At 39.8% G+C, this 144,179-nt stretch overlaps 2 protein-coding genes across 9 annotated transcripts; one reads left to right on the top strand and one right to left on the bottom strand.

Moving 5' to 3' along the window:
- Positions 1-46,124: 46,124 nt before the first annotated feature.
- Positions 46,125-79,048, bottom strand: ACOX3 (acyl-CoA oxidase 3, pristanoyl). Of its 5 annotated transcripts, none has more exons than XM_061468070.1 (18): positions 78,977-79,048; positions 76,006-76,178; positions 75,105-75,338; positions 74,068-74,139; positions 72,550-72,639; positions 71,978-72,121; positions 71,050-71,138; positions 62,533-62,629; positions 61,936-62,118; positions 60,440-60,562; positions 58,740-58,860; positions 58,135-58,254; positions 57,340-57,453; positions 55,533-55,648; positions 52,769-52,943; positions 52,262-52,329; positions 51,474-51,560; positions 46,125-47,304 (listed from the first exon to the last, which is right to left on the bottom strand). In XM_061468070.1, the coding sequence occupies exons 2-18, from the start codon at positions 76,165-76,167 to the stop codon at positions 47,185-47,187; spliced, it is 2,115 nt and encodes a 704-aa protein (XP_061324054.1). In that variant the 5' UTR covers positions 76,168-76,178; positions 78,977-79,048; the 3' UTR covers positions 46,125-47,184. The 5 variants fall into 5 exon arrangements, with proteins under 5 accessions (XP_061324054.1, XP_061324065.1, XP_061324044.1 ...); XM_061468081.1 differs by lacking the exon at positions 78,977-79,048 and adding an exon at positions 76,531-76,681 and having other exon boundaries at positions 60,440-60,559; XM_061468060.1 differs by lacking the exon at positions 78,977-79,048 and adding an exon at positions 76,531-76,676.
- A 285-nt stretch (positions 79,049-79,333) lies between these two features.
- TRMT44 (tRNA methyltransferase 44 homolog) lies at positions 79,334-96,775 on the top strand. Of its 4 annotated transcripts, XM_061468197.1 has the most exons (11): positions 79,334-79,827; positions 82,223-82,340; positions 83,144-83,363; positions 84,322-84,390; positions 86,115-86,222; positions 87,518-87,589; positions 90,927-91,033; positions 91,656-91,839; positions 92,459-92,846; positions 94,297-94,413; positions 96,376-96,775. In XM_061468197.1, exons 1-11 carry the CDS (start codon positions 79,398-79,400, stop codon positions 96,606-96,608), a joined length of 2,046 nt encoding a protein of 681 aa, XP_061324181.1. In that variant the 5' UTR covers positions 79,334-79,397; the 3' UTR covers positions 96,609-96,775. The 4 variants fall into 4 exon arrangements, with proteins under 4 accessions (XP_061324181.1, XP_061324202.1, XP_061324192.1 ...); XM_061468218.1 differs by lacking the exon at positions 86,115-86,222; XM_061468208.1 differs by lacking the exon at positions 87,518-87,589.
- Positions 96,776-144,179: the final 47,404 nt, after the last annotated feature.

The following is a 144,179-nucleotide window of genomic DNA, read 5'->3' as shown; positions in this document are numbered from 1 at the left end:
TCAGGGGCTCAGCAGGGTAAAGGCAATGTGCCCAATCACCCAGGGTGATGTCTCTAAGCATGCTAATGTTTAATTTGGACTGGCTTTCTGCTGAAAGTTTAAATTTCAATTTTATTTTATTTTATTTTTTAATCCTGACGAGTCATCACCCATTTTCCAACATGTTTTGCTTTTTTGGCTTAATGTTTCCCATTAATCAGGACGAATCAATTTTGTTGTGATTTTATTTGCTGGGGTTTTTTCTTTTATATATGTTTTCTTTGTCTCAAATACAGTCATGTCTGAATAGAAAATGCTCATAGGATATTAAAATTCTTACATTTTAAAGACAGAATAGTAAAAATAAAATTAAAGCATCCCTTAGAACATTTCTTTTTTAACCTTTGTAATCTAATGTAATACTTTTATCATGGGAAAAACTCAAAGCTAATATGTCAAACAAGATAAATTCAGTCTTTCCACAATTTATCCACTTTCTTGTACTTTTTGAGGTTAAACGTCCAGTGCTTGAGTCAAAAATGGGAGAAGTTAAAGGGCTCCCTATTTTTATAGATTTGGGGGGAGGAAGAGTGGAAATCCCAAATAAAGTTTGTTTCCAGTAAGAAATACTTTGTGAAATGTAACCTGCTGCTCTGTTAATTATATGGTACAAAAAACTTGAAGCAACTCAAAAGATATTTACATTCATGCTTAGACATATAGGCTTATTAATTTGATTAGTTGTCATCCAAGACAATAAAAGAATAAAAAGGTAGCAAGAAGTAAAGGCAAGTTCTGACGTCCATGGTGTTGCTCGCATCTATGAGCTGTATCCAGCGCTTGAAATGTGATGCATGTCCCAAATTGTCTTGAACCAGGGAGAAGTCAGCCCGTGGTCAGTAGCTAGCTGGCTTGACTGACTCTGCTGTGGAGTAATATGTTACTGAGCAAAAAATGTGCCTGTGTTGACAGATCTTATCTGCACAACGACAGCAGACATTTGTCTGAAGAGGTCAGTTTTTTTTGGACAACAGCCATCTTTATCAGCCAGCTGCAGAGTAATCAACATTTGAGCAACCAGGAACAAGAAAAATCCCCATAAACATCTTTGCACCTTAACAACGTGTTTGATTCTGGAAGGTCTGAAACATCTGGGAGCTGTTGTGGTGTTAGAGCTATGAAAACCAGCTGAGGGTTTTAAGGTGCGCTGGAAGTGGCTACGAGTCACCTGTCAGCCTCCTTGTAAATCTGTTAGAAAGCTGAATATGCATACACTGATTGGCATTCTCTATTTTAATGCATAGAATAACATAACAGCAGGTGACTTTAATATAAGGCAAGTAATTTATGCACCTTATACAGTATAAACTCATCAGGCAGCTATTTTAATACAGGCAAGACTTCAAAGCAAGCCAGTTTTGAGGAGGAAAATAGAAGGCAAGATTTATTCCATTTTCTTTGATTCATCAAGATGCAAGTAAGCATCCAACCTTTCTGCTACTAAAGCATTCAGAAGACCCATTAGGGATCATACTAGAGCTGTACGTTATGGTTTCCACCAGTTAGTATAAGTCGCCAAATTAAATAGCCTCTAGCTTCGTGATCCCTGTCTTTCCACTCCCATCCATTGTTTTTTGCCAAGCTCTTTTTCCAGATAGTAGCAGCTGATAAGCTTGGGGAAATGTCAGGCAAAGAAAGGGAGGATTTATGAACAGAAAAATCTGAGACATTCTAACCTTTTAACAAGAGTTCCTACATTGCTATTACCAGTATGCAATACTGTAAATCAGAGGGGGGGATGCAGTGAGGCAAGATTTATTCATGAGCTTATCATGAAGTGAAGCTAAATAAGAAATCGTCATTATTGCGTGGAAAATTACCTTAAAATAAACCTTTTGTGGACACCACCCCCCCCCTTCTCCCTGAACTCACATTATCTGATCAACATTGATGAATTCTGTTTTCAGTGGTGACACTGAGAAGCAATATGAAAAAGGCACAGAGTAACTCCAGACACTGGTCAGTCACTTCCCTCTTTGTTGCAAATACAGACAAGGTACTAGTCTTTGTGATTACAATTACAAGCTTCTAGGAACTGGACTAAGAACAACAAAGTCCTTTTGCATTTGCCATGAATCAGCTATAATTTTATGTAAAGGAGGGACCTGGGTTTAAGCCAAGTGACCAGCTGGAAAACCTATAGCTAGCTTTAGGATCTGTATAAATTACTATGCTGACTCCTGAAGAAGAAACAAAGCTAAAAGTGTTTGGATCCCTTTGAAACATTGCAAGAATCAAATTGCAAATACATCAAACCAAATGGAGGGCAGTCTAGTCCTGTCATGTCCTATATTATCCTATTCTAGTCTTTTTTATGTCTTGCCCTGTCCTGTTCAGCCCTTAATGTGGTAATAAATAAAAATGTGAGTAGGCAGTAATAACGTGTTATTCTCTGATACTCTTCTCAGAGAGTGTATAGAGTTGTTAAAAGTAATATAGTTATGTAATGGTCTGTAGTTTTTAGTTAAATAAAACAGAGTAAGTTTAACCTTTACAAAAATGTTGCCCTCAAATCAGAGGACTTTTGCCCCCATCAGGATGAATTCCAGAACAGCTAATGTGTATCCTGAATTTTAAATACACATAGCTCTGATACTGACTGTTTGGAGTAAAGAGATTGGGACTTTGAGATTCATTAAGGTATGGGATGAGTCAAAGTTGTTCCCAAGTTGTCACTGAAGAGGATTTTGCACTAAAATTTCCCAAATTATGAAGAATTTTAGACTGGATAGCCATTGCTGCTGTTAAAGTGAGAAATAATAAAGGCAAAAGTAGCTGTGATGACTTGAAAAATTACTTGAACAGAACACATGCTTCCACAGAAATAGCCTAGGTGTCATCTTCTTACTTTTTTCCTAAGCTAATGAAGGGGTATCTCAACTATTAAAATCATTACTTTTCTATTCAAAATACCAGATCCAGTGTATAATTAGAAGAAGATACCATAGCAATATCTTGCCCTAGTATCTCATACTGCGAGAGTTTGTCTGTCTGCCCCAGATGTGTAACTACAGAACTAGCAAAACTGTATTTTCCGTACTGATGCTGAAGCAGGATAATTTTTTGTTGTTTGAATCAATACCAAAGTCAGTTTCATGATGTTTGCTGTGAAGCTGGGTATACTGATAGAAAAATTCCACTTCTGGGATTGCCTTTGGTCTCTGGCAGCCTGAAGACACATTTTTTTGTCACACAGTGAAATTATTCTTGTGACATCTCTTGCAACAGTATCTTATTATTCAAATAGGATTTGAATAAGAAATAGATATATCTTTTTAACTCTACAAATTGTGGAAAATGTTTCTTTACAACAGATGTTTTGTTCCCCTGGGATAATCTTCCAATTAATGGTGTCCTTTTATAAGAATGCTTTTTAGAATGAGGCTTCTTACATCTTTGGCTGAAAACTGAAAATATAACCCATAGCATCTTATTGTTGTCTTGAATCTTGAGGCTGTGCTTCTGCAATTAGATCAGCTCTTTTTCCAGTTAGTTTTCTAAATCCATTTATGGTGGTGCAGAAGGCAATATGACCAATAATGGAAGATTAAAACACATAGAATAGCCTTAATGCAATCCTCAATAGCATGTAACAAAGTTCTATCCTTTAGTAAAGAGTAATCAGATCTCAGAAAATAGCCTTTGCAACCTTATTTTCCACTTCTAAATAAAGCAGACATAGTTCTGATAAGACTATTATTAGGATTTTCCTTTCTGGGGCATAAATGATTTCAAATCCCTCTTTTGAAAACTAGACATCTAACTGCAGCATGTACTGCAGTGAGTTGGGTTCTCTTCCCTGCTGTGGCCTGGAACTTCTTCAGAGCAACAATTGATTTCACCCTGCTCGTGCACAGCACAGCCTGGAGTCAGAGCCCAGCTACTACTGAACTCTAAATAAGTGCATTGACTCACACACTCACTCTGACTTAGCCTGGGTTTGTGGTTTGATAGATTTCCCAAAAGCTTCGAGAATTTAGACTGAGATGTTTTGCGTGCCTGGCATATGGCTTAACACACAAGCAGGAGTGTGGGAATACACTTTTTTCTTACTTCTCCCTTATCAATAGTAAAAGACTTCATCTGTGAGGTTTTCTAACATAGACCAGAGTGCAACAGTGGAGCCACAGAGATTGAAGTCAGTGAATGTAAGTAGTCATGGACTGAGCAGTTCTGGGATCAGTCCTAGGGTTTGCATGTAAACCTTTATCTCCCTCTCAGCTTCCTTGATCTTCTGTTGAAGACCTTATCCCAGTGTGGGCTATGGGCAGTATCCATCTTACAGCACCCCATACAGCAGATGTGCTGCAGCCAGCAATGTGCTTACTCATTAAGAGCAAGGAGGGACAGCAATTGCTTCACTTTTGTTCTTACTGGAACATGAACATTATGGAAAAGGTTGGGTTCTTCTTTTGGTTGATGTTTTTTTCCATGTCTTTTATTTCTTCCTTTTCACACAGTAGATGGATTTATTTCCATTCAGACCAGTTGACCTTTAAGCTCTCAACAGATCCCTTTCATGAATTACAATAAATATATTAGCTAATTGCACTGGATGCAAGAAATGGGGAAAATGGAATTTCTTACTCAGTGTCCTGCAAGTGCTGTGTGATTCCTGTCCCAAGGGGAAAAGCATAGACCTGACTGGGTTAGATTAAGAGCACTAAGAACTGACAGGCTATCTATCTCAAGTCTTATCTGTGCTTAGGTACTGAGTCCAGTATTGCAGTATTGAAATGTATCTATCTATCTATCTATCTATCTATCTCCTCAAGTGCCATTGAGGCTGTGAAACACCCAAACTCCAAAGATGTGCATGCCTACAGCTGCATCTCTGCATCTATCATATCAATGCAGTTGTGGGAAGCATTGTAGTTAAACCAAAACCTATGCAGAATGTCACAATTGCTCCACAGCTTGCTTGCTCTTGAAGGGGTGCTATGATATGATATTTTCTGGCTCCTTGAGCTGGTTTCCTCTTTCTTCTAAAAAAACCAAAACCAACCAGACAACAAAGACGTGTTTGGGAAGGAATATACTGCTTCAATACAGCCCACCTGTATCTACCACTTGCCAAGGATTTGGGGAATCAAGCTTTGATCCATTAATTGGTTAAGGAAGTTCAAAATAACATCTCTCATCTCCTAGTAAATTGGCTTAACTAAGTCACTGGCAGGGAATATGATGAAAACTGTGCTTTTGTGAGAAAGAGGACTTAACTGTCATTTCTGAACAAGGGCATAGCAGCAAGCATGACTTTATCTTAGAGAATGACCTAGTCTTGGTCCATAGGTCTTAATGAATGTATGCAAAGACAGTTTCAATTGGATGCTCCTCAGCTGCTTGGGAGCTATCACAGTTCTCAATTATTGGCCATTTTTAGAGAGCTTTCTCTGAAAGCCATGGAAGTGATCCCTGAATGGAACAAAGTCTTCAATCAGTGTGAAACCTCTCAAGAAGACATTGTCCATACACATCCTTTCTTCTTTGTGGGTGGCTCCAGGAAATAATGATCCTATGTCTTATACAGAGGCAAAAGGACAAGACAGGGAAAAAAGTTGACCCAACTGTATCACTGTAAGCAGCTTAGGGGATGAAGGTAATGCAAACACAGTTCTGTAAGATGGAAGTCACTTTATTAAAAGCATCTGGCACACAGAGAAATAGGATATTTTGGCACCATCAGAAACTTTATCAAGACTTATCCATGTAAGGCTGCACTGATTGTTATTTATAGCATCAGCTTAGAGGGGGTATGGAAATTTTACCAGGAATCACATTAGTATCAGCATGAGAGCCGTGGCCAATCTCTCTGCTCTAGTGATTGTATTCATTCTATAGCATAGTGTCATCCAGCAGCCAGGGAGAAATCTTTGCAGTGCCTTTCAGCCTTATTATGGAGGAAAGCATGTAAAAATGGAGAACAACAACAATACTGACCAGGCAAGACCTTTCATGGGCTGTTACGGAGTCACAGACTCTCTGTATACTGACATTCCCCCTGCCTTCCTCTCCAGTGCAAAGATTTCCATTTTCTTCAGAAATTAAGCCATTGGAAAGGGGAAAGTTTCTAGGGATAAAGCTTTAAAATCTGTCATCGTTTTCTTCAGAGGAGAGTGTACTATGAACTGAAGCAGTCAAGGAATGACATACACCATTAGCAGATGTGCAAGTTATCTATTGCAGGCATTGAATGTGATGAAATCTGGCATGAAATGGTTTTAATTGTAAACCTCTTATCACTTTGAGAACTTTCCAGTCTCGCAGGCACTTATTTTCTTTAGGTCACCGGATAGTGAGCCAAGTCAAGGAGATGGCTGGACTGTTGTTTAAACCAAGATGTTGCTCATTACTAATGTTGCCGAAAAATACAAACACCACTGTAGGTGCACCTATAGCTCTGACTTATCACTAATTTTCTGGTAGTATGTTTCTGCTACAGTTTTATTTTGAATCTTTGGTGTGGTCATGGGTTTTGTTTCAAAAAGCCCTTATTCAGGTCGGAGCAGCTGTGTGTCTGTCACACCAGCTCCTGACAAGGGAAAAGATGAAAGAGGCTTGGTTTTCAAAGCGTTTGAAGTACTGGTACGTATATTTGAAGGCTTTGGTACTTAGCATGTTTGCAGACTGTATCACCAGAGAATTGCAGAGAGGACAGACTGAACTTGAGGAGTCTCAGTCTATGTAAAGAATAGAGCTGCAAAAATGTTCCTGAAACGAAAAATCACAGCTTGAAGTGTAGAATTTTCCCTATATGCTTGCTACTGCTAATTGTCTGCATTTAATAACATATCCAGATTTTTACATTTCAAACTCCTATGCAACCTGACTTTAATCTGTTGGTTTTATATCAGGTTGATGAGTGGAAAAAGACATGCAACTGCATTGTATCTTGAAATTCTGCATTCCTGTGGGAGTCTGTTAACTTTCAGAGGTTGCTGTTCAGGATCTAACTGAACAACTGGAATAGAAGTTAATAGTCTGATAGTTTTAAGTGTTATGCCTTAGCTGAATTGGATTTAAGGAGGTTTTTAATCAAGGTTTATCTTCCATTCTGTATTGCCCTTAGTCGTTTCATTTAATCGACTCTTTACTGATGGTAAACTGAATGATAAAGCACACACGAAATACAGCCATGACAGTAGTTGAAACATCTGATTTAACTTGTCTGTCCAGTTTGATGCAGTCATTCCTGATTGCTTTACCTCTGAACTTTTCTTCTCTGTGGATTAATTACCCAGGAAAACTGTTCCTGACTGTCTCACTCATAGCTGGAGTTACATTACGTTCAACCACCTCATCCATCCAAATTTTTTCCCTTGGGTAAATGTCAGTTTAGTACATTCTCTTTTCTTATACTTCAGATATTACAGGAAAAGCTGAAATGTCTAGGCCTTAATATGCTATTTTCAGGGGGGATTTTAGCATACAAGTTTACTTGCTCCTTTTTAATAGCATTCTGATCTGTTCTACCATTTGCAACAGTTCCCTTTGAGTCTTTATGAGGGCTAATTAGATCTACTACAACATTTGTACATCTGAATTGGCACTTCAAAATTTGTTCTTCTTGATTCTTCCCTCTCATTGTTAAAAATCAGATGGAGTAGCATCACATATTTTCAAATGACTAAATGGTATCTTTTTTTCTCATTGCCGCTGCTGAAATCCTTCTCTGTCTTTTATGTATGACATTGCTTCCTCTCGTGGACAGTATTACATTTGCAGACAAACTTGTAGATTCCTAGTAGGCATTTTTCACTGAGAAATTACCTGCAATATGCATTTGTCTCTTATTTCCTGTAATGTATAATCTGTTTTATTTAAGATTAAGCTTCTGCAATCAGAAAATTTCAAATCCCCAAAGACCTTTCTAACTTATTCTCTTGTAAGATGTCAATAGGTGAATGAGGTTCTGTAATCTTGTGTTTTCTGGACCACAACTGTTGAAAAGGGAATCACCCTGTTATTCTCAAATGAGCTGTTAAATAAAGATAGAGGATTATGTGGTTCTAGTTAATTGCACTCGAAGTGTAGTAGACAGACGTTAAACATCCTGTGCCTCCCATTTGTATAAACATTGGTTTGAGGATCAGTAGGTTTCGTAGTCTTCAAAATCCTCAGTAACCACCTGGCTACCATTAGAAATTAGACTTAGAAACCTGACTTCAGGGCATAAGTGGAGATGTGGGTTCAGGATCATTCAGATGTGGGACATGACTTGAGAGATGTGGGTTCAGGATCATGCCCAGACAATGACTAGAACCTGAGCTGGAGGGACAGATGGCAGCCAAAGGGATGCTTTTCACACAAGATAAGGACAGAGGGAGGGATCAGAAAATCAGAAGGACCAATAATAAGAGTCAACAGCAGTGTATTTATACCTTGCAAGTCATCACTCCTTTTAGTTCCTTAAAAATTCAGCTGGAATACAAAACCACAAAAGAGAGGCTTCTGCTTTCACTGAAGGAAATTATGGTTCCTACATGAATGCTTCTAAGGCCTTTGTGTCATATATTTAGGAATGCCTAGTGAATAACCTAAGTTAGGAAAAACATTATTCTCCACTGACTCTAGGGAATGAGAGCTTCCTAAGATAGGTGCTGATGGCTGAGTTATGAATATCAACCTTTGTAACTTGTTGCTGGGTACCCATTTGAGTGTGTTCAGGGAGAGAGCGGCATTATGCTTTAACACTGGAGTTCAGAAGTAGGAGTTAGGGATAGGGCATAATTCTAAATATTATGTAGAGATCCCACAGAGATAATGACAGCCATGGAGAGAATTTGATAAAGTAGGTAGGGGAGGAAATGCCATTAGGCAAAGGGGGAATGTGGGGTAAGGTGGCGAAAAGGAACAGTCTGAAGGATAGAGGAGTGTCTGGCAAATGTTATATAACTGATATTAGTCTGGCCAGCTTTAGGTAGAGAAGAGCCAAACCCCAGAGCAGGCTCTGGTAAGGACCGCCCAGAAAAAGAGAACTGGAATGGAAAAAACTTGTGAAGCACTTTCCAACTGTCCCAAATTCCTTTGTCAGTAATGTGAAGTGCTCTTTACCGGTTGCCTTGGAAGGGGCTGGAGGTGGTGAGGTAGTGTCTAAGCTTTAGCATATACCTAGCAGTGCTCATGCATGCGCAACTGGAGGAGGGGAAAGAGGAATCCTCAGCAATTCTGCAGAGAAAACAAAAAGTTCTATTTAATTGCTGAATCTTTGCCTACCAGCACTAAGCCCTTGTAAGAACGCTCAGCTCGTTCTCTCCAGAAAAGACGTTACCAGCGGAGCAGCTGTGGTGTTTCAGTGAAGCATCTAAAATTAAACCACATGAAGCTGTCTTAATTTCTTATTTTCCCATTCCAGTAAAGCCTGTTTTCTGGTTCAAAAACATCTTGAGTGCTCTCAGCTTTTCATGACCTACATTCCATGTATTAGATAGTCTTGCCCTGCCCCCCACCAGTGATAGACACCCAAGGACAAAATGTCTATAATATTTTCCCAGAAATAGAGATGATGCATGTCTGAGTCAGGGGCAGAGAAACCAAAGGGTGTATAAACAATAACAGCACAGAAAGATGGAAATGATGCGAAAGAATCTGCTGGAATTTGTCGCCTTCATCATTTCACTTCAACACTCGGTATATTCAGTATTACACTGGTGTTATCTGCCTGTCAAAATCTTGGAGTTGAAATAATTATTGTTTTGGCATTCTAAAGATATTGTTAAATTAGGCATCTTTTTTTGGTCTATAATTTTCTACTGTGGAAATTGATCTGGCGATCGTTTTTAATGTCTGTAGAATCACAGAATCAATTATGTTGGAGTATACAACAAGTGTGTGATGATGCAATTCTAATTTTTTACCTGAATACTTATTAAATGACATCTGTTAGCCTGACATATGAGGGTTTTAACTATACATTAGGTATAAATTCTTGAAGCATGGCTAAACAGGGTTATTATTGAAGTTGCAAAGCAGAGACACAGAGATTTAAAGACAACCCAAAACAACCAACGTCGTAGCTTGAAGATGATAACAGCCAGAAAATATGTAGCCCCCTTAAATGTCTAAGCCTTCTTTTCTGTCTTGATCCATAGAATTAAGATCTCATAGTTTGGAACGTTTAGCCCCTCCCAAAATGGGTGTGTATTAATCTGTTGGGTTTTAGAACAAGAACCCAAATGATGAACTTCAGAGGGTAAAAAAAGAACAAAGGTCTCTTTAGCCAAATATCCTTCACTTTTGAGTATCCAGTAACATCTTATAAAGAAAGAGAGTAAGAACAGGGCAAGTAATCAGTAATATGTAGTCTTTGTATTATTTTTCCAGCAAAATGTTCCCCTGTAACTTAGGGAATTTGAGCTTTAGGTTGTATCTGCATTTTTGTGTGCAGTAGTATGCCTAAAATGACTTCCTTTTCATTAATAATAGTTGCTGTAAAAGTATCAATCAACAAGTTCCCCCTTTTAATAGATCGCCCCAAAGCCTCTGCAGAATATTCTCGAAGTCAAAGTACTAGATTGAACAATGAAATCTGGTTCTCCCTTTGGTGTGGTGCCTTCTGTTCAACCTTATTTTGTTTGGCCTGTTTGGTTACATCAGCTCATGGTTGCATAATTACAGAGTCTTCATTCTTGAAGGTTTTTTGAGACCAGGTACAACGAAAGTACAGGTGGTTTGGTACAACGAAAGTACAGGTGGTTTGATCCAACCTCCTGCAGGTACGGTGAGCATCCTGCTTTCAGTGGGAGGCTGGACAAGATGATCTCCAGAGATCCTTTCCTGTTGACAATTCTATGATCCTGTGATGGCTGATGTGGTTCAGGGAACTTAAAACAGAAATTTCACCTTTTGTAGTGAGCCATTTGTAACACTTAGGACAGTAACTGGAAACTGTGGATTAATCCAGTGCAATAGTATTTGTCTCTGTAGTCCCATTCGCATTAAGGAGAAGTGATTATTGATTGAGCTATTTCATCCACTTGTATTAGAAAATCAGTTGCACAGACTTCAGCAGAATAAGCTGGGTGGCTTCAGTGGTTGGATGGGAAAGTGTTTAATCAGAATAGCAAAGTGGCAGTGCTCCAACCAGTGGTTTGCTGTGACTCTGCTACAGAAGGCCTTTATGCCTCCAGTTCTGTGTCCAAAAAAAATTGGTGTTTAGATTCTGTAATACGCTTTGTAAGTATTCTGCTTGTCACACTAATAAATGGGGTTTCTGTTCTGAGGGAAGTCTGTGGGCTGTGGATGCTTCAGATAGACAAAGTAAACTGAGATACCAAGTTCTGCTACATGCACAGACAAGAAATTTGATGATATGACTCTATTTCACAGGTCTCTGCCTTGGTTTCCTAAGAGGACTTTGATGCCTTTAGACACCATCATTTTTAGTTCACTGACCCTCTGAGTGCAAAGAATAAGTGTGTATGAAGTACATAGGCTTCCTTTGAACAGCAGAGGGAAAATTAGACATCTTGGAAAATACATAACACATGTATTAAGCAAGGAGAAGATTAATGCTAACCAATAGGAAAAACTAAGAATGGGGGTTTTATATGTTATGAATACTATCCCTCTCCAGAGCATAGATTCTGGATTCAAGCCTACAGAATAGTGTATCCATCCATTTCAGAGTCTGGGGTCTTCTGTAGCTAGATATTCACATCTGGTTTCTGAAAGAAAAATTCTCATGCTTTTCTTTAAAACTAAGACTCCTGAAGATGAAAGTGGTGCCCTTTTTTTATAGTTTATCGTATGCTTTAAGCAACTGCCAGGGAAAGAGCTGGTGCAGACAGGCACTGCATGTAGGGTTTTCTACTGTGTTGCTCATACTAGGTACCAGTTCCCTGGCCACCTGGGCTGGGCTGTGGACTCCCTCTCCACTGTGCAAGAAGGAATCCAAGGTCCAGGAGGGAACAAAGACAGAAGAGGTGTAAAACTTGTGGCTGGTGTGGAGAGGGGGAGGATTGGGGTTTGGTCTCTTCTGGCACAGCAAAAATTTACACTGAAAATTCTTTGAACAGAACATGGGAAGAAAACTTGTGCTACATACACAAACAGTATTCTGTCTTCTTTAGGATTAGGATCTCTTGAGATTAGGGATCTTTCGAAATTAGCTGTTTGGACCTCTTTGTGCACAACTGGAGGAATGTTTTGTTCCTCTGTCCCAGATGGGCACAGGACAAGCAGCATCTAACCTGAGACATTTGGGCATCAGTGCCTTTATTCCAAGATCCAATTGTCCAGCTGGCTGCAGCTCTCAGTGAGTTGCTTAAACCTATGCTGTTTAAACCAAGGACTGAATCCAGCATCACTTCATTCCAGCCTACAGTCTTGCTGTTCCTCAGGTGTGTAGTGCTTCTTTAAGAAGGAGCCTGTGGGCTCTTTAGTTTGTGGATGATTTCCTCCTCTGATAATTGTTCTCATATTTCCCCTATTTCAGGAAGATGAAAAAGCTTTTCTAAGAAAACCCCAAACCAGCAGAGCTTGATCAGAATCCTAGCAAGTCGCTGAAACCTTTCTGTTGAACCTTGCAGTATAAGCCTTTGAGAGAAAGGCAAAATAGAAGCTGCTTTATCTCAAGTAAGCTTGAACCTTTCTGCTGTAGACAAGAGGAAGGATTTAATTCCATGGAGCTGAGTTTTCTGTTTGATGCCGAATGAAAAGGAAAGCTTTGCTGGCACTGGTGGACACAAAGTAAAACTGTACAAAGTTAGAGGCCAAGGTAAACAGTGGAAAAAACAGTGACTGACTCTTCTTTAGCTCAGCTGAAGGTGAAGTAGGACCTCAGGTTTTTTCCAACCAAAAGGAAATCTGGGGTGTTGGTTTTTTTTTGTTGTTTGGGTTTTTTTTTGGTTTAGTGCACAAAACTCAGAAAAAGTATCTAGAATGGTCTGTAATTTTCTCCTTTGGTTTCACAGATAACTGAACACTGAAGTGAACTCTGGGCAGCACAAATTCTGGAACCCAGAATAAAATTTCTTATACCAGGAAGAGAGAGAAGGAAACGTGGGAAGAAGACAAAATAATGCACAAGGAATGGTTCATATTTTAGGGAGCTGTGTGTGTCAGCTCATGCAGAATCTTTTAAAATGTCATAGGTAAATTTGGAGACCAAACTCAGACACTGGCATCTTAGAAAATAATTCTTTGAGCACAAGCATTTTTCTTCCATTGATGTCATGCAGGACTTTCCACAGGCCAACTACATCATAATGGCATCAAATGGATAAACAAAGGCCTATTTATTATTTTTCTGCTGACTTCTGAGCTTTGGACTATGTACTATTTAAATTCTTTCATTTGTTCATTGTGTTTTAGGTCGTGTCCCAGCTGGAGTTGAGTAAGGTGACTGGACTGTGTGAATGCCCTTTGTTTGGTTCACTGCAACATCAGTCAGATCTCAGCATCCGTCAGTGAAAAGTCACCATAATTCAAGCAGATATGGAGGAGATATTTTTAAGTGCTTCATCTGGTGACGATGGAGCCATGAGAACAGTGAAGTCCACCAGAGGAATGATCATCAACCTTTTGGCAGTGCCATCTTAAACTACAGTACCCGTTTCTGACTAGGCTTGATTTCCTATTTCTTTTCTTGTAAGAAAAATAGAGGTATTTCATTATATGACATTGCTGAACTCAGCAGAGGCTGTCAAGCACCTAAATAATTTAGAACAAAAGTAAATTGACATAATTTATAGGGACCAGCTGTGAAGGAGAAAAATGAGCATAGATCACCAATGGGTTTCACAGCTACTATCTGGCAACAGCAAATGATGAGATTTAGGAAGCTGGGTATCCATTACAGGCTAAAAAAAGTATGTTATGACTCCCAACTTGTCACTTTGTGTCTCACCTTCTCCAATATGTTCCTATGACTGCACTGATTCCCCTGGGCTTCTTATTCCATGTAATTCTGCCAGCCCCAGTTTCCACCCTCCAGCAAAGGTTTAAATCTTTGTTCACTCCTTTTTAGAGCAGCATTCCTTACACTGGTCTGCTCCCAGTCTTAGTACACTATTTCTTCTCTGCTTCCTCACATCCAAGTTCACATTTCATCTGCATTTGCATTGTCTAATTTTCTGTACCAAAATGTCTGTGCCCCAAAAAAGGGAGAATCTGGAAGAGACAGCTACCCTATTTCTCATTCTGAAAGCTCAATGCTACAGGATATGTAAGAAGCTTGAGACTGTTCAGTGAGGACAGAATTGGTGCTATTTAGCTTTTAAAATGGAAGCTGTTTCTGCTGAGCCCATTTAATCTGTGATTTCATAGAAGTTTATCTTGTAAAACTTTGTCTAGGTTGGGTGGAAAACATGTTTCCTGTAAGAAACAGTGAAAACGTGCTTCCTGTAAGTTATTTTCGCTGTGTTTCCAGCACATGTGGCGGCACAGACTTCTAGCTTCTCCAAAAAAAATGTCTGTATACTTTTATCACTGCAAAAAATGTTCAATTTTCACAATTTTGTTCTTGGAGAAAGCTGAGCAGTTGCACAATTTTGGTTGATAGTTCCCAGTAAAATCCAGCCTAAGGCTAAATTTTCTGAGCAATGTGTAAAATTGCAGCCCAAATTATACAGGCCTGGCAAAGCTGTAAGATGTTGAATATAGTGTTAGGGAAGTTTAATAGTAGGCAGTGCTACCAACTCCACCTATAGGATATCTTAAATCTACTATTAGGTCTAGAAATTAGATCATGCTAAAATTAGCACTAAAACAATAACAAACATGTTTTTATCAAACCTGAAATGTCATAAAAATCTTTTCAGCCTTAAGCTGATAGATAAATGTAGGTTCTGATCTTGCAGTATATCCTAAACAGAGGTAGAAGTCAATGCTTTTCAGTTGTGGGGTCAGTATTCCCACAAGAGCATATTGGTGAAGTTTCACTGCCTTGATCTGCTAAATAAAGTTTCTGCGAGAGTTCCTGTGCTTTGCAGTTCGTGCCCTGAAATCTCTGCTCAGTCATTATAAAGGACCAACTCCCACTCAAGTCAAGTTCCCCCAAGACAGTATTGAGTAATAACTGAATAAGCGCCTCTATGTGTAGAAATATTTTTACTGCAACTCTATCCATGTAGTGTAGTTTCTGTGATGTTTTGATGATAAAGGAGAGCAGGATCAGGGTGTCCATATGGAGGTAGGAGTAAGACAGCAATGTAATAACATCCAGCAGATGTACATTCTTTCTCAGTTGCTGGAAAGCAGCTGTTAAAGGGATGAAAACAAGGAAGAAAGAGCACAGTTGTTTAAGACAAATAGGTCCCCTAATGTTTTCCAAAGTTTATGTTGAAACTGTGGTGTGCAAGCAAATGGATAATGGAATGAAAAGGTACGGATCAGAATGGGGTTTTATTGGCAAAGCCGGTGGACAAACTGGTGAAAGAATGGGCTTCTCTTTCTCCCTCACTCCCTTCCTTCTCTCTTCCCTCTCTTTCTTTCTGCCTTCTTCTTTCTTGAAATCAAGATTTTTCAATGTCTTGAGTGCCCATATTGTAACCCAGCTCTCATAGCTACCGCCAGAACTTCTTCTTGATACTTCAAGACCAACAAAGATACCCTCCCACCTCTCACTGACCTGGGTTTAAAGGAGCCTTATGAAGTTGTTTATTTGACCACCTTAGCTAATCCCCAGCCCTCCCTTGAATTCCTAATGTCTTTTCTTCTCTCATGTACCTTCTCCCTTTCCACCTTATGTCTTTGCATAAAATTTTTGGTTACTTTATAAGAATTTATTTTGCCTGCCTAAGGCTTCTATACTACTTCTGTTATCTTATGGCACAGAGACAGCTGTAAGGTCACAGCAGAGGCATCAGTTTGTTGGATCAGATTGTGTCTGATGAGATTTTGAGGTACCTTGGAATGAGTTGACAACTAAGGGTTGCCAGCTGAGGCAGTAGCTAGCTCTTGACACTGGTGTGGGCTTATTCTGCAGACTCAGTTAGAAAACACAAGAACTCTCCAGCCCCAATTTTGTTGACAACTATTTTCCTCCCTGAAGAAGTTGATTATTGTATTTAACACACTATCTAAAAGAATGTAAAACAGTGTGCTTATCCTGTGCAACAATCCTCACAGGAACTGATGGAAGAGGGAATGAAGAATACCATTAAGTAGAAAGATTTGCTTGATTTATTCTTGTCTTTATTTATATTCTTATTATCTTTAAGAAATTACAAGACATTTCCAGTTGAAGTTGTTTCTAGGGGACTAACAGGCTGCTATCTCAGCTTTTACTGTAATGCTGCACATCACCAAGGTCATGCTAATGTATTTGGGAGTCTGGTTCAAGTTCTTCATATCAGTGGAACGCAAAAGCAGATGCTGGTTCCCTTTCACTCTGAAGTGCTGGTGAAAATTTCTTGCTCTGACTGGCTTAGGGAAGAAGCACTTCTCTATAGTTCCCTTGTCCCACTGATACAATGGAAATCGCGGCACTTCAGATGCTTTTCTGTGGGGTGTTGGGTTGTTTGCCCCACTGCAGGGAGGGGGCTTTTCTTTATCTAGATACAGAGTTCCTGCATGTATGAATCAGATTTTCAATTGCCTCCACTCCTCTTACCAGTAAAGATGAAGGTAAAAAGAATCAAGCAGAGATTAATTTCCAGAGTGAAGAAGCTTAACTCTGTCTCTCACTGATTATTACACAGTAAGTCTTTTGAGAGCAAACACTATTTTAAAAGAAACTTTTGAACAAGAGGAGGATTTAGTCCTCAGAGTACAAAGGGACTGCATTGGATAAATCAAGGATAATCATACTAAACTAATTCCCCCTCAGAATGCCAATTTTCCTGAAGGCATTTAGAAGACAAATACTTATAGAAATCAACTATGTTTCTAATAATGCAAATGAATGGAGCCCAGGACTATGAATTCTTGAGCAAAATGAATAAAGGCAATTTCATGCTGGCTCCTTGGCATGATGATAAAATAGAAGTTCTGTACTGCTGTACATAAAAGGCATATGAGTATTCCTGAAATCTACAGTCATCTCTTTAACCTGTCAGACTTATTTCCATTATTCTTGCTGTGCTGGGAATGCTGGTTCTTAACACTCCTTAGGCTTTATGGTCTCCTCAGAATGACATCTCTGCTAAAATGAAGTGGCAGGATTAATATACAATAGGAATTCAGAATATTTGCTGAATCTGGACTTTATAATAGAATGGCATGGAGTCTCATTTCAGAAATGAATTAAAAAGGACTTGAATATCTACACTTGCAAGTAGGCTGGCAAGCAGACAAGGGAACATAAATCAAGGTTAATGATAATGGCAATGTACCAATTTGGAAGGGAAGATGAACATAAGGAGTATTGCAAGAATTGGTGCTAGGCCCAGCTTTACTAAAAGCCATTATTTATTATGTTAATGGAAACTAAAGAACACTGAAGTCAAAGCAGTTGCCAAAATCTACAGAAGATGGAGAAGACATCTTGCCTAGCATCAGCTATCTGAGTATTACTTGCTTAGAAAATTTTAGGGTTTTAAAATCTCCTGAAAAAAAAGAAAGAGAAAAAGGTACCTTAAAAAGAAGTGTCAAGGCTAAGAGGAAGGATGTACTGTCTAGAAGCACTTTTCTATGGATTTGGAAAAAGGCCAGATGAGAGTAGTAGTTAAGTGACTGAATTACTTTCAGGATGAATAAATACGATTAAATCTGGAAAAAGGTTAAATTATTTTCCCCACTGGATTTGCTTTGGACTGAGATGTACAGCTGGAAAAATATGTTTTGAAATCATAGTGACAATAAAGAAGTTTTAACAGAGATCAAGAAGTAAAAATCAGCTTTTAACATTAAATAGTTCCAGAGTCAAGTGTTTTAGTGCTTCATATGTAAAACTCAGGTAGGTTTTAAATTATCTAATTGCAACAATAATAAAGAAATGTATGTTGAATTTGAAGAGTAACTGTTTTGAATGAGAAGGCAAAGAATTCATCAAATCATATATTGAAAGGTCAAAAAAACCTCCAATCAAGTTTGGCCATATGATGACTAAGAGGGAAAAGAAAACCTGCTAAAAGAATTTATTTAAAGATGAAAACAGCAAGGGTAGTGATAGCCCAAGGGGCATGAGTAAGGAGGATGAACTCAGTGTAACTGTAAGCTGAGTATTAAAACTATTGCTTAATACTAAATTGCTTTAGATGCCAAAATATTTTGCAAGAAACAAGATGGAAGCCCAATAACATCAAGTTGTGGGTTGTTTTTTTTTTGTCATTTTGGTTATTTTAAAGTAGTTTTATAAAATGATTACACCATGTTGTGGAGTGTGTTCTTATGCTAATTATGGCATAGGCAAATTAGAAGTGAAATGGAATATAAACATGGCCCTATAAAAGTAGAAGAGTGGCTATCAATGGTACTGTAGTAAGTTTTGATCACACTCTTAATGCTTTCCCAAGGGAAAATGAATGAGACAGAAGAACTAACGAAATCAACACTCCAATCTAGTGGTTGGGTCCTTTCCCTGAAAGATCTGAACACATTCTTCCAATTTCACAGCATTTAGGAACTGTGCATCTTATTTCTACAGTATCCATAGCAATTGGACAAGACATTTAAACAGGTCTTACAGCAAGGACCAAAACCCAAGTCCACTCTTGCAAAGGAATTCTTTAAACCAAATAAAGAAGGATTTTCTCTTGGCCGAGGGAATCTTTTATAAGTCCAGGGAAGTTGGCTGTTTAGAAGGGTGCATGAAGTCATCCTCCAACAGTTCAATGTTTAGATCCCATTCCTGAGACACGTGTATTTTATTTTCCTTAGGGTAAGAAAACAATTGGAAATAGGTGTTTCACACGCTGCATGAGTGCTCTGCCCACTGCATTATTGGGTAACAAACCAACACAATTGCCAAAATCTTTGCTGGCATTTCCATGATGAACCCTGCTCAGTAGACATGCTGTAAACATCTTTAATATATAAGAGAGATAAAAAGGTATTAATTGTCTTCTGATGTAACTGATGTGCTGGACTTTTCTTCATTGTCAGTTCTAGAGCATATGTGGCTTATGTTGACCAAGTGCATAAGTTACTGGTGAAAATGGAGATGTCAAAAGAATACCATTTTGCAGTGAAGCAGCCTGTGTCACACATTACACACACATTTCCTGCTCCGGCAGGGGGATTGGACTAGATGATCTTTCGAGGTCCCTTCCAATCTCTAGCATACTGTGATACTGTGATACACAGAATCATAGAATGGTTTGGGTTGGAAAGGACCTGAAGATCATCTAGTTCCAACCCACCTGCTGTGGGCATTCGACTTTATATTGTTGATTCTGAAACACAACGTGCTGACAGCAGCATCCCCCTGGAAATTCACTGGAAAGAATAGTCACACAGTTAATAAAAGCTCCTGAGCTGACTTTCAGGAAGCAGAAGTGGAGAACTGGTATCACTAATGGCTACCTACTGGCCCTGCATCACCTGTGTTATTAATCCTGAAATTCTTATTGTCTGGAAACTGTTTGCTTTGAATATATTCAGGAGTTATGGACCCTGTTTCCACCTGCCCCAAAGCAATTCCCTGCACTGCAGGTCATCCATGAAACATCACAGAATTCCTGCTTAGGGTTTAAGACAAAAAAATGCTTTTGCCTTTTGTAGCTCTGTTTGGAATTTTATTGACTGGATGTAGCAGACTATTATGTCACTTGCCCTATAAAAGTACACAAGCTGTGAATAACATCAGAGATTAAAAGTAAAGGCTAAGGTCTGCAAAGGAGCTTAAAATACATAAATCCAAAACATAGATCCATGGAACTTTTTCATACCTTTCAAAGCAACTGAATTCTCATCAGTGCAGATTTCTAGATGTCTACATTTCTGGTGTTGGACATATGGATTTCATTCAAACTCCTGATAGCAGATCAGTATCTAAGTCTTCTCAGGGTTCCTAGGCTCCACGTGTTTTGTCAGTCTTACTTGTGATATCCCTTGTCCTCCGGGGCATGCTCTCAGGACAAGTTCCCGTTCTGCCTGGAGCAAACTTGGAGGAGGAGGTGAAATCTCTCCTAAATCATTGACAGAGCAGTGATTAAGACAGACCATGGGTGAAAATCCTTCCAGTGTCTCTTCTGGCCTAGAAATTTTTGCTGAGATCTGCATATGCTCATGCAGGTCAACGTAGTCTCTCCTGTCTATAACTTCCCTCAGTCTTTAGTGATCACATTCCATAAAAGTGCAAGTACATCTCTGTTGGTGGACCAATCAAACCATTGGGCTGTTGGTGGACAGACTGGCTTGGGTGCCCTAGAGGTTTCTTGATGGATTATTTTACTTTGCATAAACTGTTGGATAATCACTGTGTAGGGGAGGAAAGTAAAGTCTCTCTGTTATCATTGGTAAGGCACTGTGCCCAGTGTGTTGCCAACACAAACCTAGCTTCCCTGCCTAGATGAGTGCTCTGATCACATGGATATTTGTCAGTGAGAGGGATCTTCTTCTTTAGTATAGTTTGTTTTGTGAGAAAACTGCTGTGCTAAGCTGGTGCTTATTTCTAGGCAAAAGTTATCCTGGTTCCTAAGAAAGAGGATCAACCCCCTACATTCTCTGGAACATGGCAAGTAATCCACAGGACAATGATGCAATAGAAAGCAGATATGACCTAAGTCTGGGAAGTTTCAGACCCATGGGGCTGAGTGGGAGTTCCTAACCACCATTCTAGGGGCTGTGCTAGACTGAATTAAAGCAACCATGCAATAGGTTGTAATGCAGAAAACAACTGAATCTCTGAGCAGGCACAAGCCAAGCTGGCCATGGCTATTAATGATCAGGGAATCACAGAATCATAGAATAGTTAGGCTTGGAAAGGACCTTAAGATCATCAAGTTCCACCCTCCCTGCCATGGGCAGGGACACCTCACACTAAACCATCTCACCCAAGGCTCTGTTCAGCCTGGCCTTGAACACCACCAGGGATGGAGCATTCACAACTTCCTTGGGCAGCCCATTCCAGTACCTCACCACCCTTACAGTAAAGAATTTCCTCCTTACGTCCAATCTAAACTTCCCCTGTTCAAGTTGTAACCCATTACCCCTTGTCCTGTCACTACAGTCCCTAATGAAGAGTCCCTCCCCAGCATCTTTGTAGGCCCCCTTCAGATACTGGAAGGCTGCTATGAGGTCTCTACACAGCTTCTCTTCTCCAGGCTGAACAGCCCCAACTTTCTCAGTCTGCCTTCATACAGGCGGTGCTCCAGCCCCTGATCATCCTCATGGCCTCCTCAGGAGTTGCTCCAACAGCTAGGTGCCAATCACATGAAAACCCTCAATATCATCATAGTGACAGTTTTCTTGTTGCTTAACTAAGTGTACCATTATCTGCATCATAGGTCATCCCAGGGTGGATGTTTAGAAAGCTCTTACACAGGCTTAGACAGCACCTGATAGATTCAAAATGCTGCAAACAGCCCTTCCACTGTCTGCAGGGTGTGCTTAAAGGGAAGCTGAAGAATTGGGAATTGAAACAGCATTCCTTGGGTGGCTGAATCTACCTGTCACCAGCTATTGGCAAGGTAGGTGCTGTGTCAGGGCTATGCTTGCCGTCAAGTTTGCAGTTTCAGACAGTGTTCTCATCTCAGATCTTCATTGCCCCTGATCTTTGATGTCATTACTAATGATAAAAATGTCTCTTTCTTTTTCTATTAAAGACCTGCTGTCTAGCTTAAAGCAGGTCTTTGCTTTTCTGAACACTCGCTAATATCTACCTGGGTTATTGTTAACATAAAAATCCATTTGCTTCTCCTTAGGTGATGCAGTTTGAATATGGTCTCTGCAAGATGTAATTCCCATTTAATGCTTGAACTAGACCTCATGAAATAAGATGCTAAGAAAGATTTACGAGTCACCAAGGCTCAAGCTAATGTGCTGATAGCTGTGGAATTTCAGATGTGCCAATAGAAGTACTCACAGCTGTGGCAGGAATTTCCTAATTTGCCAAAAGCCCTTAGAAAATAACCCTCCAAATAATGATAACTGAAGGTTTAAACTATATATGAACACTTGATTTGATTTTTTTTTCAGTTTTAAATAGCTCTTACAACCAGTAAAAAAAACAGCTACTGAATCATCTCCATATGCAAAGATACTTCTGCGGATGGAGCAACCAAGGAACACTGAGGAGGACCTTTCTGACTGCTCTGCCCCAGGAATTCTCCTGTGTGCAATCACCTGATAGCTTCTGCCCTGTAGAATAGCTGCTGACACATCCAAGGTCCTCTGGGAACTCTCCTACTGGTTTATATTCAATTGAGACTTTCCTCAGCTTCTAAGCACAACATAAAGAGCATAACAGCCCAGCTCCTGCCTTGCATACTCATTTGAAATATTCAGTGATATTAAGTGAATGTTTTACTTAGGTAAAGGCTGCAATGTCAACTTCATTATTAAAAATAATGGAGGGTTTGATGCAATGGAAAGCTGATTTACGAATATGTCACATGGCAAATCCAACTTTCAGGTTTTTTCGTTCACTTGATGTTATTTCAAGACATTAAATGGATCATATTCTATGTTGCTTTCTGCAGAAAAGATAGATTGCAGCCCACTGTCATATGTTTCATCCTTAAAGTAAGTATTCAGAAGAGTCATAAAAAGCTATTTGTGGAGACAAGCTTATAATCATATTGCCAGCATTGCTTAAGAGTGTTATTATTTTTCCAGTGTATATGTATGCTGGTATAATGCTGATTTGGACACAGTTATGAATATATATTAATTAAAAGTTTTTAACAATATAATTCCTTCCCTGTCCAAAATAAGCTATACAAGTGTAAGCATATGTAAGGAAGCACAACTATGTTTATACCGTTACCAGAAGCAGTTGAAGCAGGATAGCTTTTTGTCTAGGTGAGCTTCATCTCTTCAGAATACACCAAAATGACGTCAACCTTAATGCTTAGAGATTTCACCATTTTGGGTGAAGAAACTATAAATCACCTTACTCTCCTCTGCATTTGGGAAATAGCCCTTAAGTGAGCAAGTTTAAAGAGATTTCATGCTTCCAATAGAGGCTTTGGAAACACTGGATTTTTTGCAGCAGCTTCAAAAGCAAGTTGTGTCAAGCATGCCAAGGGTTTGATGTCGGCAGTCTGACATGAGCACTTGGAAATGTGTTGTTTGTGATCTGATTTTTGGATACACAAGCATTGCCGTGCTTTGATGAATCCTTGATGGTTTTGTTCTTTAAGGGAAAGATGACAACAACATCAAACTTCAGCCAAGAAACCTCTATTCTATTTCAGCTGCAGCCAGAGATCGAGCTGCAGCATAATGAACCCTAGGGCATTCAGATAAAAAAGCCCCAAACCCTACCTGGGTGTGGACTGGCTGGTTCACATCTGGACTTGGTGAGTGCTATCCAATGAAAGAACATTATAAACCTGCCATTTCTGTGCTAATACATGGAGTTAATTTAGGATAAGAAGTAACAGTTTCATGTCCAAACTAGTAAAGGTATACAGTACAGATGCAACACAGAGACATCTCAAAAGGATCTGTGTTGTTTGAGCTGGTTGCCTATCCATCCATAATTATTACTAACTAAAGCAGTGGGAATTTTATTATAGCAAATTATTGTATTTCTTTGATCAGAAGTGAATATGTAAATCCAACTAATTACTTTTTAATTTATGGGTTGTTGGAGAAGAGGCAACAATCATTTCAAGGTCTGACCCAAAGTTCATTGGAGTCTGTGGATGCTTTGCTGTTGTTTTTCCTGGTCTTCTTTTCCACCCTCTTAGTAAGCCTGTATGTGAAATGCCTGGGCTTTCATGATTAATTATATTGCTCAGATTTCACGTTGAGATGGAATGAATGCATGATATCAGCTTGAGGAGAATAAAAATCACTCGAGAATTGTTCCAAAGCCATTTGGGACAACCTATCATAAAATGAGGTTATATATTTTCAGTCCTTCTTAATGTGGCCAGTCAGTATGTGTCATTATGAAGAGAAGCACTTGAGTTAGTTAGGATAATTTCCAGTTCACTGTATGTTTTCAGGAATTTGTTGCAGCAAATGAAAAACCAGTCTCTCCTAGGAGGAGAAGGAGCCTACTGGACATCACTTGGGTGTGTGCACTTGGATGAGCTCTACAAAATAAATATCTTCCAAGGGATCAGCAACATCAGATGCTATTCAAACACTGATAAAAGAAATGTGCTTTGCACACAGGCAGTTCAGAACAGGCCAGAATAAATTTTATAATTTGCAAAACAAATGTCTTTGCAAGTGAAATTCAGCATTCATTCAGGGCTTGTGGTCACAAGGAAGTTGTCAGTTCTGTTTTCCCTTTTTCCTGGTTTTTTTCCTCCTTTTAGTTGCTTTTATTAAAAAGCTCTTTGATAATGCCTAGAAGACTCTTCTCATTTTATTGCTATTTTTAGGATGAATGCTGCTGCAGAATGTTTCTATCCAAAATGATCTCCTGCAATGTCAAACTTTGCTTCATTTACAATTTGTTTTAGAACTAGTTCTATATTTAAATACTGACTAGCATAGAAACACTGAACCATTTTCATTAACATGGCCTCAATGTAACATAGTGGCATATATGCCACTATGGGCTTTATATTTTAATTGTTCATTTTGTTTGAGAGTAGCTGTTTGATGTGCAGCTATTTCAAGCCAATTCTATTTTTCTAAATCCTTCTAATCAAACTGGATAGCCTGCTGGCACAAATATTTAATTTAATCAAATCAAATCACACTTGTGATCATTTTTATTCTGTGCTGTAAGTTTCAAAGAAGTCTTACACGCATGAAGAAACTGCTGTTACTCACGTATAAACACAAAGACATTAACATTTGTCTTCTACCTCCTAGACAGCTTGTGTATACATGTTCCAGTACAGTTAAGTAGTTTAATGTTGTGAACTGAGTTTGGATATATGACAATGCTGAGTCTGCTCCTCTCTGTAGCTCTAAGAGGAGATTCAAGCCCATATTTAATAGAGTGGCTAAATTAAGGCTGCAAACACAGACTTTCTAATGGCTTTATCAAATTTTGGCCACAGCAAAGAGAGAAGCAAAGCATTGCCTGTCCCTTAGGGGCTGAGTTCCAGCCTCTGGGCATCCTGCCTGTGCAGACATTGCTGTGTGTGCTAAAAGCTTTAGTGTCCAGGATAGGGCTGGAGATGGTGCGCATTGGGCTGACACTTGCACAGTGGGGCTCATGGTGGGTGAAATGTGCCCAGTGCCACAGCCAGGAACCAGGAACCACTGACCACTGGAACCCCACATGTGGTCTTTTCTGGGAGCTGCACAGGGGCCATTGGGATGTGCCGTTATCCCATTAGGATGTATCATCTGGATTACAGGACTCGGGGGATTTGTGAAGAATGGTTGGAGGTAGACCAGGTTGAGACAACACTGACCTTTTAGGTTATACCCTAATGACTACAAATTGGTCTAGGAAATGAGAAAAGTGGGCTGATCTTACTGTTTTTTTTTATTTCTTTGAGGGTTTCAGGCTGTTCCCGCAGCTAAGAGGGCTACTAGAAGGCTTTGCATAGGGCCTTTGTGATGAGGCAAGCATGGATATTCATGTGGAAGACTTTATAATGAAAGTGAGCTACCAGTAAAACTTAGCTGTTTCCAGGGTTAACAGCAGCTGAAGGAGAGTTTTCCACATCACACTTATGAATTTAGATTATTAAGCAATTTTTGCTGACTTTGTTTGAGCTAGTCTTTAACCTCGCTCCTTGTTTTTTCTCTGTACTGGGGATATATACCTCCCTCCTTGTACCTCAAAGAGGGGTTTGATATCTATCTTATATTACCTCATCCCTTCCGTCCTTCCCAGCAACGATGATTGCTCCTGGGAGAAATACTTAGGGTTTTGGGTGGTCCAGCTTTGAATGATCTTGGACAGAAGAATCAGCCTCTTTCCTCATGGGACTTCTTCACATCCCACTTCATTTTTTGCGATAGAAATTGTATTCCAGTTTAAATTTTCCTTTTTCCTAAGTTCATCCTATGAGAACCCATCTAATTATAACAGATAACCAAGCCAAATCCAGTTCAGCCAAATTGATGCTGGCTAAATTCAAGCTTGATGGGTCTAAGTTCCTTTGAGCTTGGAAAAGCACCATGCACGTGACAGAGTGGTAAAGCAAAGACCCTAATAGTGTTGAACTGGTTTCCTGAGGCCTGAGCACCTTCACACCTTGGTATGAACCTGTGTGAAAGCTGACCTACATCTCCACAGTCCATACAGATTTTCTATCAATTTGATTTCCTTTTGCTGCTTGCAGAGATAAAATAAAACCCCCTGTTTTTCAGCCCACTGCTATTTACCACAGCTGGAACTGAATCTTGTATCCTCTCCCTGTTTCACTTCCTGGGTACAGGCTACAGGTAAATCTGAAATCCTCTGTGGCAGATCACAGGCCGCATGCAACATATGCTGAGCATTTTGAAGGGATTCTGGAAAGAAGTTTAGAGTTTATTAGAAGATGGAAACACTTTTGTTTCCAATGAGCAACTCGGGAATTGCAAATCTTTCATGAAAATCCAAATAGCTGGGATAAAAAATTCCAACAGCCAAATACCCTTGGTAAGGTTCAGGCCTGGCATTTCAATTAACAGCTCTCTTTCAAGGTGTGACTTTCTTCATTTTCCCCTTCATGGCCTCAAAGCAGCATTTTATGTCAGATGCCTATTGAGAAAACCTGCTGCTTCTGCTGTACCAGGGATTCATGCACCCTTTTCCCCTCCCCTTCCCAAAACCAGGGAAAGGGTTGTTTAAGATCTGACACCTACTGTTATAAAAGAAATCATATCATGGGAGTTTGGCCATGTTTGGATTGTTTCCAGGGCAATTCCTAGAGCTGCAACTGTGAAGGTCTTGTAAAAACACCAGCCTCAAGCATTTACTTGCTATCCTGTGCCATTCCCTTATCTGTGAGCAAACTAAAAATAGAGATGAATTATGGGGCTCCAAGTAACCATGTCAAGTGGAGAGTTTGAGATGATGGTGTGTATTTAACAAGAGATGTTCTATAATTGAAACAGAAATAGTAAGGAGCTAAATATAGGCTTTTTAATTTATTTGGAATCTGGAGCTGGCAGTTTTGTCTTTATGGTATTTGTACTGATTTCCTTATTTGAACCAATGTGAAGTGCTTGTTTTGTTTTTTTCTTCCTCCAGACTCCAGGCATTTCAGTGATCCAACATTTTGGCTGCACATCTGCATGGAATAGCTAGTATTTGCTAGTCAGTATTTAAAACCAGACTTCTTTCCCCCTAGACAAAGTTCCTGTGGAGAAGATGGCAAAAAGTAGTGAACCCCCAGAAGATTACAGAGGGAAGACTTACATTTTTGCCATATCGATTCTTTTTGTTTAACTTTGATGAGCAAGTCCCATGTGGTGTTATTTTTGTTGTGATTGCAGAGATATACACAAGTCACTTCCTCCCATGCGCATCCTATGCCAGAAGTGCTCAGAGACACCTGAATCTGATGTGATCTATTTACTGCTGCCAAGTCAAGCTAGAAAGTCCTCCTGAGTGATTTCCCTCTGGAAAAGCTCCCGTAGAAATCCCCACAGCACACTTCCCCACATGTCATAGATGTTCTCTAAGTTCTCCTGGGAAAACAGGATGAAGCCTGCTTTTCTGCAGGGCAGATGTACACCCAACAAAACCAAAAGTGTGCTGAGTGAGACACTGCTCATGGATAGCTGGCTGTTAGTGGGCAATACAGTGTGCGGCAGAAAAGAAACCAGCCGGATACAAAGCATAATACCAAGGTTTCTCAGTTCACAAATTGCTCTGTAAAGGGGCATTAATCCACCGTGAGTAGTTCTCTCAACTAACTCTAGCTGACTGAAAGTTAGGAGTCTACTTTCAGTCTCCTTCTATGACTGGGGAAGAAGAGGATTCATCCCATTTTAACATATGATCAGTGCTGCCCACTGGAAGTGTGCCACTCTACTGACTGCTGAGAAAACCTGTTCAGAGTCAAAGGATCCAATCCTAATAACACAATTACACACAAAAAACTCAAAGGTCAACGTCGGCCAAAAATTAACTTGAAGGCATCCCTTTAGGAGAGGTTTTGTACAACATTTTTCTTTCCAAAACAAACCGTTTGGTTATAAATACCAGGGCTGCTTCAGTTCAATCTCAACAGAAACACACAAACAAGCAAAAAGAAAGCTTTTCATTAAAAACTGCAATTACTGAATAACAGGATGTGACTTCCCACCACATCCTATTTCTAGCTTCAGGCTTTTAGAAACTGTAGGAGCAGCTCAGTCGCAGCAGCGACAATTCTGACCGAGCTCTCTGGCAATGGAGCTTTCCAACAACAGCAGGTTTAATCTGCACCTCTCTGTCAGGTCTGCCAGTGGGTGAGTTCAGAATGAAGTCAGGAGGGGCAAAGACATCACTGCATCATCTCTCAGCCCTTCGATAAAAACAAAGAGCACATACTTGGCAGCACTTTAATTTCTATGGTTACTGATGAATAACAGCACAGCTGGGGAACTGTTGCTACAACCTACTAGCAGAGATAATTTAAGAGGTCACACTTAAACAGATCCATTACAAAAGCACTGTTTTTTTTCAGGGATAATAAAACTGAGGACCATAGGTTGTACTCTTTGGATGAGTATCAAGTGGACTATCCTGCTAGTCATAAATTTGCCCTCATTACTGTCATTGTTTAGAAAGCAATAAAAAGAAGGATGGCTCTTTATTAAGACACCAAACCAGGGCTGGTGTTTTCCGGGTGAAATCTTGATTGGAAATACGATTTGCTTGGATTTTGTCACAGTCTCAGAGTCACAAACTCAGTTTATTTCTCCCATGCTAATACAAGCAAATGCTCCATGCAGCTTGGAGAGCCTTTCTGGCCAGGAGACCTGTATCATGGCTTCTCCTTCTACCAGGGGGACAGTGTTACAATTTTCCAGCAAAGTCGGAAAAAACAACTGAGTAACCCTGAATGCGAATGGTTTCAGAGCTCTGACATAGACTTCTTACATGACCTGAGTGAAATGGCTGGTTTGTGCTCTCAGTTTGGATCTGTACTTCCTTTCCTATTCGTTGGGGTACCAGTCACTGAAGCCATGGTAACTTCACTGCAATACAATATGTCTTATTCCATAATTCTACAATTTTGAAATAACCGATCAAATAGACTTTAAAAGGCCTTTGGGCTTTTTTTTTTTTTTTTGCACAGTGTCCTATTCAGGAGGGAGTTGAAGGCAAAATTACCCTTTACACCTGCCATGCTTGCTGTCTTGGGTTCAGCAGTAGCAGGCATTTTTCTCCTTTTTAGTAGCTGCTGCAGTGCTGTGTTTTTGACTTTCAGCCTGGGAACAGTGATGATAACACCGATGTTTTTAGTTGCTGCTCAGTAATGTTTAGTCTGACCAAGGACTTTGTGAGCCTCATGCTCTGCCAGGGAGGAGGGGAAGCTGGGAGGAAGCAGAGACAGGACACCTGACCCAAGCTGGCCAAAGAGGTATTCCAGTCCACAGTGCGTCATGCCCAGTATATAAACTGGGGGCAGTTACCCGGAAGGGCTAGATCACTGCTCAGTCGGGCTGGATACCAGTCAGTGGGTGGTGAGTGGTTGTATTCTCTTCCCTCGTTATTCCCCTTATCATTAATATGATTGGTGGTAGCAGTAGTGGTGTGTGTTAGACCTTAGTTACTGGACTGTTCTTATCTCAACCCGTGGGAGTTACATTCTTTTGATTCTTCTCCCCATCCCTCTGGGAGCAGGGGGAGGAAGTGGGGGAGTGAGTGAGCTGCTGCATGGTTCTGGGTTGCTGGCTGGGCTTACACCATGACACTTGTCAAGCAAACCCATTCCTAAACCAGCCAGGAACAACAAAGACTTTCAGAGTTTCCTTTTAGTTTTGCAGATTCGAGAAAGTAGCATGTAGTCAAGGAACAGAACAACAGTTATTTTATGTTTGTGGGTAGAACTGTAAAGGATACTATTAAAAATATGAATTAATTGTTAATGTGCTCAACCTGTGAGTCAGTCTACAGAGATGCATAGCTGCTGTCAATGCAGATGTTGCAATTTTACATTTTATTCAGCATATCAGAAAAGATAAATTAAATCCATATAGGTCTTTTTGTAAGACTCCTCTTTCTACATATTGCCTCTAGACACACTGGAACAAGCACATCATCGAGAATATAACCATTGACATCAGCAGAGTTTCACCTGGGACAATTTTGGCCTACTTCTGCCAATTGCGTCATTACCCTCAAGAAACTCTGAACAATCCATTAGTGGCAGACAACTGAATTTCTAAAAGTGTGTGTAACCTAACTCCAACCACCAGCACAGTAGAAAATACTCTCAGTAGCTCCTCTGAGCAACCAAGGACACCATGAGATTGAGTAAATAAATATAAACAAAGAATGTTTTCCAATTTCTCTCCATCTGGAGTACTGGACATTTTTCCAGCTCTGACACTGAGGCACATTTGCACACTGTTAAAGACAAACTTCTTTACCTTCTGCCATGTTTGATGATCCCAGTGAATTTAAAGAGTGTTCCTATAGACTAGAGATTTTCCTCTTTACGCAGCTCTCAAAGAAAAAGCCAATATGCCATGGGGTGCTTCAGTTTTGAAAATTCCTGCTTAAATCTTTTTGTTGCAGCTCAAGACAAAGGTGAACGTATTATTTTTGTGTTATTTCTTTCTTCCTAAATGCCTATTTTCACCTATTGGTTACATTCCTACAAATAACTTATCAATGCCAGGCACTGCTCCCAGCCACAGGCGCCGAGGTGGCTGGTTGCGGCATTGAGCTGCTGGAGCAGTGGCTGGGCTGAGGTGGCTGGGAACACACAGCTCTCCACCATATTGACTCATAACTTTTGTGTTAGGCTCCAGATAAACAGGTTGTCTCCTGCAGAACTTGCAGTTTAATTGATGTGTCCAATATCCAATATAGGAGATAGGTCTTAGATGGCAACAGAATTTTCATTTCTTGAGACACAAAAAATGAACTCATCTGAAATGTTGTTATTGCCCTTATCTTCTTTCTCTCTCTGGCTCATGGTCATATTTTTTCTCAGTGCTTCAGGAGCAGAGGGACTGTCACTCTATCAATGGGATACAATTCATTCCCTCGTGATGGCTGAAAGGGGAAGAGGCTGTAGGAGGAAATTTACAAGCTTGTTTCTGGATCTCACCAGAGCTGGTTGGCTGCAAGTGCAGCAGATCAGGGGACATGTGAAAGCAGACTCACAGGTATTGCCTTAACAAAGATTTGAATCTGGAAAGGAGTACCTTTGTTAGTGTCAGCAGAGAATGCTGCTCATTTCACTTAGCCATAGACCTCTGAAACAGCTGTTATGAACCATACCATTCAGGCGCCTGTTTTTTATTAAGTGATTATAAAGTGATTCAGGATGATCACCTCAGGTACACCATCCAGTTAGATGATACCTAAGGCCAGGAGAGGCTGGTTCATACACCAATCCATTGTGCTAAATGTAGGTCTAGATGGAAGGTTGTTCAGCTCATAGCTTGATGAAGTAGTACAGATTACAAGTGATTCCCTTACTCAGGCACTGTTTCAAAGAATAAAAATCTGAGATTAATCTTTCATTTCTCCTACAAGTCCCTCCGCAACCCAATGTATGCAACGCCCCATGGCCAGTGTCCAGCTTGCAGACTGAGCCCAAGTTCTCCTCCCACCCTGCCTGATTTACATCTGAGGAAGACCTACTCGTTCACATCACAGAATCGGTGGTTTTGGAAGTTCTTTGGGAGCTGGGGTCTTGCCCAGTGAAGTACACCAGGGACAGCATTTGGGAATATTCCTGGTAGATGCTGACTAACATGCACCTGCTTCTCCAACAGGTCCCAGTCAACATATTGGTTGCCTGGGTTTGCTGTTCTCCGATGTGCTGATTCATCAGAGCCTCTCCCATTGTGTTCTGGTGCGGTCTTCCCCTTTCTCTTGGAACTGAGTCCAGACCCTATCATCTCTAATAGCACAGGGTTCCTAGGAAAACAATTCGCCCTTTGCAAATCAAATCATAAGGCAGGCATTTGATAGTCCTCCACCTCTGGTGATCTACAGAGGTTCTGTTGAAATAAAGGAGCTGAATCATCATTTTCAAAAATGTTTATCTAGTCTGTAAAAAAGAACAACAGTAGAAAAAGGTTTTTATAAATATACTGTACCTGGCCAGTTTGTCCTGCTTTAGCAAAGTGTAGCCAAAGACTAGAGAGGTGCTGATCAGTAGGTGGGAGAAAGTTTGTTCCTTATATATATATATATATATATATATATATATATATATGTATATCAGTGTGTTCATACATTCTGTATAATATCTACATTGCTGGTCAAGCAGTTAAGCTTGGGGGCAAACAAAAGTTCAGTAAGGGCTAAATAAAGGATACAGCAGTCTAAAATTTAGTTGAGGCCATAAGCGAGTAAGTATGAAGGAAGCTGCTGCACAGGAGAGTGCTGTAAATCCCCGGCAAACTCTTGTGATGTGGGTTTTTCATCAAATGTTGTCTCTTCATTTAATAAGTAGAATAAATTACAAGTAAAGGTTAATTTGACTCTTGTTTTCTCATCTTCTTTCTCTCTATTTCCTTGCTTCTCCAAAGGTTAAAATTGCTGGTGCAAAAGAAGCAACTGCAATGGCAGTTTCTCACTTGCTCTGATTCTAGGAATAAAGATAAACAAGTGCGTGACGATGTCTTCACCTCCTGCCTGTCCATTCAAACCAGCTGCTGCACACACATCCATGTTAATGTTTCGCTGCATTTAATACCCCTTTGCTAATGATTAAGCTCTCCAGCAATGTATTCATTTACAGGTGATTGATGAAATGCACAAACCAGTATGAGACTGTTCTAATTTCTTGTCGTGGTTTAAACCCAGTCAGGTAATTCGTTCGCTCACTTCCCCCCCTTTCTTGCCCTCCCCCTGCTCTCGGAGGGACGGAGAGGAGAATCAAAAGAATGCAACTCCCACGGGTTGAGATAAGAACAGTTTAGTAACTAAGGTATAACACAAATCACTACTGCTACCACCAATGATAATAATGATAAAGGAAATAACAAGGGAACAGAATACAACACCTCACCACCCGCTGACCGATAACTCGCCCCCCAAGCCCGACCAAGCTCCGAACGATACCTCCTCCAACCCTGCAGTCTCCCAGCCCTTCCGGCTAACTCCCAGTTACATCCTGGGCATGACGTCCTGTGGTATGGAATACCTCTTTGGTCAGTTTGGGTCAGGTGTCCTGTCTCTGCTTCCTCCCAGCTTCCCCTCCTCCCTGGCAGAGCATGAGGCTCACAAAGTCCTTGGCCAAACCAAAACATCTCTATCAGCTCTGTTCCCGAGCCGAAAGTCAAAACACTGCACTGCACCAGCTACCAAGGAGGAGAAACATGACTGCTACTGCTGAACCCAGGACATTTCTCTTTTAAAAACAGAAGCTATTCAGCCTGTTGAATATGAACTGATAGAGCCTGGAATTGCCGTAATGGGTGGAGACCCTGGTCAGAAGTGTAGCCTCGCTGGAGATGTGATGCAAAAATGCAGTTGAGCACACTCCTCTGGTTCAGCATTCAGCCAAGCGCATGCTCTGTGCTGGGGGCTTTGCTGAGCACAGAAGGAGGTGGAGACCATGGACCAAGTCTAAACTCCAACTGCTGAGCTGCAGCTCTGCTTCTGACACCTCGGGAGGAATGTAGGCTACTTGCACTGGAAGAGACGACAGTGCCAGTCAGAACAAGTAATAAAGACACTTCCCTGGGAAGTGCCTTTCAGACATTTCAGGCTGAGGGAGCTGAATGTTGTCCTCCCCTTCCCTGAGTCAGTACTTCAAAGTGCCACCTTCTTGCTGGCACTTGTTTTAAGGACTCAGCTTTATTCAAAGAAGAGAGTTATGGGCTCCGCAGGATCCTGGGTGTCAACCACTGTATTAAATTAGGCTCTGTATCTTCAAGGAGGAGCAGGGCTTTGGATGGATTTCTGCAGAGTGCCTCCCTATTAGCAAGTCCTGTTCATAATATATGCAACTTCTTATATTTGTGTTCTTAGATGTGATACCCTTTTCACCCATAGTTGTGTCACACAGGTTTGAGTAATGTGATAAGAACGAGTTAGTTCAGCACTTCAAAACTAATGTCAGAATTAATAACTGTTAATAATGTCAGAATAAATAATGCTTAAAAGGTGCATTGGGCCATTTAGATTGGGACAGCAAATGGTGGTCTGACTTAATGCAGCTTTCTTGCTATAAGTGTTTCAAGGAAATATGTTTGTCTTGCTGTGTGAAATAGCTAAAAGATCTGAGGGACCATTTAATAATTATCTACATTGTAAGGAGATAAATAGGGCAAGAGAAAATGAGCTTTCCAAACTTCAAGGAAATTTAGCATGCAGCAATGGCAATTCGGCACAGAGCTTACACAATAGATGTGTTTTTTCTCTTAACAGAACAAAATAATTGAAAACTGACTTAGCCCCTTAAATAAACCAGTGACAGCTGGGAAAATCAGAAGATTGGCTCTCTGTGCCTGTTTATAGTAGATTTTGGCAGCAAGATAGTTGATGCAGTCTCTATAGGACGCAGCTATTATGTCTTCCAGATGTGCTTGACCTTTATCTTGGATATAAAAGCATCTTGCCATAGAGACTGAGACTATCAATTCATATACTCTTAGCCCAAGTCATCGGCTCCTTTAAGATGCTGAAAAAACCCTCCTGTGATAGTTATGCTTCCACTGCCATTCAGTACAGATATCTAGCTTGTGAGTGCTTAGATTTTTCAGAGGTAAAGAGTAGGTAATTTCAGCTCAGTGTGCCTGTAGAGCTCCTACTATGAGAAAGATCTGTAAAGTGATAAGAGTTGCTCAGTACTCACAGAGGAACATTCAGGATGTCCTTCCTTAGTAAGCTACTCATAGTATTTGGAAGTAGAAAGAAATATGGCAATAGCTTCTTCATGGGTTGTCTTTTATTATTATGTGTACACAGTGATGCGATGATGCTACTGTTCTGTCTCTTTGAAGAAACTGTATCAAACACAGTTCCCATCAAAAACCCTATGGTGACTGAATTTCTAGCTTTTCCTTTTCCATATGGGTCAGATGTGGAAACTCTCGGAACAGACTACCAGTTCAAGTACAGGAAATCAGGGGGACACACGACCTCGGACAACCATACGCCCTGGTAAGTGCATCTCAGATACGCTCAGTGCAGCACTGCAAACCTTCTGAAGCCCCCATGCACTCCTTTCACCATCACGTGAGCCAGGATGTCCTGGCCTCTTTGTGACCAGGCAGCCTTATATCTACGTGTCTTGTATCTGTTACCAGATCTGAGGCATAAGGTTCCCACAGAGCCACATAATCATGTGACTTTGTATACAAATATTGTATTCACAGCCTTGTGTTGTGAAATTAAAGGGTTGGAGAGGGGCGTGACTTTCTATTAGCAAAAGAAACCAGGCTAAAAGATTACGGCCAAGCTACATGAGCCAGTGGCCCACGGGTATGGCTCTCTGACAACACTGATGGATATGACTCTGCGCTTTACATTGCTGTAGGAAAGTAAGCTTATAAAAAGGTGGAGAAATAGAGATGATGAAGAGAAGAGACAAAAGAAAGGCTGAACAACGTTCTCTCCTGTTCCCATTGTACCCAGAGGAGCTTTTGAGATCTTGTGACACAACAGCAGGCCAGTTTCAAGGGAGTAGGAGGATTCTGGAACGTAGTTTCTGTAAGACCATGTAGCAGCGATTCTGCAACTGATTTTCTGAGTTGTTGTTTGTAGGAAATTAGAATAGAAACAAACCCATGGTAATTGCTCAAATTGGACCAAAATTGCACACAAATCAGAAATCTTGCTTTTCAGCCTTCCTGGCTGTCTTCTGGCTTTTCTACTGAGACAAAAATGCCAGCTGGCAACAGAGGAACAGTAGTTTCTGAGATGTTGTTTCCTGCAGATAGGAATATTTGTAGGACAGGTGATAGGCAAGGCTGAACTTTGCTTCATCATACTGTGCTGCTGGTGTAATGTCATTGGAGGGCTCTACTTAGTTTTGTAAAGTGGTAGTTCAAAACAGAGATTTCTTCCTGTGTTTAGCTGAGCCCCCTTAAAGGGATGAATTCTGTCTATAAATCTATGTTTCTTTCACCACTGAGGAAGATGTAATGGTATAGATGGCAATTCATCCATCTTTGGGACTTTAATAATTTCACAGTATCTTTAAACCATGAGGCAAACCAGGGAAGACACTGTCTGGTAAAATAACCAAAAATAAAATGGTTTATGACAAGTGGGAGGAGAAAACAGCTGCATCAGTTGTGTCTTTGCTGTGTAAACAATTTAATGCAATTATAAATCTGCTTCTGGTCATGCTGCAGCACAGATAAAAAGGTTTTTTTTCATACGCTTGTCCTCTGCTTTCATCGGAAGTCCTTCGCTTGAATCACAGGCTGCTCTGGAAATCTGGTCACATATGGTAAGCTGTGTTTATGGAGTGCGGTGCAGATGTTTCAGCCCTGGCCTCTGCAGATGTTCTTCTTGTCTGGACCACTGGGGATGGGCAGGTGCTGTCAAACCACATAGCCAGAGGTGCTGGGCTCTCGCCATGCCATATGCTTTACGCTAGGAGGAAACCACAGCTTGTCTTAGCACTCCCCTTGCGACTCTTCCAAAACACACGCTGTTGCTGCTCAGATTTAACCCATATCTGTGACCTTGGCCAGATTTAACCAGTTTTACCCCCCATCACTCACATATTTCATGAAGTTTCAGGACAAAGTAAAAAGACATTTCCCAAACTGGCAGACGAGCAGATGACAAGTGAATGTGGCCTGCCTGTATACCATGGCTCAGATAGATGACAAGGAAGTCCTGCTTTTATGGAGCTGTTGTCCTGGGTCTTCTGCAGGGTTGCCCAGTGCACACCCCTGGGGCTATGGAGGCAGCTTCCAATGCACCGGGAATCTACTGACAGTCGCTGGACCCTGCATAAGCTGAAAACCTTTGGCTCAGAGGCCACTGCTTACCATAGACTATTCAGTGGTGGGGTTTTTGTGTGGTTTAAATGTTGACTTGCTTGCTTTGCCACACACACACACTGTAACCTGCATGGGACAGCAGAGTTTCTATAGGTGCACTGTGTAGGGAAATTCAGAGCTTGCCTTTGAAGTGTGGAAATAGTACAATGTACTCATCTAAAAAACATTGCTTAAGTAAGTAGAGAGGGCGTATGCATCAAAATGCAACCTGCATTAAACGTTTCAAAGCAGCTGTAGTTTACATAGCTATATGTTAATCCACAGACAATCTATAGTTCTGAATATTCTCATGGCAACCACAGACCAACAAATGATTTCCCTGGGCTATTTAGGCATACCACTGCTATTAGATCCTCTGATTTTTAATTAAAAGGAGCTAACTCTAAACATCTTGAGGTAATTAAAATAATATCTTCTGTAGGATTCAATTGTTAAAGTTACAGTAATTCTCCTACACGAATTTATTACTCAAAGATATAGCTGCAGCTTCATTAGACAAATGAGATTATCCCTATTTTTTTTCCCCATAAACTTAAAATGTAAAATATGCTAGCAGTTCGGCTCCAATTCTTGAATGCAATGAGAGAATTCCCTCTCCCATATTTTACAGTATAAGTCAAGATAAAGATCTTACTTTCATTATAATTAATATACCACATCAGAAATAGTTCCTTATTATCTCTTTGCTGTTCATAATGCTTTCATAAGGAGCTGATGACCGTGGTAGAGTTATGACTTCATGTTTAAAACTATATACACACTCCTAGCTTTACACATTTATTTCTGGCTAAATTCTGACAAAAAGAAGTAGCACCCTGAGGGAAAACTGTTTGAGCCTGCTTAAGAGTTGTTTATTTTGCATCTGAACACATGTGCAGGGATTGAGTTTTGTAAATGTGTGTCTGTGTCCCTGTGCGTGTATGAAATCTGTATTTCTGAAACGACAATGTTGCAACATGTTGCAATAAACCCCTGGATTTTAGAGAATATTATCATTCCAGGTGTTGCCTAGAGACATATGGAAGCAAAAATAATGGAAGAAAGCTTGCAACAGATGTAATTACTTAAAGTAGTGGTTCACAGAGGGACTTCCACCGTGGATGAGCACTTAGTGTCAGTCAGCTTGGTCCTTATGTCCAGAGTATATCTAAATTTTGAAACTCTTCTAAGTTTTCTGCAAAAACTATTGACTTCCCTCTCTCTCCTACAGCAAAACTTATGCATAAAAGTATGTACCCATTATTTCCTTTTCTCTGTCCTTGGCAAAGGGACCTCTGTCTTTATAATTTCCGTGCCAAATACAAGAGGTAATTTGCACTTTCTCTTAGCACAGGACTTTAGCACTGTCCTTTGCTTTCTGTGTCTTTCACAGTATCACACAGTATCACAGTATGCTAGAGATTGGAAGGGACCTCGAAAGATCATCTAGTCCAATCCCCCTGCCGGAGCAATGTCTTCTACATTAGCTTAAGTATAAATTCTTCATCTTTATTCACAAGACACATTATAGCCTAATCCTAATTTTGAAAACTTTCATTTACTGGTAGGACACTTACTTCAGCCTCCATGATGCCATCCTTCATGGCATGTGTTGGCTAGCTGGCTACGTGTTTGCTCATAAGCTTCCTTTCTAAATTAGGAAGCTCTCAGAAAATTTCCAGGTAAATTCCCCATTAGCTTAAACTAAGCACCCTTAAACTGCTCTGTCACCATGTTTATAAAAAAATATGGCTAAGAATGACAACTGGAACAGTGAGAGGCAGCACATAGTGCTATGCAGTACTGACATACCGATTTGTTCATAGTGTGTTATTTCTCGTCTTCTATTTAAAGTGCAAGGTTTTGGAGATGTGTTTGTAAGAGCTTTGTACAGCACTCGGGGTGGTGGGGCTCTCATCGTCAATGTCATCTCTTATGCCCTCCCACTCTCTCCACCAGAATCTACAAAACCATGCGATGATACTAGATTTCTAGAGTAACAGCCATGCCTGCCTGTTCCACTATGTTAACTGGAATTTAACACTGAATCTGTACCCCAGAAAATGCCAGATTTAAGGACTAACATGGATACAGTGAATCTTGTCTTGAAGAACAGCATTTGATGAGACGATGTCAACTCTAACGGTGCAGGAGCATCTGTGAGTGAGTCTGTATGGGACCTTTTAATTGTTTTTCTTGAACTGCTGCACCCTTGAATGGGAAGTTGCAATGGGAAGTTCCCATTCCCATATGAGATAGTCATTCTTGTTATTCAGAGGTAACACTATGGCTCTGAGAAGTGGTAAGACACACCTCACTACTAAGGATGATGTTACCATGTTCCTCCCAAATCAAGAAAAACATACATATCCCCCCCCATGGCAGGGGGTTGGAACTAGATGATCTTAAGGTCCTTTCCAACCCTAACTATTCTATGAGTCTATAATTCTATGTTGCAAATTAAACATGTTGGAAATGTACCTTTCTGTAGAAGTTTTTGCTCTCTAACTTCAAATGAAACAAAATACAGCACAACTTCTTCAAGTATGACCTTTCTTGGGTCAAAATGAAAAAAAACAAGGGAAGATTTTTTTTTCTCTAAACATCTAAAATCCTGTCTTGTGAGATTAGCTGGTGAATCAAGTTTTGGATAATATTATTATGGGAGAAGTCAAGCAAACAGAAAGATGACTCAAACAGTTCATTGCCAGGACTATTTCTTAACACAGAGGAAAATCATCCTCTGATTGCATATGGAATCCTCCCACAATGGACAGGGAGCCTGGCAACAGAAGTAAAACTGCAAATGCTCCAACTTTTGTTGTGGAACTGGCCTTGCAGATGAAGTATAATGAGGAGACACTAGACAGACACTGGGGAGAAACCATGACATGGCTAAGTAATGCTGTGCCTACCAAAACAGACAAACTGGTAGATAGAATTCTTGCTCCCTGACAAGAAAAAACACAAATAAAATCCAAAAGAAAAAGTGAACCAAAACCAGAGAGAAATTCCGTGAAGACCTGCTCCTGTTATAACCTTGATGGACTCTGCAGGCTGAGAGTGGATTTCTCCTTGTTGAAACCAGTAGGACAGCACTACAACACATCCAAAGTATCTGGTGACTTTCATGGGGCCACCGCAGAACAGAGCCCACCACTGAGAGTGGCTCTGATTGCATCCATGTTGATGGGTTGTGCCTTGGGTAAACAATGTTCAGTGCAACCAACTGCTGTGCATGGTTTTCATCTGCTATAGACTATAGCTCAACCCTGTGAATATTCATGTGCTGAGCAAAGAACTGGGCTACTCCTTGTTCAGTGTCTCAGGCACTTGAGTTTTTCTCCCATTGCCCTGCATGTTGGGCTGTGGGACTTTTCCACAGCTTTAGGATTGGAATAGGATATGTTATTTCTGTGGAGCTTGAAGACATTTATTAATAAGAATCTGTAAAAAGATCAAAACAAGCACAGAAACCCAATTCCACCCTATATGTGTCAAAAGTAAATTTACAATGGATAATACTCCCCAGGACATATGTTTTTCCTGGCTCCTTCATCACGCTAGTGAAATACAGCCAGTGCTCAGTTCCGGACTTTGCAGACACTCATCATCGATAAACTAGATGGAAAAGCCAAGTGTTTCTATGGGCTTAAAAATAATCATTATTTAATGACACTCAGAGAAGGACTTCTTTGGAGGGCAGTTCAAATGGCACCAGCTGTTCTGAAAAGGAGATTTAAAGGATCTTGGTGCAGCATATAATAAAACCATACACCATTTTTCGGTCATCACAAATAATATGTGTATATGCACACGTTCTCGTCCAAAGTCAACCATTTCCTGAAATCTCTCCCTAGTGCTGGGACACAAATTGTATTTGTTTTGACATTCAATATTTTATTCCACTTCTGGACAAGCTGATAATACTGTTATTGCATCCTACTTTAAGCGCATCTGACATGTTAAACATTGAGTTTGTCCAGTTTTCCATTGTACACACTTTCCTCCAGCTTTGAAGTCAATACTGCTGCTCCTTTTTGCATCCTTTACTGGTTTGCGCCCTGAGGAAGTGGTAGTCTGGTACCTGGTTTCAGCAAGCACAGACTAAAGCAGAGTTACTTGTAGAAGCTCTTTTTCCACAACACAGTTGCCATAGGCAGGGCAGCATTTGGATGTGGCTTTTTTAAAAACAGGGCTGGACAAGAAGCAATTCTCTGATCATGGCTGTAAGGCTCTCATGTTTTCTTACTCTTCCTGTGACCTTTAAAACAATTGTAATTCTCTCCCTAATACATCAATGTAGGTCAGCTCTCGATGAGAGCAATCAGCCACTGCGGAGAGGAAAGCACTCACTTTGTCTCAGCTCTGTCTGACCTAGAACGACAGAATCTCTCTTCACCCCTGTATTTTTGAAGGAGCTGTTACATGCTTAGGTCATTAAACCCAGGCTTGTTTAAACTTAGGAAGCATTTCAGACTGTGCTGTGTGTCCAGTCTGTTTTCATCTTTTCTTACCAGTCCACCAATTCTGCACATTTTAATGAGAGATTTTACAATTACTTCCAGCTTGCCGAGGAAAATAATAAGCAGTGGCAGGTCTAGGATTATCCTTAATAACATCCCTGAGGTACACATAATGATTTCTCCGTGGATGGCTTCCTGGGATCTTGTCGGTCAGGAAGTTCCTATTCAATTGAAGTGTGTTTTACTGATAGATGGAATGCTGATTTTTTCACTCAGTGTCATGTGACATTAACTATGGTGTCTTAAACGTGTACATTGTGTGCCACGTACGTTCAAAACACAGGGTTCAAGAATACCTGGAATTCTTCCAAGAATGAAATCTGGTTTGTCTGACAAAGTACAGTATTGCTGGATGCTAACTGTCTTATTAGCTGAATCCTCCTAAACGTTTTCCATTATCTTACAATAGAATCGTGCTCACCACTTTTTTCCCCTGTTAAAATAATGGTACAATATCCAGCAAACTGATCTGGTGGAATTTCTTTGATACTCATAAATACAACAGTATTACAACAGTCAACATTTACTAGTCAAGCCTTCATAATCTTTTCTTTCCATTTATATGGGTCTGCTGATTTTAAAGTGTTCATCATAGTATGTGTTGCTTAACATCCTCCTGTGTTAGTAAGGGAAAGTATTTCATCACATCCTGGTGATAAAAGCGAGGAAATACAGTGCAGAGCTATTTGTTGAGTACTTTTTTTTCCTCATTATAAACAATTCTATCATCACAGCTTGTATTTTTGCTACAGGGAATGATGTCTGCCTATTGATTCTTACACTATATGTAAAGAATGCATTACACTGTTAAAGAGGATCTGTTCTCAGGCAATGCTCATCCATTGCTTATGTGCAAGCTGCCCCAAGAGCCCTTGTGGAGCTGGTAGGGTGCAGTATATGCTGCACAGCACTCTGGCAGTAGGGTTGCTTTTCTCTGGATGACTTAGAAGGTGTCCTGGCCAATGAATCACCTACCGAAAGCATGAGGCATGTCTCTATCAGTCATAGGTCTGACCATACTAGAGTGCCATGTTGATCCTTTCACGGGCTGTTGTCCAACTCCTGGTAATCTCTCCATAGCAAACACACTGCAAGCAGTCGCCCATCTAAACAAAATTGTCATTGTGAATTGAGGGATTTTCTCTTATCAAAGAACTTAAATTTTAAAATATTCTTTGCAGAAAAGGAGGGATAACAAAGGATATTTCATGACTTGGAAAAAATTAATTTTTAGCAAAGTTTTGAGTACAGAGAAGATGACAAACAAGTGAAATGAGCTGGGGAGGGCACTCTGCAGGAGGATGGAAGAACATGGGCAGGTAAAGGCAGCTATTGTCCACTGACACTGGATCTCTGGAGTCTTCTGCAAACCTCAGCAGATGCTGGATGCTGAAGTTGACCATAGTTCTCAAACTAAAACACATGCAAATTTTCTTCAGGAAATCCACTGGGAATTTTTTTAGCCACACACTTGCTGGTCTATTTGACAAACACAGGGAAGAAAATCCTGATGGAAATCTCCATTAATTCAAGAGGGATTCATTCTGTGGGAATGATGCAACCAGTCTGCAGAAATTTGGGAAAGAAAAAGGCAAGGTAGTCAGCAGAACTGTTGCTCTCAGCAAAAGTTGCATTATCTCCTTCTGCCTCTGAAAGGAAATGATGTGAAATGCTCTCCTTGTATTTGACAGTGTTGTGGGCAGCCCGCTGTGCTCACAGCTGACCATCGCTTGGCTGGATCCGCCTGCCTCACATTATACTATCACATGGATGTCTCATGCAGTGAGCTCCCCTTTGCTTAAGGTGCTCCTCAGGCCAGTGAACCGAGCTAAGATGTTCTGCAGGCTTACTCTGATCACAGGATAATGAGAATTGGAAATAAAACACTGCTGAGGCCCATGAAGGTGCAGTGCTATGAGAGGACACACAGGTCTCCCTGATGTCTGTATGGTTGCATCTTAGAGAGACCGGTCATGCTGGTAGCATGTGTTAGTATTAAATCACCACTCATGTCTGAAAACACATTAAGTCAGTAAAGAAAATACATGACTAAAGACAAACAGAAGAGGAACTTGCTACCCTGCAGAACACATGATAAATCATTTATTACAGTAGGAAACAGGCTTTCAGACAGAAACAGCAGTGTATGAGTCTACTTATCTCTGCAGAAAACAAGCACCACTGGGAAACCTGTATCCATAGAACTGTAGCTGTAAAGATGCAGAGCTTCCATCTGGCTCACCAGACCTTTCTCCTGACATCACCGCTCCTATAAAAGGTGATGTGAAATACTCATGTATTTATCTCACATCAGCGAGGGAAGCGTATGCATTCAGTGTCCTGAAGAACAAGACCAATGTGGTTTGTTTTTTTTCTGTTAGAAAAGAGGTTTTTTGCTTTAACTGACTCACGTCAACAGAAAGACATCATCATGGAAGAAACCAGCTCAAAATACCCTTGGCAGGTAGATGGCTTGATAAAGTCATGAAGACAAAAAATGCCGCTATCCAGGAGAGAGACCATCATGGGCACAGCAGAAGCAGCAGGTTAGGGATCTTTCAGCCTGCTTGGATTCAACCTTGTGGTGCCTTCATGTGGCAGCTTGAAAGGACAGATTCCCATGGCCAAATTGTTTTGGACTGAAGCTATTTGACAGCCTTTGACCCAGCTCCCCAACCAAGCTAAAATGACACATCCAACTTTGGCATGTGATCCGGGAGGGAAATGACTTTCCTGTTCTTTAATGTCCTATGAAGAGGAACAAACTGCATATGATCATGACATCTTGTGGCAGTGGTTGAATTACTGCCCTATGATTTAGTAGATAATTGGATGCCAAATTTCATGACATCTTTCTTCCTCCATGCTGCAGCTCTGCAAGTTCACACAGTTCCAGCTGCTCTGAGAAGCTGGATGGAGAAAACCTCTAGAACCTTTGGCTTATTGTTGACTTCAGAGGCAGAGGATATTTTGCTCCTTTAATTACACAGGTCTGGCTTAACATACAGGTCAGAAATTCATAGTCATAACTGATTAAAGAATGGTTACCCAGATATTTATACAGAAAATAGTAGAGTTTTGACAATACTGAGTACAGCATGGCTCTGGCCCATAGAACGAGCCAGGCTTCGCTGTGCTGTGGCTTTGTACTGGGTGTGAGAGTAAATGGAGACAGCCTTTGCTGGCAGCATATAAAGCCCAACAGCTGCTGAACACCTGCATTAGCTTGCAAACCGTCTTGGTGCGGAGCCACCAGCACCCACAGCTGGGGTAGAGAGATGTGTAGTGTTATACAGAGCAAATCCCCAAGGCCCCACAGGCCTGCTTTGCTTTTATTTATTTCAGCTTTGGTGTGCAGCCTTCTAACTTTTGCCATTAACTGTGTGGATATCCAAGGATGCCATAAAGCTCAAGCTTAGTGCAAGCTGTGTGACTGTTCATATTAGTGTCTATAATTGTGACGTGTTACTGAGTAGCCCATTTTGCCTACCCATAATCATGTTCTTGCTGATGCACTCCTTGCCCTACACTGCCCTGCACTGCTTGTCCTAGTTGAAGTCAGAAGCTTTTCAGGACAAACAGCACACTTCCCTGACCATTTGCACAGTCCTTATCAGCATATACAGCCTCAGCTTTTATCAGGGAATTTGGATATTGACTAGTCATAATAAATAAGATTAGCAGGAACAGCTCAGGGATATATTTCCACAGGGTGTCTGTTTATCCTGCCATGTGTTTGGTGGCTATCTTTGGGGCTTCCTGGGTCTTCAGTTCTGCTCTACTGTGACATAGTTGATTGCTCAGGGTTTATTTTTGATAAAGATGGCTTCAGCTATCAAACACCTTTTTGATAAAGATGGCTTCAGCTATCAAACACCTTTGTTTTTTCCTCTAGGCCACAAATGCCTCATAAATAAGACTTACAGTTTATATGTGAGATTTACATACAGTAATCTGTTTCCCAGCGACAAAGAAAGAGGCAGGATAAGACCATATCACTTATGAAGAGGTCAGAGGTGATGGCAAAATCATACACATGTAAGACAGTGGAATAATGCTGCTGATTGATTGGTAGTACAAAATGTGGAGTGACAGATCAATGCTAGCGGTCTCTGTGTTTTATGTAGCGGGGCATCTCCTCCCCATTTGCCCTTCTCACTGGTGCTCACACTGGATATTGGGCATAAATGTGCTCTGACTACTTAAGTCTGTACAAATGCAAGCAGGAGACACTTTCTGGATTGTCTACTGACACAGAAAATAAATAATCACGAGACCCCATGATTCCATGATACCTAATGATAGGTATTTAGCTGTATGGATCTATTTTTTCTTTTTTCTCATGGGATGATGCCACCTATTGGTCATCATTAAAAGAAGCAAAACAGTTCAAAGCAAAGGCTAAACTTTTGACTGTTTTCCACAGTTCAACAACTAGACATCCCAAATTATGGTACCTCATTAGAAAAGGCAGAAAAAACACAGGCAACACTGACTATCTCCGGCAAAGAAAAAAGTTCGTTAAAAAAAGAGAGGTAAGGTTTAACAAGATCATTTTTATTAATTTTTCCAACATAATCAACAGTTTCATCAGTTTGAGGTTTTTCTTTGCCTGTTATTTTTACTGCAGTGTTTTGAGGGTGATCATCTTTAATTGACCTTGATCTTCTGGTGGTAAAATTATCAACATTTAAGATCAAGATGTCTGGCTATGAAATTATCTTTATTAAAATCTAGCAGTCTGTGATAGTTTCCAACTTCCCACTTCTGAGCTAAAACGGGCTGTGTCACTAATCCAGGCTCCACGAAGAGCCATCTCATCATATTGTCATGTTATTTACTGTTTGATTCCCTGGAACTGTGGCAGCTAGCAAGCTACCTAAGGAGTACCCTCTAGGGATGGATATCTGGCTTTGTTAACATTGAAATGATTGCTCTTCCTCAACTTTTTCTTCCTTTTTTTTCTGAAATAGTATATAGGTTGGGTCTCTGCAATCAGTTGGCTGACAACAGGGGAGCGGAGGGGGAGATATCTTTCAGTGTTCTCCCAGTATGATCATAATAAAGCTTCTGTACAGCCTGTCCTAAATACCTTTTTGCTTTTGTTCAGCTTATTCATAATCCCTGGTGGGAAATGTTTTTAATCACTCAACTTCTGTAATATGACAGTAAAGTCAAGAGACTGGTTAGAACATTTCTTTTATAGAAACCTTGCAAAGCAGTGATCATAATAAATCTTCATATTTTTTGTATTTGATTTTGTATTTGATTAAGTGTGCAGATGCTTTGAGCAACCTGGTCTAGTGGAAGGTATCCCTGCCCACGGCAGGGGCTTGGAACCAGATGCTCTTTAAGGCCCCTTCCAACCCAAATCATTCTATGATTCAGTCTATATGTTCTGCTCTTGCTCCTGTCATTATTATGTTAACAGTGCCTGAGACCAAGTTGGAATTGATTTCAAAGTTACTTTAAAATTTGGCACTTCTCTATGAAAATCTCCTTCATTTTCAGTGTTCAACATATGGTCTCATTTCCTCCTGATGTTTGAAATAAGTATCCATCTCGGGCCCATCCAGCCTCTTGCAAGCTGTTTGGTTTACAATTTTGACCTCAGCCTGCCTATAACAGGTTTATTAATACATAATTCTGCCCACCATGAAGGTCTGTTCAGAGTTTTGCTGCCTTGAAGGATCTCTGCCCACATATTTTTATATAGCTGCAAAATAATAATAAAAAAGGATTAATTCATATGGAAAATAAACCAAAGAAAAATTCTGTAAGAGAAATATTATCTAACTTATTGGTTAAAAATGGGATTTTGATTGAATTTCTAGACAATAAATGTGAGCAATTATGTACAGGCAAGAATAAACACAAAATTTCTGAGTACAGTAATCAGGTATCTGTGAAAATCATTTAGACCATCTTTGGCATGAGAGCAGGAAAACAGTAACCTTTACGATTTCTTGTTTTCAACTTGACATGAGTTGTATTATCAAAGGTAGCAATTTGGAAACCAGGTTCTATTAAGCTAATCTTTGTTCTGTCCAAACCCGAAGACTGTGTCTGAAAGTAGTAGTACATGTCTGGTTTTACCTTTATTTCAACACATTTCTGGAAATGACTTCTCTCCCAGATGTGAACTGTTCAATCTGAGCCTAAGAAATTCTTCTCTCATAAGCAGATTGTTAATTCATCATCTTCATCAATTTGCAATTTTATGTGGAACAGTTTAAAAAAAACATATGGGAAGTAAATTCTGCAAAAGTATAATTTTAGCATTATTTGGCAGCTCCTAATTAACTGAACCTTAAAAAATTAAATAACATCTTAGAAATATGAGGAAAGAAAGGCCTTATATTCAGCAGTAAGCTGCACTACAGTATATCATATTAAGACAGTACAAAAGCAGTTAGTGAAATGAAGTGAAAAGCCTTTCTTCAACAGCAAAAGATGGCTTGGCCCTGTATCACAGAATCATAGAATAGTTAGGGTTGGAAAGGACCTTAAGGTCACCTAGCTCCAACCTCCCCTTGCCAGGGGCAGGGAAACCCTACTCTAGACCACGTCACCCAAGGCTCTGTCTAACCCAGCCCCGAACACCATCAGGGATGGAGCATTCACAGCTTCCTTGGGCAACCCATTCCAGTGCCTCACCACCCTCAGAGTAAAGAACTTCTTCCTTATAGCCAATCTAAATTTCCCCTGTTTTAACCCATTACCCCTTGTCCTATCACTACAGTCCCTGATGAAGAGTCCCTCCCCAGCATCCCTATAGGCCCCCTTCAGATACTGGAAGGCTGCTATGAGGTCTCCACGCAGCCTTCTCTTCTCCAGGCTGAACAGCGCCAACTTCCTCAGCCTGTCTTCATACGGGAGGTGCTCCAGTGCCCTGATCATCCTCGTGGCCCTCCTCTGGACTTGTTCCAACAGTTCCATGTCCTTTTTATGTTAAGGACACCAGAACTGCACACAATATTCCAAGTGAGGTCTCACAAGAGCAGAGTAAAGGGGTAGGATCACCTCCTTCGACCTGCTGGTCACACTCCCTTTGATGCAGCCCATGTAATTAATATAAAATACATTTTTACCTTGATTACATGGACTAGTGTTAACTATTTATTCCATTCCAAGTTTGATTTAATATTATCTAACAATTTAGAATTAATCTTGAAATAAATATAGCGAGAACTTCTCATACTTAAGCTGAAATTGTCAAAGCTTCTATGGGGAAACGCTGTCCACACCATCAAAGTTTCTTTTAAAGAGGCTCTAGATTCTTATTTAGTGCTTAAATCTTCTCATAACAAATCTGCAAGCTTTTCTTCTGTCCCAGTCTTGATGTGTGGCTCTCGGTGCAAGGCACTGCACTGCAGTACAACGTAGGTTACCCTGAATTAAACTAATTTCCCTGTTATGCTTGGATAATCTATTCTTTATCATACTGTAATTTTAACTAAAACATTTCAATTGGGGTTTAGAAGTTGCAAAGGTAGCAATGAATTAAATATAGACAGCCAGGAGAAAAGGAGCTTCGTTATTTTCTTTGAGTGAGGGATTGGCAACCTTTTTCAAATTTCAGTTGGCAATATTTACACAAGTTGAAAACCACAGGCTTAAAGGCAGTTCAGAAAACCTTCCTGAACTCTGCAGAACACGGTTTGGATACCACTGCTTAAATTATTTTCTCGATATGACTCAATGAATTTAAAGAATCTTTACCAAATATTTGTATACAAGGAAGTCAGTAATTTTTAGAGTCCTATCTGCATGTGTCTCATATTATATTCCTAATATTAATCTCTAAAATTAATCTCTAATATTAGTAAGCCTCTGTGCCTTCCTTGTTTGCATGAGTTAAGAGCGAGCCAAAGAGTAGATAGCCAAATCCATTACATGACAGATTTATCAGCTGCTGATAAGAAATCTCCAGCTGACTGTTAGAAAGAGGGTAGTATTCTAGGAACAGATCTCTGTGTACTTGCACCATAATTTCTATTCCTGCTTATAGCATCTGCTCACAGCTTCTGTTAGAGACAGAGTAATGGTAAAAATGGGCTTTTGGCCAATGCAGATAGCCTTAACATTCTTACGGATGATGTTCCTTCTCTTAGAGCTTTGCCTCTTGACCTCTTTCACTAATTTAATCCTCAAAAATCTACAGAAACGGAAACAAAGTTTCCAGTGATGATCACTGTCCTCTTGTTGAGATGGCTGGGTACCTAGAGCTAGCCTTTCCTCTTTTATTTGTAGAGACTGTGTTACCAAAGTAATCACTCTGTTAGGTCAGCGTCACATTAGAAACATCTGGGCTGCCTTTTGTATTGCTTGATCACCATGGGAACGATGGACAACTTTAGATGCAAAGACACAGAGAATATTGAAGAGCACTGAGTACACTTGACTCAGCAGCCCTGTCAAACAGCCTGGCAGTGTCCCCAGGCTCTAGTGATTCTCTACAGGGTCTATCCACACTAAACCAAACTACCGTACTGTGACACTAGTCTCTGCATAACAGTAATCCCATGGCTTGGCCCTGCTGAGTAGGATTGGCAGGTAAGCAAGAATTTTGGTTTGCTGAGACTTCGGAAAGAAATACAGATCTTTGAATATGTCAAGGAAAAAAAAAAGCAGAGAGGGACCATGACTGAGTATAGCCAAATCCATGGTGCAACCACATCCTGAATCCTGCTTGTAGGTCTGGTTATGACACCTCAGAAAGGATACAGCAGAACCAGGGAAGACAGAAGGAAAGTAAGGCCTGTCAGAGGAATTAAAAGGCCTCCACAGATAATAAATGTATACAGACTGGGACTAGGATATATTTTTTCACAGCATTCATAGTTAAATTACGGAAATTATGGTGTCTTGGAAGCCAAAAGACAGCCGAATTTGGAAATGGATGGGAAAAATGAATGGAAGATAGATACATCTGTGGCTATTAAACAGAGTGATTCAACCATGAGGTAAAAGCATGAGGTATCTCTTAGACCACCAACTGCCAACAGCTGAGACACCAGGGAAAGCACACCTCAATATTTCATCTGTTTCATACAGTTTTCTCCTTGGCCATCCTTCCCTGTCAGTTAGAGAGTATTCTGTGAACTGGATCCAGTATGGCCATTATTACGCTCCTAATTCAACTCTTTTTTTGTGTAATTTAGACTATTAAAAAAATATCTCTCAGGCTTAATAAGGACGGATTGTATCTTCATTAAAGGAATGACAGGTGCTAACAAAACTGCATCCTTCCCGTTTGTATCAAGATTACTGAGCTCCCTTGGATAATCTTGTCCCTGGTTAGTACAAGATACTCCTTATATCTTACAATTCCTACTGGATAAACAGAATTCTCAAAGAATTGTGCAATTTCTGACATAATTTTTAGCTGGAACAAGTTTTACATTTTTCTTTCTCTTATTAAAATACACAATTTATGAGGAATTAAAAGAGAAAAAGAATTTCTACACCATTTACATGCACATCACACAAACTAGGTGTAATGTGAATATCAATAAGGGCAGCAAAAGCCCTAGGCAGAGAAGAAATACACCTTACTACATCTCCAAGGTATTAAGCTGTATACTGAAGACATGCTACTACTTAAGGAATCTTAGGAGGTGGTGTAATTTTGTTGTTGTTGTTGTTGTTCAGCAGCACAGATGCCCACAAGAGCAAATTAAAGCAATGCTGTATGAATTTCCTATCGAAGACTACCTCCAGCAAATACAAAATGTTATTTTCTGATGACATCAATTTAACTCTATTACTTTCCACTGAAAAAGTGTCTTTCTTTTCTTTTGTAGCTGTGAAGCATTATGGCTATTTAAAGGCAATACTCTTCTTAATGACTATACTTACAAATTACAAAATGGATTTTCTTACCTCTCCATTAGCTTTAGCAATGGGAGAGTTGAGGATGAAGTCTGGAGGCGCAAAGACATCAACCAGGGCAACTGCATCATCCTTCAGCTGTTTAAAAAAAGAAAACATGCATTTGGCAACTTCTGTAGTTGTCTGTGGTTACCCGTGAACTAGAGAGTGGCACAAAGATTATTTTCATAAAGAACCAGCTATTGTTAACTTAAAAGAAATCCATGCAAGAAGTCTGGATTTATTTTGCTTTTTTATCTCCTTTTGACAGGGTAACTGCCAAGAGACCAATTTTTAAATGCTTTCCTCCCTCCTAAAATGTGGTTTTAAGCCACATTTTAACCAAGATGGTACTGTTTACATACATAAAACCCCATGTTTTTGAACTCTAAAAACAATGTCCAGATTCCTCTTTGAAATTTAGTTACCTGTGAAGAATACAAAGAAAAAGAATTCGTGAATTAAAATAAATAGAAAAAAATAACAGAACTGGACTGCAGTATTTCACTGGCTTTCCAATTAAGATAATAAGGCCACAAATGATTATGTTATATATAAAATAACACTTACAAATGAGTGTTATTTAGTAAGCTATATATTCTTTTCAGTTTTGGATAAATAAACTAGGACTAGATTCAGGGTCGATGAGTTACTAAACTTTACAGGAAGTTATTCAGAAACTACTGATGTAATATATTGCTAATTTACCTCTTGAAGTACAGAATAACTGATACATCCCTTTTTCATGATTCATATACTATATCATTATTTAATCACAAGAAACAATAATCAGGGCTTACCCTGTGGCAGAGCTCCAGAATGGCATTCTGAATAAATTTACCAGCTTGTTCACCTGAAGCATAGCCACCTGCAAATACATTCACAAAGAAGCTTATGCCAGTTACAGTTACTCTGACTCAGTCCTTTTACAAAGAAGTTTATTAGTCCCGTTTCCATGCAACTAAATAGATGCTCCTGTGTAACTGGAGTTGACTGCAAGATCATTGATCTAAGACATTTGGAGCCTTTTCCACTAACAAGCTACACCACAGCATCTTGGTGCCCACCCCTTATCCTCTCCCCCAAGCACAAAACTTGTGAGCCCTCCTCATCTCTGAGGTAAGAGTCTTTTCGGTTATTTTGTCACTCCGGATTCCTGCTCCTCAAAATTTTACCCTGAATAATTGTTTTTTATTACACAGGCAAAAAGAAAATGCTCTAATCTAAATCCCAATTAGGATTCTTTCCCCCTGCCAAAAGACTTTTATAAATTGACACGCACAGTACATTCAGGGAGCTGATCTCACCTTGGTAGAGCACAGCCAGATGTTTACTTAAAGACCAGAGTCCATAGAGAGCACTGAGTTTCTTAAGCACTGGCTGTAGAGTAGATGGTATGCTGGGATCATGAGTGTAGTCATGATATCTTTGTAAGACTGTTTGCTCAATAAAAGCAATGGCTAATGATCGACAGTAGTACACCTTAGGAAACAGAAAAGATCACTGAGTGACAAAATACAAGAAACCAATCCTCAGCTGGTACAAAACTGCATTGCTCTTTTGAAGTTAGTGGAGATTTGGTGATTTAGATCTGGTGATCTATCTTGAGACTAAAGAAAGTCTAAGAAGAAACCCTAGGAGAAAACCATCTACAACGTCTTTGCAAAGGCTAGTCATGAAATGCATCATGAAATGCCTTCCAGAAATAAGATCCAAATTTTCTACTGTGTTCCAATTTGTGTACTGTCTTATACCAAAGGGAGCACAAATTGTACACGCATTACTAGCGTAATTTGGCAGCTACACCCAGACAGGGATCTCTTCATCAGAGAGAAGACCATGCCAAATCAGTTTTGTTGAAGAAGACCAGTGTAAACCATTGGAGGTTTACATTCATTTAATATTATACACAGCTTTATGAAGAAGATAAAATCTGCAAAGTGGTTTAGTAACCTATTGAAAACATATTACGGTCCCTTCAAATAATAAACAATCTGATCACGTTAGCATGAGTGCATTCTGTTTATGGTTTGCAATAGATTGCAATATGTTTTGAAAGAACTATCCAACTAATCCTTGCCAACTCTCTGATCAGAAAGGCAAATCACTAGTTACTGTCAATATGGAGTAGAAAACCTTAAGGAACTGTACTCACATGGGAATATGTGTCTACTTTTATATATTCCACCTTTGCAGGATCATGGCATATGTCCTATCACAAAAGACTACTGACTGAAAACACTCTAGTCAGTGAACAGAAGGGTATAAGAAACTGCTACTGTTGTGATCAATTTGTTGCAGTGCTGTAACCTGGTGTTTGGTTTTAGCCCATATGTTTAGGTGTGGGTTGCTTGTTTTGGGTTTTTTGCTTGCTTTGTTTTGTTTCATTTAGAATTAGTTGATTAGTTTTTCTTTCTTTATTTTAAATATTTGTATCATCCTTGCACTTAAATTCACTGCGGCATTTAAAAAAGGCATATTCCAAAGATCACCATCTTTCTCGACAGATGTTCAGTGACGTACTTATGTTCAAGCTCAGATACAAGCATGAACTTCAAAATGCACAGCTATCCTCTGCAGGTTTACCAAGGACTTCCCCCTTGCTAGATGGACTTTTTTAGATATGAATGTCAATTGCTTAGTCAGAATGAAATAAATATTAACATCCCAAATGAAGCATTAAATGCCTATTCTTCTGCGCTATAATTCTATTTCCTTCTTTACCTTTGCTTGCACTTCTGTATTGTTTCTATCAAGCCATCCCCAAACCAAAATAACCTTGGGATAAGCTATGAATCTCTTCCAGATCTCCCATAGCAGGAACAAATATCATATATTAGTCAACCACTGGGCTGACAGAAAAGTGCTCCTTCATGCCCAGAAAGTTTTAAATCAAATATGCATACATATTTAAAGCAAAGCTTGCAAATCATTTTCAGATGTTTTTGAGGCATGCCATTTAAAATAAAAATTCCCACTGTCCTGAAGATGAATTGTAGGAAGAAAAGCTAATGACCTAAGGTAGATCAATGCCGATCTCAAAAGCAATTGTGTGCCTAAGTAAATTTTAGCACATCTGAACATAAAAGAGAACCTTCTTGCTTCTGAGCAAAGCGTTCTCTAACACACCGGCCCTGGCACCAGCCTCCCAAGATCTGGCCAACTGTCAGGCCATCAGACTTGAATTCCTGGCAATTCACATTCTGAATTTGACCCTGAGGAATTTCTCTAATAATCTGCTTCTAGGATAAAAACGAGGAGAGGTTTCTTCCACTCAAACAGTGGTTTCACACAGACCACCCCTAGCTGAAGCTAGTCTGGCTCTTTCGAGGTGCAGAGTTGAATATTCCTTCCTGTTTTTTAATGAGCTTTGCAAATAAGGTGAATGACACTGGCCATCTTCAGGGAACAGATCTCTCTCCTCGGTGACAAATGACAAGTGTTCTTTCACTGGATGTAAGACAGATTTTCTCACGGAATTAATGGAAGAATTTGGGGAGCATGGTGATATACACTGAAATTTGGAGTTACGCCATCCCTAGCTGTTAAAACTCCCTGGTGAGAGAATGGATCTGCTATATGTAGACTGTCAATGTTTCCTTTTCAGGTTCCAATACTGTCAGTTTGGTATCTTTCATAAGTACTTTGCACTATAGAAATTAGAGATGGAAAAGACCTATTAGGTCATCTAGTTTACCTACCTGCCAGAGCAAGATTCTTTCCTACAGTACGTATTTGGCCACAAGAGCATATGGGGATGTAATAATCACATGCTGCAGTAGATTTAATAGTAGATTTAGTCTTCAGAAGTTGCTATCAAAATTACAGACAGAACACAGCACATGCCTGCAACTTTTCTGAATGGAAATATGTCCTGGAAGACTTCTGCTAATGGTTACTGTCCTCCTGCTATCACGTTCTATACAATGGACAGGTATTAAATTTTATTAGTTAGTTATTTGACTTCATGCTTGAAGAAGTGATACTTGACACAAGAATGTAACATTAAGAGGATCTGACAAACTTGGATGAAAACAAGTAAATAAAATAAAAAAGCTGAACAAGTATTACCTGACAGTTGTTTTTTGCCTCAAAATCACTTCGCCCAGACTGCTTCTCCTTCCTGAGCTTTAGGTCACTTTCTTTGAGCAGGTAGCAAACCAGCCATTTATATGCTGCTAAAGGAACTGTGAAAAAGAGATAACCAAAATCCTTAACCTTCACGTTTATAATGCAAGAACTCACATGAGGATTCCACTGCAGTCTCAGTTTTTGTTATCCAAGATGAAAGTGTTCATTAACCAATCTATTAACATGACACACTGCACATTACTGTATATGCAATAAATAACACCTGGGTAAAATAATCAGATTGTAACTGTACAGTGAAGACATACCATGCCTGACCGTACACTAGCTCAAACCGACTCCAAGCTAAAAGACAAGGTAAATTCACAGCCCAATTTAGATTTCAGACTTGATCAAATATTTTCAGGTTATTATTTTCTTCCTGTATTAAGAGTTAGGTCTGCAAGGCACTAAGTTGCTTTGGAGAATACAAGAACAGAAGGCAGTCCACATTTAGTGGAAGCACATGACTTCTAGCCTTGCAAGAGCGGCTAAATGTAATCACATTTAAATGACCTGCTTTGTAACACATAAATGTGTTACATTTTTAGATTAGCCTGCAACTCTTAAACTAAGAAAAAATACTACAGCATAAAGTCCTTTTATAAATTCTGCTTGCTCGTGTCTTACCTTAAGATTTAATGTAGTATATTATTTAGGCAAATGTTCACATGTTGCCTAAATTTAGGCACTGAAATTAACAGTCCAGTTTTTAATAGAATGGAAAAATAAACAGATTTAGATATTTTTAAAACTACAGTCTTGTATAGTAAGTATTACAAGACAAGAGAGAGCATGTGCTTAGGTATCAGCTTGTGCTCTCCTGGGTTTCACAAGTTGGAGACATATAACAATGAAGAAAACAAGCATTTGTTTTGAGCTAGTCTTTGTCTTATCAGCTTTTGTATTTTGAAGTTATTCAGATTTTACCCCCTAGCTATTATGATACTATCTCACTTGGTATTATGCATCATTATCCAAAGTTCAGCTTTTTTTTGCAATTACTTGAGCACTGAAGTGGTTACTAATTCTAGAACTCAACTAGATTGCCCCTTATATATTACGACTGGAGTTTCTTCCCCCAGTATGTTCTCAGCTTCACAGACTCACTTTTGCTCAATGCCCTGTCACTATCTCATTATCTCTTCATTACTTTGTTAATTTTTGCCTCCAAGGGCCAATCTGGGCTCACAGTGATATAAAAGTGGGAACAGTATCTAATGTCATACTTGATTTGATTATAGGAGAGTAAGCCAGGAAAACTGCAGAGAATTTTCTTTCACCATTACTCATTTCACTCTATGCAACCAAAAGCAATTGTCAAAAGCAGACATGCTTAGAGTCTTTTCAACATATTTCTAAATTGTTTGTATGGTTTTCTAAAATAAGATATTTCAGTGATACAAGGTAGTGGCAATCAATGCTCCTTACAATAGTTTCACTTGACAACAACAACTGAGTGGCAAAAAAACCCTAGACCACAAATGCTATTTTAGAGGCACAAAAATGAAAGAAAAATATCTGACAGTATCCCCCATTTTAGAATTGAGGCTGGGGGCAACAGGACATACTTTGAAATGCAAATTATCTTCTTAGTAAACTGAAATGTATACAACATAAAGAAATTCAGCAAACAGTAACAGGACAAATATCTAATATATAGCAGAGGCTGAATCTCAAATCTATGGATCCTTTACTCTGGAAAGGAATTTAAGATTCTAGAATCAGTTTAAGAACAGCAGAAGGCTACCTGAGGAGTCCATGCAATCTTCAACACTATTGGCTGTGAATTTCCAGCCAAGGATATGATGGTAGTCTTGTAAAACTTTTATTGTTCCCAAAGGGGATTCAAAAGGAGCTTTATCTGCAATACCAAAGAAAAAAAAAATATTTATGAGAAAACAGAGCCTTTGGAACTAAAAGCCTATTACAGAGTCACGCATACATTTGATAGGCCAGATGCAATTTGACCCTAATATTTATTTTATTCTGGCCTAGTCCAGCCAAACGAGGACTGGTGGACAAGTGCTGAAAGACCTGACATCACTACCTATAGGTAGTGATGGGTAGCCCCATAAGATTCAACTCCTATTGTTGAGTTTTCCAGTTCTGTAAGATGCTGGTAAAATGCACTACTAGAAAGTGAAAACAAAATCTAGAGAACTACAAAATGAATATTACTACCAAGTTGGGCAATACAAACAGTTTTAAGTACAATGAGGAGAGGGTACCCAGACTTAACATAAGTGTAGGAGTAGGTTCATTGAACTAAATCACAGTTTTCAAGGAGTAAGATACTACTTAGCCTAACTAGGGATAGCAAAACTAGGGATAGCTAGCTTCTGCAAGACTTAGGAGAAAGAATATCTCTTGCAGCAAATATCTTTGTATGGTGAATGCATCATATGATGGAGTCTGTAGCACATTATTTATGCTCTAAAAAATGATTAAATGACTGTCAATTGCGTTCAGTATGAAACTGCCTCCTAATTCCATTAGCTACACACTGTTGGGTCCAGCACAGGATTCAACAATGAAAACTTACCTTTTATGCAATTCATCCAGCTCATTAAGTAGTTGCTGGTTTGCTGAAGTAGGACGTTGTTTTCTCCCTCATATGTGCAGTTTGGATCACTGTCATTTCGGATATCACCCAGACGGTTCACTTAATAAGAACAAGTGCACAATTCTATATATTGCAGTGTATTAATGGAAGCTAAAGAGCTGTTAAATAATTATTCTGTGACAAAATGCAAGACAGTTCTCTATTCCTATATGTATAGTTACTGATACCAACAGATGATCTTGAAAGCTGTCTAGCTTGCAAAAATGGATGTATTGGAAAGATTTTAGTAAAGTGTGGCATTCATCTTACAAGAAGAGTTTTCATTTCTGAAGTCTGTATCATTTCTTTTGGAAGACTGAATCACATGTACAGTCTGTCCAAATGCTGGTGCAGATGCCGCATGGGTTTAGTGGGATTTTTTGTGGTATCAGGTATGAAAGGAGCTTTAAAAACACGGACATGAGGAAAAAAACATTTCTAAACATATTCCTAACACTCAGACACCATGACACAACAACATTCAAAGAACACATGAACATAACCATTCTCCTTCTGATCAGTGTATGCAGGAGTGTGCAACGTACTGGCAAGGTAACCATGTCCTCCACAAGCTTCTCGGCATTCCTGGACTGCCTGCTGAGCAGTCCAAGAAGCCAGTGGTTTGCTGGCGGCACATAAGGCATGAATCTCACGTCCCAAATCAACCTGTGTGAAAAGTAAGTTACAAATGAGTAATAACTTTTACACAAATTAAGTTTATGCCAAATTAAGGCCATAGCTACGTGTACTGCTTTATAATGAAGAGTTACCGGCAATACATACATGAAGTTTTTTGAGATCTATGTGAGAGCAGAGTATATATATATTGCTGCCCCCAAAAAATCTGCCACAATTGAAAAACCTTCAGCAATAACTTTCTTATATAGGACAGCAATAATTTGTGCCACGCAATGGACACATTGGTGTATCTTAGCTCAGATGTGCCAGCTGACATGCACTGCATGGGATAGTTCACTGCTTGCCAACCTTTTCCTTCCAAAGATGGAAAGTGGTTGAAGGTGGCATGTCCAGAGAAAGCTCCTACCCCCTCTTTGACATAAGCAATCCCTCTCTCCCCAGTCAGCAAGGGGATATTTATAATATTTACTGCTTTACATGGTTTTCATTAACCTTTCAAGCAGCAATTTTTGCAGAGTAGGAAAACTTAAATGGACCCCCCCAAGTTCCAGAGAATCACAATAGCCTGCATTTACACTAACTCTGTTAGCCCTCCTATGAAAATGTGTTTGGAACTACAGTTTCTGGAGATATTGGGTTGATACTGCCAAAACCTGTTTGTAATTTATTTGTTTGAGATCTCCTGTAAAACAAAGGAATTCATAAGGATTACATTCTTAACACTGTGAACAATCGGATTTTCTTCTATCATGATTTCTTTTGTGATAGCCACAGTTTTGCCTAAGATTAGTGACTGCAATGGAGACCTCCAGAGGTAAAATACCCAATTAAAAGCATCAAACAGATTCTTCTGAGGTTTGTGCAAAAAGAAGAAATCAAGAAATCAGAATACCCAGGCATTAGCACACAATTCTTTAATTAGTTTTACCTTAGCTCAAAAAAAAGCCTGAGTGTTTAAGTGAGATCTGAGCAATACAGAGGCAGTACAAAGGCCCTAAGGATTAATACTGTTGTACATTTAAAAAATAAATCAAATTTATATACCATAAAAAAGCACACTGTGGTTATTTTGGTTGAGAATCAGTCCTTTCAGAGACAGATAGATCAAAATATTTCCTCTGTAAAAGGGTGGCATTTACTTGAAATGGTATGATTGTGGATGAAAAATTCAGCATCGAGACTCAACGGTCCTAACCTTCTTCTCCAAAAATATTTATCCTAATATAGGAATATGAATTGTGAACTCAAGTCAGACTCCTAGTCTGTGCAGAAATTAAGAACAGTATCATTTCAGAGAGTCGTTGATATATGCCCTCTGAGGTATCATTTATAAGTTATATAGTTGAATTTGCATTACCATCACACATTTATGATAAACACCTTAAATCCCACAGAAATCAATAAAACTTTAACCAGTATATCCAAATTAATCTGTATGCTTTTCTGAATGCAACTTTAATCACTACTTTGTATTTCCCACATCTCTGAGATACGGTGAAATCTTGATTTTAAGATGGCCTAGGATGTCTAAGTAGGCCCTTCATTTAACAATTTCAAGTTTATTTTAGGAAGAACTCAGCGAAGAAGAAGAATGCAAATATCTCACCTGTCTCTGACTCCTCTGTTTTGTCAATAAGCCTGCATAAAATTCTACAAAGTTCTCAACCAGGGACTTGCAGAAATAATCTAAGGCATATGTAGCAGCCAGATAAGGAAGAAGACGCCATTGCTAGAACAGAAATTAAACAGATTTGATTGCAAATCAATATATATTTTTTAGTTATATATATGTAAGTATCTTATAATATTGAACTGACCTATTTGTTTTTACTTCATTCAAATTGGAAATCTGTTTTATGGAGATAACATAAATATAACCATCTATAAACATAATGAAGTGTAACCATACACAAGTCACAGTTACATTATCTAATTCATGCATTTTATGAATTCGTGATAACCATCCCATTAAACCAGTGAAAAAGTTCATTGAAGGTTTGGGGACCTACAATGTATTTTTGCCCTGTGTTTATACAACGGCTGGCATGCTGGGGCCAGTCATGATTTATGTGTTTCTTCAGTACCATCACGACAGAGGTTGTAACTGCTTCACTTGCCTGTTCAGGGCTGAATATGTATTAGTGCTGGTTGCATTCTGAGGAAAAAAAAAAAAGTCTGGGAAGCAGAGAAAAAAGCATCTTTGCTGCTCCATGCAACTCAAAACCCTTCATGGGAAAAGACAAACTACTTGAGGAAGCTTTTGTGGTAGAGCAATAAGGGAATGAGGTATTCAGCAAGTAGAGCTCATGGAACGAGCCAAAACAGAAAAACAGAAACTCAGAGAATAGTAGGAAGCAGACCCTGACTTATACAGAAGAGGTGAAAAGAAGGCAGCTTTCACCAGTTTGTAGAAATCCATGAAATCTTTCAAAGTTGCAAGACTAAGTGCAAACCTGGGAAAAAACACCCACTTTGCAAAGACAAGCTGGTCAAGTTTGTTCTCAGCACTTCTTATACATTAACCTTTCTCATTCAGCAGAGCTGAGTTTTCTCTATTTCCCAATTACCCTACATACTCTTGTTCTATTTTTTCAGAGCAAAATGTGTTTTTCATCTGCAAAATCTGCAAACGTCGGTTCTATTACTCTCAAAATAAGTGCTATCTTAGATTTTACGACACTGAATGTCATTGAGTTCTATACTTTAAAGCATAAAGGCTAAGAAAAGAGAAAATTAGTACAGCAGCAAAAGAGGCACTAACATTTTTACACGATTAGTAGTTTTTACATCTGCAGTACTTTAATGTGTGTGTAGAAGAGCCTTCCTCTGAAAAGGTTACTATTATAGAATGTTTCTGGGGCTTGCTATTCCAAGAACTTATGTCAAAAGCCTGACTGTGCCAGGAGAATGTCTTGGGTTGGACACTGGTTCTAGACATTGAAGAATGTCTAGAACCCCCCTAGCTGCACTAGGAATGACACTTCAGATGACACAGACAACTTCGATTTCACCAACTTCAGTGCTGTTATTTTGATCTGCAGTAGCTCTGAATCTGAGTCTAATTATATGAAAGTCTGCAGATGTGAATACCAAAGTACTTACCTGCATTTGATATTCAAGAACAGGTATTTCTTCATCATCAGTTGGTCCAAACTGACGGCGAGCTGCTGAGAAGCGAATGGCTATTGATAGGGCAAGCTTTAAATTCGTAACGGAAATTGCCAAGACGAAAATTCTGCCAGTGGACAAGGATCCCAGAGCTGCACTAAAACGCTCTTTAGCATCCTGAATGAATAAAAGGCACAGACTGAATGGTGAGGCTAATGTTTTGTTTACATCCCCCATGAAGATACAACTCTGGTAGCAGGATCAGAAGCCCATTGGATTGGCCAATTTTGGTCTTTGACACATTCAGATATGATGTTCAGGTAAGATTCAAAGTAGTTTCTCTAAACTACTCAACGAAAAGAGCAAGAAGTCAGTAAAATCAGTGAGATGAGACATCCCTGAAAGGCAGTTAAAACCCCAGCATTCTGACTATCTTGTGAAATTGACAACAGCCCTATCTATCAAACTAAGTTCAGGTATCTAGGACTTCCCAACATGAGAGGCCTATGCTCCTCTCTTAACCTGCTTATACCTTTGTATATTTAATGAACTGTATTAATGAAACAAAACCTTGATAACCTTGATTCATACCTTGACTGAACTTGAGTACCTCCCCTCAGGTGTGACATCTCCAGCCACATTCAGTATGTTTTCTTTGGGTATCCTGACACTGTGGAACATGGCAAACCTGTTGAAACAAACACACAAGTAATGTAAAATCTACCCTGACATGGTCTGAGGTGTCTACATTACAGAAAAAAAAGGTCACAATGAAGACATGCTTGCACAATGATCTCAGGCATATATCACTGAACTGAAAACAGTGCTCATCAAGCCAGGTGGTAGTTTAAGGGGAGTATGCCTGGGAGATCAAAGTCTTTCAGAATAGGCAGAATGTCCTGAATATTTGTATTACTCAGGAAGAAAGTGTATGAACTGCTTCACCCAAATGGGCAATACAACTTGGCACAGTAGCAGTAATATCAGCTCCATGCACGAATACCTCAGTATCTAACAGCATTTGAAAAGCTGTATTTGTAATCAAAGCAAATTCCTTTTTCCTGCCAATAGAGGCTGATCTATTTAACAAGGCTCACGAGAGCCAGGTATTTCACATTAATAAATTACATAAAGCCTGTGTATGGCTGCATGCGCTTTAAAATTACAAGTTGTTTCCAAGGAAACATATCTGCATACCAAATTTATTCAGCCTTAGAGATACACTGTATTTTCGGACTTAGCCATAGAGAAAAGTGTGCTACCCTAACCAAGCACCAGCTGCCTTGATGATGCTAAAAAGAGATTTATGAAGTGCCAGTTTCAGTGAGACTCTGCTTTGTAAAACAGAAGCAAATTCAGAATTCTAAAAAAATCTGATTTTCATCTTTGTTAATATTTTTTTATATCACTGAAAATAAAAAATGTCATTCAAAAAAGACCTTTTGCTTAAATTCAATTTCTCTGTTCCCTGTATCACAAGTAAAATCCATCACAACTAAAACTGCATTGCAACCCCAATATTTATAAGTAATCGCATGCATGTTAGAACTTTAGCTTTTTAATTATTATTACTCATTACTTTACTTACGGAAGAGAGTGTATGGCAAGATTCAGGTCCCTCGTTTAGCACTCTCTTTTCCTAGTGACATCCATAGAATTACAAGAAGGTGCTTCCTCCTACAAGCTTACAATCCAAGCATAAGGCAAGAAGCTACAAGTGTCTTCAAAGTTCTGGTGAGCAGACGCTGACTACTGAAGGATATTTTCTTCATATGATACCTGCCAGTCACAGCACATTGGCAGCTAAGCACTGGCATTGTTTTATAAGCCATTAGAGCAAATGAGAATTTTAAGGAGAAATCTAAGTGGTGAAAGTAAGAGAGCTTCATGGATGTTTATATATGATCCCAAATAGGAAAAGATGCATGGAAGAAAGCAATGAAATATTACTTTTAAAGCTACTGAATAGGTGATAAAACTGGAATCATAATCCATATGAAAGGAAGAGTTGACCTAACAGAGAGATGATACAACCTTTGGACAGATTAGGAAATTTCAAAGGCCTCCAGCTCTTGGGCCTTCTCTTTGGAAATACGTATTTGGAGCATGTTTAGTCCTATGTGCAATGAACAGTAAGATTCGTGGTAGTAATAACAATTAACAAGGTGGCAAAATGTCCTTTTGTGGTTTACACTGCAGTGATTTGTTCAATTCATTCAGCAAACCTCTGCAGTTGCAGAAAATAACTTATATTGATATGTGCTTGAAACACTAGAGATCTTAAAAAGCAAATTCCAATCTACTAATATATAAATCTATATATTAATAGCCTACTTTTAGGAAATTCAAGCCTATTAATATTGAACATGTGGCAGATGTGTGCTGAACGGAACAGCTCCCAAAATGACCTAAGCTGTTTTACTCACTTTCACTTTCTGTTGTGATACAACCCCAAAGAGTTAAATGTAGAGGAAATCCTTTGTCTGAAAGAGCAAAAATTCTTGTGGAAAGTTTTATTATAATCTGTCTAACATAAATATAATGTAGCTAATTCTGTACCACATAAAAGATTACTTAGAATTATTTTCATTAAAACCCACATGTATACCCTTTTATAACATTTTTCACAGCTAGTGAACCAGAACAAATTTCCAATCATTATATAACAATCTAGTTTGTTAAAATCAAAATAGTTCAAATAAGAGCTTTTGAAAGTTGAGATTTTTCCCTTAATCTTGTGCATTAGAGACATTCCTTTTTTCCTGTAAGCTATCAAAATAAATGCATACAAGATGGCAAAAACTTTAAGAAGCAAAAGAGAAAGACAGAACTAGCCATTAAAAATCACACAGAAAATTCCTATGTGTAAAGGAATAAGATATATTGCCTATAAGCACCAGTGTTGAAAATAATAGCAGAATCTTACAGGACCTGGGAGTTAGGTGACCTCATGAGATCACTGCCAACTGCTGTTACGCTCCTTCTCCAGGAACTTTGCTATGTGAAATTGCTAGACACACTGGCCAATTTGAACTTTATATTGGAACATATTAAAAAAAAATAGCAAGATTTAATGAAGTCAACGTTCACATTTCTAACGGTTATTAGCCTAGAATGCACAGTGAATAGACATGGTCCACATCTGTCAACGCATTCAGGGGAAAAATCTCCTTAAAGCATTGAAGCAGTTATCTTACAATAATGGAACTGTATACACAGTTCTGGGGATATCATGTACCAGCAAGTCTGGGAAATGGCTACATTTCACATGGTGATGACAAGACCATAGGTTTGAAAGCTACCCTACTTAGGGCCTCTTCTGCATAGCAAGTAGTGCGACTGAGATTAAGACCTCTCAGCAAGAAAGATAGATAGCTGTCACTTTAAGTATGTATCACAGGGCTCTATAGCAATGCGTAATTTTGCATCATGCAGTCCACAGGCAAAAAAACCTGTACCACATAGATTTCTACCTAGACTAGCTGAGCAGAGTGAAGCACTATTCCAATAGGAGCATTCTTGTCTGGGTGCTTCGGCCAGTGGTTTAGGGAATATTTCAAGCAAAATTAACCTTAATGATTTTAAATCATGCAAGATTAGTTCATCTGGTGTGCAGTAACACTGATAAAAAAGAGGCAGCTGGAACAGCTATGAGCTCCTTCTGCCAGTACTAAATTAATAAGCTGTTACCTATACTACAAATAGCTCAAACATGCTTTGGTGAATTTCAGAGTCACTAAAATGCCTTTCCTGCCAGCTTTTGTTATTGACTACGTTAGAGATGGTGCAGTGACAGTTCCTTCAGTCCTTCCAGCCAGAAACAGAAAGCAGGTGAACGGTATTGGAAGGCTGAGCGTGAAATGATCTCATGGCTGTTTATGGGATACAGTAAACCTTGGGAAGAGTAACACTTGAGAGGTTTGGTGGAAAACTTGCAGAAGGAAAGAGAACAGCTGCATATTCCAGACTGAAACTCACAGAAAGGTTAGAGCTGAGAAGTTACAGAGAAGCTGGAGAAAACAGTGAAGCAAAATTTTAGCTCTAGTTTCTACAACCAAGGCTCTAATCTAAGAATGTAACTCTGTAATAGTAATGCTCAGTAGCACTGCATTTTATATGCCAGCTAATCCTATCTTAATGTGCTTCATAGACACGCAAAGACCTGCTCATGCCGAAATTCTTGTAGTCTAAGTGCAAGTTGTGCAAGGAGTTTTGGATGTGTAGACTCCTGCAGTTGTCAAGAGCTGACAGTGCTCTGATAAGGAAGAATAAAAGGTTCTTTGAAGTTCACTGCAGATGTGAGGCTGTATTTCTGTGGTTGATAAAGCAAATGTGTGACCAGATCTGAATCTACCTTTCCCCATTAGCACCACCAAGTACCTGTCAGTGTGAACTGCCTTTGGCTACACAGTTTTAAGGTACCTGTGAGTGACAAAACTGAGGAGATAAAGCAGCACTCATCTCAGCGGTGTGCATAATACTGTGCATACCCATAGAGTGTTTAGCCTTGACTGTCAAAACTAAGTGGATAGGTCAAAACAGGGAAGTATCAATGCTTCTACTGTAAAAATAATTGTTTTGACCTAAATTGCAAATCTGCAAGATTTATCTTGCAAAATATTTAACTGTGAAAGTGGCATTAGCGTTCACAAGGAGTGAAATATTGACGATACTGTATTCAAATAATGTAAGTACAGGAATAAGCATTTTTAAGATCTAGTTTTATTTTATAGCTGCTTCATTACTGTTGTAATTGTTTGTGCCTCTGATCAGTGGCTGCAAGACAATAAAACCAAGACAACAGACAAGCATAAGCTTGTTTATTTGAGAAGGAGGACTGATTTCTACATTTGCTTTCTTATTCACATGTCTGTACTGTTTCTTTCCCTATACAGGGACAGCCTCTTCTGTGGCCTTGCAGTGAGCCAGACCTGACAAATGATCCAGTCGAAGAGAGCCAAGCTATGTTGGTTTTTTTTTTGTCAGATTAGTTTCCAGGCATTTCCAGGTCCCTAGTTGAGTCCCCTATACTGCTACATAAATGTTTGTCCCAGCACAAAGAAAAAGGCAGTGTGGGAGTAGAAGCAAACAACCAAAGAAGCTGAGTATGGAGATTATCTTCACCGAACTACTGCTTCAGACTGTAAGATGAAGTTCCAAAGACTATTTAGGCTTCAACCATGCCTTACAGCTCCTATCTTCCCAGTGAAACAACTGCAACCATTGCAAAATCTATAAGTCAGGAGGATAAATACCAGGAGACAAAAAACCCTTGAAGGACAAGGCTTTCATTTGTTCTGCCCTTAAACTAACAGTAGTAGAATCTTAATGTATCATTGGCACTGATACTGAAATAGTAACAAAGAAAATAAATAGGAATGAACCATTTAAAAGTTGTAATTAACCACTTAAAAGTTGTAATTAACCATTTAAAAGTCATCTGTAAAGGCCTGGAGGTTGTGTGATGTATGCCATCTTCACCAGTACCCATGGAAGTGTCGTGAAGACTTTCAGAACCTGCTGTCTCTTTCCAGGATGGATTCTTTTACACTCTTTGCTGCTATTCTGCCCAATAAATCCCCTCTGTCCATTTTCTCTTGGGTGCTATGTTTTGCTTTCAGTACCCATAAAACCGAATCTGGCCTCGCTGATTGCTAGAGAACATGCTGAATGTCTTAGCATGTGGTATGTGTGGAGAGACTGATGACCTTTTAATTGTACACGAAAGGCTGTTAAACAGCTAATTAAAAACTTTAGTTTTCCAAAGACCATCATTATAATTAGATACAGTTAACAATTACTTTTTCTTCCAGAAAGACCCATTTCTCTCCTACAAAGAATTCAGTTAAAATAAATAGTATTCTATCTGTCACTGATTTGTTTTACCTTTGATAGTTTCATGTCACTAGTTCTTCCCTAATCATAGACAGGTTCAGCTGCTCAATAAACTGTACACGTTATTGATGGATACTGCTGAACGAGCTCAGAACAGTTTTTTTTACACAGGCAGGCATGTTAAACACCACTCCAGAAACACAACTATAACTGATTCTCAGACTCTTTGCCATGTGGATTCAGTTGGGCATCATTTCAATTTCTGGAGTGAGGAAAGCAGTGATTTGCTAAAACTGGACATGAAACCGGTTCACCACCCACTCTGTGGCAATCATTTACTGACGTGCACTGCAGCCGCTGGTAATTTTGGTGAGGTTACACCAGCCAGGGTAGGCAACAAAACAAAAGAAACACCAATGAGAAGAAACAGAAGTGCACATCAACACTTACGCAAGCTTTTCCTTTATGTCCCTCTTCTTGCACCTGCCATGCATTTTACTAAAAAGCCCCTGGATACCAGGTTTTCCAGTGATTGTTTTTGCTACTTCATTTTGGGACCTCAGACAACAGCATATTTCAAAGACTGCCAGAGCACTAGCAACAGGTGGACATTTCTGTATCATAAAAGTAAAGAGCAAAGCAGGCGCATCCCCTGGTGGCAGTTTGATTTATTTTCTGGTAACAAAAAGACCAATCTAAAATCTCCATGAGAAAAATTGGAAGTCCTGTTTTTAATCATTTATGCATTGATTACACAAACTTTTTTTTGCAAGCAACAAAGAAAAATATTTTAAAGTGATTTTGTCATTTTTGTCAGGGTAGCTGAAGTTATAAAGACTTGCAAAACCCATGGGATTTTTGGACGTTCCAATTATGAAACTATGAGAAGTATTTGGAAAGACAAACTTGGAAGCAGCAGGCTGGTCAACTGGATTTACACTGCAAAAATTCCCACATTACTTCTGAAATTCTTTTGTTACTGAAAACATTACATTCTGCATTAGCAGGAAACCAGCCTTCAGCCAAATGACCCAAGAGATTAATTGTTTTCCAAAGACACAAGGAACAACTACAATCTCCTTCTGAGTTCTCTTACATAGCATAAAACAATGGCATTTTCCAAGGAAGTCCTGGAATTTCTTCCCCATGTCCTTCATAAGTGCTCAAAAGCTTAACTCTCTGTGCTCATACTGAAAATCAGTAGCTGTAAAGTACAGGAACAAAATTTGACATCTCTGCCAGAGATGTCGGGATCTGATTTTCACTCTGACCATTTATCCTCAGTGTAATGACATGGAAGTAGATCTGATTTACTAAGTGCTGATGCTAAGTACGATCTCTACAGTCCTCATCTAGGCCTTCACGTACTTCTGAAGAACAAGGTGGACAAGTCCTGACATTTCTGACAGCTCAGTGTGAGCAGAAATGTTGCAGAACAAAAACTAGTCCTCTGGTTCTTATGAACAATGTTGGCATCTAGCCTCAGACCTCCAGAGAAAATAGCTGAGGTTGATGGGGAACGCAGGCTTCTAGAGTTTTCAGCTGAATGAAGGGTATTTGTTGATAAACTTGGGCTCCCTTGCCCCTCTATCTTAATCCTCAGGTGCTGCCTTAAACTGAGGCATTGCTGTTAGCAGAAAAATGATAATTATTTTTAAAGCAAAGGAAAGTAAACAGAATGGTTAGAATGCCCTATGACTGCTTTAAATGACATGTGATGCCATAACTAGGGTAAGGGACCCCATCTGATATTAAGATTGGAAGTCACTGGTATCTCTTATTTACATTATATATTAAGTGTATTACAGTTTCAGATTATTCAGTTGTTACTGCTATTTTCAGATATGCTCTATTTTATACCAGTAGATCAAGGGATAAGTGGATTTTAAAATAACATGCAATTTGATGTTATGTGACAAGCACGCTCTTCCTTGTGTTGCCCATAAAACTGCTGCAAATTAAGAATGAACAGCAGAATTTGGACATTTCTACAGAAATAGGAAGCTGAACTACATTTTGATTGCTCAGTCCCATCTTGCTGTGCCATCTGGTGGGTACTAGTTTGTAACGCAGATGCAGGCAAAAATATCAACAAAGTCCATCCTCCCTCCCCTTCTTTTCCAGACCTTTTCATGTTTTTCCTTTATAAAACTTAATTTTCTGTAGTTTTTTTTTTTATTTCATGTGTCTTCAGGCAAAAAAAAAATCAATGAAAATTAGCTACCTAGACATAAAAGTCAATGTTATTTTTGCCACTACAGGCTATTTGGGACATCAGGAGGACGTTGGTATAGACAGCTACAGAGCTACAACCTTCTGGAAAGCCAAAGCATTTGAAAGCAGGATAAACTTCAGGATGTCTATACTTTGTTTACTGAAACAGCATGTTATGAAGGACAATACATGTATCTGTAATGAACCAAATCAACACAAAAAGGTAAATCTGAGGCATAAAGAAGTGCCAGCCCACCCTCGCCTTACAATTTTAAGTCTCTGACTTTACACAGAGCTACATAACTCATACAGGAGTTTAAATCACAATTTTTACATAACGGCTGTTTTAATACAGAAATCTACCATCATTTCCTCACTGTCTCTCCTCCCCATTGGACATCTTTAGTAAGCAAAGCAGAGCCACGGTAAAGCCATTGAAGTCCATGACTCGGAAAGGAGCCAAGGTACTGTTTTATTTCAACTTTACACAGATAATACAGAAAAAAATAACTAACCTTCTCCTTCTCTTCTGCAGCGAGCAGGATTAGTCAAGAAATCCCATGGTTTAAACAAGACACCCAGTTTCTCTACTGGGTCTCATTAATCTTACATCTTTACTAAGAATAATCCTTGTCTGTGGACCTCTGTTAGATGCACAGTGGGCTGGAAATCGACAGACAAAATAATTAAAGCTTACACCCAGATGGGTGGAAAGGCCGACTCAGTTCTTTACTCAGAACTTAGCGGATTTCTGTTGGGGTTTTCAGTTTTTTTGTTTTCATTATTACTGTTGCAGAGTCTATGACTGAAAGAACATTTGGGGATATTTACAGAGCATCAGAGGCAGTTCAAGTTCTAACATGTCAGAGAAGCTGATGGTTATTCAGATAGAAAGTACTGAAATTCAATCTGGTATTCAAGTGTTTTTAGAAATACCAACAATTTAAAACCACTGGTGAATATTTCAGAAGTAAAGATAGAACTGACACAGGGGGATATTTGCACCACCAGAGTGTGATATAATCTAGAATGTTTCCTCCTTCAAATGGATTGACTTACCCATTATCCAACCCATTCTGCCCAAGTTTCATTCCTATGTCACCTACCATCACACCTGGCACTGGTAGGAGAGATTTTGTATCTCGAATCTGCATAGAAGTGGAACAAAACATTATTTCAGTTGTGAAATGATGGAAAGTTACTGGCTGAACTTTTCAAACAGTGACCATATTCCCAATTTGTATTCTGCTATTATGCTGAAGAAATGCTCTGTTTTTTTCTCAAGCACATAACCCTGGATATAACATACTTGTTCAGGATAAAGACCCCTTGATGTAAATTACTTTGGCAATATGACACTAATTACATCTCTATGTTAAATATGCCTTAACACTGATGACTGCTTTCATCAGACTACCATTGAAAACTTCTTCAGGTGTACACAAACATAGCAGGAATCAATGGAAATTTTATGTAATAACCAGCTTTGAGATATTCCCTAATTTTGCAATAAATTCTACTCAGTCTGCAATACTTCATTTTACTCTGTACAACTTTCCTGTTGCACTGCTGTATTTTTTGATGCCTTTAATCTTAGAAACTGATATCTGGGGCAGAAACTTGCAGATTTCATGCAGATCAGGCTGCAGCACAGGCAGACATAAATCATCTTAAGCCTCACCCAGGCTTTCAGGATTTTATCAACTTCATGAATAGTGTGATAATCTCAAGGCTTTTCTGGAGCTCATTTGTATTTTTCAGAGTTTTTTGCAGAAAACTATGAGCATAAAGCTGGCTGCACCACCACCAGAAAATCAATGAATATTGAAAACCAGAATCCTCATTACAACTGCAATAAATGCTAAAGGCATTAATTAAAGAATTGTTCGGTCAGACATAAATAAGAGCATAGCAGAAAGTTATCAAGTTGAACCCACTCCCCCCAAAAGGAAAACAAAAAAAAAGATTGGCAATATTTGTACTTTACCTGTACAATAAAGGAATGTAGTCCATGGCACTGTCCATCCGGAGTATAAAGCTGAGCATACACAACTGCATGAGTGGCATGTTTCCCCATATTACCAACCCAGAACTTTGCAGCTTCAAAGTCGGGAGTATGAATGATAAATTCCTGTATCCAAGAAAGAAAGCAGCAAATGATATGAATCCTAAAAATCAACACACAGATATTTTCCTTTTTTTTTTTTCTTTTTTTTCATGACCATGGTAATGTTTTGGAAACATCCATTAGCTGCCAGGATTTCATTCTGTGCTCCACTCCCACAGCCAAGATCTCTCTTAATGTATTCAACTTTGGAGAGAAGTCAGGAAGAATTTGGAGCTGAAAAAGTTCATTACAAAGCAAAAAACCAGAAACTGCTGGGTTTATTTTAATTATTTATAATAACATAATTATATGAGTTTTGTTGGTTTTTTTTTTACATTTGGAGTTGAACAGATTCTTTCTTGTTAAACAAATAAATCTCAGAATCATTTTGCTTTGTTAGTAAATATCAGAGCTTAAATGTCAAACATTATTCCTGTGCATAAAGGACTAACCTGAGTACTAGGATCGAATGTGGCAGTAGTCCGTATGCCTTTGGTATTAGTTCCATGGCTGAGTTCAGTCAGAGCAAAACATCCAAAAACCTAAATAAGGAGGTAAAAGGCACAGTTCAAAACCACTTTGTCATAGCAACTAAAATGGTAACAACTATTAAATGATTGCAAATTAAGCTGTTGAAAGTAACTTGCAATTGCAAGAAACCAGTCAAATGTAACCCTAAGCCCACGACATCATGCCTATGGTAGAGTTAAAGGTGTTTTTTTTTCATTTGCTGATGGCTGACTCATTCAGGTAAGTACAGATTATTACATTCACTGACCAATTCTCAGCTGTCTGTGTTGAAACAACTGCCCCATGTTGAAAATCTGCAAGTCTCCTTGCATTACAAGCAGTTCTGGGAACAAGTTAGAGGAAAACCAGAATGGGGCTGTTTATTTTTAAAACTGCAAATATCTTTAATTATTGAAGGGGATAAATTTATATCAGACCAATGTATGGCTATGCTTGGTTCTCAGCAGCATTTGGGAACACAGTCTGACAGAAGCCAAACTGAGATTTGTGTTCTGCAACTCCTTATCCTGGACTGGTTTGGCCTGTAGTATACTCTTCTGTAACAAACATTTGAAAAACAAGTGAGAATAAAACAACAAAACAAAAAACCTGAAGCTTCAGGCAAAATTATTCTAACAAATACATATCCTAAGGCTTTTGCTTTCGCTGAGAGTCATTAGAATTCATCCTGATCTTCAGTATGGGGTATCCAATGAAAACTATGTAGCAGTATGTTGTTGTCTACGAGCAGACAGACAAACACATGATTCCAGAAACTTAAAGAAGCTATAAAGGTGCATGGCTGGCAAAATTAAAAAATAAGAAGGGATAAAGAATAACAAAGGAAGCATGGAGCTAAGTTGGAGTGTACTTAGCATATAGATCGAAAAGGGTCAGGCTGGACAGTGAATGCTGCCCACATGGCCAAATGGCATAGACAGGAGAAACTGTTTAGGATTGGCTCCTTCTATATCAGATAAGCTGCACGTAGTCTGCAAGGTACTTGGTCCTGAGTCTCTACTGGACTCCATGTGGTGTTTCTGTGGCATTAAGACATTATTCAGAATGTAATTTTTATAGCATCACGGCAAGGGTATGTTTTGCACAGTGTATGACGTAGAAGTGGGAGGAGGGAGTGTCTGAGCATGCAAAACTTGCTAGCGTACTCTTAAATGAATGTGGATGGAGAACAAATTGGTGTCATCTATACTGCCTTTTGGGTGAAGTCCCTAAACTTTGTCTGCATGTTAACCTGGACAGTCTAAAACAGATCCAGGGAGTGGCATAATAGCTAGCAGTGAAGGTAGTCAGGGCTCAGTGCTTGAATCTGCTCCTTAGTCTTTTCTTTTGCTGTTTAGAAGCGCCTAGATATGTAAAGAGATCAGAAATAAAACAAAGGTGCAGGAGGTGCCACGGTTCTGGTTCTGCCCATTTCTCACAAGTTATTAAAAAAAAATTACCTTCATTTCATAAATTTGCTTCATAAAGTCTGCAAACCTCTCAGAAGCACTCAAAATTGGACCTGCAAACACCTGTAAAAACAGAGAATTATGAATGAATTCTGTGACCTTGGGACAGAAAGCACAAATTGCTCATGCATAATAATTTGTAATAGTGATGTCCATTAAAGAGACCAGGGAAAGCAGGCTGCACAGTAAACTACTATTTAGACTACAGATGGAGGAGGTAAGTCAGGATTTGGTTGTGTCAAGGCCCCTTTGCGGAGGACTGAACTTTCCACAGCTCTAACCTGATCAAGACTTCATTACAAGCTCTTAAAAATGCTTTATGAGCTCACTTTCCACTGGTCCTGATGTCTTCTTGAGTAAAGTAAAACTTGAAGACTATTCTAGTTCATTTTATTGCAACTGAAGGTAGCTACTTCAAGATCAGACACTGTTTTTAAAGCTTCCTTTGTTTTTTCTAGATAGGTTTTCACATAACAGAACTACAACTTCTCTGTCACCTGAAGAGTAATAATTAATTCAACTAATATTATTTGACCAGCTATGTCAAGTATTCTTCTTGAGAGACTAAACAGCAACTGATGAACAGAATCCCAGCCACTGATGTCAGTAAGAAACTTTACATTCCTTCGGGATTCTGCCCTGAATCAAGCCACTGGGGATTAGGCAAAGAAGTTTCAAAGGCAAAGACATACCTTTGGCTCCTACTACGCTAGAGAGAAGGCAGAGGAGTGGACAAAAAAAAGTGGAGCTGTAGGCATCAAATATATCCTTTTGTAGCCCTGTGTATACCACTCCACTTTACTTTCCCGGTGAGATTCCAGTGGAGACAGGGCTTAATGACAAAGATGTGCTAACTTCATCCCACAGCTCTCTGATTCTTCTAAACAGTTGAACTGAATTCCATTTTTGAAAACAAAGGACTGGGAAAAAGGTATAGTTTTAATAAAACTGGCAGAAAACTATGGAATTATGTTATTCAGACACTTAAATTCAAATTGACACCGCTATACCCTTTGAACTGTACTTACACCGCAATGTAGTAAGTACTGGAGAGATGGAGACCAATCATACATTCCCATACAGCTCAACAGACAAAGTATCTTTAATGGGTTCTCTCTGATCTCTTGCAGAGTAAGAAAATTATACTCAAAGAGCCTTTTACAGCGCAGGAATGTCAGCTCCTGATATTTTTCACGACATAAATCTTCTCCAGGATGATGTGCAAACAGAGGATCGCTTTCCAAAGCAGAGAAGATTCTGTTCTTGAGGTGGAAAAAATGACATGATACTGTTAACCTAAAATTATTAGCAAAACAAGTTAATGTTCTTCTAGGATAATACTAGGCCTCAAACTACAATTGTCTGATAGAAAACTTAAATTTATAAAGCCAAAATTCCAGGGAGATAAAAAATGTATTTAAATGGTTCGTCACTTGTGCTGCAATTAATCTTTTTTTATGACAGGGCTAGCATTCAGCGAGGTAGGCATGCTAATCTGTCCAACTGCAATGCCACATAAGCATTAAGGCAAGCACAGAAGATTGCAAGAAATTAAGTCAGGTCAAAGGAAGACAGAAATACTATGCTTGGCAATTAGCTCATCATGTGCATTGTAAAAGAATAAGATATATGATTTAATGCAAACAGGACAGTAAAGAAATATGGGAGAATATAGTTCTTTCTCAGTTTGAAATTAATTTCTGCAATATAGCACCTCCTGGTCTCGCCTGTACTGGTGTTTGGTAATAAGACAGTTTAAGTAGGTTGCTTAAAAGTTCTGTTCTGGAAACTGGATGTGCAAAACCAATTTCTTCATGCTCCGTACCTATAGAGTATAAATGCTCCATATCTACAGAGTATAAATACTCCCCCTTTGAAAATCACATATTCCCCGAATTAAAACATGCTTACAATTCTTGCAAAGTTTACCTTCAGCTGGATGATATCTTCGCCATCTAGGAACACTGCCATCTCCTTCCAGTTGAAGGAGGCTTTCCTACGATATCTACAAAGTGGTCCTTTAGGTAAATCTGGTAGCAAAGTATCCCATGAGCTTTGGTTGCCAGTGGCTTCTTTCAGTGCGGGTGCCATTTTTAGCTAAACTGCACCAAACAAGAAAAGATACATCACAAACTGAAGCACCACAGATGACTAATTTTTTAATAATAAAAAATCAAAAGGGTTGCTAATTAAATCCACAGACTTTTTCAAATGAATGTGTACAATAGTGCAGAGCCAACTAAAAGATTGCCCTTTTTTAGTTTTCTAATTCACTTGGCTTGGTACAACCTAGGAAAAAAAAGCCTTTGACCAAATACAAATGAACTATATAGTCTTCCTTACTAAAATAAAAGCTAAACCTTGTCAAATAAGAAAAATATGAAACAGGGACACCACTGGTTAATACTGCATAATAAGAAAGGGAGGATGAGATAAAAATCCATGCAGTAGTACCACAGTAGTGACTTCTACAGAACATATAAAGCTATAAGGCTTTTCTTCTACATGGTTAATGGAGTTCTGGAAAATTGTAAGCACACAGGTATGCACTTCTCTTATGTGTCATCCTGTCATACTCAAGACCAAATTTAAAATAAGGTATAATTTTTGCAACAACACTTAAACTTGACCTTTCTTTCTTTCTTCCCTAAAGTTCAAATTTTCATTCCTATTTGTCCTAGTTTTTTGTTGGGATAACTTTTTTGGTAGCTGGCACAGTGCTGTATTTTGGATTTAGTGTGAGAGTAATGTTGGTAACACACGGATCTTTTAGTTGTTGCTAAGCAGCGCTTATCCTGATTAAGGACTTTTCAGTCTCATGCTCTGCCAGTGAGGAGAGGCACAAGAAGGCAGGAGGGAGAAGAGACAAGACACCTGACCCAAACTAGCCAAAGGGGTATTCTATACCACAGCACATCATGCCCAGTATAGAAACTGGGGGGAGTCACCCATCCTGGGACAATCACTGCCCAGGGTCAGGCTGGGCATCGGTCAGCAGGGAGTGAGCAACTGTGTTTTGCATCACTTGTCTCTCCTGGTTTCTCTCTCTTTTTCCCACTATTATTATTGTTATTATTATATTTTACCTTATTTCAATTATCAGATTGCTCATGTTTCAACCAGTGGGTTTTACCTTTGATTCCTCTCCCCATCCCACTGGGGGATGGAATGAGCAGTCACATGGTAACCCCAGTACCTGCCAGCTGGGGTTAAACCGCAACACTGTTATGTGATGGCTTGTCACATTTTTAGTCTGTCTTCCCACTATATATTTTTTCCAAATACACTTTTTTCTGTGCTGAGCTGACCTCATTATGTACATGATCAAAAGCAGTGAGGCCCTATTAAGTCTGCTGGCATTTTGTTGTGTGTATGGGTCATGCAAGTGCATTGCAAAGCTTCACAGAACCAGCAGGATTTCATTATCAGTAGGTACAACCGCACTGGTTTTGGAGAGAACGGGAATCTCGCTTTGTTTTAGAACCTGGCCCAAAGAGTAAAAGCTTACTCCTCTGCTATACCTCTTCCCGAAACAGATGTCGGAGTGCCCTCTGCTGCTACCTGCTTGTATCACACCCAGCAATTTCTGTCACGCAGGCGGCAGAGACGTGCGTTGTATTTGTAAAATGCAAAAATGATTGAGCAGGGAAACAGAAGCTGGCCACGTTATAAAAAGGGAACGGGCTGGAAAAAGCAGTTCTCAAGGGTACTGGAAGGGTACCCAGGCCCAGGGCTGGCCAAAGGCTCAGGATGGACTTTAAAGCACAGAAACTACTAGTTTGACATACTACTTTTTTTTTTTTTTTCCCCCCTCATTATCTTGATACAACTCCTTGCTATATCTCTTTTCTTTCAACCTAATACCCTTATGAAGGTCATTGTCTGCTTCTGGACAGTACAGACATAATAGAAGACGACTGCAAGGAAGCATTTCTGCATGACTTCCACATCGTTACTAGGAAGGTGCAGTTCCAGTACTGAGCAACAGGTCTGGAAAAAGAGCAGGTGGTGGAGGAGGGAGGGACTGAGAAAGAGCATTTCAACCTGAAGCTAAATAAACAGACATTGCACTTCTAATGTGAAACCAGGTAAACCAGGCAGGAGTTCAATGCTTCTGGCTCAGAACATACAAAAATTTACATTGCAGGTTTTGCATCTAACTTTATTTACACTGTAACTCACTGAGATTGCTCAAATGAGAAAACAGAAGTGCTTGTGAAAAAGGATCCTGTACTTCCAAAAAAGAATTAAATTTGTCTGTCCCCACACAAACATAATTTGGCTCCAAGCAAACAGTTTCAAAACTAATTAGGAAACCAAAGCAGGCAGTTACAACAGGAAAGTAGCGAAAGACTGCCCTGAGGAATGACATCAGTGTTAACTGCAGCCTTGCACTGACACTCCAAACTCTGCCTGGGGATGTGGCAGTACTAACTCATGTTATTTGCAACCTGCTGAGACCTGCTGCAGCTTCACTAGAAATGCCGAGTCGAAAACCTCTATACGTGGAAGGTGCTCCTGCCAGGAACTCAGATTCACGACAGGACAACACCAACGTGCAAATCACGAGCGAGTACTTTCGTTTGCAGTGTATTACCGTTAATTATCCTCAATACCGATATTGTGCCATCTTGCTGCCAGAAACACTCGCAAATGCAGAGCCGCTAGAAAAATGAAATTTAAAAGCTACCGACAGCAGTTGCCCTGAGAAAGACAACATCGGATTAAGTTAAAGGCAGGGAAAGAAATCACTTTAAGAGTCCTTGAGGTTTCGTTGCACAACCGCTATCGTAACTGCCCCACTTCGGAACGGGGCCTCACTCCTCCTCAGAAAGAAAACTAACACCTAATGCACCGGTTTTACTACGAAAAACGCACCGAGATTTGTTTCCATTAGCACCGGGCAGATGGGTGCCTCACCAGCTTGAGTCCGCTTTCAAGAAGGTGTTTTTAGGCTGATGTACCATAGCCATTAGCACAACGATACCGCTCTCCCTCAAACACACGCTGTAAGCACAGTAAGTGCCCTAGCCCACGTTCGTTCTGGACAAGGACGGAGCCCCGTGTCTCCCACCTGCAGCACCCACAGCAGTTACCTAACGCGTCCCACACGGCAGCCGCTGCGGCTCCCGGGGAGGGTAAACGGGAGGCGGACACCCCGCGGCCGCGCCGCTTGAGCTTCAACGCCGCGACCCGGGCGACAAGGACGCCGTTCTTACCTGTGCTACTGCTGTCCCCGTCCCTGTCCCCGCCTCAGGAACTGACGGAAGCAGCCTGCGACGCGCTCCGCCTCCTACCCCGCGGCGGCGGCGGGGCGGGCGATGGGGTTGGTGCGAGCAGTGGGTGTGCGGGATGGCGGGGCTGCGCTGCCTCATGGCTTCTGGGCCGCGGTGCGTGTCTGGTTGGAGAAGCCGCAGGTGGCCAACAGGCGGCTGTGCGGCGCCGCCATTGAGGTGGAGGGGACGGTGGCGCTTGGGAAGGGCGGGGAAGAGTCGTCCTCCTTCGCTGCCGTATGGGGAAGCGAGGAACAGGGGGAGCGAGTGGCGTCTGCCGGGGCTGCGGAGCTGGGCCGGCTCTGGAGGGAGGTCTGCGCCCAGCTGTCACCGGAGCACGGGCATCTGCCGCCGCCTCTCACGCCTTGGGCCTGGCCGGACCCCCGCGCTGAGCTCCGCGCCGTGCTGAGGACGCTGCTGCCCCGGGCGCGCCCCGCCGGTCCGCCCGCACCACCGATGAAGGAGCTGGCGGTCCAAGGTGAGCGGGAGCTCGGCGGCGAGGGAGGGCGGAGGGCAGCGGGGCCACCGCCATGCTGGAGCGCGGTGTCTGCTGCGGGCCCGGCCGAGGTTGTCTCGCAAGTCAGATGAAAACCGCTCTGTTCCTACTTGTGAGAGTGCAGACTTGTTGTCGTGTGCTTAGATATTATTTTTACCTCTTTTTTTTTTTTTTTTCCTGTAGTGCTGGGAAGTGTGAACAGTTGAAATGCAAATTACAGAGACCAAACACCTGTAGGACTCCTGTTTAAACAACCCCGTCTACAGCCTTAGGGAGGCAGAGTAAAGGGGGAGCTAATGTGTTATGTGTAAGGTGCTGCTGAGATGAGGAAAGCATTTAGGGAAGCTAAGTACTCTGCTCCTGAAGAGGTGTAGATGACTGCTCATCTTTTTGTCTTCTTTGAAGAAGCAAGAAGGGCTGTCATCCTGCGTGCTTCTGCCCTGAGTAATCTGCCCATACAAAAAATGCTGCTTGCGGTGCACACCTAATGATGGTAGCCTTTAGAAATGCACTTAATGAAAAAAGCAGGCAGCTGTGGCACCTGTCTGAGCAAGCTGAGCTGTTTGTGTTATTACTTAGTATTGCTTAAAAGATGAAGCTAAATATTTTGTTTGGGTTGGGTTGGTTTTGTTTTTTTACCTTGTATGATGGTAATATGCTGCAGTAAATCCTACCATTAAGAAACGTATAAGGTAGAAGTTGACACCTTTTTAAGATAAATTTGGGGAGAAGTAGGGATGGGGAGTAAATTCTTATAGTAAAGCTTTGAAAAGAATCAGAATTCTGGAAGCAATGAAATTTACAATTCAGAAAGACCTGTAGTCATTTATGGGATGCTCTTGGGGCCTATAATTCTGACTCTGATGCCTTCAAATCAAAAGGAAGTGTATGTTTTTTTTTCTTTTGATGTTAAGATGTTCCTGAGCTACATCTAGAGAGCCTATCTGTAACAAAAAGCTTGGGAGAGTAATTTAATTAGGAAAAATCAAATTTAGAAGTAAAATTTAAAGAAAGAGAGGGAATTAACTAAGGATGGGCCAAGACACAATGTTTTTTTCTATTGCTAATTTATCATTTCCTGTCTCAGAAAATTGTCCACTGAAGTTTGATTACTCAGCCAATGCAGCATTCTTGGTTTGAAGATTTGCATTTGTCAGGATGTTTTCAAAAATGAGAGCAAGGTATTCTGGAGAAGTCACCCTGGATAAACACCTAAAAAGATTTTTGCAAGTGTTTTATAAAGCAATAATGCATACATATGTGCCATAAAATATGTAAAAGTGAATGCTTTTACAGTCACTTTATAGGAAGGATATAGGGAATAAGTTATTAAGATTAAAGATAAATCAGTAGCATGTGAGTACTAGGCTTTATCATGCAATTCATGCTCTGCTGCAGTTGCCTTTTTATTTGTAAGTTATTTCAAAAAGACACAGTCTCTCTTTTTAATTGTGTAGGGGTTAGTTACAGTACGTGTATGATTGATATTAAAGAATGAAATGTGGCAAAGTTGCAGAGTATCTTGAAATATAATATAGGCACTCAAGTGCATTGCCAGCTGTTTGTCAGCCCATTTCAACTCTTCCAGAATCTCTAGTTTTAGAATCTGTCACTGGACAAAAACGTTTTAGTCTACAGGTGGTTGATACTGTTAAGATCAGTAGTGTTGTTGCTGAACATAACATGTTAACATAATATATGCACCTTCACCTAAAACCAGATCTTATCAGATTATCTGCCTTCAGAGTTATGAGATACTAATTTAGGGATAGATAATGTCGTTTTTACAGTGCCTTAATCCATGAACTCTGTTTGGAGAAGCTGAATGACAGTGAGGAAGGTATCTCTGCTCAATTATAATCGTAGAATAGTTCACACAATAAATAGATCCCATGCTTGAACATGGCAAAAATGATAGATATTAATAATATTAATTAGTAATGCTGAACTGATATTTTTTAGTTTTTATTAATCTAATACTGGGGTTTCAGTTAATTTGTGATGTGCTTCCCAGGATTCTGGATTCACTGTGGGGCAGGGGAAGGCACCAATTTTGTGGCAGAAAAATTTTGTTGTCTAGCTTTTTCTTTATTGAAATAGGTTTAAAGAAAATAGTCTCGGCAGTCAGCCTTGGATGTTCTGAAAATGTTATTCAGCAGAATGCTAAATTTTGGGAATGCAAACAGGATAGTAGTTTTAAATGTCAGGCACACCAAGAAATGGATTTATTCTTAGCACTGTGATTTTTCATGTGTTGTCCTAGGTATCCCTTCAGTAATTTGCACTTAATATAGAAAAGAGATAAAAGTTTGTTTTGGTGCTAAAAAGAATGGTTTGAACCATGGGATAACCTATCACTATTTATGTATCTTTTCAGATGTTTACAATGGAACGGTGACCTTTCTGCCCTTGGAGGAAAACAGTGAAGGAAAATACAAGATTAAAAAGTGCAATATTTATCAAATTCAACTTGTGTACATAAAAGATGAGGAATGGTAAGTGCTGGAGGCAAGAGAGGAAGCAAACCCTGAGTTATGGCAAGGATCACACCATGTTTTAGTATTGGTATCTAGGTAATTTCCTGCTTGATTAAGTAAGTGACAGTAGTGATTGTTAAACATCTACAATACACAAAACAACACAAATCTGTTTCAACTTTGAATGTATACATTGAATGTACTCGTGGGGTGTAGAAAAAAGTATGCGTATTCTGATCGTGAGGAACTAGCTATGCCTGTGAGAGCTCAGGTTCTGAAAGTGTTGATAAGGTTGAGGGTCAGACTAGAACTGCTGTGAGTTTACTGAGCTACAGTCATTGAAACATAGACCATTGCAGTTTGGTCCTGAGCATTTGCAGGCATAGCTCTAGTGAAATATGAGTAAAGCTGGAGATGATGAAATAATCAAACATACCAACTGATATATTTTCCTTCTAAATTTTCTTGTTGTTTTCATGAAACTTTTATTAATTCACTTCTACTAGTTAGTGTTTGGACATTTTGCTACATCGGGTTTTTCATCATATGCGAGACTTTGGTCTATGTGTTAAATGCAGCAAGAAGTCTCGTGCAGTGTTTGAATAGGCAGATACTAAGCTAACAAAATTCAGGGGAGACTGTTCCGTTATTCAGTAACTTCACTGTTTGGTTTTGTGTATTATGTATTTTCTTATTCTCCAGTCTACTTTTATATTTTTGATTTGACTTTTTTTAATCCACTTAATCATTGTATTCTCTCTAAGGTAGCTGAAATTATGAAATAACCTGTATTTATACGAAGTTCTTATTTTATTTTAAAGGTCTGTTTCTATTGTAGCTCCATTTCCAGAAGACTGGTTTTCAGATGGAATTGCATACCCCAAACTAGCATGGCTTGAAAATGAACTTTTGTCCAAATTGGCTAAATGGTCTGTGGAGCAAAAGCCCAGTGAGTTTAAAAGTACACTCTCACTCATTTCTGTAGCAAAATACAGCAAGGTTTATCAAGACCTTAAAGAAAAATACAAGGAGATGGTAAAGGTAAATTTAGTAAATGCAGTATTAATATGTTTTCCTATGCTTTCTTATATTTTTTGTAGTTTTAGTGAAGCTGCTGCTTTCACTAAATCCACAAGCAGTGGATTTAAATATGAAGTCATTCACACTAGAAAGCATAAAGCCCTTCCTTCTCCAAAAGCTTAGTCTGGAAGCAGCTCTGGATAGCAAATAGGTTAAACTTACTCAAATTTGGATGCTATGTTAGTGTGTGTTTCAGTTAGAGGGGCAATGTTGTATTATTGTTTACCCTGGGGATGCTGAAAGATTGCTGTATGAATTAATGCCTATACACCAGACTGTAGCTGCAAGCAAGAAAAATTAGGAAATGATTTTGTAAAACATACTGTGAAAATGTTGAAAGGTTTTATTGTTGATATTTCTACACTAATAGAAAGATATAATTAGAGGAAAATTGGACTTCTGGGTAAAGGTAACGGTTGTCTTTAGCTTTGCAATAAAATTAGTGTAGTGTTGGAGCATTTTAATCTTTGTTTCGGTTCTCTCATTCACAAAATAGGGATGATACTTTGTGTCTTCCTACTTCAGATTTTGATTCTTCATGTTCTGTTGTGCCACGATAATTCTATGTCTATTATGTTTTGAAAATACATTTGCAAATGTTCATGTTATCAGTGTTTCAGGAATAATACAAGTATTTTTCTTCTGAGTCAAGCAAAAGGATGCATGCTCTATTACAGAGCAGCTGTAGCTGTTTACTTGATTGGATGACAGTAGACATTCTTTATGCCACAATTCTTTTGTGTGACTCACAAAGTCAGACAGTCTTTATTTATATTCTTTCTGTATATTTTAAATGAGATTAACATACAGCATTCGTGAAGTGCAGAAACCTGTTGAAGTGGATGAGTATCCAGGTTGAGCACTTTTTGAAGTAATTTCAGATGGTGCAGAAAATAATTTTTCTCTTGTTTTTTTGAAGGTGTGGCCTGAAGTGACAGATCCTGAGAAATTTGTTTATGAAGATGTTGCCATTGCCACTTACTTGCTGGTAGGGAACTGCCTTCCCTAAGATTATTCTATAAGTTTCTGTTGCTCAGTAATAGAATTATCCTACAGAAAATCAGTATTTTCATTTTATACTTGTTGCATTTCTTTTTTAAATAGAATGACCTGAAGTTATTACAGGCATACAAGGCAAAAGGAAGATGTTGGGAGAAAGGATGTGGAGTTTATGGGTTTCAGTAGAATCCTAGAATTGTAGAGTGGTTTGGTTTGGAAGGGACCTTAAAGATCATCCAGTTCCAACCCCCTTGCCACAGAGAGGGACACCTTTCACTAGACCAAGTTGCCCCAAGCCCCATCCAGCCTGGCCTTGAACACTGCCAGGGATGGTGCAGCCACAGCTTCTCTGGGTAACCTGTGCCAGTGCCTCAGCACTGTCATAGTAAAGAATTTCTTCCTAATGTCTAACCTAAATCTTCTCTCTTTTAATTTAAAGCCATTCTCCCTTGTCCTATCACATGTCCTTGTAAAATGTCCCTCTCCATCTTTCTTGTAGGTGCCCTTTAGGTACTGGAAAAATGTTACATGTGCCAATATATAGCCAGTTGATTACAAATAACATTTTTGGTTTTATTTTCAGCTCTGCCACCAGTTCTTTAATACAGTGGATATAAATGTTTCTGTGGTGTTACTTACAGAGACACTGTTGAAGTTTACTTGCCACTTCCTCTGTTTGTCTATGGCTGCCTTTGTTTTAGCAAGTTACTTTACATTTACACTCAGTCTAGCCCAGGGCTGTATAGCCTTGATTAATTTCAAATTCAGGTGACTCAGAAGAAATTGGAGGATGCGCTTAGCGCTTAGAAAATGATTGATACTTTGTTGGTTGATGAGAAGCTGAACATGAGCCATCAGTGTATGCTCGCAGCCCAGAAAGCCAACTGTGTGCTGGGCTGCAGCATGGTATCAAAATGATATCCTAACAAAAGGAGCATGGTAACAGGTCAAAGGAAGTAATCCTGCCCCTCTATGCTCTGCTCTCATGAGACCCCACTTGGAGTATTGTGTGCAGTTCTGGTGTCCTCAACATAAAAAGGACATGGAACTGTTGGAACAAGTCCAGAGGAGGGCCACAAGGATGATCAGGGGGCTGGAGCACCTCCCATATGAAGACAAGCTGAGAAAGCTGGGGCTGTTTAGCCTAGAGAAGAGGAGGCTGCATGGAGACCTCATAGCAGCCTTCCAGTGTCTGGAGGGTGCCTACAAGTATGCTAGAGAGGAGCTCTTCATGAGGGACTTTAGTGATAGGACAAGGGGTAATGAGTTTAAACTTACATATGTAAAGTGCAAGGTAGGTATAAGGAAGAAGTTCTTTACTGTGAGGATGGTGAGCCACTGGAACAAATTACCCAAAGAAGTGATAAATACTCCATCCCTCGACGTGTTCAGGGCCAGGCTGGACGGAGTCTTGGGTGGCATGGTCTAGTGTCCATGGCAGGGGGGTTGGAACTAGATGATCTTAAGCCCTAACTATTCTGTCAGTTGATGATCACATAATTACTGCCCCTCTCTGTAAAGTTTGTGGTTTTGTTGTTTGTTTGTTTTTTTTCTTCCCACGTATCAAGTTGTTTCCTCTGTGACTACAGGGAATATGTTCTGTCACATCTGCATTCTCTTCAAGCTTTCTTCTTTAATTTCCGATAACCTCTGCTGCTTTCTTACAGGAGAGATGAGAGCAGAAGTCTAAAATGTTTTCTTCTCTTGTCTTAGATTCTTTGGGAAGAAGAGAGAAAGGAAAAAGGGTTGACTAAGAAACAGTCATTTGTAGATCTTGGATGTGGAAATGGTCTGCTGGTTCATATTCTAAATAATGAAGGGGTAAATAGAGTGCTTTTTAAATAATAATTAAAACCCAGAGATAATCAGTAGTCTTGTTATGTTTTCTTTTATCTGGCATGCAGATAGCCAAAATTGTTAATTCATGTTGCTAAAATAGGACTTTTGTCACTTTAGTTACCAGGTTAAAATTCTAGCAGAGCTTCAGAAACCTTTCACTTATTTATCTGTTCTTATTAGTGTAATTCACTTCAATTCCAGGCTAGTTTTCAGAGGTGAGACACTAAGAGGGAAAATAAAAAGTGATTACATAATTTAGTTATGCTCTAGACAAAGTAAAAAGGAATGGGGAATCTTAATCTAGAGATTCTCTCTAGCAAGATGCTTTCCATGAACTTAATTTTATTGGAATTGAATTCTACTTGTCATGCCCTAAAAATGTTTTTCTGTATCTTTAGAAACAATCCTGTGATCTGTTAATTGTGAAAATGCCTATCAATGTAATGTGCTTTAGGGAGTGAAAATGTGGCAACAGCAGAATTTAGTTGCTTGAGGCATAGTTTCTGAAACAGCAAAGAAAGTGAGATTGAACAAAACCCAGTGAAGTTGAGTCTTTCAGAAAATTGTATTTTCCACTTTTGGGAGAACATGTTAAAGTGTGTTAATTTAGGAAATTACTACCTCCTATTTGATCAATAGATGTCATTGGCAGTAGGAAGAAGTCCCAAGTTCTCCTAGCACAAGTTTTCTGTCTTTGTGTAGCCAGAAAAATTTGATCTGCTGTAAACCACTGTTTTACCTGTGGAGGTTTCTTTTCGTACATCATTAGGTCATCACTGCTATAGCACTGACAGACATTGTTGACTGGCAAGAAATCATGTGTGAGAGTTTTATGAGACTTGGTACCTGATTTTGGTTAGTTCTGCACATTATTATTGAAATTCAAATACTGTAACTTATGCATTTTTAGGTCTTGCTTTAGTTTCCAGTCCTATTTCCTCTTTTCATGAGTTCACACAGGGAAAGGTGTGTTTGAACTCCAGCAGGCTAATTGACTTCAGTAGCTGAAGGGTGTCTGTCCAGCAAGAACTGCTTAGAGTAGCCCTCTTCCCTGAGCCCTGTGAGTGATACAGCAATACTCGCCTCGGGATAGGTTTTGATATTTTAAAAGCAAACAAAAAGCTTCTACCCAAAATGGTGAGGCTGTGTTTCATTATGTGTCTAAATTGTGGTATGAATGAATTAAGTCAGTATTAATTCATTTAGTGAGGCTATTTGACAGTTTCTGCTAAATGTAGTACTTAAAAATGATACTTTTTCTTCTTCAAATATTTCAGCATTCAGGTAGAGGAATTGATGTGAGGAGAAGAAAAATATGGGACATGTATGGATCAGGAACTCATTTAGAGGTATTATGCAAATGTATGTCAATTTTACTGATTTGTAACTTTATTCATTTCTTCATTGCTTCAGGTTGTGTTGATGCAAATGTAATCAAACAAATGAGGTTGCAGACAGTTCTCTAAAAGTGATCTGTGGGTTTGGGATGATGACACCCATATATCTTGTGGGACTGTGCATCGTTAAGGGAATTAGGAGAGCAATACTTGTATATTTGCAACTTCCTTATTTTTCATCTAAGACTGTCTTGATTTCCTTCTGCATATACAGACATGCACACCAGAAACAATCTTTGGTTTTACTGGAAGATCAGTATTAAGCAGCTTTGTTTCTACCACTCTACCTCCTAAAAAGTATTAATATCCAGAGTTGTGCACAGTTTATTCTTGAAAGTGATTCTGACCTTCTAGTGCTATGTGCTGTTTTGGGGACAAAATTGTTGAACCTCAGAGGAGCCAATCTCTTCTGTACTGAGCTTACGGTAAATAATAGCAATAATAGCCTTCATAAAAAAATGAACAGGAAAATGAGTCTGAAAGAGGGATTACATTTCAAGTTCCACATTAGCATTTTTGTGAGCATTGGAGTATTCACTAACTCCATCTGTTCTTGGTCAGATACTTGTCAAAGTGTGGTACTGATGAACAGTTGCCCTTTGGAGGTGAGGTTCATGGCTTCTTGTTCTCTAGACTCCTGAAATTCCTCACTTTTCTCTCAAAAATTGGCAGCGTCAAATATATTAGAATTTTCCACCTGTAGTTTTCTAGTAGTTTTGTTTAAAAGTTAATTCAAGGTATCTTTGAATGCTAACATTTTGTGTTAAATCAGTAAAAGAGCAGCAGTTTTCACAGACGGGAGGTGGAGCTTTCACAGCCTTGTGCAGCCTCCTCTTTGCCACCCTGCCATTTTGGGTGCAGATTGCCAAAACTGACAGATTCCTTTGCAGCACTCTGCAAGCAGATTGTACTGCAAGGCTTCAAGAAACAATCTGAAACATCAAGCTGTGGTAAGCCTTCATTTGTGTTACAGAATCATAGAATCCTAGAATGGTTTGGGTTGGAAGGGACCTTAAAGCTCATCCAGTTCCAACCCTCTGCCATGGGCAAGCACACCTTCCGCTAGACCACATTGCTCCAAGTCCTGTCCAGCCTGGCCTTCAGCACTTCCAGGGATGAGGCGTCTGCAACTTCTCTGGACAACCTGTGCCAGTGTCTCACTGTTACACTATATTATGTTCTGATCATACTAAACCTGTTTTATAGGTTTGTTTTTCTGCTCACGTTTCAGTATTATGGAGAGTGTTGAATTTTGGACATTCGTTTCATATTGAGGTCTGGCTGTTTACAGTTTCTCATATTTCTTGAATCATAAGGAAACTTCTGAGCATCAGCTGTCCCTCTCTGCAGCATGAGGCAGCAAAATACAAAAGGGCATGTGTTATTTGTCTTTTTTAAAAGAAAAAAAAGACTTCAGAGAACACTTGAAAAATCCAGACACAAAACAAATATATCCAAAATATATATATATATATATATATATATATAAAGAAAGTACTAATTTATGAGGGAAGGAGTTATATAACAAACAGGAAGGGTGAAATGATTTTTCAAGGCTCCAGTAGGTACAGGAACCACAGACAGAGAAAGCACATACTCACAGCTTTTTGTTAACCTCAAAGCTAATTTAGTTGTGATTTTTACTTAAAGCATGAGTTGCAGGATGAATATTGCCATCTGTGACACTCACTGCCAATACTAACAATATAAATGAATTTAACAGGTGGCGTTACACATTGCCAAACTGCTGTCAGACATGGTGAATACAAATTTGATTACAGGTCACTGTCAAAATGTGGAGTGTGGCACTGATAATTCTTCTATGCCTAAATTGAACAATCAAAACTGAACAGTAATGTAGGAGTAATTTATTTAATCAACTATAGGAAAATCTTACCAAACATTTGATTTAACATCTACTAACCTGACAAAAAGAAATGTTACATATAATATCTAAACGTATATATACGTAAATAAAAATGGTTAGACATTGTATTTAAGGGGAGCAGTAATACACCATACTAATACTTAAAACACCTAACATAGTGCTTTCTGAAGGGGGAAACTGGGGTGTAATCGAGGTAGTCTTAAGATTTCTGAAATTCTCTAGTAAGTGTTTTTTGGTCTTGTTTAGGTTTTTTGGTTGGTTGGTGGTTTTATTTAATTCCTATATAGATGCTACTTTGTGTATACATGTGAATTTTGAACTCGTAAAACATGCATTTTGTCTATAGAAGGAGTATGGGCATCATTTTCAGGGCTTTTCCTAAAGATCTCTGGAGAGTTAATTTAAAACTTTTTCTCAAATCTGCACATAATTATTTTGAGATTCATACAGGGTTTTGCAGAAGAGTATGTGTACTTCCACAGTATCAAAATCTTTTAAGTGCTTTCTTTGCTGAACTTGGTTCAAGGTATGAAAACTATTCTGCGAGTCAGTACTGTGATGGGAAGACTTCTGTGCTGATGCCTCCTCAATCCATATATATTGAAATTCCATGAAGCAAAATACTATTCCAAAGCCCACCAAAGAAACCTTCTTTCTTTAACCTATTTTTTCCTATTTTTGCTCCTGATTTCGCATGTATCGTAAGGTAGTTTTGGTGCAACTCAGCAGGGTGTGGAATGGCAAGTGTTAGGCTGGGTTAGGTTTCTTCTATGTGAATTATTAGGTGTGAAGGGTGATGTTCTGTCTATTAGGATTTGATTTGGGAAGAGTCTGTGAATAAGAAGGTAATAGTAAAGCTGTGTTCTGATTAGTTGCTATGTGAGTCCTAGGTCTGTAAGACATACCAAATAGTGGCTTTCTGCCAAATTAAGTCCATGCATACATGCAACAGAAGGAGAACGGCAAGCAATCCTAATCCAATATGTGATACTTAATAGAATCATAGAATAGTCAAGGTTGGAAAGGACCCTAAGATCATCTAGTTCCAATCCTGCTGCCATGGGCAGGGACACCTCACACTAAACCATGTCACCCAAGACTCCATCTTTAGGGTGCCAGGTACCTTAACCAAAACTGTTATTCCACTCTTTGTCCAACCAGTGTCACTAACTTACTGCTTTATAGCTATAACAAATTACAACCTGGCAAAATTGTAGATTGAGGAAAAACGTTGGTGTCTGTGGTTCTCATTCACCTTGTGTTTGTAAGCTTGTATAATTTTATATTGTTGCTTAGTTCTTTTATTAACAAATAAAATGGATTTAAAGGAACCTGTAATATAATTCATTAAATGTATTGTTTGGTTGGTTTTGGTTTGGTTTTTTTTTTTTTTTTTTTTAGGAATCTACAATCATGCCAGGTGACACTCATCTCTTTCCAGACACTGACTGGCTCATAGGAAATCATTCAGATGAATTAACACCATGGATACCTGTAATTGCAGCTAGGTATCTTCAGAGGGAGGGAAGTGCGAGGGAAGGAATTAAACAAACAAACCAAAGCATAATTACATATGTGGGCTTGGTGCACACTGTTACTTTGCAGCCACATCTGCTTTCCTTGCTGCTTTTGATGGCAGTTGATTATTTCTACATAATTTCATTTCCTGTGGAAAAGCACAGATGTAGTGTTTACTTTCTTATAGAATTCAGTACAGCATTTTGCTTTCCAAGTTCAAACCTCAGAACTGATGTGAATCTGTTGTTTGGTTTTGTGGTGGGGGGGGGGGGGGTGGGGGTGTGTGTTCTTTATTTGTTTGTTTTTTAAAATTGCTGTTGGTTCTTCCTTACTTTGAACCATTGTGCCCTTTGCAACCAGCTGCAATAGCTTAATATCTGCAGCTGTAGTCTTGCAACCCAACTTGGTGCAGTAATTTGCTATAGCAAATACTTTGTGAAACAGTGTTTTTGATTCTGATAATAGATCTACTACAAGAGGGAAATATAAATACTATTTCATGCAGCTGTCACTTAATGAAAATTCCCATTATTGTATCTAATGGGTTATTTGTTAAATATGTGCATTCCCTGAAGCAACATTCTGTTCAGGAGTTTGTTATCCTTCTTGTAGGTCTTCCTATTCTTGTCGCTACTTTGTGCTGCCCTGTTGCTTCTTTGATTTCTATGGAAAATACAGCCGAAGACAAAGCAAGAAAACCCAGTACAGAGAGTATCTTGATTTCGTTGCCCAAGTGGGATTTGTATGCGGCTTTAATGTGGAGGAAGATTGCCTTAGAATTCCATCAACAAAGAGGGTAATTTTGGACTATGTAGGGCTTTTGTCTTTTTAATTATTATTACTTTAAGCTGCTAGCTGTCTGAAACATACGGATGTTTGTTCATTATTGTCCTAAGATCAGTTGCATTACTTGAGACAGTATGCTCTGCAGAGATAGTATAAATACTCAGAAAGGGAAGGTTTTATGATTATTTCTTTTGCCAGGCTACAGGATGGAAAACTCGTGAAGCTTTTTGTTGTTGTTTTTTTTTTTTACTTAATTTTCCCAGCTGCCTGTGTTGCATTATTTGAACTTAATTTTTCTGTTTTTCATGTCCATGAAATTCAAAGTGGAATGTCCTCAGAGTAGGAAGAGGTATCCAGCTTTAATTTTATAAACAATCTGAGGGCCAGAAGTAATCTTTACTCTGTGCTTTTGTGGCATGATGGCTTATGGCCTGATTACTGGATTTCTTCTGTGGCACCAATATTTGGAGACTAAAATCAAGAAACCCTCAGATGTTAATGAGCATTGAGTTTGAATGGATATCTCCTGTAGGTGGATTTAGAAGCCTGTGTGTAAGACATGTGCACGTTGGAAGGCCGTGTGTATGGGAGACTGTTTAAATAGTTATTTATCTGTTTCTACTAAATAGGTAAGCCTTATTGGAAAAAGCAGGACCTATCCACCTGCAGAACATGCTCTGATTGACAAGCAGATAACACAGTATATTAATAATCATCAGACCTGTGCTCTGCTCATGTGTAACAGAAAAGTTGCATGTAATCATAAGGACCACTCTGATGTGTGCAAAGAAGCCAGCTCTGAACTTCCTGAAAATGAGACTAAGACTGCTGGTACAATTTGGATGCCTGGATTTCAACCCAGAGAAAAAGTAGAACAAATCAGAAACTGTGCTTCCCTCCCTCGGGATTTTGTAGATGATGTGGTTCTCAGTGTGGCAAACTTGCTGTTAAATGCAACCTCCCAAAACTCATGTTCTGATATGCGTGATCGAAATACAAATACCTGGAATCAAGGAGGTGAGATTGTCTTTGCTTTCTTTATCTTTTGCTGGTAGAGGATGTCTTTTTCCAATGCATTGACATAGTTTTTAAACTTACTAAAATAGAATTGCAGAATCATAGAATCATTAGGGTTGGAAAGGACCTTAAGATCATCCAGTTCCAATCCCCCCTGCCATGGGCAGGGACACCTCACACTAAACCATATCACCCAAGGCTCTGTCCAGCCCGGCCTTGGGCGCCGCCAGGAGTGGAGCATTCACAACTTCCCTGGGCAACCCATTCCAGTGCCTCACCACCCTCACAGTAAAGAACTTCCTCCTTATATCCAATCTAAACTTCCCCTGTTTAAGTTTTAACCCATTACCCCTTGTCCTATCACTACAGTCCCTAATGAAGAGTCCCTCTCCAGCATCCCTATAGGCCCCCTTCAGACACTGGAAGGCTGCTATGAAGTCTCCACGCAGCCTTCTCTTCTCCAGGCTGAACAGCCCCAACTTCCTCAGCCTGTCTTCATACAGAAGGTGCTCCAGTCCCCTGATCATCCTCATGGCCTCCTCTGGACTTGTTCCAACAGTTCCATGTCCTTTTTATGTTGAGGACACCAGAACGTCACACAGTACTCCCAAGCGAGGTATAGTTTTTAGGCAATACCATGAGCAGTACAGTAGCAATTAAAGGCACTTTTTTTTATTCTGCAATGTTTTATTGCACACTAGGATGTTAATAAAGCATAAGTTTATAAGTTATTGTAAGAATTATATATTCTTATAGGAATATTTTGGAATTGGTGTGGGTTTTTTTGCTTTACACTTAAATACTAGGCCTGCATCAATTTTTATTACAAAAGCCAAACCAAACCCACAGCTCCTCCCTCTGTACTAAAACAGAACATATACACCTATCTGTGGAGAACAGTAAGTTTTCTATCATAACAGCTATAATTTTGTAAGAATCGTGTAAGAAGTGCTTTGAAGTGCCATTTGATTATGACATGATTAGGAATTTTTAGTTTAGTCTTAGGAAGAAAAAGAGCAGACGTTGTTAATTTTATAAGCATTCTCGCTACCATCGTTCCATTTTTCTCCATTTTTATTATTTACTTACTTGTTGTTTGTCGTATGTTACTGTTACAGGATATCCCTTGAGTCATTCTCTTTTCTCTAAATATGTGCATGTAAACAGTGCTTATTGCAATGAAGGTTACTTGGTACTACAAAAAAAGGATGAAAATAAAAAATTCCTTACTGTGGAAATTCTGACTTGAGTCCTGTAGAATGAAACCTGCTATTTTACAGACAATACACATATAAAATTGTATCACACATAATATTAGGAGTTCAAAGTTGATGCAGTACTGGTAAATAGTTCATAGATTCTGCTCATAATCGTTAACTTATAAAGTCCTAAGAAAATTTAACTTCTACATATGTATACATTTCAATAGCTACACCATTATTTATTGCAGAAAGCCTTTCCTTGAAAGAAGTAGCAGAACACTTACATAAAGAGACTTTAAAAAGGCTAAAGAGTGAATATGGAGGCCTGCAGACACTTCTCAAGAACAATCATCAAGTATTTGAAGGTAAAGAAGTGAGGTTTAGTTTTGGTTTGGTTTTCTTTAATAATTTATTTTGTCTCCTCTGTATGCTGTTAAACACAACTGGAAAATTACTGTGGTGGTGGTTTTGTTTTTTTAACCACTTTCAATATCTGTCTGGCCTTATCAAGATCCACAGTGTAAGTGCTGACACAAAATAAAACCAGTCTTCATGCGAATCTGTTAACTGTGAGGCTTGATGTGCTTACATAGACTGTGGTGGCATGGCAGAAAGAATTCAGTAGCAAGTTTCTGTGGTTGCCTGGGTTTGTCAATAATTTTGTTGCTTGTATGTTTGGGGTATTTTTCCCCATTGTGGCGGTGTGTTTTGTGTGGGTTTTGGTGTGTGTTTTCATTTGTTTGGATTTTTTGAGGGTTTTGTTGTGGGGTCTTTGTTTTGTTTGGAGTTTATTTTTTGTTTGCTTTGAGCTAGTCACACTGCATTTATTATGTGTCTGAATTGGATTCCCTGTCGTTAGGGATAGGTAGAATAGATTTACAACCTGTTAAATGGAGTGAGCGTTTTAATTAGGTATGGATGCTGTCTGCACATTACCTCTGAAGAAAGACTAGGATTAAGGCCATATCTTTCTTAGCAATTTACATCACATGGAAGCTCCATGGAGCTTCAGTAGGGACTGTTTGATTCTTTCCTTCACCATGTCACCATAACAAGTGACTTCTATCAGCAAGTGGTCTATGAGGACATTGCTCATGCCAAAGGCAACAGAGAACAACATGGCTGCAGCTTTTTTGCCATTTTTTTCTAAAGTGTATTTCTTTTAAACTTAAGGAAAACGGATGCACACACACACAAAAAGGGGCTTAGAGTGGCTGATCTGTGGCAGTTTCTTTTGATCTGGCATCTTGTCCAGTACAGGTCTGGTTTTCTAGTTAAAAATACACTTGATCATAAATAGCACTAGATCTGCTCATTTTTCTTCATCATTTGAGAGAGTTGTTAAAGCTGAACGCACTCCTGGATTGCCTTTGTATGAGTTCAGATCAATTTGTGTATCACAGGGAAACCTTGAGGGATGACTTCATCCAGGCCTAAATGTGTGATACTAAGCTTTCATTTGACTTGTTACCTTTGGAATAGCAGTTATCAGAATGCACAATGGTGTCAGTTAACTGATGCAAGTGTGTAATACAGAAGGTATGATTGAAGCAGAATATGAAAATAGAGCATGGCAACTTAGAAATGGCAGATTCTTCCCTCCTCATTTTCACTGTTGTTTTTAATCTTTTTTTTTTCTTTCTCTCTTAAATTTTATTCTGTTTTGTTCACACATTTAAGGAACTGGCAAAGGTTCCCAAACGTGTGTGTGCAGTTTATGGTCCTGATGCAGCAGATGAATTAAAAGAGTGCACAAAGTGGCAAACTATAATTCCCTGATGGTTCATATGAAGGATTAGACTTTTCATCTCCTTGGTGCAGTGTATTTTTTGGGTCAGTAAACCATTGTCTTTGCAAAAGCATTTCTGTGTAGTGAAAAAGTAATAGAACTCTTACTAGATTTTTACTGTTAATCACATTTCAAATGTGGGATACTTTGAACACAGGAAGGATTACAGTTCTTGAAGCTGAAACTCCTTTGTCAGGATTTGCAGTCTAAATTCAGAGGATTTTAGTCTACATGATCCTAACTGCTGTATTTGAAATAAGCGTCTACAAAGTTGATACAAAGGTACCTCAAACTATTCAGCATCACAATAAAGCATCTCACAGGGAAAACAATCAATTCTGCTTTAGACCATGTCTATATCATCTTGGTTTGTTACATAGTTCTTTCCATTCCTGTGCACGTGGCACGTTTGGTTTTGCCTGAGTGATCCATTTGTAGAACATATATTTTATTCACAGGCTGTCACTGTGCATTTTTTCCAGTATAATTCCCATGGCTGTCTATTCACAGCTGCTTTTTGTTTGTTTCTGAATCTTAGTTCTAAATGGGAGAGTTCATATTCGTGACTGGAGAAAAGAGAAACCGTCAAGGAAAACTAAGCCTGAAGTGAAGCGCCGCCTTTCAGCTGAAGCATTTAAAACACGTCTCTGTTGGTTTTTCATTCATCATCCTGATGGTTGTTCTTTGCCTTCTGAATCCTGCCCGTATGCTCATGGGACTGAGGAACTAAGGCAGTCTCAGAAGATTAAAAAGAAGAAAAATATACAGTAATAAAATGCCGCCACTTATGTTTAAGCTGATGTACATAACCAAATATGTGACTGACTTTGGGACTGCCTAGTGCATGAAGATCTGTACAGTATGGAGGGGTTTCCCAATTCCTATGCATCTTATTTTCCATTTAATTTACAAGTTCTGCATTTCTCATTCTTTTATTTTGTCATTAACATGGGAAGTGTATGTAGTAAAGTATGTAATACTTCTGGATTTTGTTTCGGCTTGACTAGCGTGCATTTGTATAAGTTGAAAAGTTTAAAAGCTTTGTTTCCTAGGGCACTCTTCATGATCCTCAATGAGATCAAATGTACATGATGCATCATTTTCAGACCATGAAAATCAGCTGATTTTTTTTCTAGATTGTCCAGGAGTATTTGTGATTTCTTATGACTCAGAGGCTCTATCAGTCAAACTGGTGAGATTTCACTTTCCTGACCTGACAGCGTCTTCTCCCTGTTACTATGATATAATATTACATGTTATCCTTTGTTTCTTGGTCAGGCCCTAGTCCTCTAGTCCATGTTTTCCATACTGATTCAAAATCAGTGCTAAATTGAAGAATAACTTCCTGGGAAATCATTGTGAAAGTTTTCACAGTAAATGTAGGTTTTTACGGCTATGTAGGTCATCCTGTGCTTTCCCTCTTATTTTTAAAGTAAGGAGTAACAGTAACATTGGAGTGGAAGGGCTTGGCTTATCGGATAACAGAGGAATGTCTTAGCACCTTGTGCGGGTGATGGTTTGCTGTTAGTTTATGTAAAAGGCTTAACTTTAAATGTACATCCAAAGAAGAGCAATGAAGCTTGTGAAGTGTCTGGAGCCCAAGTCTGACAAGGACAAGAGGTAGTGGCCTCAAGCTGTGCCAGGGGAGGTTTAGATTGGATATGAGGAAAAACTTCTTCACTGGAAGAACTGTTAAACTGTTGGAATAAGCTTCCCAGGAAAGTGGTGGAGTCACCATCCCTGGAGGTATTTAAAAGACATGTAGATGTGGCACTTAGGGACATGGTTTAGTGATGGACTTGGCAGTGCTGGGTTAATGGTAGGACTTGATGACCTTAAGAGTCTCTTCCAACCTAAGTCATTCTATGAACTTAGCAGAAATCCTAATTATTTCCCAGTAACAGTCACTGAACTAGTGTCATAATTCATATCTGTCAAGTGCAAAGTACTTTTAAAATTCAGTATCTGAAATGTGGAGGTGAGAGCAATGACATAGAAATGGATTGCAAGACAAAGAGGTCTAGGGATAAGAATGAGTAAGCTGTGTGAGAACTCTGTAAGAGCTCAGGGAATCTGAAGAACAAAGGAATGAAATAATTGAGGACAAAGCAGAGGAGAAATGAAAGATGACACTATGAACACCTTTCAAAACCATTCCAAAGCCACTTTTCTAACACCCTGACTTTGATCCAACATGTTCCAGTCCAGTGTATGCAGAGGAAGCAGGGTCTGAATGTGTTTGACGTGCCAGGAGCACGTCTGAAGTGTTGCATGTTCTCCCTTCTCTTTGCACTCCTGGAAGAAGCAGTAGCTCTTGATAGATAACAGTGACCCTGATAAGTGCAGCAGTACCTTACTCCTGGATCACAGACCATGTTATGCAGTATGCCAGGTAGCACAGGAGCTATGGTGGGCTCTGAGTCTTTCCCCATGCCTCTGGTCTGCAGTGTTGGACCGTGTGTCAGCAACTGAGCCCCACACAACCACTTACTCACTGTTGTTGTTCCCACCCAACATCCAGTGGGATGGGGGAGAAAAACAGAAGAGTAAAAGTGAGAAAACTCATGGATTAAGATAAAGACAGCTTAATAGGTGAAACAAAAGCCACATGCACAAGTGAAGTAGAAAAAGGAATTCATTCACCACTTCCCACATGCAGGCAGGTGTTCAGCCATCTCCAGGCAAGCAGAGCTCCAGCATGCATAACAGTTACTTGAGAAGACAAGTGGTGTAACTCTGAATGTCCCTCCCTTCCTTCTCCCAGCTTTATATGCCAAGCATGACACCATATGGTATGGGATAGCTCCTGCGTCCATTAAGGTCAGCTGTTCTGGCTGTGTCCCCTCCTGGACTCCCAGCCTACTTGGTGGGGCAGTATGGGAAACCCAGTCAGCCTTGATGATGTGTAATCACTGCTCAGCAATAACTTAACATCCAAATTATCAACACTGTTTCCAGCAGAAATCCAAAGCATAACCCCATACCAGCTACTGTGAAGAAAATTACAAAAGCAGCACACCATGTCCTGAATTTAGCACTAGGCATTTCAAAAAGAAGATAAACCCTTGGGTAAGGGGCAAATCGGGTGTAGTTCAGTTAGGGTGATTGGAAAAAAAGGAAAGAATAGTGTAAGCCAGATGAACTGCAACTTCTGTGAAGCAGGGCAGCACAGTAAGGGAACACAGCTGATGGTCTTCTTACTGGTATAGGAAACTCAGGAAAATAGCTTATTGAGGGGACAGATTTGAGAACAGCCATGGAATTACATAAACTTGCATGCAATCAAGTGTGAAGTCGTTTGTGTTAGCCTTTATTTGGCTACATGCAGGGTAAGAATTCCCCATGATGCTTACTGTGGTAAACATACTGATAATGTTTGATAAGAAGAAGGCTCCTATAAAACTTAAGTTCATGTTATCTGCATATGGAGATTGCTTCCAGATGGTGCAAAGAGCAAAAACAGACTTTCAATTGTTTTCCTGTCATTGGTCTTCTCTAATGATTCACATTGGGGTTGGATGTGTTTGACTTGAAACATTTCCTGAGTTAGATAGAGTTCACCTGTGGAGCCTCTCAGATGGGCTTGCAGGAAGTCAGGGTTAAGAATTTGGAAGAAGGTTGGCTGTATTTTGGTTGTGCCTTTTTTTTCACGTCATTCTTTCCAATAACTGGTGAATGAAATACCTGCTTGACTCATTGAAGTCAAAAATGCACACAAGATAAGACCAGTGAATTAGCTTTACCTCTTTTATTATTTTTGCAATGCTATCAGAACTAGTGTAGCATACAATGATACTGTAGTACCCTGCCTCCTACTGTCTCTGAACTCACCAGCGCACAGATTGTTGCAGATGTACAAAGGCTGTTCCCCTTCCTGTTTGGCATCCCTGCAGGTGGCAAGCCAGGCAGCAAATCTCCTATAATTACACAAACTTCCCTGTTGTTTGGAGAAGTGGTAAGAGAACATTTTTGCATCTAAATGCCAGCCTTATATAATTCAGCATTTAAATGTGAAGGTAACTGCTGAAGGTGTGAAATAGCTCTGCTTTCTCTAAATTCTGTATCTTGTTGCTTTCTCTGTGACCCACATGCTTAAAATGGCATTAATACAATATTCAGCTTTAGCGATGAAGTACTATACAGAGTAAGAATCAGTTTCTCTCCTGATAACAAAGCTCTTGCTCCACAAGGGGTTCAAGCATAAAGTTTAACCATGACAAGTGCAAGGTCCTACACCTGGGTCAGAGCAATCCCAGGCACAGCTACAGGTTGGGCAGAGAAGAGATTCAGAGCAGCCCTGTGAAGAAGGGCTTGGGGGTGCTGGTTGATGAGAAAATGAACATGAGCCGGCTTCAGTGTGTGCTCGCAGCCCAGAAAGCCAACCGTATCCTGGGCTGCATCAAAAGGAGTGTGACCAGCAGGTCGAAGGAGGTGATCCTGCCCCTTTACTCTGCTCTCATGAGACCTCACCTGGAGTATTGTGTGCAGTTCTGGTGTCCTCAACATAAAAAGGACATGGAACTGTTGGAACAAGTCCAGAGAAGGGCCACGAGGATGATCAGGGGACTGGAGCACCTCCCATATGAAGACAGGCTGAGGAAGTTGGCGCTGTTCAGCCTGGAGAAGGGAAGGCTGCGTGGAGACCTCATAGCAGCCTTCCAGTATCTGAAGGGGGCCTATAGGGATGCTGGAGAGGGACTCTTCATTAAGGGACTGTAGTGACAGGAGAAGGGGTAACGGGTTAAAACTTAAACAGGGAAAGTTTAGATTGGATATAAGGAGGAAATTCTTTCCTGTTAGGGTGGTGAGGCACTGGAATGGGTTGCCCAGGGAGGTTGTGAATGCTCCATCCCTGGTGGTGTTCAAGGCCAGGCTGGACAGAGCCTTGGGTGCGATGGTTTAGTGTGAGGTGTCCCTGCCCACGGCAGGGGGGTTGGAACTAGATGATCTTAAGGTCCTTTCCAACCCTAACTATTCTATGATGCTGTGAAAGTCTGAATTTTTCAGGTGATGCTCTCATTTTACTCTGTGCTTTATTAGTATCACTTCCCATTAGTTAATTTGTCATTATTTGACATGTAGGTTATAATGGGAAAATACGTGGTATTGTAGATACCTCACAAGAGTGAGACTATGAAGAGAAGTTAGATGTCTAGAACCAGAACTGCTGGGGTCTAGAGATTTTGTATTTCCATCTTCAGATGAACTACAATTCCAGTAAGTCTACAGAAATATTCTGAATTAAATAAGATCCAAAAAGTATATGTTTATGTTCTCCCTTAAGCCTCAGTGAAGGACTGAATTGTAGTTTTTTATCAGGTCCTTAAACCTAAAGAAAAAAAAATACAGTAAAAGTTTTTACTCATAGAATATCCACCTATAGCTTCACAGCAGTCTCTTTCTGGCGCATTTCAAACCAGGAAACTTTTCTGTGTATGTGTCAGTTTGGGTTGTTCTGTTTACGATGTTACTGTCACCACTTCATGTTACAAATGATTAGCTCAGATTTAGAGCAATTCCTAGAGGAAGTGTTCTAGCTTGCCTGACAGCAAATACAGGCCTCTAGGTATGCTTTGTAATAACAGGCTGCTGCTTATGGGTTTGGGGGCTTGTTTGTTCCGATTCAGAGTTTTAAGTGAAAATTTCTAGCTACCCCATCCCTGGCAGTGTTCAGGGCCAGGCTGGATGAGGCTTTGAGCAACCTGGTCTAGTGGAAGGTGTCCCTGCCCATGGCAGAGAGGTAGAACTAGATGATCTTTAAGGTCCCTTCCAACCCAAACCATTGTAGGGTATTACAAACTAACTCTTTACCTTCAGTGATCTTAGCATGTTTTAATGAGCTGGAATCTACCTTTAGCTATATAAATAAGACAAGGGTGAGCAATCCTTTGTTTTGCTTAGGCATCATACTGGCAAATTATTTCAGAATCAACACATGAAATGTAAAATCTGTAACAGTCCTACCCAGTGACAGCTGAAACAAATATTGAGACAGGTGTCCACTGAAGTGTCTAAACATTTGGAATCAACTGAAGTCAGACACTGTGTTTTGTCATTGCTGGTAATTTCTGCTTATATATTTGGAAGAGTATTTTCATACAAATCTTGCAGTTAATAGGGAATTCACCCAGAGCATAATGCCCACGTTATCAAGAGGATTATCTTTCAGTCACCTTGCTCTGCTATTGTATCATGCTGGACCTGTGAGTAGCATCATAAGATTTTCCTCCAGGGCATTGGCACATTTCCTCTTGCTGAAGCCTGTGGCAGCAGCGCTGTTGGGGGCTCACCTACTAGAGAGCAGTTCAGCTGAGAAGGACCTGGGAGTATTGGTGGATGATGAGTTGTCTATGAACCGGCAGTGTGTCCTTGTGGCCAGGAGGGACAAGAATATCCTGGAGTGTGGCCTGCAGGTTGAGAGAGGTGATCTTTCCCTTCTACTTGACCCAGTGAGGCCACATCTGGAGTACTGTGTCCAGTGCTGGGCTCCTCAGTGCAAGAAAGATAAGGAACTACCAGAAAGGGTCCCGGGGAGGGCCACAAGGATGATCAGAGGTCTGGAGCATCCCTCTTCCGGGGAAAGATTGTGAGAGCTGGGTCTTCTCTAGAGAAGAGAAGACTGAGATGGGATCTCATTAATGCATATCAATATCTCAAAGGTGAGTGCCAAGATGATGGTGAGTGCCAAGACTTTTCAGTGGTACCCAGTGACAGGATGAGGAGGAATGGCCATAAACTAAAACACAGGAAGTGTCCCCTCAACATGAGGAAAAACTTCTTTACATTGGGGGTGGCAGAGCACTGGCACAGGCTGCCCAGGGAGGTTGTGGAGTCTCCCTTTCCAGAGACCTTCAAAACCTACCTGGACATGTTTCTGTGTAAGCTGCTCTGGGTGGCCCTGCCTTGGCAGAGGGATTGAACCAGATGATCTCCAGAGGTCTCTTTCAACACTCATGAGTCTGTGACTCTGTATATATGTGGCGATGGTTTTATGACTGGACTCTGCATGTGGTGAGTGAACACTATTATTTGGGCTTGCTGAGTTTATGCGAGGTCTTTTTGTATTGTAACTTAATGTCCATATTTAACAGGTAGAAATACATAACTGCTTTTGTATCCATTTACCATATTCTAATGGGCACTCCTTTAAGCTATTTCTTACTGGGCATTACTATGATTCTACCAGACGAAATCTGTTTAGCAGTTGTAACCAAGCTCCTCTCTTCCCTCTACAATTTCATTGTAACAGGTTTCACCAGCTCTAAATGGGTGACTGTAGCTTTGGATTCCTACATGGCAGCAGCATCATGGCAGATTTTTGTTCAGAGATGAGCAGATCCATCTGCATTAGTTTTCAGAGCTGTGTATCCAGCCCTTCCCCTGTACGTGGTGCTGCGGATGCTCAAGGGGCAGGCGCTGACTGCTGAAGCTGAGCTCTCCTGCCATGCCGTGAAAACACCCTCCTTCAAGCTGCCAGTCAGTCTTGTTGCTGACAGCTAGCCAGACACTGTACACAAAATCAAAACAGTCTTCTCCTAGAAAGCCTGCCCTGACTGTGGAATACTTGGGTAATTGCTTCGCTGTAGTAGCAATAAGGAAACTGTCCTCAGTCCTCAGTGTTAATTAGTATTGTGAATGGGGTGCACACAGAGATACAACAGCTGTGAAATATGTCTTTTTGCTTTGAACTGTAACCTTTGTGTTAGCAGGTTTTAATCCAGTGAATAAACGTGAAACTGGGAGAGGAAGGGAAAATTGTTTGCCCTTTTCTCAGGTACAGGATAGTGAGAGAACAGTTTTCAAGTTGCCTGTCTTTTTGCCAGTACATCATGCTTTTGTTTTCTCTGAATGTGTAGCTTTCTCAGGGGCAATGCTTTCTACTCTGCAGCACCTTAGTGACTTCACTGGCCTTTGGTGCATCATGAGCAAATCCATCCAGTACAGCCTTTGTTATCCTTACCTGTTATACTGCAGAACAGTATAGTCATAATCATTTTGGTATTTTATTTTTTTTTTAATTTTCCTTCTATTTTATTTAATGTTTGCTTTGTCAGATTGTTTCAGAGACTTTAAATCCCATAGTGAACACATTGCCTGTTAGCAATGATCTGATAATGCTGTGAACATAAATATTGAGTTTAGCCAAGCAGTCGTATTCTTGTATTTGGAATCTAAGCAGATAGGAAATGCTTTTAAGTGAGTCTGCTGTTTTTTTGAAAAGCTTTAATGATCAGGTGGTTTTTCCCTTTCTTGCATTGTTTCTTACTGGTATGTCTCATCATAGATGAGATCTCGATTTTAACGGTAAAAAAATGCAGAAAAAGTTAATTCCCGGCCTGTGGAATTTCCTCGGTGTGAGGGCAGCATCTTCTGGGTCGGATTCTTTTCCTGTTGCCGAACCCATCGATGCTGTGCTGCTTTCCATGTGGCCAGCAGGTGGGGGAAGTGAGAAAGCTGCAGTAAGGCGAATCCAGCAGCGGCTGCATCTCCCCAGCGGGTCCTGGGACTGCTCCTCCAGCGATATGGCTGGTGGCTGCGTTGTACTTCATTAGACGTTGTAAGCAACTGGTTCTTGTATCATTCTTCCAGGGTATTCCTGTATTTCGTCCTTGAAAATACAACCTGCACTTACTTCTCTCTAGGATCTTCCTTCTGTATAAATGTAACTGCCTAAGTGAAGTAACTGAAGTATATTACAAGTAAGTGGTGTTATTTTGATAATTGCCCTGATAAGATGAGAGAGAGTAAATTATCTAAAGTAATTTCTTGGCAAGCTGAAAAGCAAATTATTAATAAGAAGCTGGGCATTTAAAAAATGTTACAATTTTTTTTTTTTTTCCTCTGAAACGTTTTCTTTTCTAAAAATGCCTGTGGTGTTCTAGGTCTTGCAGTGGATGGAAAGGAAGGCTGGTTTTTGCCAGCTCTCCTGTTCTGGTAAGTTTGTCCTGAATTGTCCCGATACCTCCTGATAGATAAGAGAGAGATCTTGCAAACTTGTTTTCAAGGCTTCTTGGAAGCTCTAAACCTGTAATGGCCAAAAAACAAACCAGGAAAGGCTGCAAAATGATACAGATTAGTGTCTCCTGGGAGTTCTTATATGCAGAAGTGTCTTTATGGTACCATCTTTGTGAACTTTGTGAACTCTTTTCTTTTCCTGCTCTAACTGAGCAGGAAGGCACATAAGTTAGAAGTAAAATCGCCATTGCAACAGGAAAAAACAATAGGATACTGTCCATCCCTGTATTATCAATACTGTTTACAGCCCAAATCTAAAACATAGCTCCATGCAAGATACTGTGAAGGAAATTAACTACCCCAGACAAAACCAGGACAGATATTTGTTTACTTCATGTCCTTAAGAGAATACTATAAAACTACATGAGTAGCTAAGTACTAAACTCCAAGCGTCTCAGTAAAAATGATAGACATGCTGGTTTGCTTACAGATGCTCAGCAAGAAAGCATGTTCAGCATGATGCTGGCTGGGCACAGCCAAAGTTACCTTGTTAAACTGTGTCTCAGGCATGTAATTGCCAGTAGCTCAACTTACTGCGTAAGAGTGCTTGTCATCTTTCTTCCTCCTTTGCCGCCAGATACTTAACATCTATTTGCATGTGACACAGAGCTTGCAAAGCTGATTTGCGTGGTGTCTCAGTCACTGAAACACTCCCTGTGTTTAAATATTGATGGTTTCCTCAGGAAATATTCTTGGGATTGATATCTGGAGTTCTTTCAGTTTGTGCTACCACGGTTTGTTTGTTTCTTTGATGATACTGCTTCATATTGTGTTGCTGCTAAGGCTTTGGAATGTATCATAAAGAGATAAGGAAACATTAGTGTGATGATGAGAGTAAAAGAAAATGGGTGATGTGGATGGTGGCTACCATAAGTGAACAACCAGACAAGCAATAACAGTCCTCCTTGGCAACTGGACAAGTAACTTCCATGGACAGTAATTTAAAAAAAGAGTGACTTCTGGGAAGAAATATTCTAAATTTGATAGTAATAAGAAATACTTTAAGCCAGTATAAATGACACTTGGTGGTCGTGAAAGTAAGTTCCAGTGCTGACCTGCCACATCACTGTCAACTTGGAGACAGGTCCATGGAGCCATTCTTCAGTGCCTCATGGTTGAAATCTGCCACTTGGTCATCACTTTGACCACAAGGCAAAGGTACCTCTGCAGCTGGACAGGAAAGTGCATTGCTCCCTGCCTCATTTATTTGCAGCCAGTTTCTGGTGTTATAGAAAATAGGGAAAATCACCTCTTTTCTCCTCTGGGTCCAGAAGAGGACCCTTTATTAAGGCTCTTCCAAGGCCTTGAGCTATTTTCTATTAACTTCTTTGAGATACAGGGTCAAGCCTTGATGCAGGTTCAGGTTCCTTTGAACACCTTTGCTGCCATTACTCATCCATCACAGCACTCCACCTCTGCACTTGAGTAGATTATGGGCTTAATTTTGTAAAATCCAGACGTACTTTGTAATTTTGTCAACAGGCAATCAGTTTTGGCTGTAAATACTATACTTAAATATGTGCACATAATAGGAAATGGCTTTTTATGTGTGTTTCTTCCATAAATGATGATTGTCAATGTTTAATCAGCGATGGAACAGAATTTGGCAGCCTCATAGCATTTTGATGAATAGGGGACTGATGTTTCTGATGAAAGAAATGGGTTATGCCCCAGCTAGTTCTTTGAAGTACTTTCCTCTGTGGATTATTGTTAGACTTTTTGTAGGGTCAGGATAAGTTTGCTGGTCTTTGCACAGGAACTAGTTTCTGCCAAGCACTGTGATATCTTATAGCAATGTCTACATCTGTGGATAGTAAAACAGGGAATCAGCTGTATGTTCTTGGCAGAGAAACCTATAGGCTGCATTTTGTCCTCTGAGTGGGTATTGAAGAGAAAGGGAGGTAAGATAGGTTCCCAGTAGGTGAGCACAGCCAAAGGTCTGTAAAGAGGGTGAAAAGCAGGATTGCACTTGTATTGCTTGGATCTTATGGAAAGAAATAATTACTGCCTACACTGCACAGTGCACGTCCACGGGAGTAGTTCTGGCTGCTGGCTGGCTGACACTGAAAATAGACTGCACTTTTTGTTACTGAGTATGTCAACCATTTCAGCATTTTCCCCTAACAAATGGAAGGTGTGCAGGCAGAGATGAGATCTGTGTGTGCTCAGTGCTTTTCAAGACTTTTTTTAGCATAAGTCAAACAGCTTTAAACAATTCTCCTTTGACTCATTAACTGTCAAAAGCAAATGTAGATGGAAGGCATAAAACTGTTTCTTTTGGAAGAGTATAGCTGCAATACAGTCTTCTTCCGTATGGAAGCATGCTTCACATGCAGCCAGGCTTATACATAAGTGAGCACTGACACATTACATGACATATTTATAAGACAGGGAAATATTTAAAGAACTATTTGATTGTATAAGCATGAAGAAAACATTTGAGATACCATTGTCCCATCTCCTGGTATCTCATTGGGTCTCCAGCTTCTGGCCCAGGGGAATATGGGTACTTTATCATATCTTGTGTGTGTGTGTATTGCCTGTCCTAGGATCAGTCAAATGGCATGAGATACTTATGTTTAGATTAATGAATTAAGACCATGTAGATGAAAATAGTATGAAGTTTGTTCCTAGCTGGTGGAAATGCAACCTCTAGAGACACATTGGGCCTGAAGGATACGTTAAGAGTCTTAATGCACAAGGTGCTAGTTTTAGAATCCTAATCTGTAATCTTTTGCAAGATGTGTATGATGGAATAAAGGTTATACCTGTTACATTTTCAGACTATGCCACATGGAAGATGCTGTGAGCATTTTGGAGTGAATGGTGGTAAATGAGTGCTTCAAATGGAGAAGGTAAGGGCTTTTCCTGGGAATTTTGACAACTGTATTAGTAACAAGAATGAATAAGTAAAGGTAGGAACCAACAAAAATGGATGAATGACTTCAGTTAAATGTGTGCTTTGCCAAGAGATGGTTAGAATCACTCTGTGTGTGAATACTTCAGGTCAGAAACAGGATTAATACATGTTCAGTGCTAAAACATATTATATAGTTAGGTTTATAATACACAATCCAGTAGTATGTATATTATGAAAGGGGAAATTAAACCTTAAAATCTTTGATTTTGGGCTTTGGTATATAGCAAGTCGCAGGGTAGCTGTTATAGTCAGCAATATATATGGCAATGCTGTGCTACCTGTTGGATTAGTTTGATGCAGAACTGAGTTTGTAGCTAGAGAGAACAGTCCCTGGCTGGCAGGAGGCAGTTCCTGGAGGAAGAATGAAAGGGAGAGGCACAATTATAATTCGAAAGTATCTTGACTAATTGCATAAGTGATTTGAAATCAGTGAGATGAAATCCAGTAATTTCAAGTGCTAAATACATGGGGAGAGATGTGTGTTTGTAGGCAGGGAGGGGGCATTATTAATACAACGGGGGGAATGATTGTAATACCCTCACCATGACTGGGTGATGGTATTATAATGGGTCACAAACTGAACAGGGATCAATGGTGTCTTCTGTAAAAGAGTGATAAATCTAATTCTGGGATATTTGAATGGGAAGGTGATGCATAGGGAGCAGGAAGTGAGACTGCAGGTGACGCAGAAGGTTCAGTTCTATACACCATGACTTAAGAAAGATGTACATACATTAAAAGATGACTGCAGAAGATCCACAAAAATTATTAGATATTTAAAGATCAAAAGGCATGACCTGCAGGTGGTATAAATCACTTCAGACTCAGTTCCCAAAGAACTAAACTGATTCACACCAGCTGAGCAGCTGATTAAAAGAGTTATTTTTTGAATTTTCTTTCTAATCCAACCTTAACAGTGGCAATTTACATTAACTTCTCAGTGCCGTCAAGTTTTCCCCAAGGCTTACAGGGAAGAATTATTTGAGTGTCATAATTTAACTCTCTCTCTTTCCATTTTTATTTTAAACTGAGCTATAGATTTTTTTCCAGTTTCTATTTTAGCATTATTTAAAAATGAACATAGTTAAAATGGAATAAAGGAAGTACTTTTAAATACAAGGTGCAATTAACCTCTGAACCCTACTGTTTCTTGATATAATTGCTGCCAGAAGCCTAATGGGATCAAAAAAGAGTAATAGATAATGAGAAAATCTCCTGACATATTAGAGAAGATTAGAATAAAAAAGACTTTAGGAAAAAGAAGGGAAAAAGCTACATATTTCAGGACATGACAGCCTTTTTACAGCTGAATGGAGGAAACTGCTTTCTCAAAGAGCATGTTGTCTGTCTTTGAAGAATCTCCTGTAAGCCCTTGTCAGATGCAAGGTACTGCAGCAGATGGACACAGCTCTCAACAAGTCTGGCATATGTAGTTTTTCCTAATTTGAATTCTGTGCTATATTCTGTGCTCCTGCAGCCAACCTCTTAGTAATGTGTAAAGGTGACTTGAAAGGGCTATTTAGAAGAAAAGCAAAGGCAAGCTTCTTTTTTGCTGTCTGTGTATTCATGTCCGTCTGCATATTCCTGTGATATTCATCCTCATCACCATGTTGTTTCAACATGCTTTAGGTTCTTATGTGTTTAATTTTCATCAGAGGCTGGATCAGTGGAGTGAAGAACGGTTTCTCCAAGGATTAATCTAGGAAAACGTAGACAGCAATAAAGAAAAGCTTCAAAGGAAGAATGTGAAAGCATTGCTTGGATACGTAGGGACAAAATTACAAATTACAAAGTCCAGCTGCAACTAGAACTAGCAGAGAACACGAAAGATGGTAAGAATGGGCTCCAAAAATGTGCTAGCTACCAAAGGGAGTTTATGAAAAGATGGGAGCCTAGTGATAGACAATGAGGAGAAAACAAATTCTCATGAACTTTTCTCCTCACTGTTCTTAGGCAAGCTTGCTCCCAGGATTCTGCATGTGCTGCTGCAGCTTGGGAAGGAGATGGCAACCAACAGCAACAGGTTAGTGACTACTCAGGAAGGCTGGTTTTCTTAAAATCTGTGGAAGTGGTTGGGATTCACCTGGGGGTGCTGGTGCAGTGACTATGAGGCTGCGGTCTGTCATTTATCAAACTCATGACAGTCAGGGAAGTGAGGTTGGGTATTGTTGCCCTGCATTCGTAATGGATGGCTTTCTCAGCAAGGTTTTGGCACTAGTCTGCTTGTGGCACTCCTCAACTGAGCTGATTTAATGCAATGATTAATTTTTCATGGTTCTTTTCTTCCCCCAAGCCTACGTATTGCTCTTTGGATTTGTCAGTGACTCATTTCTAACAGCCTAACGTTATTGGAGCTATATTCTAGTGACAAGATGTGTGAGCTTTGGTTGATTTCTCCTAATATTGGGTACATCTAGGAAATGTTATGTTTTGAAGGGGGAGACTGGAATTTCAGCCTTACTGGCTCTTTACAGTGATCCTCCTTAGATCCTTCCTTAGAATTAACAGATTAACAAATGAATAGCCAAAAATGGGATGCTGAGAAGAGATTTTACTCCTGCACTTTTTAATGTGCAAGCTAAACAACAGATGTGGGGTGTTTCTGATGTAATGTGTGCCTTACAGAAGTAAGAAGCAGTTAACTGAGTTTGATTATTTGGTTGAATTAATACGTCCTGTGCACATTTTAAAAACTCATAGCTTCTCTTAACACTTACCTGGAAATCTTTTTGCAAGCCACTTGAACATCACAAAATCCTTTTGCATGAACTTGCAACTATTTGAGGACTATGTTCTTGCTTCTTCTAGGCTGTGTGAAAATCATGTCTAACAAAACCCTAATTTTGAGAATTGCCTCTTTTCCTGTGAGATTCAGCCAAAATAGTGTGCCTGCAATGTTTTATATTAATGGAGGATCTGGCCTAATATGTCTATTTCTGACACCCATGGTAGAGGCTGTATGTTGATCTGACTGTCATCTTTGCTTAGTGCTCTTTGCACATAAATGCCCCAAACCAGATAAAAGAATGGGCTAAGCTGAAGAAAGTGAACCTTTTTTTTCAATTTCAAGTGTTACTTTAAAGGTTTAAAAACACTGTAAATGTCACAGTTTTTCCTTTTGTGGCCCTTAGCTCAATGGGAAAAATCTTTAGATGGCAATGAGCTTCAAGCTGGATCCCTATTACCTTTGACTGCTTGTTCATTAAACTACAATAAGTTGGTAGAACTAAGGGCTGTAAAAGGTCTGTGACTTTCTTCTACAGATGTACTCTGTCTTGGTTTGAAGGTCTCGGTGCTTAATCACTCTTGCAGTTGAAACTTAGTCTTGTTTCCAATTTGAATTTGTTCAACTTGACCTATCTAGCGCTGCTTCTTGGTTCACCTCTGCTTGATTATAAACCCTGCTCTGACTCATCATCCATATAGGTCTCTTCTTGAGCAGGTAAGCAATAGAAGCTTGTAATTCTTTCAAGTTTCTGTCTTTTCAGTTTGGGGCATGATTTTCCTAACGTGGGTGCCAAAACCAGAAGCAACATTTCTGTTTTACTGCTATGAATAAATGCACTGAAGTCTAATCTTACGTTTCCCAAGTTCATATGTTGATGGAAAAGATAAGCGTTCCTTATGCCAACCTTATGAAGTTTAACCATGCCAAGTGCAAGGTCCTACACCTGAGTCAGAGCAATCCCAGGCACAGCTACAGGTTGGGCAGAGAAGAGATTCAGAGCAGCCCTGCAGAGAAGGACATGGGGGTGCTGGTTGATGAGAAAATGAACATGGGCCGGCTTCAGTGTGCGCTTGCAGCCCAGAAAGCCAACTGTATCCTGGGCTGCATTAAAAGGAGCGTGACCAGCAGGTCGAAGGAGGTGATCCTGCCCCTCTACTCTGCTCTTGTGAGAACTCACTTGGAGTATTGTGTGCAGTTCTGGTGTCCTCAACATAAAAAGGACATGGAACTGTTGGAACAAGTCCAGAGGCCACGAGGATGATCAGGGGACTGGAGCACCTCCTGTATGAAGACAGGCTGAGGAAGCTGGGGCTGTTCAGCCTGGAGAAGAGAAGGCTGCGTGGAGACTTCATAGCAGCCTTCCAGTATCTGAAGGGGGCCTATAGGGATGCTGGGGAGGGACTCTTCATCAGGGACTGTAGTGACAGGAGAAGGGGTAATGGGTTAAAACTTAAACAGGGAAAGTTTAGATTGGATATAAGGAGGAAGTTCTTTACTGTGAGGGTGGTGAGGCACTGAAATGGGTTGCCCAGGGAAGCTGTGAATGCTCCATCCCTGGTGGTGTTCAAGGCCAGGTTGGACAGAGCCTTGGGTGAGATGGTTTAGTGTGAGGTGTCCCTGCCCATGGCAGGGGGTTGGAACTTGATGATCTTAAGGTCCTTTCCAACCCTAACTATTCTATGATTCTATGAAATAATTGTTTATCATTTGCCCATTCTAATTCTGGATTAATTTTAAGTCACTGCCCCTTTTCTGTAGGCATGATTTGCACTTTTCTTTCCAGATGTATAATGTGAATGTGATTTTTATTAAAATATTTTGTTGGCTTGTTTCATATGCTGAATTACTCAGATCCACCTGTGCAACTTCTCTGTCTTTGCTCTTTATCATTCTGCCTGGTTTTGTCAGCTGTAACTGTTTTAAGATTGCATTAGCCTTATTTCAAAATCATTTATGAAAATGTTACATATTCCGAGGTCCAGTGCCGTCCCTGAGGAATCATATTAAAATTGTGTTCCACGGTGTTTCTCCTTTTGTGACTATTTCTAGAGATTCGTGGGCCATTTTTTAATTCACTTAATGTATGCTTTATTAATAATGTACAGCATTAATTTTTAGATCAGATTATCATGCATTTATCTGTAATTCAAATGCCATATAGAAGTCTAAATATATCCTCACAGTTATTTTTTCTAAACAAAATTCTGACCTTATCAAATAATTAAATAAGATTTGGTCAATAAAATCTGCTTCCTATAGGATCATCATCACTGGCTGTAGTTATATCCCAGCACTTATTTTTTAATTGATAGACTGAGACAGGTTTTAATTGAGAATTTGCTCATGTTAGATTAATTGGCTTGTAGTCATGCTGACTGTTCTGCTTGCCTTCTTAAAGGTATGTGCACCAATTAGCCACCTTCTGAATTTGTCAAAATTATACAGCAGAGGCAGATCTCTCCTCAGGTAGTCATAGCACATAGTTGATGTATAAGAAAAATTTTGAATATGTCATCAAAATTTATAATTGAAAAAAGCTCCTCTGGAGAATTTTTTTTTTTGTCATATGAGACTTTTTGTTTTAAAAGTTTTCAAGAAATGAACCAAATTACTATTAGTTAATAGTTAAATCTTGCTTAAAGCCAGCTTAACCAAGGCATCTCCTCCTCTAAATGAAATACTTTTTCCTGTTTAAATAAAAAACATTAAATATAGTTTACAGGAAATCACTGGTAAAATCAAGATGACAGAACATTTTGTCAGAATGATATAATTATTGGTTTTGTCCACATTTTTATGCATCTTTGAAGTCGAATCAACCTGCATGTAATTGACATTCAAAGCATGTGTCCTTGATTCAAGGATAGATTGAGCATCTGGTAAGAGCAGCAACCTCAGTCTTTGTATTGGCACAAAAACCTGAATCTACTTTAACCAAAAAGGGGCAGTGACAATCAACAGCTTATCACAGTATCACAGTATCACAGTATGCTAGAGATTGGAAGGGACCTCGAAAGATCATCTAGTCCAATCCCCCTGCTGGAGCAGGAACACCTAGATAATGTTACACAGGAATGTGTCCAGGCGGGTTTTGAATGTCTCCAGGGAAGGAGACTCCACAACCTCCCTGGGCAGCCTGTTCCAGTGTTCCGTCACCCTCACTGAGAAGAAGTTTCTTCTCAAGTTTAAGTGGAACCTCTTGTCTTCCAGTTTGTACCCATTACCCCTTGTCCTATCATTGTTTGCCACCGAGTAGAGCCTGGCTCCATCCTCGTGACACTCCCCCTTTATATATTTATAGACACTTATAAGGTCACCCCTCAGTCTCCTCTTCTCCAAACTATAGAGACCCAGCTCCCTCAGTCTTTCCTCATAAGGGAGATGCTCCACTCCCTTAATCGTCTTCGTTGCCCTGCGCTGGACTCTCTCCAGCAGGTCCCTGTCCTTCTTGAACTGAGGGGCCCAGAACTGGACACAATACTCCAGATGAGGTCTCACCAGGGCAGAGTAGAGGGGAAGGAGGACTTCTCTCGACCTACTAACCACCGCCCTTCTAATACACCCCAGGATGCCATTGGCCTTCTTAGCCACAAGGGCACAGTGTTGGCTCATGGTCATCCTGTCGTCCACTAGGACCCCCAGGTCCCTCTCCCCTACACTGCTCTCTAACAGGTCGTTCCCCAACCTATACTGGAACCTGGGGTTGTTCCTGCCCAGATGCAGGACTCTACACTTTCCCTTGTTATATTTCATCAAGTTATTCCCTGCCCAACTCTCCAGCCTGTCCAGGTCTCGCTTGATAGCAGCACAGCCTTCTGGCGTGTCAGCCACTCCTCCCAGCTTAGTGTCATCAGCAAACTTGCTGATAGTACACTCAATTCCCTCATCTAAATCGTTGATGAATATATTAAATAATACTGGTCCCAGTACTGACCCTTGAGGCACTCCACTAGTTACAGGCCTCCAACTAGACTCAGCCCCATAGACTACAACTCTCTGGCTTCTCTCCTTCAGCCAGTTCGCAGTCCACTTCACTACCTGATCATCCAGTCCACACTTCCTCATTTTAGCCGTGAGGATGCTGTGGGAGACTGTGTCAAATGCTTTGCTGAAGTCAAGGTAGACCACATCCACCGCTCTGCCATCATCCATCCACCGTGTTATTTCCTCATAAAAGGCTAAGAGATTGGTCAAACATGATTTCCCCCTGGTGAAGCCATGTTGACTGCCCCTCATAACCTTCTTATCCTTGATATGCCTTAAGATGGTACCAAGGATAAGGTGTTCCATCACTTTCCCAGGGATGGAGGTGAGGCTGACCGGTCTATAGTTACCCGGGTCCTCCTTCTTGCCCTTTTTGAAGACTGGAGTGACATTTGCTTTCCTCCAGTCCTCAGGCACCTCTCCCGTTTCCCAAGACTTGGTAAAGATGATGGAGAGTGGTCTAGCAATGACTTCCGCCAGTTCCCTCAGCACCCGCGGGTGCATCCCATCTGGACCCATGGATTTATGGATGTCCAGATTGCTCAACTGGTCTCTAACCCATTCCTCATCGACTAAGGCAAACCGCTCCGTTGACCTGACTTCATCTGAGGTCTCAGGGGTACAGGGCTCTTCAGGACTGCCTGCAGCAGAGTAGACAGAGACAAAGAAGACATTCAGTAACTCTGCCATCTCTGTATCTTCTGTCACCAGGGCACCCATCCCGTTCATCAGTGGGCCTACATTGCCTCTGGTGTTAGTTTTGTCTGCCATGTATTTGAAAAAGCTCTTTTTGCTGTCCTTGACCCTTCTTGCCAGGTTTAATTCTAAGGAGGCCTTAGTCCTCCTAGCTGCCTTCCTACATCCTCTAGCAGCAGCCTTATATTCCTCCCAAGTGGCCAGCCCCTCCTTCCATGACCTGTAAACTCCTCTTCCACCTGAGCATACCCAGCAATTCCCTATTTAGCCACGCAGGTCTCTTGGCCCTCTTCCTTGACTTCCTACGTGTCGGGACGCTCCGATCTTGAGCACGGAAAAAGCAGTCCTTGAATGTCAACCAACTATCTTGGGCCCCTTTACCTTCAAGCAGCCTTGCCCATGGGATTTCCCCTAGCAATTGCTTGAAAAGGCCAGAGTTTGCCCTGCTAAAGTCCAGGGTTGCAATTCTACTTGCTATTCTACTAGTCCTACCACACAAGATCCTGAACTCCACCATCTCGTGGTCGCTGCAACCTGACTGACAGCTAAAGAGACAGCAGGGAGAAATTCAAAACTGAGCCCTTCTGAGGCATCATCAGAAGCGGTTCAGAAGCGGTGGAGAAGCAGTCTGGAACTTGGGGGGAATGGGCAGTCCCCCGAGATGACAGGACTCGAGCTGCAGCTGTCACACAGGTGGAGGAGAAATTATCTAAGCCAAGAGATTCAGTGCTTTATCAAGGAATAAAAAGCACCAAAAGGAAACCTTTAAAATAAACAAAATACTAAAAAAGAGGCAAAGCAACTGCATGGCAGAAGCATGTGCTGGCAAGATGAACCCAGAGCTCTTGCAGATCTGGGAAGGGAAAATGAAAACTATGAGTAGACTATAAAACCACAGGCTGAATTGGCGTTTTGGAGAAAAGAAGGCTCAGGGAAGACCTTATCACTCTCTACAGCTACCTGAAAGGAGGTTGTAGTGAGGCGGGGGTCGGTTTCTTCTCCCAAGTAACAAGTAAAGGACAAGAGGAAATGACCTTACACTGCACCACAGGAGGTTTAGATTGGATATTAGGAAAACTGTCTTCATAGGTGGTGAGGCATGGGAACAGGCTGCTCAGGGAAGTGGTGGAGTCACCATCCCTGGAAGCATTCAAAACTTATGTAGATGAGGCCCTCGGTGACATGGTTTAGAGCTGGTTTTGGCAGTGCTGGGGTAATGGATCTTAAACGCCTTTTCCAACCTGGTTGATTCTATGGTTTTATGATTTGACATTAGCACAAAATTAATCTGGCTGAAACTCTTGATGCAGGCTTCCCAGCAAAAAGAGGACCAACCAGAAGCAAGTCACCTGTGTCCATCAGCACACAAGAAAGTTCTGATGGTGGTGGGCTGTGTACCCTGAATGGCAGGGTATGGGCACAGGTGCAAAACTGTCATGCTGGCATCAGGAAATGGTGTTGTCTATGACTAGCAACCTATAGCAGCCCAACCCTAAGAAGAACCCACAGCAGAGTAGGAAAGATCGAAGTCAGTGCTATGCAGTACCACCTATCTTCTATGTTGTTGTGTTATCTCAAGAAGCAGGCAGATATATTTCTGTATGCTAAATTACAATGTTTGTTTTCTCATTAGTAATGCAGGACCACAGTTTTTGAAGTATGTTGACACTTAATTCTTTTGTAAATTGAGGGGCTTATGAACAAATTTGGCTGTCTGGATACCTTTAAAAATCTGTTCTTTCAGCTAAAATTTATTGAAGTGGACAAGCCCATTTCTGTTTACTTCAACAAACTTTGAATTAGGAGTTTGCTTGACTATTTTAGTGATTTTAGCATTTCAGTCAAATCACAAAACCACTCTTTTATTCTGTTCGGTGCTTAAGGTAATTTGATGACAGATAACACCACAATTTCAGAACTGACACATACGTACTCCTTCAGAGAGAAGTCTATGTCAACTCCTCAAAGTTGCTAGGACAACACGAGGGAAGTTACAAATTCTTCTCGAGAAGCAGCACTTTTCTTGCTGCTGCATTAATTATATTACTCTATATTTATCTCAGTTCAGGAGAAAAGTGACAATTAAGCTATGACACTTTTCTGGAGAATTGCCATTTTATTTAGAAACATTGTGAAGTTAGGGGCACATAATTGAAATGGAGACCCTTGCCATGCTGTGCTAACCATTATACTTTAGATAAAAGTTTTTCCATCAGTGCCCAATTTAGGAATTAATGTTTCATTTGCTTTAGAAGTGATAGGAGAAGATTTGACAACCACAAGTTGGTTTTAAACACAGCATGAAAATCAGAAGTAGAGTTACCTCAACTGTATGCTTGTGGGAGGAGATGTAGGATAAAATCCTACTACTAGGGATACTTGAAAATGTTCTTTGAACTTCTTATTCTTCTATCATAAAGTGTCAGTTCACCAAAACTGTGGGAAATTCTTCAAAAAAAGTATTTTCCAACTTGAGAAACATGGATACCTTTTTATGATTTATCAAAATACTCCATTTCACTTGATTTCTGAAATCAGCTCCTTTGATTTATCTTACTTTTTGAAGAAGAATGATTCATTTCTCCTCAGGCATCATAATGATAGTCTTTTGTGTAGAACAAATATGAAATATTCTGAATGTCTCAAAAGGGGTTACAGGTGGTTGGTTGGAGGAAATGCATAGATTCTCAACTTTCTGCCCAATGTGGAAAGGAGCAAAAAGTCCTAAGGATGGATAAACTGCTTTCTTGAGCAGCCTTGCCTCTCTGATGCTATTAAGGAGTCCCATCTGAGCTGGGGAGTCATGCTGTCTGATTGTTGAGCATCATCCCTAAGGTACACAAAGGCAGTGCTACACATAATTGAAGGTTATATATACACCTGCTTACTCTCTTTCTGGAGCAGCATGGCAAGAAAGCAATCTGCAAAACTGTTGTGACAGTAGGGGGGGTACCTTAATTTATTGCTGGCAGATAACTCCCTCTTCAGAAGGAGCAAGGAGAAAGCAGGGAAGGATGTGCATTTAGATGTTTCCAGAGCTAATCTCCTAAAACCTGAAGCATTAAAGCAGTTAAACTCACTTCTATCCTTGAGCATGATTGAAATAGCTGTGAAAACAATTAAAAGTAACATTTTTTTTTTTAACATGAAGCATTGATAATCCAGTACTTAGAAAGGACATCAAGCAGAGGACATGAGCAGGAGTATCAGTGTCAGAACAAACTATTTTCTCTCAGAATCTTTCTCTGTTTTCTCTATACTGCTTGTTAGGTAGCACTGAATATGTTGTAAGGGCTGTCATGGTATTTGTGTGCACTATTACTTTTTGAATGTTTGTTCTTACTTAATTGCCATCATATGTTATTGTATCTAGAATTTCTTCAAGGCTAATCGTGTACAGGGGGATGATAGGATATTGCAAACATCTAGAAAGGTCAAATACACCCACAATCCACAAAGATCAGTACAGCTTTGTGAACAGATTCCAGTTTACGTTTTTGGACTCTTTCATTGCAAAATGAGCCCAGGTACTATACTGTGTTTACCCAGTTGACAACAGGAGTTGCAAATCAGTGCTATGCAAATATACTTTTGCAACTAGGGTAATCCTGTGAAAATAGAAGTAAAATCAAATTTGTCTCTAATTTGAGCCAAAATTGAACTTGTTTCCTTGTGTCTTCCAACTTGCCTTATGATGTCAGATGACCATACAAATTATACATGAAAGATAAACTTCATGAATCAGAAATCTAAAGTAATATTTTGGGAACACAGGTGAGATTTCATACAGATATTTGAAACTAGGGTTTGGTTTTCTTTTTTTATTGTGCTCTTAGTTTTGCTTTACCAATTTGTGACACCAGACATAGGCTCTTAAGTCTACTTCAAAATAAATAAGATTTTTGCTCCTTATTTTGGCATCTGAGAGTTATTGGCTTTGAAAGAAGACCGATCTACAATAAATGGCATTGGATTAACTAAATAAATGAGCTTTCAATATTTACAAAGCTTCTGGCCTTAAATTCTTTGAACATATGTGCTGATAAATTTTATGTATTACTTTGGATATTCTTATGTCATTAAACCATTTCAACAGGTGTCTCATGCATGATCCCAGAATTTCAGTGGATGTCAGCAAAGATGTGCTAGACTAGATTTAACCTTGTCTTAAACCCATTGGATCAGATCTTGCCAGGTAAGAAATGGGCCTGTGGAATCTACCCGACTGTGGTGCTCTTATCAGAAATTTATGCAGGTCCAGTATTCCTAGGCAGTATCACAGAGGATTTTGGTCAGTGATATATTGCAAATAGATTCATTTTTTTTCACTGAAAACTATTCCATTCTGTGTTCCTCTTCACATGTACTCCTACCCTACATTTTTTTCCAAATAAAAAGTAAATCTGCAACATTGATATTTACAGATAACATGAAATTTAAAAGAGTTTTGAAAGAGATGGAGAAATAAGTCAAACAGGAAAATGAGAGCAATTCAGACTACCTGCAGAAGGCAGCCAAGAATTAATTCCACATGATCGAATACAGGAGGACAAATAAGTAGTCCAAACAACGCAAAACTCAGTGGTAGGGAGAAATTTTACACTAAATACTGAATGGCAGAGTAATAGTTTAGTTATTTCATTATTAGATTTCTGTAATGATTTTCCTGTTATTACTCACACAACTGCAAACCGATAGAGAACTTATAATACGTTGTTTTATAAAACCATGGCACTATTTGATAGATCTTACAGCTGAGATGCCAGCATACTTGTAGATGAATTCTTCAGAAAGCAGAGCATTCTCAAGAGAAGCAATTTTCTGGCTTAAACCAGACAAGCTATTCCAAGAGGCATTCATCAAGTGAAGCCATGGTGGTACTTCCAGACTGAAGTACAGAAAGGTCCTCTTGGCACGTCAGGAAAAGAAGTTGAGTTACTTTAGTCCTGATATATTACCCATAAAACTGGTCAGCCTCTCTAAAAATATATAAAATAACTGGAATGGACAGTGATTTATGGGGAGAAAGATCTTTTTGTATGTCTCCAGTAGTAAGACATGAGGATACTGCACCTTGAATTGAGAAGATATGCCTTGTTTTTCTGTGACTTTTTGGTTTCAATTCTGGATATCACAATACCAACACCAGGCAGACTTTTTCAATACCTAAGGGAAAAAGATCTCAAGAATTAGCAGAAGAGGTGGAAAATAATTCTGCTAAGAAGATTTTGTGATACTTAGCACCTAAACTAAAAGTAGAGTTTTAAAAATTGCCAAACACCCAATATGTCCCATTCATAAGCCTAATGTAATGGTAGTTTATGTGTCTAATAACACTGTTGCACTGTTATTTAGTTTCAGTAAAAGGATTGCCACAGACTTCAAGGTAGCCATGATTTCAGCTGCAGAGTTAGCAGGAAAAAGCATTTATCCAACAGGAGGCACTGGCTTTCTGGCTAGAGCACTTTTGGGAACATGGGTGATGTGACCTGGTATGCCCAGTTTGAAGCAGAAACTTGAACTAAAATCTGCTTTTTTCAGGAAGTATGGTGTCTGAGTCATCTTTCTACAGGAATTATTTCTCTCAGTCTTTCTTTTAGGTGTTTTTCTACTTTGTCTTAAAAATGTGCAGTTACTTTTCAATGTGTTTTATTTCTCAGGAATTAGAAAAGAAATCATCTGCTGTTCTTTTTTCCCCCACAAAAACTAAATTTGATTTGCTTTATTTTAGGTCTACTTGTAAGAAGGCTCACAAAAGACTGATTAAAACTTAAAAAACTAAAAGCCTCATTGCCAATTAATTTTCATTCCCACTTTCATCTTCTTGATGTCACCATACTGGACAGGATCTACTACTGTGCCTGACATGCCATGCCTTCCCTTGCTCCCTCTCCTTTCTCTGCAGTGTTTATATTAGAGATGAACAATGGCATTGAGGTGAACTTGATGTCATACTTTAGGACTAGTCTATTACAAGGAATGCCTCATAGTGATATGTGGAACAACTTGTGAAACAGGGCCACCCTTGTGCCCTCTGGCCCTGCTCAGGAACTGAATTGCAGTAGAAATAGCCCAGAGCTGCCCCATAGTATATATCCCTTGCCCAGAAGCTGGTCCCTCCCCTTCAGAAACCTCCCTCAGCAGGGAGAATCCTGGGCAATGCTTTGGCAAATGCTGCATTTTGTAGGGAAGGTGCTTACTGCCTTTTTGCCTTTCAGTCAGCATCTTTTGTTTTATTAAAGAAAGGCAAAGGAACTGGATAAAGATTTCCCCCAGATGGCAACCTCACAGATGAGAAGGTGCCTTTTCTCTCTTTATGACTTGTTGAAATCTTCCTACTCTTTTCCTGCTTTAATTTCATCTTGTTGGCCTGTTCCCAGAGAACTTGTTTTCTCCATATGCGAATATTCTTTTTTTCTACAGCAAGGTAACACCGCTGGCAAATGTCCCACTTATGGATGTCAGGGGATCGTTATTTTTCTGTCATGATCAATAGTACTTGTTACATCTATCAAACGTATTTTTATGTGCAGGGCCTCAAAAGGCCAACATAAAAGCATCATGTTATTTGACCAGTTTGTTCTTGTGTGCAAATAATCACTCATCAAGGAACTTCCCTTGGATCTAGGGGAAATGGTGGAGAGTAGTTCTCTTGTCTTTCCAAGACTTCAATTTAATAGATGTATTCCCAGATCCTTGGGACTAATTTTTCATCTGGTTTTGTGCATAACTGGACTGTTGCCAGATGACGGATATGCATCACAGTGTAGTCTGCTTATTTATATGAATAAAGGGAAAAATAATTGAAGTTTGGCCCACTGTACCTAGAATGAAGAAAGACACAGAGAAAGTAAAGACTGATTTGACACCAATATTTATCTTTTGCTGGACTGAACTTCTAGATCATTTGTTGCCTGGTAAAGCGGAGATATGTAAAATACCCAAGAGAAGACAGGCTGGCTATGCTTATTCTAGTAAGCAAGTGTGCCAGAGCCTGCATTGTGGCTTTGATAGCAAATGACATGACACTGTTTGCATCTGGCTCTTTCTCCTGCCCAGAGCAGCCTCATCTGTTTCACAACCTGGACATTGCCTGGGAGATCTTAGCATAAGACAAACCTGTACTAGTGAAGCCAGCCATTTAACTATGTGGGCAGTCATGGCAACCTTGATCTGCCTTTAAATTATATTTTATTATTACAGGTGTAGCCTCAGAGCTAATTGAGTTGACTTAGGCCAGATGGAGTGCTGTTTAAAAACATTTAAAATGGCCGGACAGAGACCAATAGATTCATTCATTTTTTAGCTTGGCCAAAGTTCTGCTTAAGTTCTCCTGATTAACTCTTTGTTTTTCTTCCATGAGGAGAAAAGGAAAGGCCTCTTAGAATGGCTATTAACCCTCCACTTGGAGAACTTCCCAGAAGTATAGTAAACCTGGGTCCAGCTTCTTCCTGAACTGATTTCAAAGAAAGATTTGAACCTACATCTGCTTTCACTTTGGAGGAAGGAGAAGAGTTCTTTGTCTGAAGGTCATGTCTTGGAGCTATTCTACTTTGTATTAAACAATTATCCAGTGGGAGAGAGAAGGTGAGAGAATAAAAGAACAGTTGAATACATTCATGTGTGTTCAGAAACAGAGTGGTGAGCCTGCTTAGTTGGATCTACAGCTAAGACACAATGGCAGGTACTCTGTGTATTTGTAATTGTCATGTATATAAAATCAATAATACAGCTGATTTATGCTCCTTCTTCTGTTGAAATATGTACCTAGAAGATGTGAATTTGACAGCTCACAGCTAGGTGATTGTGTAGCTGATTGTCAACGTGAATGTTTGTCCCTTCTTCAACAGAAATGGATGCAGGAAATGGAACCATTATTGAAGCTGTATTCTCATTGATACTGATGACTTCTGATTTGGAGTTTATTTTGCTGGCTCACTGTGCATGACTGTCTAAATTCTCATCCAGAGAAACATATATGTATGTTATTATATAAAAATAATCATGGAATTATATTTTCTGATTTCAGGCCTTTACACATTAACCACCACTTCTAAGAATATTCTGGTTTTTATTTCATTAAAACAACTTTTGTAGATGTAGATGTTTCTACATACACGTAAAGAGGTTGGGAGTTGTATTTTCTTTTTCTCTCGTTAATTCTGTTAGACACTTAATAGAGTAATTAACATATGAGGTTAATTTATATTTACTTTAAATTAATAATTTCTTAAGTGAAAGCTTGGGGAAATGAAAGCTTGGGGAAATAAAAGCTTGATAATAGTGCTAGAAAAATGTTCTGATTTTCTGTAGATATAAATTTCATGGCCAAGGAATGGAAGTGAGAAGGAAGGTTATACATCAAACACTGACATTCTCTTTCATCTAACAGGTTTCATCTTCCTAGCTTTCAACATCAAGAGCTAAAGACAGACTGTAATGACTGCAATTAAGATATGCCATCTTACATCAGGGCTGAAAGTTGTGCTTGGCTATTTGAAGGGGAATAATAAAAACTACGTAACTGTATTTTTCTTGGCTAGAGCCCTCCTTACATAAACCAGCATACTGCAGAAAAGTTATAGGGTAATGAAATTTTATATGAGGGCTTTTAAACATAAAACAAGTGTAAATTACTGAAAATTTATGGGTCATTTATTCAACTACTCTACTGTATTCTGGCCAGATCAAACATTTGGCTAGTGGATTAGGACTTAAATTTATCATTTTATTTGCGGAAGAAAGAAATCAATAAGAAATAGTGTCGTTCTCAGGACTGCAGTCAGCATGACCTCTATCTGTTGTAGATTCTTCTGTTCAGCTATAAAAGAATTATGGGGCTAGGATCTGACCCTACAGAAAATCTATTTGCTTCAGTGGAAGAAAAAAGAATCACTAATTATTTTTACCAATGTATTCAAGTACCTCTTGTTAATTAAAATGTGACTTAAATGGGCCCATATCTGTAAAATTAAGCCATAAAGTCTAGTCTCTAAATAATTAAATATTTTAAACATCTTATTCACAGCTGCGGTTAAGATGGGATTCACTTGGGGAAAAAATGCTTAACATTGCTTATTGGTGATTCACAGGATCCAAGGGTATCTTTGCAAGATGTAAGTCTGAGAACACAACGGTGTTAATTAGTAGATCTTTCAATCAGAATTTAAGAGGGACAAAGTGAGTATCAGACTGAAGAACTGTCTAGCTCAGACTGTGTTCTAATGGATGCTTGGGGAAGGACAGCAATAAACAAGGCAGGTATTTCCCTGTTCTATCTTGTGTCTTGCACACATCCTAATCAGTCCCAAAGCTATGGCTTTCTAACAGTTAGTAGATTTACCCACTAAGTATAGTGGGTACAGAATTTATGGAGATTACAGGCTCCTTTTTCAGGATTTAAAGCAAAATGTATCACACAATCTTCATTTCCATTTCTCTTCCTTCAAGGAAAGATACAGGATTTTCTTTTCTTGCTTCACTCTCCCAACACCTGCCACTTTCCTCATTAGAAATGCAAGTGAAGTGATGGGAATGAATTTGGCCTAGATTCTCCTGCTTCCTTCTGCCAGGAAGTAGTTCACTCTTCACTGAATCACGTCCCAGATCAGGTTGAATTTGAATATCATGAGTAACAGACAGATGCACAAAGTGTTATCACAATACGTACTCCTGTCTGTAGTGGTGATGAAGTGGTGAGACTATGACACTGAGGCTTCTGGGACTACATTTTCCGGGTGCAGAGAGCATCCATGTATCCAAAGTGCTGAGGTGTGATGGAAAGAAAACTTGAGAGGGAATTTGTATTGCAGGTTGCGTAAATTGGCAATTCGGAGGCCACAAAAAATAAAATTATCTATGATACAGCACTTGGAGTCCTAAACTCTAGGGTACAGCTTGTGCCTATCCACTCTGAAACCTGTCATGTACCTCAGAGAGTCAACAAAGTGAAGATGCTCAAGTTTATGCGTCAATATAAATCTCTGCCCTCACAGACAAAACTGTGGTCCCGCAGTCCAAGATGAAGCCATATATCTACAATAAGAAAAGGTGCTCTTCCTGTTCTAGTTCTTTGCCTGATACACTTCAGTGAAGTTAAATATAGCTCCATAGCCAAATAAAACAAATTTTTGGCCAGCATGTATAAGGAGGTATGGAGAGAAAAATATTTTGATTTGTCTACCCAAGTCACATATAAACTCTTCTGAAAACTGAGTTTGCTTAAATATGAAAGCCAATTCACATGGGATCAGGAGCTCTACAATTTGAAGGAAGTTCATGTCAGGACAAGCCTACTTTCCAAATGTTACAAACCAAATACAGAGGTTCGAGTTGATTCCCCTTCTGCTGGAGTCATGCTGGCTTGATTGGATGGGACCTCAGTCTTTCCTAGCAGGGAGCACTTTGAAAATGTCACAGATAGTCATAATATTCAAAATTGCTGGCACTGTTCAACATGTGGCGTTTATTAAGGACCATTAAAAAGCACCAATGAATGGCTTCTGTGCAGTTTGAGACCTGGTTGTACCAGATACAAAATCTTTAGCACAACATCAAGAGACTTGAATGACCGTATGTATGGTAGAAGTAAACATGCCTTTATGCAAATAATTTGTGGGTTGGGTATGAACCAGCGCTAAGATTAGGTCTGTTTGCTGTTGGAGATCAGTGGCTTTCAGTGCTGCTTTGCCTTTCCTCCCCCTTCACAGTCATCCAAACAGTTTTCACGAGGTCTGCCAGAATAGCCCTCGTCTGTGTGCTTGTAAAAGGCCTTTTGTGCATTGTTTCTGCTGGATTCATCCCCAGACACGGATGCAATGAAAATATTGTCAGTGCCGTGTTGTGTAACAGTGGCTCTCAAAGCACATCCTGTGGAGTGCATGATGGGACTCGGTGCTGAGCTGCCTGCCCAGATGGTGTTGGCTCCTTCTTGGCCCTGTTCACTACTGAGATGCTGAAAAGCAGCTTAGGGTATGTTACGATGTGTAATTTTCTATTGCTGCACAAGAACCTAATGAAAATGTGTAACCAGGTTCGTGAAGCTGGACAGCAGTGGCAGGGATTCACCACTGTTTGGAATGATTAACATATGAGGTATCTTCCCTAAATTCCTTTTGTAATAAATGGGGAGCAACAGACGTTTTCAAGTGGGGTTTCTGTAATCTGGTTTAGCTGTCTGCTGTGGGATAAAAGGAAACGTGTGACAGAAGTGCCCAATTTTCTCCATTAACTGTAAATTAGGTGGATTGTGCCTGGCTCAGGTCCCCCCATACCACAGGGGACACTAGTCCCTATTTCTATAACTTCTTTGGAGAAACAACAAATATATATTTATTCCCTGTAGGTAGATTTTAGGAACGGGAAAAGAGGCTAAAAATGCCTTAGGACAAAAGTGAGTGAAGCTCATGCAATGCAAATGCTTGCAAAGCCTTGCTGTAAGATGTCCTCTACAAGCTCATTAATAGCTGGAGTGTATCTACTCATGTTAATTTGTGTAAACAAAAAGAGTGATTGTAACAGAAAGGTTAGTCATAATGCTGTTCTGTTTCTTGATGTGAATGCTATAAAACTTACAGTAACTTTAGGATGCAGGTCCTGATTTCATTAAAATACGATTTCAAACCCACTGGGTATCATTTATTCCTACACAGAGTAAGAATTTCATCGTGAGATATTGTAGGAAAAGGGATGTTAGTTTTTTGCAAGTTAAAGCAAGCTACCCAGTAGCTTGACTAGACCAGAATTTTTTCTGGATTAGGAGATAATACTGGGATCCATTTTCAGGAGATACCTGCATTTTTCCATGCAGCAGGAAACATGGCTTTTTGAATGTTTATTTTCCTTAAAACAACCCTCAGTACATTAAGGAACTATCAAGCTTGCGAGAAGTGCTTCATGTTTGCTTTTCACTAGCATAAATATTTGCAGAAAGTTCTTTTCCCTATTTATTATAAATACTGATCAAGAAATCAGTGTTCCTAAGTCTGAAAATCCTACAAAGAAAAGTCTCAAACAAATATAATACAGGCATTATACACTTACTGATTATTATCTCTGTGTGATTTTTTTCCTATTGAAATCTGAAAATGGGTTAGTTTGTTACACAGACTGTTTCTAATGCATAGTTTTCTTGACATTTTATATGTATGTGTGTGAATATATATATGTGTAGGTAGATATAGGTATTTTACTCAGAAATGCATTTTAAATGAGTTGTTCTTAATTTCCCTGTAGCTACCTGCCTGATTTTCAAGCAATCACAAAACAATCCATCATAAAAATTCTTGATTTATATTCTGATTGTAGGAGCATCTTTGCCATTTAAACACATTTGCTGTATGCATTATGTATACAGATGTATGCACATTATGTATACAGAGATATACATTAAACAGATGTGCTCCGTTTAAATACATTTGTCTATTTTCTCTGCTCGTGCTATTTCTGCATACTGGTCCAGGTTTCTGTAAGCAGCTTTTCAAGGGTGAAGTTTTGAACAGACAAATGAAATGGATTAAATGAACCTGATCTGAGCTTTTTATTTGTGCTAAGCAGAGGCCAAGGTATTTGCAGTGTTGCCTGGTCAGATATCTTTTTAAGGAGACTAACGATTGACTGGTGTTAGACTATAATTGCTATCGAGATAAAAAGTCAAGTTATTAACAGAAGCCCATTAGCTGCTGCACCAGAACTAAAGCTCTTTAGGAAGCTATTGCATTTCAGCAGTGAGGCCATTCTGCCGCAGCAGGGATGAGGTTTGTGAGTAGGCTGCTCACACAGACCAGGGACCCTTTGCTCTCTCAGGGATTGCTAAGGCACAGAGAAACCAATATGGGTTTTGAAACTAAAGAGGAAGAGCAGCCCTCTCTTCCTTTCCACCCACCCTGGCAAGAAAACAACATGAAACATAAACAATTTGAACATATCATGCTCAGAATCAGTTTACACAAGCACAAAGTTGCTGCAAAATTCCTTCTTCTGCAGCGGAAGGGTTTGGCACATGTTTGCTTTGTTTCACTGGTGCGTGATGTTGGGCCCTGAACCATCAGGGTCAAAAATGTACTTGGGCAGTGTGAAACACCTCCTGCCTCACATAGTAGAGAGCACTGCACACAGAAAGAAGCTAGGAACACCGTGTCCATGCTGTTAAAGCAATCTGAATGGTAGAAAACCAGTTGAAAATGCAATTTTCTATCATCAGCCGCAGGCTGTTGTCATGAGTGACAAAAGCAAATATGCCTGGCTGCCTTGTCTGGCTTGTAGTGAACAGCGCTGCTGCACCACAGAAGCATTAAGAATTGCTGTTTCAGTCAGCATAGGAAGGATGTGGTTGCCATCGAAGTGCGCTGGTAGCCATACCGTGACCTGAAGAGGCAGAGTAGTTCCTGCAAGTTACATGCAGTGCTGGCAGGACCTCAGAGCAGGGATGTATTACAGCTATAGAGAAAATGGAAGTTTTGCACATCTAGGGTGAAAACCTGTTCAGTTGCCTTTAAAAATGCACTGAAGAGGTGAGATTGAATCAGTTATCTCCTGATGCTGATGGAGAGAGCCCTGGCTTGCCATTTAATTTTCATCTTTTCAGTCTTATAGCACTGAGAAATGTAATCTGACAGCACAATACAGAGTTCTTGGAGGCTTAATGTGTTAGTGTCAAATGAAACAAAACCTGAGATTAGCTTTTTAAAGGATTTTGTCTGCTACAGATAAGAACTGAAAGGCTTTTATAGATCAGCTCTGTTGAATCTAACTTTGGAGAAGGAAAGAGGGAGACAAGCATCGGGGAGGAATAGCGATGGAGCAATCAAATGGATTAATAGGTGGCAACCATAAAATGGTGTATTTGCCTACATAATTAGTACCTGCCTGGGTTACAGAAACTCAAGGTAATTGACTGAGGCTGCAGATCATGCTGTAACCTGAGAAGAATAAAAAATAGGTTTCTAAGGCCTAGAAAAATCTTAAATAATTATAATAATTACTAAAATTTACATTTTCTGGACCTTTGTTTCCACTTTTTGAGCTGCTTCACTTAATATTCCGTAACTCAGTATTCATTCAGCCAGAAAATGTATATTGTCATAGAGGAAAAAAGTTTCAGTTGGAGTGAAGAAGGACCAAGGGTGGACTGACTGTTCCTGTAAAGTAAAACAGTTCCTGTAGGAAAGCTTAGGAAGCTTGTTTGTTGCCAGTTAACCTTCAGCCACATGTTGCTGGTGCCTGAGGTCTCTTGACCAAGATATTTGTGGAGCTGCTGCCTCTTAACCTTAATGGAAAAGAAGAATGTTATCTGAATAGCGTTTAGTTCTGGGTGATCCCACCACGCAACTGGCTCAGCTGGCAGAGGTGGGCAGACTGCTTCCTCAAGTAAGAGTGCAGCACCGAGCACTCCAGGGCATGAACCTCCATCCAGCAATGCTGGAGCCAGGAGAAAACTCATTGCTTCCACTGTCAGTGAGGACTGTGCTGTGAATCAAGACAGAGGCTCAGAAGAGCAAGGAAGAAGTTTGTCTGTTCAGACCTGAGACGAGTGCTCCTGTCACAGGACTGTTCATGAGCCGTACTAGAGCAAAGGAAGTGTCCCTTGATAATGCCATTCCCATTTAAATGGTGTTTCTGTTTCAGTAGACAGCTTGGCTTTTGACAAGTGGACTTCTTCCAGGCCAAAACTGTTTTGTTAGAAAATCCCCAGGCAGCGACAGTAATGACAGCACACACCAGCTTTCTTACTATGGGTATCTTCTGTACCATGCCATAGCAATCCTCTAAGGAACAGCTGGTGGTTTTACTGAGGTGAGTGTGCCCTGGCTCGGGCTTAACAAGCCACCCTGTGCGGAAATTGTGATTTCAAAAAGGCTTCTGCATCTTGGTGCCTGATTATACACAGTGCAAGTCTGTGCTGAGCAGATGGCTTTCCAGACATCCTTGAATTGAAGGAGTCTGACTTTCTGAGGGTGAGCTCTTCAGTAGTATTTATATGGTTCAAGAAGCCATCAGGAAAGCATTTTCAATTATACTTTTGCTTCTAAAATACCTGTATTCTTCAAAAAATGCTAGCTGCACTGGAGACCCGCACCTAAGCCCATTTCTCTGGCTGCGTGCAGATAAGGAAGGGATTCTTTTACTTAAGTGCAGGAGAACAATTTCATTTCATTTTGGTATTGCTTCATTTTTCATAGTTCTTCTGGTTTGGTATTGCTTCATTTTTCATAGTTCTTCTGGTAAAACTGGGCTATTTTGTAGAGGTTGCTATCTGGCTTAAGTAGTTAACAGATGATGCCATTTACAAAACTCATAAAAGCTTAACCTGGGAAAATACCACAATGAATAAAAATGACCTTTATTGCATTTAATTTTAATTTGATATTTACTTTTCTTTCTTTAACCTTTATTTATCTTGAAGTCCAGAGCTTCATACTCGTTTACTCTTAATTAAATACTTAAGCAGAAGTCAGTACGAGGGTGTCTCACAAATCTAGTTCTTACCTAACTAACTCTGTTAACTGTCAAACAAGGTCAAATGTTTTAATAGGACACCATAATTTAGCAGGAAACATGAGGGAACTCGTGAGCACCTGATTTCTGAGGGCTGGTCTGCAGCAGATCCCCAGCCTCAACACTGGTACCTAATGCTGATTGCATTAGAAAGCATTTAGTCCTTCTGTGAGCACTGAAATTCAGAACTAAAGTGGGTTTTGGTCAGCTCATTGTGAATGTTAATTGTGCTAAATTGAAATAACATTGCAATCCCAATTAAAATACAGAGTTTCTGTCACAGGACTGTAATGCACGATATCTCTCCTGCCACAGATGTGTGCCATGTCCAGCATATGGACCCATGCACTAATTACTGCTCCGTGAGTGAGACTGAGTTTGCAAAGCCGTTCTAACCAGAGGCAACTGCCTGTGTGCACAGCCTAAGGATGACACAGTGGATGAGAGGGATAAATTATCTTCCATTTTCTGGGTGGCAGGAGGATGCACGGACACAGCTGCAGGAATGGTTACAGTTAGGCTGTAAATTCACAGCCTCTCCCCCTTGTACCTCACCTGTGTGTTGATAGCCTCCACTAATTTAGACTGACTTTCTTTGCTGCTCCCAAATAGATGAGCTTTCAATCTCCTCACTCTCATTGTCTGTTCATTTCTTTGTTTTCTTCGTAGGAAAAAGTTATTACAACTAGCTCACATTGGCTATTTCCCCTAACACACAACTCTCAGTCAGATACTAGTTGAAAGGGACGGGCTGTCCCAGGAAAACACAGCTCCCCATGAATTTCTGCATTCAGACTTTTCTCTGCGCTATCACTGAGGGAGCCTGGAATTGCCTGGGAGCTGAATTTGGAGAGAAGCAGTCCCACAACAGAGCAGGGGACCTGGCACCCAGCTGTACTGACAACACTTACACTACTGGCTCCTTTTTCAGCATAACAGAAGCCCTATCTGTTTCCAGAATTAAAGTATACACATATAATATGCTGCTCCAGCAAATTTGCTGTAAGAGTAGCATGGCCATGAAAATCCAGTTTGCAAATATGCATTTCTACAACAAAAACTTACAGAAAATGTAGTTTGAAATATACAAGCATTGAGGTTTAATGATGCTGTATGCTGTGGCCACTTTTTATTTGATTCTCCATCTGTCTCATGGGAGCTGTGAAATAAGGAGGCATCCAGTTCTTTCAAGGCTTTTCAGTTTGAAAGGAAAACCTTTCAAAGCAATTTAGCAGCACCTGTGTAAGTTATGTCTTTTATTAAAAAACAGCAAAATATTTTAACCCATGATGGCATGCAAGGGGTAACTGCAACTGGCTTGAGATGTCACCACAAAATGAGATCAGTGGCAATGACTTCTGCTAAAACCAGATACCGTTTCATCTTTTCCATGGTTGCTGCTCTTCCATGGATAAATCAGGGCTTAGTTAAAGGTAATGGAGTTCCAGTCACAGAAAACAATTTTAAGGTGGTGGTGGTAGAGGGAAATTCAGACCACAAAGTAAATTTTGTGCTTCATTTGAGAGATGCAATGGAGAAGGAAGATAATCCATTCAGTTGTCCTCTCCATCCGCAACTGAGGACTATTTGTATGAACCAACTATTTTTGATGTTTCCTTTAACAGTCTTTTGATGTTTCAAGCTTCCCATCTTTTACTCCAGAACAGAAGGACTGTGTACAGTTTGGGCTTCCTGGGTATCTCTGGGGAAACACACTCAAGTACTTTTCAGAAAACTCTTATGTTATGAATTGCTTGACTTGCACAGAACATAGTTATCCACTGGCAAATGGTCAAAATACACAAAATACACAGGGAGGCTGACAGGAAAAAATGGCAGCAGCAACAATAAGCCATTAAAGGAACAAGAGGAACATAAAGACACAGAAGTGAGGCCAAAACATACCAGAATCAAAGCTGGGGAGACAGATAAGACATTAGCAAAGTTGTAAATGGCTTGAAAATTGAGATGAATTCTAGGAGAGTGTTTGTAAATAAGATTTAGCGGCCTGTTCTTGTTTTTCCTTTCTTTCTTTAGTAACATCCTAATAGATGCACTGAGTAATGCTTTGTCCTTACCGGTTAGTATATTTATCCAGGATGATACATGGGCATCCCATGCAAAACTTGAGTCCAAAGTTTTGCGGCTGCTCAGGTTCTGCCACTGCCCATTAGAGGGACTGCACGTGCCATGAATGACCCACTAAGCACTAGAGCTTCCCCTCTGCTTTATTGTCTTAAAGTAGGCCTGCTTGTAGTGTAGTTGCACTCTAACATCTCCACTTAACCTGCATTGTTTTGAGGAGTCCAGGCTGTTTTGGAGGTGGTGAGACTCCAGCCAGGGAGAGGAGAAGATAAAGGTGAGCAAGAAGCACTGGGTAATCTGGTTTTCCTGTTCAGATATGGAGGCCTCTCTGCTTTGGGTCAGCTCTAGTAATTGGCCCCAGGAAGGGAATAATTTTTCTACTTCATGATACTGAATTTCAGTCTTAATCTCCAGTAATAAATGTTTCCTTTTCTGCCTCTCCCCCTCTCCTTTCTTCTTCTCTTGGCAATCTCATGAGAGGTGTCTGACTTCTGTGTCTGAGTCTCACAATACAAGAAACACCAAGGACTTTGCAGGGTTTTGGAGCATAATGGAAAGGATTATTATGGGCTGCTGCTGTTGTTTCTCTGTTAATAAAGAATTAGCTATTTGATGCAAAGGACATTGGAGTTTCACTATGCAACAAAGTTATCAAGGAGAAATAATGTAGCAGACAATGATTATTTCATAACTCATACAGAAGGCTATGATTAAATCTCATGATATGATTTATTGAATTCTGAGAAGTAAAAAGCTAAGGCAAGGTACTAGAATAAGAAATACTGAATGGGCGATGATTTACAGACAATAAGAGACTGCATCTGTGCTTCTGCCTTAGGTGTCAGACTTGGTCATCTTGCAGATATGCACTCTTCAGTATCATTAAGGAGAAAATTAAAAGTAATTTCCATTTTTTTTTCAGTATAGTGGCATTGCATTTAAAGAAGCTTATGACTCACACTGTGTTTACTTCCTCAGGGAGCCTGACATTTAGAAGGATGTATTTAGTAAGAACAGTTGTATAGAGGAAGAAAATTCATTTCTCTTAACCACACTTATATGTTAAGCACCAGCAATATGTTTAGATCCACACTACAGATGAGGCCTAATTTTCTTCTCAGTCACACCTGTGTTAATTAGAATTCATTCTAGTGCAGCAGCAAAGTGACTTGGTAAAGCATCAGGGAGTCCGAGCTTCCCATTCATGTGTTGCTGCTGCTATTGGCAACAGCTAAATTTTGATGCATTTATTTACATTAAACAGAACCTTACTGCATAGACATACTAGCAAAACATTTTACTTAGCATTGGATGACTATAGAACTATAGCTTTTGCCCTAATTTCTTATTTTTTATAAAACTAAAGTAAATATCTGTGGAGACACTAGATACAAAACACGATTTCAGTCATTTTTGTGGCTTGGCAAAAAACACTGTTAGTCTTGACTTTTTCAGCCACACATCAGGCTGACATTTGACTATAACAAAGGGGACATTTCCTTGCATTTTTACAGAATTAGCTGGTTTCTCTGGAATTGCCTTTTTTTTTTTCTTATTTTTTTATTCCACCAGCCGCGAGGGCTGCAGCACCAATTTGTTTTAGAAGCTTAAAAATTCCCCATTTACACATCAGAGATGCATCTTTTCAGCAGCAGAGAAGCAAAGTGACCAGTGCCAAAGCAGAGATGGTCAAAGCCTCCTTTTCTGAGAGTATTGTGTTTTCTTCTTTGTCACTGCTTGCAAGAGGAAGCAAACATTTTCCCTTTGGCGTAGCAGTGTGATTTATTATGCTTTCAGCTCTTGTCGCACTTTTCTAGCTGCTCTTTTCTTTTTAGTGATTCTGAGTTGGTCTTTACTGATTCAGGAGAAGGAAATCTCTGGAATGCCTGGAAGCAAAACCAACCAGTCAAAAAGAAGGGCTGTATTTGTGAGATCTCTAAATGCAAGTGCAGGTTTTGATGCTACAACGAGACTTCAGGGCTGAGCAGTCTTTGTAACAGAGCCACATGTAAAGTTTGTTGTAAATGTTTGTTAGTTTGTTTTCCTTTACCTTTTTTCCCTACTGAAATTTCCTACTTCCTAAAGAAAATGTGATTTATGTTTTCTCAGGATGTTTTTTGTTGTGTGTGTGTGTTCTGCCTGCTCAGTGCTGGCAGCACAGCTTGTTTTTGCTCTGCCATATTGTGGTTTCAGCAGAAGAAAAAAGCGTTACAGAAGTTAGCAATAACAAATAGCTCAGGAATGGTATGGCAAGTATGAGAGCAATTCCCTCTTGGCTCTCAAGCACAGAAACATGGATCACACAGCTAAGTGTTTCCTATTTCTTATAGCTGTTTTACAGTGTAGGCCAGAGAATCGCATTTGTCTGTTAAAATTCATGCCCTGAGTAGAAAAGCATACCCCGTTCGTATGTTGGCTTAGATTGCAAGGAAACCTAGAGTAAAGATTTCAGACTGATTCCTCTGTTCTGGGGCAAGCAGCTAAATAAGCATAGCCCAGACTGACAATATTGAGGGGTTGCTGTCAGAAGTGGAGGTGCTAAAAGTAGATCTGTAACATACAGAGAATGTAACCCAGACTGAACAGGGACTGTTGGGCAGTAGTGTTAGGACAGCTGCCTTTGGTTGTGTTGGGTTTTGTAATGCGAGTGCAATGTCAAATCAGACTGCAAACACGCAAAATACAAACCTAAAAAAATACATCTCACTAAATAAAATGTAACCAGGGAAAAGCGCAACGTTATAACTCTTCTTAAATAGGTTTCATGTCTAAAGATTTAGGGCTATCTTATTTTGTCATTGAACTCCAGGGAGAAAATTAATTCCTTTGCCTGAATCCCTTTTCTCTGGGATTGCTTAATAACTATAGTCCTTTCCTTCTTTACCACCTCAACATACCAGTTACCATATAGACAGAAATAGCTGTTGCACTGTTGACCTGGCTGTCTTATAAATAGTCACTGCATCTTCAGTGTTAGACTTAAAATTCCTTTTTATGGGTGAAGAGATAAAAAAGCCTTATATGGAAAGAATTTATTGCTAGTGTACTTCAAATCTGAACAGTCTGATTGAACAGTTATTACTAGCCCAGATCTGATTGATACAGGTTGAGTGAGAAATAGACAGATGAATAGTATTAAAGTCTAATTAATAATACAGGTGAAATTGTTATACTGACAGTTCCCAATCTCTACCCCATCTCTGCTGTTACACTTGCCCCAGTCCACCCTCTGGGTGCAAGGTTGATGGATTCAGCCCCAGAGGATGGTGGCTGTGTGCTGAGTTATCACATCCCAGGTCCTTTCGGGGGACAGTGGGACACTGGTGGGGGAGACTTCTTCCTCCACTTTGCCAACAGTAACATGATGTTGACAACATGTTCTGCCTCACTCCAGAGCCTACATGGCACTATCATTAAGAACATCTTTACATAGATTCTGATGATTCACCCTTTTTTCTGTCTTCACTGGCTGCAATTTCATGTTACCTGTCAATATCCTTATATTGTATGCAGTGTTGCATACCTCCTGTTTGCTTGCTTTGTTATAGATGGAACCTGTTTTGCATAGCTCTAAATCCTTCCTTTCTTCAACAGCTCACTGTGTGCAGTTCATAGCCTGCAATGTCCATCCAGTGCTGGCCTGTGCCTGCTCCATCGTCATCTCCTGCCTGTACTGCTCTGCACCCCATCCTGGGTCCCACTCTGATCACACCATGCCACATTCCTCTACACAGCATCATCCTATTGAGGTCACGAATATTTCAGTCTGCACCAGATAGCTGCTTGTTACTCCTAGCCGTATAAAAAGTACAGTTATACTCAATGAATATGCAAGTAGACTATTCAAACAAGTTAGCAATTAGCCACCTCATTAGGGAAAAATGCTGTTACAGTTAAACAAACTAAAACAACCTCAAGGCAGACTAAGATAAGCTTGGGCAAAGCCTGGCAAGCCTCACTCCTGTGACCTTGAAAAGCTAGTGTGATGTCTGTGGCCTGTTACTAGCAGCGGCAATAGGGTATTTCGTGGGCAACAAGGTTATACCAGGTCCTTTGTCATTATTATTAGCTCTTACAGTTTTCTCTTTCTTTTCTCAGCAAAATATCATATTGACAGGTTCATCCAAGAGCCCTTCAATAATTTAAGAAGGAAGGTGACTGTTCTGTTAAAACTATACATATGCAAATTCATCGTAAAGCAGCTGCTTGCTCTGAAGTCTGAGTTCTGTGATCGTTAAAATGCAGTTACAATTGTGTTGGATGAACAAGAGAGAAAGAAAATGTTGCTTCTCTGGAAGCAACTATAAAACCTTTCAAATTGCTTCTTGAGGGGGCTGTGTTCAGGTAATTCAGGATATCAAAAAGCCTGTTACCCTCATGCTGACCCACAGCTAGGCTGCCTTGCAGCAATCTGAGATAGAAGATGTACTGCAACTCTGCTGAAGCAGTGGCAGGTCCAGATGAAGTATCTCCAGATGCCACACCCACCCTTGCCTATGAGGATGCTGGCTCCAACCCTTGGCCAGAAGTCATCCTCCTCCCCTCATTTCCATTTGGGACAGTTTCTTTCTTTAGCTGTACTGCATGCCCCAAACTCTGAACTGACTGGTATTTAAAACCAAACCAAACAGCAGTTAAAGTGCAGTCCTGAGGAGGTGCTGATCTCTGGCTGGAAGGTCGGGTGAGAGCAGTGAGAGGCGCTGGGTTTGACAGCTGCCTGGCCTGGATGAGCTCTTTGCTTAAGCAAATATTACCATGTTTTAACTGAACTTGATGGGTTTGGCTAAGTCGGATTAGGGAGCCATTGACTGAGCAGTTTGCAGCAGGCAATTTGAAAAGGTGGCAGTTTTTCCCAGGGAGGTGGAGGTGAGAAGATACTGCTGAACGGGGGTGTGACCTTTTCACCCAGGTGAGCTCCAGGGCAGGCATCCAGATCCTTCAGCTGAAATAAAATGCAGAGATTAGGAGCTGGGAAGAAGAGAGGGAGAGAAAAAACAGATTCAGTGCTAAATGCTCAAACTTCTGCATGGCAAAATTTGAAAACAAGTGGGAATTTGGTAGGACAAAGAGTTTGGTACCAGTGTGTCTCTGGGAATGTTTGGAAGAATAGCTCTTTTTGTTCAGCATCTTGAAGAAGCGCTGGGCAGGCTTTGAACCAGAATCCTTTTCTCTCGGCATTTTACTTTGTTTAGCTCATGGATGCTCCTGCCATACCCAGGGCTGCTCATCAGCCACCAGCACTGGGGGTTTCCATGGCAGGATGTTTTCCCCTTGATGGTTGTTTTGCTCCTTCATTGTGAAGGGGCTATAGAATGTCAGGGGCTAAACTGCAGTCTCTGTAATCCACTCAGGTGAACTGCACCATAAAAGTTTAAGTCAGAATGCAATCTGAAGAGCAAGAAGTGTGTTCATATAGTTTCTTCTGTTCTTTTAAGACAGTTTTCCATTTTTTTCTAGGGCTGATTTATTGCTTTTGAACCTACTGAACCATGTTGAAATCTAAATTCAGCAAGAATTTATGAGGATGGGAACATACTTGCTTCAGTTTCAAGTCTCTAAATGTCAGTACCTCAGTATTTTCCAATATAAATGTACCATATGATATAGTATTATATCTTTTTATAATGTTACTGTGTAACAGTTTAAATTTATTCTACTTTTTAATTCAATGCTTTAAAATTATTTTCTAATTGTGTATAAGAGAATTAATTCCATAAATGTGTAAACTAAGGTGATTGCTTTCAGTTATTGCAATTAGCCTTGAAGAGGTGAAATTTTATTTCCCCTTTCACCATAATTCCATTAAAGTGTCAACATGAAATACTGTGAATTAATAATTTTAGATAGTTATTTAAAGTAATAGTTTATTTCTTATTTTTTTAGAAAAAAATATCCCAACAAGAGGTGATATACATTACCCCAACATGCAACAGAAAGTGAGAGTTAAATTTAATGTTACCTGCAAAAGCCACAGGACAAAAATAACACTAAAAGGAAGATGCTGTCCCATTAATGTTTGTAAAATGTTTGATGGTACTCTTAAAAAACTATGGTAGTTGTATTGAAAATGTTAGAAACACATTTAAATTCATTTCCATTAAAACTTAGTAGAGCCATCGTTTTAGTCATCTGTAATTTACTGCTCCTAATTAAAACCAGAAAGCTTGGCTTCTTGAACAAACTTTGTTGTAGTGGATTGTCATGCTATCTTTGTGACAGAGATAAAAGGCTATGACTGACACTATAATGTACAACTAAACCATGTTTTTTGGGTACAACTAAACCATGTTTTTTGGGTTTTGGTGAAGGGCACGTTTGACAAGTATACGAGAAATCAGGAAAACCAGCTCTGTCTGGCACTGCAAACAGCACACATTAGCTTTACCAACCCAGCTGATTAATTGCATTTAGGGCATACTTGCCCTACTTCTGCCATCTGAGCCACTGTCATAGAATCATAGAATAGTTAGGGTTGGAAAGGACCTTAAGATCATCTAGTTCCAACCCCCCTGCCATGGGCAGGGACACCTCACACTAAACCATGTCACTCAAGGCTCTGTCCAGCCTGGCCTTGAACACCGTCAGGGATGGAGCATTCACAACCCCCCTGGGCAACCCATTCCAGTGCCTCACCACCCTAACAGTAAAGAACTTCTTCCTTATATCCAATCTAAACTTCCCCTGTTTAAGTTTTAACCCATTATCCCTTGTCCTATCAATACAGTGCCTAATCAAGAGTCCCTTCCCAGCATCATTTGCAGGAACAGGCTTGGCTTGCGCTGCGTGGATCCATTCGCTTTCATGGAGAGCACCGAATGGGCTGGCAAAAGAGCTGAGCTAGGGCTGAGTCAGTGTTTCTGCTCTGACTAATTGTCAAAAGCATTTCCTCTTCACATATATGTATTCATATGTATACTTTAGAGATTTATACTGACAGTTCAGTTTTAACAGTCGGTGAATTGAGCAGAGTCAGTTCTCCCAGCATCTGGGATGCACTGCTAGCATGCTCTGCTACTCCAGTATTACACTCTAGTTGGCTTTGTGGCAGCTGTTTTTTAATTATAAGGCATTTTAGGGCCACAAAATAATAGCAGCTGCAGCCCCAGCACACTGCGCTTCTGATACATTACCTTGTCTTTTTTCCCCCTGAGCCCAATTCTGCAGTGTTATCTCAGCAGTCCAACATGTGAGTCAGGCTCCTTTTTCCTTTTTTTTAAGTGGAGCTTTTCTGATATTGTGGCAAGCAATCTCTGAAACATGTGGAACTGATAAAAGAAAAAGAAATTGTTTACAGATAAGCCTGCTTTATCCTCTGCTGTTTTACCAGAACAAACAAAATTGCTTTGTGAGCTTGAGAAAGAATGCGTGGGGTTTAGTTCCTGAAAAGTAGATTTAGAGCAAAGTAGGAATCCCTGTATTAAAAATATGTTACTGCAGGAGAAACGGGACCTGCTCTGGGTTATTGTAAAACTCAACTCTTTGTTAGCAGTAACTATTAATCACTCAGAGCCAAGCAGTCTGATCAAGACCTTTGGATTTTGGGTGTTGCTAATCAGAATGGCATAATGTGTCTGCATTGCATGGCATGGCTCCAAATTGCCTGTCCTAGACTCTTGCCCATGTAGCTTACTAAATCTTCCTTTTCCAGCCAAATTTAGGGAAAAAAATCATTGACAAGCAGCATGCCCATGGTGTAAACTTTCAGATGTCCCCAGTCCATATGCAAATCCAGATCCTTACAGAACTGGTGTGAGCAGTTTAAGGAAAACTGTCCTTAGCTACTACATTCTGAAAGTAACTGTCTCAAGGCAAAGCCACATGGGTAGGTCGCGTATTTTTAACTCACCTACTTCTGTACAAAGACAGCCCAGCTAAAACAGCCCTGAAATAGTCAGATATCTCAACCACCTGTGCACTGCAGGAGATGAAGAGCAATTAAATGATCCATTAATATATTTAGGTTTTAATTAAACTTACTTGACTATGACTATGTGGCTGTGTCTTAAAAACTAACTAGCACAGTCTAGCTTAAGTAGCCAAGCCCTATGATGGATGTGGCTTTCTGAATCTGGTAGACACATTAGTGTTGCTGCTGCAATTGGCAAAGGTGTTATTTCTTGTCGCTGCGTCCCACACCTCATCCACACTGCCTGCTGGATTCCTGCCTTTCTAAGGACATCTTGGAGAAAAATCCTAACTCACTTCACCATCTTATTAGGGTGGTGGAAGGTACAATCTATTTTTTTGGAGTTGTGTCTATAGAGCATGTCATGCTTATACAGAGCTTGAATACACATGTATCATTAGAGGTAGGATTTTTCTAGCTACATATCATAACCCGTGACTTCCCACCACAAGCACACATCATCCTGACTTTACGAGGCAGTGGAAGCAGCAAATTCCATGATTTCAAAGCCCGTTGCCTGCTTGGTTTCTTTCTATCTGCTGCTTTCTGAAGCTCTCCAGGGACTGATGTCAGTTGTTCACAGCAAAAAGCTGCTTTGTTTTCAATTTTCTGTCGTATAAAATGTCAGTATGGGAGAACGTGAGCTTCACGGGTGCTGTTGTGCAGTTTACGAGGGGTCTGCAGAGAGGAGCGGATGGCCCACAGCAGGGCCTGGCAAAGGAACATCCCCAACCACGGCTTCTTTTAGGCTGACACACATTGTTTCACCCAAGACATGGCAGAACAAATATTTCTATGGCCTTTTTTGTTTCTTTCAGCTGATTTATTCTAGAAATTTGGTCCATTAAAAAAAAAATAGACAAAAAGAATTCCTTTGAAGCTAACCAACGGTATTCTAATTTTAACAGAAATGAGTGCTTGGTGGACTGTTGACAGCAAATAATTTATTCATTGAATTTAGCTCTTTTATGTTTCCTAGCTGCAAGTAAACAGATGATGACAATAAAATCCAGAAATGTATACGCCTCTCATATGCAAATCAGTAAAAGACTTATTTTATGTGGATAAACAACTCGGAGATTGATCTGACCATGAACTGTATAGTGCAGAACTGTTTGCATGTTTAATATTCTCAATTACTGTGATTTTTACTAGAGACACAGGAACCTTGCATTCTTTTCATAAAGGGATAAGTGTTTTAGTAGAGCCTGATGCAGATAGATGTAGCTGGAGTATCAAACTTAGTTGCCAGAAAGATACACTGAAATACCAGCAATTGCTAAGTGAACATTTATGAGCCAAGATTGCTTTGAAATAAGTCTAAAACAAAGCACCTAAGTTTTAAGTGATTTTTAAAAGTATTATGTGCTTGGCTTCTATCAACATGACAGCAGCACTTGCTAGAAAGGCAATGTTTAACACTGCTGTTAATAATAAATGTGTTGTTATTGGTGTTATAGTTGATGGGACTCCTATTACTGAGATTTTTAAGAGCTGGCAATGTAAAGCCTGTGGGAAATACTTTAGATACAGATGGTCTCACCTTAGTACAGAGGGATGGACTTGGGAGGTCTCTCTTTTCTGGAAGTGTCTCTGCAGAGAGATGTGTATACAACAGCTCATATAACGGATGCAGTGGTCCAAGCAAACCATGTTGAAATTATTTGTAGTAAAATCAGCCTGGAGGGCCCAGGTTGGCTTAGGATGTGTAGGATGATGGCAAACTATTCAGCCAGAGAAAAGCTGGGCTCTGCTCCATTGAATTCAGTCTTTTTCTCTAGTCCTTTGCAAAGCTCTTGGTGAACTTTTCATCTCTTTGTAAAAATAAAAAAAAACATCAACTTGGACAGTGAAATAGGGTGTGTTTTGCATGTAAAGTAACAGCTAATACTGCCATTTGAAAGAAAGATTGTTATCAAATAAATGACTACTGCCATTTTCATACTGTATTTCTCATTCTGCTGTTATGTACATTTAATACTGATCCATCATGACATGAAATATGCATATGGCACTAAATATGTTGACCAGGATTTCTCAAAAGAACAATTTTCTACAGAATGATTCAAAAACACAGTTTGAAATCATTTTGCTGCTCCTGGCCTGGAAGAAGGGACAGACTTTTTTTATTTCATAGAAGATTAATGTGTAGTCAGAAGGAAGAGAGTGCTTATATTTGGATCATTCTTCACAAGCAAAAGGCTTTGTTTCACAGTGATTGCTTTTGTTTGATAAATAGTTTGTGGTTGAAATTGAATACGTAAATATTTAGGGACATAAATAACTCAGTCATGGTAATGACTTGTAGACAGTGATATATCAATGCCATTATGGAAATTTGTGTCCAGCATCATAAACAAAAGCTAAACCGTATAAAATGGGAGGATATTTCTGTATAAGGATTCCAGGAAGAAAAATTTGGTATGTGTATGCTGCAGATTAGCCCAAATTTCCAAAAGTGAAGTGTTGTGAAAGAAACTGGTTCTACAAATATGTGTGCTCAACCTGCCCAGACCTGCCCTGAGGCTGCTCTGAGTATGGCTGCAGGACAGAATACGGATAAACCTTTAATACATAAGTAATATCAGACTGGCAAGGAACTGCCCCAGGAAAAGTTGCTAATAGGCTGTATCAGCTTAGTGGGAAAGAAGTCCTGGGTGCATCTGATGCTTAGAGCTAAACTGGGCTGGCGTTGTGTAGGTGAAGCAAAACTCTGGGCAAAAGAAGCATAGAGGTGGACTCAGGTATCCGCCAAAGAGTGGGGTGCCTTGTCAGGCAGGGGAGATGGGAAGAGGCTTTCAGTCCTTCATGGGGGACACGATGTCATGGGGCTGGCAACAAGACCCTTTCAGTAATCATCCACTGGGAACAAAGTGAAGATACAGATGCCAAGGCCAAGTTCAAGGCCAGGCTGGACAAAGTCTTGGATGACATGGTTTACTGCTAGGTGTCTCTGCCCATGGCAGGGGGGGGTGGAACTAGATGATCTTAAGGTCCTTTCCAGCCCTAACTATTCTATGTATTTTTTACTGAAGTTGATTGAGAGCTACTGTTGCACTGTTGCTGTGAAAAGGCTAGGGTTGACCCAGCAAAAAAATACATCCGTTACGGACAGCAATGAGAGGTATTGCAGGTCCTTGTGAAACCTGCAAACAAATTTAATCACTCATGCATAAGAAATTCAGAGAAGTGAGGCAAAGAGTGTTTAAAGCTCTAATTTCGTACTCTGTGGATTGGCTTCACAGTGACCCTGCCTTCTCACGTTTCTTAACTTCTGGTCCTTGATTTTGTAAACGCTGGAACATTTTTAGCACAGGTTTTGTTTATTTGTTTATGTTTTGGGTGGAAATGTATGCAATGTCTTTAAATGCGTGTTACCATCTGGAAACAGGGATGAAAGCCAAAAAGCCACAGCCGGCTCTCTTAAACACTCCAGCCAGGGCTTTTCAATTCACATCAAGACTTACTGATTTATAGGATACACAATTGTTGAATATTGTGAAGCACATGGAG

Source organism: Pezoporus flaviventris, unplaced genomic scaffold, assembly GCF_033815535.1.
Source record: "Pezoporus flaviventris isolate CSIRO_AGI_PZ_B2104156 unplaced genomic scaffold, CSIRO_AGI_Pfla_v1 ptg000002l, whole genome shotgun sequence".
Classification (NCBI taxonomy): Eukaryota; Metazoa; Chordata; class Aves; order Psittaciformes; family Psittacidae; genus Pezoporus; species Pezoporus flaviventris.
This window is presented reverse-complemented; position numbering and strand designations above follow the sequence as displayed.

What these genes read in the sequence shown, in the direction of transcription:
- TRMT44 (XM_061468197.1), top strand. Translation starts at nt 79,398, where the DNA reads ATGGGGTTGGTGCGAGCAGTGGGTGTGCGGGATGGCGGGGCTGCGCTG. An exon ending in CCATTGCCACTTACTTGCTG is followed by an intron (nt 84,391 to 86,114) that starts GTAGGGAACTGC and finishes CTCTTGTCTTAG; the next exon opens with ATTCTTTGGGAAGAAGAGAG. An exon ending in CAATCATCAAGTATTTGAAG is followed by an intron (nt 94,414 to 96,375) that starts GTAAAGAAGTGA and finishes TCTGAATCTTAG; the next exon opens with TTCTAAATGGGAGAGTTCAT.
- ACOX3 (XM_061468070.1), bottom strand. Translation starts at nt 76,167, where the DNA reads ATGGCACCCGCACTGAAAGAAGCCACTGGCAACCAAAGCTCATGGGAT. An exon ending in TACATTCCTTTATTGTACAG is followed by an intron (nt 71,139 to 71,977) that starts GTAAAGTACAAA and finishes ACTTCTATGCAG; the next exon opens with ATTCGAGATACAAAATCTCT. An exon ending in CAGAATGGGTTGGATAATGG is followed by an intron (nt 62,630 to 71,049) that starts GTAAGTCAATCC and finishes TTGTTTCAACAG; the next exon opens with GTTTGCCATGTTCCACAGTG.